The following is a 142,004-nucleotide window of genomic DNA, read 5'->3' on the forward strand; positions in this document are numbered from 1 at the left end:
CCTCACCTCTGCCCTACAATCCACGCTCCCACAACACAGGCTTCACTGACAGATTAGCATCTCAGTGTAGTAGCCATTAACACACCTCTATAGCAACTGGGGATATCTAATGACACTGGGTTCATGCTCGTATGATCCAATATAGTCTAATCTGTCCAGAAAAACATATTCTGTGATAGAAGCATCTGCTAAAGGCAGCTAAATATAAATCAAGTCCCAGACTGCTGGCTTTGCCGTCTTGCTGAGCTCTGGAACCAATATCAAATCATATTGCGGGCATTTAACATTATTCAAATAGAAACCCTTCCTGAATGTTATGGGGTTGTTTATACATTTCCTCTGCTTGCACGATAACCATTTGTTTTGTGGGAAAAAAGAAGCACTGATAGACATTATTTATAAAATCCAGTTTTTCCACCATTCATCACAGGGGTAGGGGTAGTTGTGGAAGGTACAGCATATGGAACATTCCATTGAGAGAGGAATGACGGAGGTGGATAGATTCAGCATCTCTCCGTTGCCGGACACAGCCTACGAACTGTCCTCCATTAAGGCATGTGTTCTGATGAGTGATTCAGTGTGTCTATATTGGGCAGGAACTCGAAACAGTGACATGAAAACGCAGTTGGCAGCAGCTTCACAAATCCCACATCAGGCCCAGGGAAACCATAATCACCACTTTCATTTTTCAGCCTTGTTTATTTCAGAGGCTGGGGTTACAATTAAGACCATTTGCCTTGCAATTACTGTGTTAAAAATAATAAAACAATTTCGGCCTACCTAAAATACCTGCATTTTGTGTAATGATTCAGGGCGTGCAAATTGAAATTGCAATGTTTGGACATTGTCAGGGAGCTGTGTGAAGCTGCCAGTGTGATAGAACTATGTTTGTCTGGATGTTTGTCTGCCTTTGGATTGCTAGCACTTTGTCAGAATGCAGCCAAACCCTGGTCACAATTTATGCCTGACCTTCACAGGATAATTTTAGCTGTGTGGATGTATAATGTCATGATTTACTGCAAGGATTAGTTTTTCAACAGCCACAGCGTAACTGAGGAACGTCTCCTGAGGGCCAGTAAGTAAATTCCCCTGTCAGTAACCCACCCCCGCTCCGAACAGCTCCCCATCCACCCACATGCTCCCCGCCACAACACTTACCCTAATTTTCCCAATAAAGTCACACAGCTCAGCCAATCTCTGCCCTCAGGCCAGCATCTAACCAGCAACGTACAAAAACACTCTGATCGGCAGATGCTTGGTTCAGAAAGGGACCCCAAAACACACTTCCTCGTTGTGCTGTCACCACTCCTCCACCTGGGCTGGCTCACCATCATATGAATAGTGACCCAAAAATGGCAGATTCCGCAGTCACATTGACCACTAGTGGCACTGGAGAGCAATTTTTTTTTTCCATGAGCGTGTTACCATATTGTTTTTGTCTCATGCTCCAGCATGACATGCACATGCACACCACAAGCAAGGGAATGATTAAAAAATATATTTTTTGATGTTTTAATACATTTTCTTTTTGGCTGTAAACTTCAAATCTGTGATAACTATTTACGCATTTTGCATTGATGTGTTAGTAAAGAATTATTTCAAATTAAAGGGGCTTGAGCCCACTAATTAACCAATTATTACTCAGGTTTCACGCTAATTCTAGTTCCAAACACTGACATATTGGAGGCAGTAATGTCCAATCAGGCAGCAGTGTGCCCAAAGAGGAGGAGGACAAGAGGAGACATCGTTATCCGATGTCAACAGTCAAGGCTTACAAACATTTTTAAAATGTTTTACAAGGTATAAAATGCATTAATCACAAAACAACTTAAATTGATTTTTTGAACATTTGAGGGCAGTAGAACAACCTGTTAACAACATTAAAATATTATCATGTTATGAAGTTTTTGTGGTAACTATGTGAGCAAAAAGTTGCTTATTTACACATTCAGCAGACATCATTTGGAGTTGTGTTTGCATCCACCTGATGAAGCGAAGTCTAAGATTCACTCTTCTTTCTACTTTGTTTTGGTCTTCACCAACTCCTGGCTCTTTAGCTACTAAATACTTCACTGTATTCTCCTGCTAGTTTCTAAATTTGTCTGTCTTTGGTTTGGTCCTGGGCAGGTAGTGTACAGTGGGTTTATCAAAGCTTTTGTGCTGAAAACATCTGCCTGCCGCAGCTGCTAACAAGATCATGACAACGGTGTGAGAGTGAACCAAAACAGTAAAGTCTTGGACCATAAAACCAAAACAAAGTGCTTCAAGATGCTAAACAGCTCTCGAGAGCTGAGGAGAACTGCAGAGTTGGGTAATAGTTTTCAGTACAATTGTCACTATAAGCAACCGATTTCACACAACGCAGTCATTTCATCCATTTTTGATGTAAAAATGTTGTGCGATGCATTTTGGTGTAAGCAAAACTTAACAGTGTACCCTAAGAGTAAAAAGATCAAATAACCGTAGTTTCAGGAGATAAGAAAAACAACTATAACTGCTGATGAAATCACCTTTATTATGACAAATTACTTTGTGTTCATTCTCACCCAAAGAAACATGTCTAACACACCTTTGTTACTCATACAAACAGTTTGTAATTTTCCATTTTTTCTATGCTTTCCTACATGTTCATCATTTTATCACCATACATGCCCCTGAATCTTACCCTCAGGTCTCTTACCATACTACATCATTTGAACTTTGCTTCACCCCAGCCTTCTGTTATCTTTTAAAGACCTAAATCCATGCAGTCTTGTAAGACATTTGGCAATGGTGAGCACCACTGTGTGTGTGCGAGGGCGGCACGGATATGGATGTCCCTGCTTCATGTTTTTCATCCAGTTGTTGTGGAATCTTATTCCGACTGTGGCACATGTGCTGTTAACATGAGAAATAGCGAGCTCATAAAAATTGTGCGTCACATCCCATGCAAAGCAAGCCGTATAGTCACGAGGTCTGGCTGTGCCGTGCAGGGGACAGCACGCAGTGCACGGAAAGCTCATGTCTCACACCAAGCTCTGTGCTGCAGGCCCACGTACACTAATTAGACCTGATATAGAGTCTGATGTGTTCTGATTGAAAGCAGGCTCATCTAACTAAGGACAGGGTCCTGTTGCACTGCTGTGGAACGCCAGAGGGTGTCCAGGCCCTGGTCTAAGGTCAGTTTCATGCTCGGCAGACACATTTCTTTGGTATTGATTTAGAGGGGGTAAACTGATGCAGATCTATGGGTATATGCTCCAACTTATTGACGGTGTAAAAGGATGTGGTGGTGTGCACTCTTGCGGGGCTCTGCAGCTCGCAACCAGCTGTCCATGTGGCGACAGCTTCAGCTTCACACAGAAATGTCTGGCATGCACCAGGCAGCACAGGCCACGGCACCATGCCAACCGTGCCAGGCACTCCCTCGGTGCCTCTTGCAGCATGTGCCCTGTGTTGGATGTGCTAGACTATAGTGCCTTGCCTGAGGAATGATAACAGAGAAACAATTGGCGCACAACTCTTGCTTTCTATCTGTATCTCTCCATTTCATTCATGAATTTGTCATACAATTTGTGTCTGATCTGAGCGAGACATTCATGCACGAAGACAGTCTGATTCACCAGATTTTTTCCAGGCAACACTCTTAGCCATCCTCTCTGCCTCTCTCTCATAAAATGGATCACTGGGGAGGTATGGAGATGGCAGGACAATAACCCAAAGAGTTGTTTTCACTGGAACTGCAACCAACCATCTGGAAGAAGCAGCCATCCATAATTAGGGTTTTAGCCAAAATTTTACTATTTTCTATTGAGACAGTTAAAGTATTCATTGTTGTCAAGCAGATTCTTTGTTTAGGTGTGGATTCCATTAGAAATGTTTTGTAAGGTTGGATGCCAGGCTTTTTTATTCACTATAGCAGGACTTATCCAATGGATCTGCAAGTGGAATGCTCTGAATGGCCTCCAGCAGTTTCACTTCAATTAAATATAAAAAAAGAAAATGCTGGGACAGTTTAGCAGCTCAAACCAATGGCATGTAAAGAACAGCCATCCTTGTGATTTTACAGCTGGTGAGTAATTATAGATTAAGAAAACATGACTTGTGTCAATGAAATAATGGCAGCCCATTGACAAATACGCCTTCAGCAGCCCAACACTTGGTCAAAGACCAATTGTGAGGTTTAACAGCATGCCAGCTTGAAAAGAACATGGTGGGTACACCAGGTTCCTTTTTCAACATTTGTCTTTGCAATGAACCGAAATTTGTCTTTGGGATGGGGACCTGCCATTTGTTACAAATCTTAAACACATTGTGTTCCAATAACTTTTTCAGTGACCCAGAGGTGATTTGACTTTCCTTAAACTCACACACTATTAGTCAAAATATCACATTTCTGTTTCTTCTGCAAGGACTGTATGTACAATCATTGAGTATCCAGCAGAGTTGTTGGCTTTACTGATGGTGGCCACAACTTAATAACAGAGTCCATCACCTGTGGTTTTTAATTTCTACTTATACGCACTGCTAACTCTGGCACAACTGATTCCCAATCACAACGGTTGTAAAACTGCGTGGTTATTATACAGGTGGGATGGACAGGCACCAGCACAAGGAAAGATCCCAAAACAATAGTTCGACTTTTTGGGAAATACACTACTCTTTCTTGCTGAGAGTTAGATGAAAAGATCATTACCCTTCTCATGTATGTTTAATATAAAGCTGGCACCAGCCACAGGTTAGCTTAGCTTAGCATAAAGACTGGAAACCTGGGACACAGCTAGCCTGACTTTGTCCAAAAGTGACAAAATCTGACTACCAGCACCTTTTAAAGCTCCGCTATTGAACACATTATGTTTAGTTAGTTTAATCCATATGAAAATTGAACTGTAAAAACAACAAGCTGCAGCTTTACAGGAGCATTATGAGTGGAATTATTTCTTGACTTGGTGCGACTAATCAATTTGTCATTTTTACTCTTTGGTTTTTGTGCGGATTAAACAAATGAGATATAAAGTATCACAGAGCTTTAGTGGTGCTGGTAGGCAGATTTTGTTACCTTATAACAGAGCCAGGCAAGCTCTTTCCTCCTGTTTCCTGTCTTTATGCTAGGCTAAGCTAACCGGCTGTAGATTCATATTTAGTGTACAGACTTGAGTCGTAGTGCTCTTCTCATCCAACTGTGGGCAAATAAGTGAAGTGTCGGCTACTTATCAAAATGTTGTGCAAGCTGTGTGCCGATTCCATACGTTTTGATAAAACAATGTGTGTGTGTATGATAACCTTTGAAGGCAATTGCCATTTTCAAATTTTGGAATTAAAAGAAAACAAAAAAACATGAGAAATATGTCTGCAAGGATTTATTCATTTATTTAATGGTTTCCTGTGAAGTTGTTTGAGAAGTTGTTTTTTCTGTAGCTTATTCATTTCAGTTGTGCATTGGATTGTGGGACTGTCTATCCACATTCTTAAGTGTAGTAATTTGAAGTGCATTTATTTTGTAATCTTTCCAGTGTGAATGCACCACATGGTCATTCAGAAAAACAGAATATAGAATGAAACTGGAGCACATCCCAGCCATGTCTCATATATATAGCACATAGAGGCAGCCATCATAAATGTTCCCACCACAATTATGTTTTCATCTCATTATCTCTGCACTTTAAAAGTTTTATTTCTCTTTTCAAATACCAGACATCATACATAATGGCATACCTACGGGCCAACTTAGAGAAACAAGTCTGATGTAAGAATTTGCTGATTCAGCTATACTTCATTATGCTGTGTTTGAAAAAGAGCAGGCTCTGTTACTGACGGGATAAATGCAGGAGAGATGCATGATGGGGGACGCTGGTTTGTCCTGTGATTTAGCTACCAGTTGCGACTTCTCACAGCAGCACTGATTCAGTTATACAAGTCATTTCAGTAGCGCCAGCGGAGACCAACAGTAATGATGAGTTGCAGTACGCCAACCACATGGTGGACGCTGCCTCACAAGCGGCCTCCTCAGACTGTCTGTACAGAGATACACCTTGCTGTTTCAGTGGTTGGGACGAGAGGAGTGTGCCAGAAAATGGGGCAAAAAGCACTCAGTCATTTTCATCCCTTAATCAAACTGACCTTCCTTTCTTTCTGCACATGCATGGACAAACCCATACAACCACAATGCATATATGGAGAGATTTATATGGACACGTGGCAAGTTATGATTTTACCCCACAGGTGACACAGTTTACAAACTTGAAAGTTTCTCTCCATTCAGCTCTCTTCTTCCCGTCTCTCTCCTCCTCCTCCTCCTCCATCCCTTTTCTGTCTGCACACTTAAAGCTGCTTCTCCTCTCTGTTGACAGCTTTGCTCGGCTGAAAAAAAGAAGCAGAATTACTGAGTAAAAGGGAAAAAGAGAGCAAATAACAGCTCTTAGAATGTTTGGATTGTGAAACCAGAACATTAGTACAAACCATAATGGCTGGCCCAGAGAGCCCAGCGCCTCTCCAGAACTTCACTCTCACAGGCAATGATGTAACGCCAGCCATTTCACATGAAGTATTCGCTTGTTGCACTCCTCAAAGTCTATTTATACCTTCTTCGTCTCCTCAAAATAAAGCAGCCTATGTTAGGCTGATGCCCTTTAAATAGCTTTAGATAGTTTGTTTAAACTGATGGGATTAGAATACATCTTTATGGTGTTGATAGTTTACAATATTTCTGAAAAAAACTGAATTGCTTAAGGCCTGCAAAGTAGAAAAAGATGTGAGCTATTTACCACAAAAATGATCAAAATAACCTTTTAATGTCAGACGACCTTGCCTGTTTGTGGTGATGTCCTGCTCTCAGATATCTATAAATGACTGAATTAATGGACATAAAATAGAAGTGACTCACTCAACTGGCAGGTACAGCCTGCTGTGCTGTCCAGGATAGATACTTTTACTACTACAAAGCAGCGTGTGTGTGTGTGTGTGTGTGTGTGTGTGTGTGTGTGTGTGTGTGTGTGTGTGTGTGTGTGTGTGTGTGTGTGTGCGGCACGTGTGTGTGTGGTGCCAACCAGGCCTCAGTGTATACTACGCAGCAGAATAAACAAGTCTGTCTGTGTTTGCAGTCTGTAATTAAAGCCGTATAAAAGTGCACACGCATGCAGTAACAGCACACGTCATGGCCCTGAGCGGCTCTGTTTCCCTCAGCATGGGTTTGACAACAGCTGACCTAAACCACCTATGGCTCACAGCTCTGCACAGACACATATGAAACATAAAAACGTAGCATAAAAAATGCTGCTGATGGAGCTGAATTTGCAGCGTACAGTAAATGCTGTGTAATAATATACTTCTGCTCACAACCGGCCTTTGGAGTCTTGCTTCATCAAAGCTGTATTCACAGAGTAAGTGCCCTGTATCAGCTGCTGCAGGGAGCTTTGATTGTATTGGCTTATTTCAAAGTGTAATCAGACCTCCCAATGGCTCCACCACCACCTCAGCCATAAAAATAAGCAAGACATGAGAAACGACCGCATCATGCTGAATCCTGCCAGGATTTGGCTTGAAACAAGACATACTCTAGTGGCCCATAATCTACAATGAGGTGAGCTCATAGGGGAGTCAGCATGAAGACCTCACAGCTCACAGATGACAGCTACCTATGTGCAAGTTTGATCCTTGTGAACATGAATCCAGGGGCCAATTCATCACATTTTCCTCCCTAGATGTGACATTTGATTAGGCTATAGGGCCAATTATTGCATTTCAGCTGAAGGAGGTTATTCTGGGCTCAGTAGGCCTGCTATGCATCCTGATCTATACACCCAAAAGAATGTGTAATATAAACTCTTCACACTTTGAACTGTTTATACTACATGTTACCTCAAGTGGAAGAAATGCAAATGCCAACATAGTAAAGCCTGTGTGTGTCGAATAGCGGGGTGTGCATCTGTGCATGTAGGCACATGAATATGTGTGCGTGTTGTGTGTGTCTGTGTGTACATGCACGTGAGCTTGAAAGACTCTCCATTATAGTTTCTGACCAGATTTTGCCCTCTGCTGGTGCAATTTAGGCAGCACTGATTTTGCATCACAACCTTGACAAGTGTAAAGCATCACCAAGGGCTGCAGACCACAGATGAATGAAGAGTTTTTACTGTTTAAATGATGTACCCCATGAAAACTTCCGATCAAATGTTACAGCTTAAATTTGATGATTTCACAGAAGCATTTTGCAAAATAGGGCAGCTAAGTAGCCCGGATGGACGTCTGCTGCAGTCAGACATTAAATGGAGTGTTGCTGAGGCGGTCAGGCCAAAGTGAATGAATGGCTCAACACTTGGTTGTGTGTGTGTGTGTGTGTGTGTGTGTGTGTGTGTGTGTGTGTGTGTGTGTGTGTGTGTGTGTGTGTGTGTGTGTGTGTGTGTGTGTGTGTGTGTGCGTGTTTGCGTGTGTGTGTGTGTTTGTGTGTGTGTGTGTGTGTGTGTGTGCGTGTCTGTGTGTGTATCCATGCATATATGTACATCCCTTAGTGTGCGTCAGTCACCAAACCGATCCCCTTGGAGCCAGTGATGCTCCAGAAGTCCCACGCATTTCCCATGCTCACTCACACCAAGCAGCGAGTTCCACCACACTCTCTCGCTCCTCTGTCTTTTTTCTCTCTCATTTTCACCCTGTCATGTCCTCTTCTCCTCTCCTTTTCATTCTCTCTCCCGTCGTCACCACTGCCATTATCATCCCACTTTGTTTTCAGCTGATTTTCAGCCTGGCCTCATCTCTGGAGGAGGATAATTACCAAATGGGGACACAGTGTTTTAACAGTGATTTTGAGGTCAACGACTCGCTCACGTTTGCTGGTCTGTTTTGTTCTAGGCTGTGAAACATGCCAATGTTCCTGATCCACCCCCACCCACCCACCTTCTCTGACCCCTGTGCATACATCAGACCATGTGAGATTGCTTTAGGAGTAATCACTGTAATCTCTCACCGTCAAAGAAGTTGGGAGGGCACCCTCTGTGCACTGCGTCTTGGAACATTGTGTCCGTGCAGTGCTAGATGTTAAAGAGTGGTGACTGCGGAGAATGTGGCATGGTTTTGCAGAATGCCAGCCTATTAAGTTCAGCCATGCCAAAGCTATATTTGTGTTCCAAATGTTCTGCTGAATTGCAAAGTAGAATGTACTGTACATTTTTTAACTCGTGAAAACACAAGAAAAGGTTTGACATTCACAGAAAAATAATTCAAAAAACTATATCTTGCCCTCATAATCATCTGGGTTTTATTTGTGTGTGCAGACTGAGTGGCTGCTATATGGCCACATGCAGGTTTCATTAGTGTGACCTGGTTAGGGGATGGTGTTGGAGCAGGTGGTCAGTGATGGATAGGACAGAGAAATGGGGACCCTGAGCGAGTAAAGCTCGGGGGCTAACGCGAGCTGCGCTGGTATTCCACTCACCTTTAGCATGTAAAACACTATCCCGTGGAAGCAGCATGAGGCTAGGGGAAGGGGGCGAACTTTCCTTCCCTGCCTGGGCATAGATCACATAACTGGGCCAGTATGGGAACTAAGCCTGCCTCAGCTATGGAGGTAAACTGCTAGAAAAAGCTTCTCTTAAACATTCACATCACTGTAAGCTTGATGCTGCAAGCAAATGGAACAAGAGAGAAGAAACGACTAGTTCTCCGGCTTTACTGATTTTTTTTTTGTAAGCACAGGAAACTAGCAGGAAGAAGTGACCAAATCAAGACGATCCTCATAGCTACCATAACATTTTAATTAAATCAGACACATGCCTTAACCCACACCCATCACTACCCTATTCATTCCCCACTAACACCCATCACTGCCCCTACGTGTCAGTTTGAAGGAGCAGCATTCAGGGAATGTAACTCATGTTGTACGTGCCTCGAGGTTGCCACAGAAATTAAGCACATAGGTGTAAAGAAATGCCAGTCAGCCTCTCCATGGCTCCTTCAGTCCAGCTTCTGGCAGTGCACTGGCGAGGCCCGGGGCCCAGGAATGCTGTGCCCATCTGTCAACACGGAGCTGCCTTCCCTGGCAGATACCACAGAGAAGATTTTTGTAGCCTGGCCCGGGGTTGATTTCATAACCTGGCCTGGCAGTATAGCAGACGGCCTTGGGGCTGCAGGAAGATTATGTGCAAGGATAAGATGGAGCTGCATACCTTTGTGTATATATGCGTTTGCATCCTGTAAAGCTTTCTCTAAACAAAGCGGGTTGATGAAGACACTAAAACCTTTGCTTCTGTAGAACCGGTGCTGTACTCCTCTACTCTCTTTCTCTGCTCATCTCTGTGTCACGCCCTCTCCTTCTTCACCTCCTCCTCCCCCTCTCATATCTCTTCCCACCACTTGCACTCTGCTCCTGTAGCTCTGATATTTATAATGAATGGTGTTCTCTATGTGGGGCCTGAATTTGTGTGGTGGAGCCAAGGGAGCACCACCTGAGTGATGATTCTGTCTGCATAAGTCTCTCTCTCTACCTCTCTCTCTCTCTCTCTCTCACACACACACACACACACACGCACACACACACACACACACACACACACACACACACATACACACACATACACACACACGCCTGACCTGCTGGGAACACAGGGTCTTGCTGTATCAGGCCTCTGTGGCAGGGGCAATTAGAAAGGTCCAGACGGAGCACAAGCTCTCTTCTCATACTGTCCCCATTAGAGAGGGAGAGACAGGCAGTGAGGAAAGACAGGAAGAGGACACACATTAACATACTGTCTCTCTCTCTCTCACACACACACACACACACACACACACACACACACACACACACACACACACACACACACACACACACACACACACACACACACACACACAGTGGCCGTACAGTAACCTTAAGCAGCCTTGCGCTTGCTAAGGGGACTGGGTGGCTCAGCTCAATGCACAGAGAAGCACTTACAGTTCTGAGCGTTAAAATTAGCCTTTTTTTTTAATTTTTTTATTCCTGAGCTGTGTTTTAACCTCCTCAACAGACTTCTTACTGAGTGTCCAAGACATGTATATAGCCATCATGTTGGTGTCCCTCATGTCCACTGTCAAATACTGAAAATCATCAGCTGGAGTTGGATGTAGCAGTCCCCCAGCTGTCCAGGCAGGAACACACTTCCAAGATGGCGACACAATGATCGATGCTCTAAATGCTGCAGAACTTGCCACACGATCTGAGGTGGATTCACAGTAACTGAAGGATGTGTTTATGTGTGTGTGCCACCAGAGTTTTTGCACAGGGAGCAGTCATGATGATGCCAAGGACGTGGAGGCCTTATACTGTATGTACATCACAGCGGACCGTGTGTGTGTGTGTGTGTGTGTGTGTGTGTGTGTGTGTGTGTGTGTGTGTGTGTGTGTGTGTGTGTGTGTGTGTGTGTGTGTGTGTGTGTGTGTCTTTGAACGTTTGTGTGTCAGGACCTGATGGGCGGCAGAGGGCTCATCCTTGGCTGGAGACGTGCTCTTTCCACATCGCCTTTGTCTCCACATGAATTATCCATTGGGCCAATGTGGTAATCAAGCTGCTCCGGCAAGCCTTATTACAGTGTTGGTCATTTAGCCTATTAGCAATGCTCTTACCTCATTTCTTGGTCAAGTCCAGTTGCATGGAAAACAGAGCAGTCAGCATGTTAAATGGGCTCAGGGAAGGCTGGGTGAATTAAGGGCCATAACGTGACGGCAGCTGATACAGCAAGAGCAGGCTCGCGGAGAGACGCTGTAAACCTCAGGGCACATAGTCGGTGCTGGGTCACTGGAGCACTCTGCCATGATGAGCTCATGATCGTGAAAACTAACATTTAAAGAGGGGGCAAAGGAGGACACCGAGCCAGACTGTGTATTTACAAATAGGCTGCGCATTAGGGATATTATATAGCTCCTTATATACCAGTCAAGTATAAGTTAGAGTTGAAAAGTTTAAATGAACAGATCAGATAAACACACGTTTGAGACAGAATGATTTGTATATGAGTAGGATGGTCTCACCTGTACACAAGCATTCAAGACAACATGGGTTGCAGGAGAACTGGTAGAAAAAAAAGAAAACAAAATCTACAATCTACATACGATTTAATGATGTGACAAAATATTCAATATCTTTTATCAGAAAATGCATGATGACTTTGGGCCATTATTGCGGGAGAGTTAGTAAAGTACTGTGTGATGCTGCCCCCGTGTGGCCGATTTGCATCCTCATTGGCAGAGTGGTCCCCATGGGACTCGAATGGGGGATCTTGCAGTTCATGGCAGGCGCCTTAAATCCTTAAGCCAGGGTTCCTGTGTTAAAAACCTGTGTTACAAACAGAGGGCGTAGAGTGTGAAAGATTAGGCAGTTTACAGGCAGAGAAAGTCTAATAAAAGATACTGTTAAGCTGCATTATGGGAATTGCAGGATCAGCATTTTCGGAGCTTGACTCATGCTGGGGCCTCTGCTACTTCTCATTTGGACCATTAAATGTTTAATATGTCTCTTGTAAGTCCCTGCTGCACATCCAGTCTGCATGTGTCAACATAGTAGAACCTGTCCCTTAAAATCCATTCATCAGCTCACAGCAATATCCTACTGCTGGCCTCATACATCAGCTGTAGAGGGCCGTAGACAAAACTAAATCAGACGCAGAATAAGATCCATCCTCTTATGTCCCCTGGGGGCCCTAAAATCACCTTGAACTCAGCGGAGGACCGTGTGAAGCCTCGCCAAGCCTATGAAAATGACCTGGGGAGTGTGTGTGAGGGTTGTGGGGGGCAGGCGGGAGGAGGGAGAGGATGGAGGGTAAATGAAGGGGATGCTGCTCCCTCCATCACAGACAAGACAAATGATGCACAGACAGATGGCCCTTGACATCGCTGCCATATTCAGCTAGTTTCCAGTTACAATAAACCTGACTCCGGATCAGCGGACGCTTACGGTTACAGTCAGGTCACGCAAGAACTGATACAGCGTGCTGACCAGTGAATGATCTCTGCCAAAACAGAACCAGCCATCGCAATCATTTTCGTAATAAAAATCCACATTGTCATCATAGTCAAGACAGTACATGGACAAAACCAAAGTTGGGGTGTGTTCCTGCAGCAGCCACATGGTGGTGGTGTAACTCAAAAGGTAGTGGTGGAGAGGATATACAGGGACAAGGGGCTAAAGATTGAACTCATCAGTCAGTAAACCACATCAGTCACGGTCTAGCTACTAATATTATGTGAAACATCCAGGGTGCAGCAAAGATGGAGACACAGTGTGAGAATGCAGTTGCCAAGACCTGACCTTGGACTAGACACAGATTTGACTGTATCGCCCATTAACTCACACATGGGGGGGAAGTACACTGGGAAATAAATATATAATGAACTCTTGAAAAGAAAGATGGACAAACAGGTGGTGCTATGAATTTCCACTGTATCAGGCTACAGATCTGCTGGGTCACACGAGAGCGGTGACGGCCGATGTTTTGATGTGACCATAATGGGAATCAGTTCAAGGTTTATCTGTAATTTTAGAATTAGGGAGATTAAAACGCTCATAATCTTATCTCAGGTCCAGTCATTATTTATGGTACGTTACCTTGCAGAAAGTAGGAAACACTTTGTTTTGATTTGGTTAAAAATGTTAACTTTGAAATTAATGATAAGATGATGAGATGAGAATTATGCAGGGTGTTCCATGATTCACCAGATCCTTCACAGAAATGTGCAGTATCGAAATATTAAATACATTCAGATACATTTCCATAATGAATTAATTTAATTTCAAAGTTGAACGGTTTTAGGAAAGACTATTTCCTATTTTCTTTTGTTGAATGCTGCAATTCACCACAGTTTTCAACTGGACCCTGGGACAGAGAAGAAGTTCACTCTGGAGCACTGTCCAACAGATCACATTAACTAAGTGTGAGACTAATGGACTTTTTGAATTGCTGGACTCTTTTTTTTTTTTGCAGTTCTGTATGATTTTAAGTTTGATTTAGTGTACCAGTGGTGTGTTACATTGTTGCAGGATTGGTATTCCTCTTTTTGGCTCATTATACTCATTTTTAAAAAGTTGCCATTTGACAAAAAATTGTCTGGAAAATATTATTTAAATTTTAGAATGAAAAAAAAAATTCAGTGGCATTATGCACCAGAATGGACAACTGTCTTCTAAGGTTTTCTAGAGTGGTCTTTAACGGTGAAGAACCAGTGATATTGTCTCTCATCTAGATTATTGCTACTCTACTTACATTTCCTTTTAAGAAAACCTCTCATCAGGAGGCAGTGGCCAGAATCTAGATATATCCAAACAGAGCACATCACTGCTTTTGGTTATTGCCAGTGAGGTTTACAGTTTTTTTGCAGATTTCAACATAACAGATCTTGTAACTCTGTATGAAGCAGAGTGTGTTGCAAGACCTTGAAACAGGCCCTTCTGACTGTCCCGGGTTCCGGACTGAAGACATCGGGGACGGGCTTTTCCTTTTCAAGCCTTGAGACGGTGGAAGAGCCTGTCTGGTCAGGTGAGTTCACTGTGTTCACTGTTTCTCTATTGTAATTTGTCAAATGAAAAATGTTTCATTTAATTTCACTTGATTCTAATCCTTTACACACTATTTACTTTTCATATATATATATTTATACATACACATTTGGAATATTTACATTTCACTATATTTATTTCAGGCTTATTTTCTAGTACATTTAACTAGTAACATTTTGTGACACTTATTCTTTCTACATTTACCCCTGGACATATTAAGGGAAATGTTTCATTTATTTTACTCACTGAATTTGTCTTGCAGATGAAGTTAGTTAGTTTGCAATTTCGGATGACATAAAAACATATAATACATATTATTAAATGTGAGGTAAAACAGTCTAAACAAGCACAATACTTAAAACTAACCCCATCCGAGGGACCTAAAACGTTGACACAGTTATTACTAACATACAATAATAATGCATCCACCATGCAACAAGTTGCCAGAATCATTGCTCAGAATGAGGATTTAAACATTTTACATTTTATATCCCTATACGTTGCGTATGAAAACTTTTAAAGACTGGAACTGTGATAATGTCATAAGGTTTTAGACAGGTCTACTTTGCCGACCACTGCAACGCCCTGTTGGAACAGGTACCGAGGCTAACCAGTTTTCCTGGAGAAAGTGCAAAAGGTTTGCTGTGTCATTCTTAACCGGATTATCGGATTATATTTTAATGAGCCTGTTCAATCCTAATTAGCGTGATTACCAAACAGTTAATGGATGTAAATCGCCCACAGGCCTCCAGGACACACAACACAATACCAGCCCGTCTTAAAGCGGCGTCGTACACACACACACACACACACACACACACACGTGCACTCGCACGCACGCACACACACATACACACGCGCGCGCGCGCGGAGAGGCTCCCCACTCCGACACGCAACCCTCAAAATACCCACCCGTTCGTGCAGCGGAAGTTTTTAAGCGACCTTATCTGAAGCTTTATCTGAGTTGGAGATGTGCTGCAGAAAGACAGGTCAAAGGGGACCGCGGGGCTGCTGCAAGACGAAGCATTAGGATATGAAACACATGCCAGACCTGTCATGTTCAATTTACAGTTGCAAAGTGAAGGCGTATTTAATTTGGGGGATAATTTATGAGGGAGCCTACTGGGTAAATCGTTTGATTTTCGAATGTCTTTTTTCCAATTAAAGACGGAAAAAGGAAAAACCGCTATTTCATCAAAACATCCCACCGAATCTGCGCAGGGCCAGTGGGAATCAATCACGGTGGAAACATTTTCCTATGTCCTTTATTTCCTCCCCGTGCGTTTACTTTATTTCACCAATTATTACAGCGAGAGCCGGGCCAGTGTTGACTCTCAGTGCGCCTGAGAAAGATTTTACGGCCATTCATCAGCTGGCGACGCGCACAAATAGTCTTTAAAACTATAAACATCATCGCTGGGTCGGAGACAGGGGGACCCATTTACCCCGTGGCTGTGCTAAACGCTGAAGATAAAACAAACGATAATACTGTCTGTCTCCTGTGACCGTCTCCACAGGCATTAATAGCGGGTTTAGTGCCAGCCGCGCGGGGGGAAACACTCGCAGGGGCTATGCGTCGTTACGCGCGGTTGTCTCGATTTTTACTGCTGCGGGGTGAAATGATTTGCACGTTGTTATTGTAGCCTATAAATAGCGCGCTGATTGCATGCTTGATTGACATCGGGACATTAGACTGCAGGCTAAAGAATACACACCTGGAGGTGATGTGTGGAGCGTCTTGCTCCTTGGAGCTTTAAGCTGACTGCTTGTCTTGGAATTGAAAAAAAATTATCAGTCATTAAAATGTTGAGAATTAAAAAGTCATGAAAGGCAATAAAATGGGGCTGTTTTATTGGTTAAAAGCCGGGTGTCATGTATGACACTTCTTCAGGAAAAACTTGCCTGCAGCGTGGGTGGGAGGCTATGTCTGTGTGTGTGTGTGTGTGTGTGTGTGTGTGTGTGTGTGTGAGAGAGAGAGAGGTGCAGGTTTGTTGTCATCTGTTATCACGTCCTGATAAGGCAGACAGCGGCTCCAGAATCTCTTGGAGGCAGACAGCGGAGCGCGTCGCTCCTGGTTTCAGGTTCTGTGCTCGGGGACCCCAACCTGTTGTCGCTTCGACGCTCGTCTGCTCGGCTTCCCGTCGGATGAGGGGCAGACCGACACCCCGAAAACACGCGCACGCGCTCGCCCGGGCTTATCAGACACACTGGCCCCTGTGCGTTCCTCCCAGTTGGCCAAATGATGCAAGTTTAGCTCCTTAGCTGTCCTGATAGATTATTTCCCCTTGGTGCTTGAGGATGTGTGTAAACATTCGCCCAAACACTGCGTGTTTAGAATTAACAGGAAACGCATTTTTATTGTGCGTGATGACGAACTACAATGCTGGGGGGAAAAAATAAAAATCCACCTAAAGGAGAATTTATAATGTCACTTAATTTAAGATTTTTATAAATCCCGGCTAATCTAAACCGGGGCCGATCTCTCTATTAGGCTAGAGAAACAACGACTGATTTATTAACATATTTACATCAATTTATTTTCCTTTGCAATGCGAACGACTAGGTGAGGGCCGGTTGGGTGTACGCCGCCGCCGCCGCCGCCGCCGCCGCCGCCGCCGCCGCCGCCGCCGCCGCCGCCGCCGCCGCCGCCGCCGCCGCCGCCGCCGCCGCCGCCGCCGCCGCCGCCGCCGCCGCCGCCGCCGCCGCCGCCGCCGCCGCCGCCGCCGCCGCCGCCGCCGCCGCCGCCGCCGCCGCCGCCGCCGCCGCCGCCGCCGCCGCCGCCGCCGCCGCCGCCGCCGCCGCCGCCGCCGCCGCCGCCGCCGCCGCCGCCGCCGCCGCCGCCGCCGCCGCCGCCGCCGCCGCCGCCGCCGCCGCCGCCGCCGCCGCCGCCGCCGCCGCCGCCGCCGCCGCCGCCGCCGCCGCCGCCGCCGCCGCCGCCGCCGCCGCCGCCGCCGCCGCCGCCGCCGCCGCCGCCGCCGCCGCCGCCGCCGCCGCCGCCGCCGCCGCCGCCGCCGCCGCCGCCGCCGCCGCCGCCGCCGCCGCCGCCGCCGCCGCCGCCGCCGCCGCCGCCGCCGCCGCCGCCGCCGCCGCCGCCGCCGCCGCCGCCGCCGCCGCCGCCGCCGCCGCCGCCGCCGCCGCCGCCGCCGCCGCCGCCGCCGCCGCCGCCGCCGCCGCCGCCGCCGCCGCCGCCGCCGCCGCCGCCGCCGCCGCCGCCGCCGCCGCCGCCGCCGCCGCCGCCGCCGCCGCCGCCGCCGCCGCCGCCGCCGCCGCCGCCGCCGCCGCCGCCGCCGCCGCCGCCGCCGCCGCCGCCGCCGCCGCCGCCGCCGCCGCCGCCGCCGCCGCCGCCGCCGCCGCCGCCGCCGCCGCCGCCGCCGCCGCCGCCGCCGCCGCCGCCGCCGCCGCCGCCGCCGCCGCCGCCGCCGCCGCCGCCGCCGCCGCCGCCGCCGCCGCCGCCGCCGCCGCCGCCGCCGCCGCCGCCGCCGCCGCCGCCGCCGCCGCCGCCGCCGCCGCCGCCGCCGCCGCCGCCGCCGCCGCCGCCGCCGCCGCCGCCGCCGCCGCCGCCGCCGCCGCCGCCGCCGCCGCCGCCGCCGCCGCCGCCGCCGCCGCCGCCGCCGCCGCCGCCGCCGCCGCCGCCGCCGCCGCCGCCGCCGCCGCCGCCGCCGCCGCCGCCGCCGCCGCCGCCGCCGCCGCCGCCGCCGCCGCCGCCGCCGCCGCCGCCGCCGCCGCCGCCGCCGCCGCCGCCGCCGCCGCCGCCGCCGCCGCCGCCGCCGCCGCCGCCGCCGCCGCCGCCGCCGCCGCCGCCGCCGCCGCCGCCGCCGCCGCCGCCGCCGCCGCCGCCGCCGCCGCCGCCGCCGCCGCCGCCGCCGCCGCCGCCGCCGCCGCCGCCGCCGCCGCCGCCGCCGCCGCCGCCGCCGCCGCCGCCGCCGCCGCCGCCGCCGCCGCCGCCGCCGCCGCCGCCGCCGCCGCCGCCGCCGCCGCCGCCGCCGCCGCCGCCGCCGCCGCCGCCGCCGCCGCCGCCGCCGCCGCCGCCGCCGCCGCCGCCGCCGCCGCCGCCGCCGCCGCCGCCGCCGCCGCCGCCGCCGCCGCCGCCGCCGCCGCCGCCGCCGCCGCCGCCGCCGCCGCCGCCGCCGCCGCCGCCGCCGCCGCCGCCGCCGCCGCCGCCGCCGCCGCCGCCGCCGCCGCCGCCGCCGCCGCCGCCGCCGCCGCCGCCGCCGCCGCCGCCGCCGCCGCCGCCGCCGCCGTCCGCCGCCGCCGCCGCCGCCGCCGCCGCCTCCTCGCTGTTTGGAGAAGACCTCCACGAGTCCAGAGCAGGCAGAAGCCATGCACTCAGCTTTGCCAGTACCTTTTATGGGAAATCCTTCCTAGAGATGGATATCGTCAAGGATGGGAAATCGGACGCGTTTGAGGGGAAACGCAGAAAAGGTGAGTTGATGAGAGGACAGCTTTTTATTTTCCAGGCTTGTGATTGGGCCTACAGACTCACGTCCTTTGATGTGTGCAAAACGCAACTAACGCTCCCAGAACAACTCCGCCAAAGCAGCGAGCTCTAATAGGAAACAATGTCTTTCTTCCTCTGGATACAGACTATTAAACTGTATTTTAACATGGAAGCCGAAATAAAAGTTGGAGCTGAAGTTGGGCATTTTACTTGTAGGCCTGCCAGACCATTTCCTATTTATTGAGAATAAATCAGTGTCAGCACTACAGAAGTTGCATTGGCATATTTGACATCGACTACATTAAGTTATTTAATTGCATACCACTTGTGTTACAAGCGTGTAAATGACATTTTTTCCCCCCAAAGCTAAGTAGAATTGAACCACCACACTTGGCAGAATTTGCACTAGCCCAGCCATGCTATATAATATGATACAATATAATAGCTATATAATATCATGCTGTCACTATTGTTATTATTATTATTATTATTATTATTATTGGTGTTTTCTAATAGTAGTAGATGTAGGGAAAAAAATAGCCCTAATAAAGGAACCCTAAAAATAAAAGATCCATGTGACCCTTTGTTAAGAAGTCACATTTGCGGATTCATTTTTCGTTTCGTGATTTTCTCTCTGTCTGGTCCATTCAGAGGAGTTCAGTCCTCCTGTCGAGCCTGTGGTGGATATAAAAACCGAGGACCCGGACCGACCCAAGCCCCGGAGACGCAGGAAGCCGCGGGTCCTCTTCTCCCAGGCGCAGGTGTACGAGCTGGAGCGCCGCTTCAAGCAGCAGAGGTACCTGTCCGCCCCGGAGAGGGACCACCTGGCCGGGGTGCTCAAACTCACCCCGACCCAGGTGAAGATCTGGTTCCAGAACAGGAGGTACAAGTGCAAGCGGCAGAGGCAGGACCAGAGCCTGGAGATGGTGTCTCTGCCGCCGCCTAGGAGGGTTTCGGTGCCGGTGCTGGTGCGGGACGGGAAGCCTTGCCTGGCGGCAGACACAGCCAACTACAACCCCTCCTACAGCATGGGTCACATCAACCACTTCACTTATAACAACTATCCAGCCTTCAGTAACTACACCAGCCCCGGCTGCAACACAAACTATGCGTGCAGCTACCCTGCAGCCACGATGCAAACCATGCAGGGATCCTCCAACAACGGGAATTACATGAACTTTGGGGTAGGGGAGCTGAATAATGTGCAGAACACATTTCCCTCCAGCAATGGAGTGTCCTCACTACATGGCATTAGGACATGGTGAACACGGGACCGTGTATCAAATACCCGCGTTACCTACTCAGTCTAACGGGATGCTTTTTCTGACTGCATGCATTTTTAAACGTGTCAAGACACTGCGGAGTTTTTATGTAGCTTCTCTTATATTTAATGACTGACTTGTGGTGGTTTTTTCGTTTTTGTTTTCAGCACCGGTTTTTGCCTGAATAGCTACATTTGCATCTATTTTCGTGACATTAGCGCACAGACATGTAATTTAAGAGAAAATTAAAAAAAAAAAAAAAAAAAAAGTTTTGTTAAAGTTTAAATTTGCCCCAACATTTTCTCTCTTTTTTTTCATTTTTATTTCTATAAAAATCAGACAGTATGTGGTGGACGATGTAAAATACAGCCTCGTAGCAATTTATTATATGGAAAATGATTAATTCAATATAGGCTCTTATTATTATTGTTGTTGTTATTATTATTATTATTATTGTTATCCTTGATATTATTATTATTATTATTTCTGCCTTGCAAGTATTTAATTTGTATTACTTAAAGCTGAAGTTGGCTCTGGCTGTTAATTTCTAAATCGTTAAAAATACACTCAGAAAAATAAAAAATATCAGAAAACCATTAGGCCTACAGTATATAAATAGTATGTCATAGTGAACTACAGCTATGACAATACAAAATCCATGCCTCTGGCCCTTTTAATGGTTGAGTTGGCTATAGATCCACGTGAAGGAGCCTAACATCTGTACAACCCTCATATGGTTTGTGTCTGCTTAAAATGTTCAAGTGGCTATTAGGAAGCTTCCTTCAATATGCTCAGATGGGGCTAAAAGGTAGTTAAAAGTTTACACTTTTTACAGCCCACTGTCTGCCACATGTAAACTATACACGTGTTTAAAAGTTGCTGGGACAGAGATGGCTGGGAGCCATGACCTTGACATGTATTAAATGTTTAAAAGCAGGTTATAATGGGGAAATGCTTGTTACTAATTCTATGGCATGTATAAATTCTCATGTACGAGGATTGAATTGCGCGTGCAAGCAATTTCTACACAGATATGAGCCATTCTCAAAGTCACCATCCTTTTCTCTGTGCTTGTAAATACCAAGACATCCGAGATATTAACCTGATCTGAAAGATATTCGTCTATTTTCGGACAGTACAGTTGATTATTAAAAGCTACCTTTTTGGAATGTTGCTGAGTCATTACTGTGTTTCCTTTGGGAAATCTGAATAGACTAAATTTAACTTTAACTGCACAGATAATTTAAGCACTCGTTAACTAACTGAACAAAGCTGTGTCCAACTGTAAAATTTTGCTTCATGAATGTGGAGTTACTGAGATTCCTGTTGGCTGTTTGGTTCCTGTGTTTACACCACCGGTTTGGTGCTGTGTAAGCTCCCCGGAGGTCTCAGCCCACTTGTCCCGATACCAAACCCAAACACTTGATTGACACTATCACGGTGCTAAATACAAGAATAGTCCAATTTGCTTGACAGAGAGCCAGAGGCCTCATCTAAGTGTGTAGTTATATGAACAGGCTAGGAACTGGCTCTGCCCAACTGCCACCACTTTACAAGAGTAAGAGATGCTTAGGCATCTCTCAGGACTCTCCACACATACTCCGTTGTCTTCTATCTCATTTTAAACAATATACACCCACAAACACACGTTACGCACATGTCAAACATCAAGCCAGAAAACTTTGTGTTTATTGATAAACAATACTGACAGCATTTACACATATTTAACAAAATGGCAAGGCCAGGCAATTGGAGAAAGGGTAGCAAGGTCATGTAGCTCCTCTGGCCACCCTCTCCTCCGGGGTGCTGAAAAGGCAATGTCAGATAACAGCGCCACACAAACCTAAAAATATCCCCCCTCAACCTCCACTCACACTGGAAAGGGAGAGGGAAACGGGTCGGAATAATCTGCTTTTCCGGGTCTTATCTGAAGAAAGGCAGGGATGCATGCTGCTCTATCTCTGCCAGTGTGATGACTGCCACTGCTTTTCTGAGCTTTTCTGCTGCGCTGCAGAGCAGAGACAGGCTAACATGGGCAGAGACAGGGGAGAGTGCGCTGACTCTTACGCTGAGTAAGGTTTTTTGTTTTTTTTGGTCTGCATGCCAACTGAATAAAAAAACATAGGCGCAGTTTTAAGTGCGCATATACTATAGAATGCCATTCTAATGACTGGGGTAGTGAAGCACAATCAGCGAGTGAGTGCCGATGGCCTTGGATTGTGATAAAGCATTTAAATACGTATATTCACAAAAAATTGCATTAGCTCATTATAATGTTATGATAACTTATACAATACAGTAAAGATACAGTTTATCATTGTGAATAAAAATTACACAAAAAGCTTGTACATGACTTGCACAGTGACTTTATGATATCAGATGAAAAAGTCAGTCAGAACTGTAATGGTTTGGTTAAAACCATTTAAAACCATTTAAAAAGACACCTTTTTCTGTTACACAAACATGCTCCCAGACCTACCAGAACTTTTTTGTGACTTTTTTTTTTACTACTTGGCAACATTGTTTTCATAACTTTCATGCCAGTAAAAGCATGCTGAACTGATATTAACAGTGGCACTAGTTCTGTGATAATCAGTTCAGATTTTCACAAAAAAAAAAAAATTGTATTTAGATTTTTTTCCTTACACATTTTTTGAAATCTTAAACTAACTGTTTTTTTTACATGGCAACTCACTGTAGAGTCATGCTTAAACATGAGTTTTACAGGTGTCAGCACATTATCAGTATGCTTAACTAAATCTGAAGCAAACTCGTCCACAAAATACAGTTTTTGGGTACTCTTTGCAACACTGGTAAATATGAAGGGAAAAACAGTACGGAATGCTTCACAGGAATGTGTAAAAGAAAAGATTTCTACGGGTTGTCCGTCCATGTCTGGCTTGATCATAAGCAATGCACAGCATTACTGTGTCACCGACCAAAAATGGGCTTCTGACACAGTTTGTGCCAAAAAACGTATCTCCTCTTTAATCACTGATTCCCTTTGTTTGATGAAAAAATGAATACCACAATCTTTTTAATAAATAAAACACTGCATGGAGCTATGGGTGCGGAGGTTTATCTTCCTCTTTTGTGGACAATTTTTCACCCTCAGCAGTGTCACAGTTCAGCCGAGTGAACAGACCACATTCCACTGAGCAGACATGTGTAATGTGTGTGTAATATGACACGCAGTATTCAGAATTGTTTAAATCATTTGCGCTGACTATGGAAAGTACTGCACGTGGTTACGGGAGAGCTCCTCAAAGGTACCTGGTCTACAGGAAAGGGAATAGTCTCTTCTTGAGGATGTAGAGAACTGTGGCGAGGAAGAGAGCCAACGCCAGGAAGATGAGCAGTTTATCAGTGAGCTCCCTGCGGTTGTACTTGGTGATGAGTTTTCTCCCGAGCTGGATGGTCCCTGTCATGGTCTTAAATTCCTCGTTGGTCTCTTGGATTGTCCTTGAGGACGTTGCTTCAAACAGAGGTGAAAACTTTTTTCAGGAGGGTGGGGTTGCACACGTAATTAATATCAATGGATATTCATGTCAGATGGTGTCCATTACATCAGGTTAACCTTAAGCAATGTAAATTGGTTGAGATTTAAGTTAAGCAAAACTAAGTGAACAATCATATGTATAATTAGGAATGTTGTTAACACACTCCCTACTTAAGGTCTTTCCTTCACTAACCTAGTGATGTAATGGCCTCTTCGCTCTGCTGAACCTGCTGGGCCATCATCCGGCTGATGCTCATAAGATTTTCTGTAATGTTGCTGGTTGTCTGGGCCAGGCCCTCTTTTTTCATCTTCCTGAGAAAGAGAAACAATAACCAAGATTTTATTGCTAGGCTAATGCTATAACTAAAAGTCTCCCAGATGTTACAAACAATGTATTCTTCTAAATGCAACACTGAAAGAATTTAGTATGTTGTTTAAAGATACTCTGAAAAATATAATGCTGATGCCTGACTTACTCTAACCATTAGGACACACATTCAGCTCACCTCTGTCTCAAGGTAATATCTGCTCCATAAATAAGTGCCTGCTTTTCCATATTGTCTATGGACAGTTTGCTTGCAAGGTTGGCTTTCCTCCAAGCTTTCTGGTTACTGCAAAATTTACCAAAAAAAAAGAAAAAAATTATTTTAAAAAAATTATTTTTTTGATAAAGTAGGCAAGTTTAAGCAGGGAATCCAGTTTGTCGGCATTATCAACACAGAAATGTGACAAAATACACAGCAGTTTACATTTCACTGACATTCAAAACTCAGGAAATGGAAGAATATTTCAAACTAAAAGACATTACCTCATCATCTGTTTTCTGTGTCCCTCTACCTGACTGATCAAAGCTTGCTTGTCTGACTCTTTGTCTTGCTCCATTGCCATCTGCTCTAAATCCTGTCAAAGGAACAAAATAGTTCAGATGTTTGCCGAGCCATCTATTATTAAATTATTATTATTAAGATATATTTCTATTTCTAAACAATAACCATTGCAATTCATTGAAAGATGACAAAATTGAAATGTATTAATCATACTTAAAACAACAACAACATTGAAAGATATGTCATGAGTCTCTAATCCTCTTGTACCCTGCCACTGTTATCAGCATTGCGTCTGAGACTGATTCAAAAAGTACCACTTTTTTATTGTCAACCGATTACATCTGTTTAAGTGTGATTGTTCGGCACACTCATCTGCTGGTCAACTGCCCTTAACTAGCACCAGAATACATTTTATTAAGTTTTATTTTGTAACTCAACATAGCCTTTCATCATTTTGATAAGAATACCATGTTTTCCTGTTCAGTATTGACAGATGTCATTGGTAATTCATACACCAGCGTGGCTGTAACATTACACCATATAAGAACCCAAAACATGTGTCATCTGTAAAGAGAGGTAGTGTTTCCTACCTGAATCCGCAATCTGAGATTGTGGAAACTCTTTTTCACATCTGCGTTCAGTTCTGTCAGCTTGCTCTGAGGGCCCGTGCACTCATTAATATCCTGATGACAGGGTGAGACAAGAATGAGAGATGTACTGTACATGCCTCCTGCATCACTTCTTGGTGAAGTTATTGGTATCAACATGTTGCGTTCATTGGACAGTGCTGCTGGAGTGTAAGTGTTGCTCTCTCAGGATGAAGAATGAGAGGAATTAAAGTGCTTTAAAGTGAGCCTGTTCTGGTTTCAGGCCTCTGAATTATCACCCACATCTGTGATTTGTTCAGCGAATCAAACCGAACAGTGAATAATGAAATGCAATAAAATAGCCATATGGATTATCAGCCTCAAAAAAAAGCAGTTCTAAGACAGCTAGCGATGATTATTTTCATTATCGATTTATCTTTTCTACATTTTATGATTAATTGTTTAGCCTTAAAATTTTACAAAGGAAAGAAAAATGCCCATTTCTTGCCCTTCAAATATCTAGTTTTGTCTGACAGATAGTCAAAAACCTAAAGATATTCAATTTAAGATATAAAAACGAAGAAAAGGCAACAAATCATCACATCTGAGACACCGAAAGCAGTAAGTTTCGATACAAGGCTTTTAAAGACTGGTCGCCTCTGAAATTGATGTTGAATCATTTTGCCTACTGAAGAAAAAATCTCAAACTGGACTACATTTTAAATTTGCTTAAAAACAAGGCACACACACAAAATTACTGTATAATTAGTGAGCTAACAGAACTCGGTAATTGGGAAGTCTTTTTTTTTTTCTAAAGGACATTTAAACATTCAAAGCTGGAAATCAGTGTCGGTACTGTTTTCTGAGCTGTCTTTAGAGCCAATTTATTATACTGGTATTTTATTTCGCACTTCTCAAAAGTGCCGTGACTTGTCGGTAAGCACACGTGACAAGCTATTTTGACTGGAAAAGATACGTTAAAGCCAGTTTACTCCACCGGTAGCTCAGGTTGGCAGAGCGGCTCGGACTGTCGGTTACACCGGCTGACTGCAGCCGCAAACACACAGACCGAAACGCGGTTCTCCTTGTCGACGAGGTCAAACACTCGCATGTTGTAACGTAGCACCATGTAGTCTTACCAAATAAATATTCGCACCTGGATGAGAGCTTTAATTTCCAAGTCATATTTGAGTATTTCTTGCTCACAAATTCGGACGTGGACATCTAAGGACGCCATGTTGCCAACGTAGACCGCTCACACTACGGTAAGCAGGAAGCCGGTTTTGAACTGCGACTGTCAACATTTCTCGTACATTCAAACTCGACACATTTTATGGAAATAAAAATATAACGAAACCAATATATACCGCATTTAAATGATAAATACCATAACCATACATCGTTCTGTACTATACATTTTATTATATACCGTTTATGAAAAACGCACTGAAATCACAAATGTATATTCCTTAGTGTGTTAAGAACTTTCAGCAGAATAAAAGCCTATTAATGACATTTTTGGTAAAGTAATTACAATTTATCATGAAAATAAAATGCATATATTTTTGTATATACACATCAACAAAAAGGAGAAAATATTTTATCTACATTGATATTATTCACTAAGAAAATTAAGTTATTACAGTGGACACTTTGGCAATGGTCACTAGATCATAAATTGGGCAAAACAAAATACAAAAGTTATGGACCAATGGAGTTGATTACTACTTTATTAATTATCAACAATTGAATAGTTTACATCCATCAGTAATAATAACAGACAAAGAGGGATCACATCAAACACACCACACATCAACTATTTAAAGTCAAGCTCATTCATATTAACAATAGCATTAACACAATATACATCATATATAAACCAAACAACACCAAGTGAAGGCTGCTTTAATTTAAAGTAAAGCACATTCAGTGAGATCTTTCAGAAGTCCTTTGGGAATCATTTTTGTACAAGGCACCAGTGGGGGCATCACTAAATAATCACATCGGGATCTGAGTTTAAGGCAATTCAGAAGGAATGAGCTTCGCATGGAGTGAGTAGCAAACATCCATTGGTTGGCAGCAGTGTGAGGTCCTCCCCTGCTGAGAAAAATGACAAACAGTTTTAGAGAAAACCAAGCCAAGCAATAAAATAGATTATCGATAGTCTACATATAAGTACAGTATCAATTTGCTGCATAGAAGATACTGCATCGAATGTGAATTCAGTGCTTTAGCCGTTCAGGGGAAGATATTTACCTGCTTTGTCAAGAGTCCTGGAAATTTAAATTAAGACCAGTGATGGTTCAGGTACCAGATGGTGTCAGTGGACAGAGCAGGTCCAAAAAGTGGGTTCAGCTGGGCAAGAATTGCTATTAACCAGCTGGTAGACAGAAAGGATAGTAAGATCAAATGTGTCAATACAAAACGTCTCAGCAACAAAACCAAGCACTTAAAAACATATCCTTCACAGCTTGGTGATGTGGGTCATTTCCTATTGTCTAACAAAAGGTAATTCTGAAATTAGGCCTACATATTTCATGGTAAAACATCCAGCTGTTAGGATTATTCTACGCAGCCTCAAACTGAGGGACTTTGGGAAATGACTTCTCTTGCCTGCAACACTCTGCTTTGTCTCTGCTGCCCTCTTTTGCCCATTTGACACGTAACATGACACCGTATGCACACTTGCACCTAATTGTGAACATAAATATTTTATCAGAGGACAGCTATACTATGTATATGCAAAAAAGGACTAAGTCCAATGACAAGCTGTTTTATTGTGACACTAATGCACAAAAATCAATATGGAGTGACAGAAGGAATCACTGTATATAGATTGAATAAATGACCACTTGTGGAAATGGGGGCCTATATCTGTTGTATTACTTGGGTTGCAATCTAAGATTGTTTTCATAATCATTTTATCCACCGATTACTTGCTCGATTTTTTTTGCTCAAATAAAATGACAAAAAAATAGTGAAAAATGTCTTATAAATTTCCTACAGCCTGAGGGGACACCTTCAGATGTCTTGTTTTGTCTGACACAGCAGTCCAAAGCCCCAGAGTATTCAGTTTATCATCACATAAGATAAAAGAATAGCAGCAAATCCTCCCATTTGAGAAGATGGGACAAGGGAATGTTTCATATTTTTGCTTGACAAATTACTTGATGAATAATAGATTATTAAAACAAATGCCAATTTATGCCATAGCTGATATTCTAACAGACTTATTTTGGTTAAATATGTGCTATAGGTGCACATATATCTATATATGATATGTTTTAAAACACAGACTACCACAACGTAATATTGGAGAAATCCTGGTACATTTCCAGGATGATAATACTTACAAGAGGTAGCAACAAACTGCAGTTAACACCAGCATTGTGACTATCACTCTGCGGGAATGGGAGAAAAATCATTAAAAGTGGCATAATTTACATCTCAGTACTGCATAAATGGTTGTCAAATACATCATAGGCCATTAGATAGCTTGATCTCGTGATAGTGACAAATAGGAAAATAAGGGAAGTCGCATTAGGCACACTTTCCAGACACGGAGTGCATTTTCTCCTGAACTCTGTATCTTAATATAATAACATGTAAAATAAAGACTTATTGTAGGGAAATGCCAGAAACTCTAGCACAAAAAGGCAGTAGTAAGTATGGCCCTTCCTCCGACTCAAGCAGGAGGAAGGGCTGTCAAATTAGCTTCAGTTAGAGCTAACCAAAACTTTTACTTAAGTAACGTTAGCACACAAGGTTCCTTAAATTGTTCAGGTATCGTTGGGATTACTTATTTAAAAGCAAACGCTATTTTATACTCTGTAAGTCTGTTTGTATCAAACGAGAGTCATGGGACAAACTACAATCTAAAAAAAAAAAAAAAAAAATTTGGCTAGCTGAAAGCTAAAGTGAAGCTAACAAACTTACCCTCTGTTTGGTCCTTTGGGAATAAAGAGCGGCACTACTCCTCCAACTATGGCCCAAAACAGGGTCACCACAGACATGGCGATCACGAAACTTAGTTCCGCCATGGTGGGGCTTTGTTTAAAACCAAGAATATCTCAGGAGCACGAACTTCTGACTTGGGGTAACTTCTCCTCTGTTCATCTGCACCCGATGGAAGATTAAAAAAAAAAAAAGCAGCACGCATCACATGACCATTAACCAGAGAGGGGGGCGGTGACACGGGTTCCTGTCTGCACTAAACACTCATTTGTAAAGCGTATGTATGGTTAATGCCTGAACTCACTGATAAGATGCAACAAGGGCCAATATGGGCTTTTTTTCCTATGAATCAGCACACTATTTCATGCCATATCAATATTTAAGTTTAGAACAGTTAAAAAAAACCGAAGATTGGCCGGTAAAATATCAAGATTATGAGAAATTTTCTTGGATGGGGAACATGCTGTTCGACTGCCTTAACAATAGTGTCCAGTTTGTGTGAAAGAGTGACACCTATTGTTCATTTTGTAAAATCACACATTTGTTAGTACCATACAATACCAAGTCCGTTATCAAAAATTTAATCAAAACTGATTTCATTCCACTTATAATGCAACTTTTTCCTTAAAACGCACGTAGCGTTTAACTCAAACATGTACTTATCCATTTTTAACTAATTATGATGCTCATTTGAGTCCAACCCTAAAAAAGATGAGCAGTTCAATCTGTGGAAGATACATTTATGAACCCACCACTAGCACTTTACTCAGGCAATCAGCAGTTTCCTTGAATGTCATGCTCTAACAGATTTCAACCAAGAGCACTTCAGTGAAATTCTGTCATATCTACCTAAATATCACATGCAGACATCTGCATTTCGGGCCTGTCCTATCATCTCTCCAGCTCAGTTGCTGACATCCTTACATATTTCAAGAATCAAAGGATATGAATAATCAATACCGGGCCCCATACACTCCAGCACTTCTACTCTGTAGCATGTAGGTCAAAAAGAAGAGCACAAGTTAAATTATCAAAAATTAGTTTCTCTAATCCAGCACTGGATTCAAAATTGGTGCTCTACAGTGTTGTGTATGCATGTGGACTCTTACACCTTCCATAATGACTAAAATTTTATGACGGGCGAAGTAAGGTGAAAAGGATCATGGCATTAGACTACTTCAAATAAGGTGTGCATGTTTGAAATAGAGATTCCTTGACCTACAAATACAACTGACATGATGGAAAGACAAAATCATTCCCCCTCCACAACTAAAACATGAGACAAATTGAGGTCCATTTATACAGTTTATTGATAGCAAAAGATCATTTTTACTCCTGCATCTTCTCAATGGTCTCCTCCTTGTATTTGCCCTTCTCCTTTCCATCAGCGCGAGATTTGGCCTTGCGCTCCAGGATCTTCTTGCGGTCCTTGTCGAGCTTTAGCCTGGTGATGACCACCTGCAAAAGGGAAAACTTTTGGTAAGTAAACAAGTCATCAAATACCTCGATGGCAGTGGAACCAATCATGTAAAGAAGGAAATTATGAAAAATAATCGGTGTAAACCAACTCCTTAAAATAATATTACAGGCATGTCCTCAACACATTTCTAAAGACTAGACTAATTACCAGTGGACGTTTTGCTGTAGTTATAAGGCTGCTGGTCAAACAGACCTCTTCAGTGGATGTCTAAGAAAATTACTGAACAGTTATGCAATCAGTATAACAATACAAGTATACAACGTGTTATCTGTAAAAGCCCTAACAGACATTACGCCCTAGACTTCACTGAACATAATGAAGTGATCCCTTATGCTACGGTAGAACTCAATTTTTTCCTGGTATCAGTTAACAGTTAAGTGTGTTAATATAACTGATAATCCCTCCCGTTAACAGTTCGGGAGGGGTTATAAAAGCCTTGCATTTTTTATAGTTATTTTATAGTAATTTAATGCTTGAGTCATTTATTTGCATAAAATGCTATGTCCCAGCATTACATAGTTCATGCTGTCAATGGAAAAATAACCCACTTCCATCAAACACTCTAAAACTCAGTCTTTTTTTCTTCTTTTAAACAGTGAATATTAATATGGCACAGTGGGAAAGCACAGATGTAATTATGGATAGTCATTAATTGTGCCATGTCCAGTTCCCCAGGTGTTGTGCGTGCTGGTGAAACTGTATGGCTTATACTGGAACTCAAAAATAGTATGGAAAGCTTCATCATTGCTATTAGATTGACCTGTGCCCTTTCTGCAAAGACATGTCAAAATGGTCTACTGGCTGGTCTCCAATGCTGTACTGGCAGGAATTGTTGCAAAATGTTGGTGTGCGGTTTTCATCAATCCCATCTGGGTGACTATCCCTTGACAGCTTACTCACATCCCAATATTTATATACCAGAGAATGTTTTGCTGTGATTTAAAAAATAAATTAAATTAAAAAAATAAATAAATAAAAAGCCACAGCAGCTTGATAGAAAAGAGGGGCAAACTTAAGGATTGGCAGGTTTCCTGCAGTGATGTGAATAATAAAATTGTTACAGGGCAACAGTTCATCCAACAGGCCTTTTTCATAGTAGTAGTTTTGGCTTGACATAGTATGAAAATCCCAGGTATTGATTAAACAGATCACAAGGTCTTTCGTGAAAAAAGCCTCTGCAAAAGCCCTTCAATAAATACCACCTCATTTCAAAAACTAGTTTGGTTGAACTTTTAGCAGTTTTATGGGTTTGAGGCTGTATTTTAAATGTATGTAGTTCTGGACTACATTATACTGAAACCTCTCTTATTTTGTTTGCCTCATTTACATATTTAAATGAGCAAAAACTTTAGAAACACCTTACAATACAATACAATGTTTACTACACTACAGTCTTAAAAATTGCCAAAGAGTTTAATTACATTGTCACTGACACTCATAAATTCAACACTACAAGATTAACAAAGAAAGCATCTCGTACAAGGCTGTTCTAGTGAACTGCATTACAATGTTAAGTGGTTTCTACTTTTCTGGCCACTGTGTACTGCCCATCTTTATCAAAAATTCATAACTGTTTACATTCACTGTTTTAATAAAACTTTTCACAGACACTGAAACTTTGCAACGAAGCTGAACTTAAACTGTTAAAATTGTGGTTTCCATTACTCTGTCCATAATATATTCAATACCATCTTGTTAACCTGCGTGAGAGCTCACACTTGGGAAGAACTGTTTCTCTCCTTTGCTGTACTTGTATATTCCAACAGTTCTAATTTTATTGCAAACTACAACAACATTATTTTGCAGTTACAATAAACAATTTTTGCAAAGTAACACTGCTCTTTTAATGTACTTTCTTTTCAATCTGACATAGTACAACATGTCCGTAATAACTTGTTACATTATGGTCAGATCCATGAAGTGCTTCCTATTTATTAACAGCCTTCATAATGTTAGTGAAAACAGAGTTTCTTCGGGTTTCAATACTTTAAATTTAAGACTTTTAAAGACCTTTCTTAAGACCATTATGAATGCAATTTAAGACCTATTTCGCATCCATATTGGCAAAAAAAGTACCAAGGATATAAAGGAAAATTGGTGTCCCAGAATTACTTGCAAAGTAAATGATTTTACTGGAGTTGCAGGAGTTAACATTATTAGTTCAGAGTGGGCCGTGCTGGGTCGGGACTTTGGTGATGATCGTGATGTGGATACAGAACAATATTGGTTGATGGCAGGCACTGGCTGGTGGCTTTTTATGATGGCTTTATGTTTTTCTGACTTACCATGCCACTCTAACACCTTTATACCCCTAGTACCCAATTTGAGCATTTTCTTGCACGAGGTGTATGGGGGTTCAAATTCGTTATTTTCACACACACCACACAGTGACACACTAGCCGTGTGTGCTCTGATAAATTCTGACAATTTACATTAGTGGTTATTGATTTCATGTTGGTCTCATTTTGTAGTTTTGTTATAGCGTTATCAATACAAATTTTTCCCATGAACACATTTAAGCTTACTCAACTTTAGAGAAGTAACATTTTCTATATAATCCAATCAATTCTTAAGACCTGTGAAACTCGTTTTTAACACATCTCTAGGACCCACGGAAACGCAGAAAGTACGCAATCACTATAACAAACAATTACCAGTCAAGTACACCAACAAGATTAGGTCGGGAGCAAGAGGGCTCAAGTTTAGATTATTTGATGGATCTAATGGAGGCTTTAAGTGTAGAAACCCGTCGAGAACTGTTGGTAAAAAATGTCCCATCTTGAAGTTTCAGAGAACTTGAAAACCCTGAAGAAACTGTCTTGCACATATGTATGTAAATGTGGTGGACAAAACATTAGAAACACTTCAATATAATGCTGTCCAATACACCTGCACCACTAACTACAGACTATGATCACCACAGTTGAATCTACACCAAAGGACAGTTAATAAAAACTGGTCAATGCTGTATTACACGTTTTTCGCCTGGTAGTATACACTCAGTTAAAACTATGAACCCAAGTGTGGTCTGACATTTTCAATCTAATGCTGAACATGTCACATTGCATCTCAGTGCTGCCCTCCTGCTCCCACCTCCATTGCAAACTGCTTGTAAAGAAAATTTTTCATTACTTCAGAGGCAGAGTAAAAGGAAAACAGGTATAGGTCTCCACAGGGAAAAAGGTGTTAAACACTTAAGTTTGCACTTAATAGTTTTGATGACATGCCAAAAAGGTAAAAGAACATCTCTGTGAATGGGAATTTTGACAGGTTCACATTCAGCTTGTTTATACAGGTTTGCCTCCACTCTCTTCCCTTGTGTAACCTACACTGTTAAACAATTCTAGATTCACTTTAACACTTCTTTCTTTTTTCCATCGAGGCAGACACACCCATTTGAGGATAAACAGAAATTTGTCTCACCTTGCTGGGGTGGATGCCGACATGGACTGTGGTTCCGTTGGCCTTTTCTCTCTGCACACGCTCGATGTAGATGACATACTTCTTCCTGTAGACCTGCACCACTTTGCCAATCTGCTGGCCTTTGTAGTGTCCACGGACAACCTGTTTGTAAACACCGCAAAAAAGTCAAGCATGTGCAGCTTACACTTTTTATACCAATTATGACAAACTTTCAGCAATCCTAAGTACAATACCTGGACTTCGTCATCTTTGCGGATGGGCATGGACCTCACGTTGTACTTCTGCCGGAGCTCCTTGGACAGGGGGGAAGACATAATCTTCCTCCTGATGTGTGAGGGGGCATTGAAATGCCTTTTGCGGTTCTTACGGCGGGAGGAGGTTACAAATGGATTCAGCTTCATGATGCTGTGAGCAAACAAGACATACAGGATATTAGCCAGCTGACATCAACTACATTCTCAGCTTAGAAATGCTGCAGTTGTTTGACACATATCACTCTAAACTACTGAAACGTGATTCCTACAAGCACAACTGGATTTAGGAGAAAATCGAGTTAAGCTATGAAACTTTAAGGCTAGGAATTGAACGTTTGCATCAACGTAAGTTTAATGCTTAGCATTTCAGTTTTGTCTCCTGGATCACGAAAAGCATCTTCGTGCGACCAAAATTGCAACAGTTTAACACACTTCCTACGTTTTAATTTTTGAAATTTCAGCTAGCTTCAAAACTGAATGCTAAGCTAAATAACGCTAATGTTAGCATAATATAGCAGACAGACTGCAGCGATGGTTTTCCCGTGCCGACATTAACTCAGTAATATCGTTAAGAACACTACATACTAAAAAGAAACCCCATTCACTGTGAAGGAAGCCGAGCATTAATCGCTAGCACCAGGAATCGAGCTCCTTCATAACCCGTAACCGACATGCGGATACCTGCCAGACCTAACAGGGGGACCAGACACTATGAGGTCTTATTTACTCATCAGTCATCCATATGTGTTCAATATTGACCTTCTTTTAATTGTGACAAGGTTTAAAAAGTGTTTGGGTTTTCATACAGATTCACAGTGACATTAAACGGAGGATGGATGGTGATAACTTTCGTGAAATTATCTGCCAGGAATGCTTACCCTACCCTTTGCTCCTCTATGGCCGGCGGAAAAGAGACTCGCTATGTACTTCCGCTGGCATTAGTTCACACTCAAGTCTCGCGAGATGTTCACAGACAGACGATAAAAAACAGGAATAAACGATAAACATAAAACACGAGCACTTACGTTTTAACGTTTTAGACACCGCTGCGTGTAAGTCTTACATTCGACTTATGGGGTTATTTTGAAGCTTTTTGTTCATCTTGCCTTTTTTATGGTCCTGCATTATTACACGAATTAAAGTTCATTAACATGAATGTTACTACCCTCCTTTTATCTAAAAAGTCTTCACTGCTTTTATTGGGCTACTGCTTTTAATTTCTGTGGCATTATAACGATAGTTTGCTGTCCATTTGATATAGGCTGTTGCCAAAAGATGGCGCCAAATCCAATTAATCAATAACCTGCAACTGAAAACAAGTTTTGTATATGATTCATCAAGTTTTGGCCTATGTTCATCACACACTGTGCTGTTATACTTTTCTTTCATCTTAGGACGAAGAACCGATGACATTATCGCAATGCCAAAGTAGAATACACGTAAATGTCACGCCAAAGCGTAGGCCTGTCGTTTTACTATGAAATAGAGCCTAAATTCCTGGCATTCCAAAAATTCAGTATAAGGCACCAACTGAGCAATTGTGTTCGGGATTGGTCTTAGCTACATCATTGGGCCACTATGATAAACAAGCACGAGGTGAGGTGGTGGTGGGTGGGGGGGGGGGGGTCATACCGGCAGACCACTTAAGCATTGACCTCCCATCTGAGCAGACAGAGGCGACCCCCTGTCCTGCGCTCGCCGCAACTACTACATTGACCGAGCGAACCACCGACACACAAGCGGAGGCGCGCAGTTTCACCGGAGCCCGCTGCCTGCCCGCCCGCCTGCCTGCCTGCCTGCCTGCGCTGTCTGCCTGCCTGCCTGCGAAAAGTGATGCTGTCATAGCCCCCTGCGCCGCGGACAGAGAGCCTCTTTCCCCTCCCGCACCCCCCTGGTTCTTCTCGGGCTGACCGTCGCGGTGGCAGTGCGGATGTGGAGCCCGCAACGCAGCGCTTTTCACCCGTCGGCAAGCATCGGAGGAGAAGATGAAATGTTTTTCCCGATATCTCCCGTACCTCTTCCGCCCTCCGAGCACCATCCTGTCCTCCACTTGCCACACCGAAGGTAGGGTGGGACGCCGGGGAGGCTGTCAAGGGGCTGTGAGTTGCTTACTTTGAGCGAGCGACATGAATGTTTAGGCTTCTCACTCTGTCCCTGGCACATACAAGCGTATATGTGTGCAGAAGTTAGACCGGCCAGTTGTGGGGCCGCATAGACCGGTGCAGATTAATCACAGTTCATGAAGTTGGAGCCGTTCTCAAATCTAGATACGGGGCGGATGTGAAGATTACCGATGCAAACGACTGAAAGCATTTATATTTGGGTGATTGTGTGCCTGTCTGGTGTAGAGAGCAGCCCTCCTGGTTTCACTCGTTTTTCTCTCCTGAAAGATAAAGCTGTCCAAACACAGACCTACAGCATGCCAAGAGAGACACTCAGTTTATGGAGTTGCATGACAAGTATCTGTATTGCCCCTTACTCTTGGTTTTCTCATTCATTTCACCCATTCACACTCAGCTCAGTTATCCCTTAGGCAACATGCATGGCAATAGGCCTTTCTGAGGCAATATCAGGCTACAAATCACTCAATTCAGAGGATGGAACTTCCTCAAAACGCCAATACCTTTTCCATCTAACACGCCCAGTCCATACAGAGTTACTTCCCTGGAGTTGTAGAAAGTTAAAATGTTGAATTGATAGCAATAAATGAGCTCAGAAGAGCTGGTCAATTCATCCTGCTGATTGTGCTGTCAGACCGGGTAGCCCAAGAGCGTCTGCGTTTTTGTATAACCAACCATTTACTAGGTCATAATGTGGAGACTGAAGCCTCTGCATTATTTAGCTTTGCATGGTTGCCCTCCTTCCTGTGCGCGCTCTGCCCTCAGCCCTTTGGCACAGGAAGGAAGATAGTGTGGTACAATGTACAGTGCAGTATGTTGTGGTCATAGTCAGGGCCCTTCACAGCCTGTTGAGCTGACCTATATACTGTATATGATCAGTAAAGAGGTGAAAGACATGAAAGGCATTAAAGCATGTTCACCCACTCACTCAGCCACTCACTCACTTACATATTCTTCTGCTTCATCACATCCATTACCTTGCTCTCCTCCAGAATTTGACTCCCTGTTTTCTCCCCTTCTGAGCAAATTTCTCATTGATTAGCCATTTCAAGTATAATTAAATTGCTCTGGATTTGTTGGATGAATTTAGGCTACAAGGTTTAACAGAGAAAGTGTATTTATTGACAAAATATTGCATACAGGATACAAAAAATAAAAAGCACTTCATATTACACAAAAACAGGAATTAAAACAAAAGAACACAGTCGAACAAAACTAAAGAATAAAGATTGAAGATGATTTTTAAAGCACTATCAAAAGTTTCCATGTCTTTATATGGCTTAAAGCGTGCAAGAGATGTTGGATTTGTAAGAGAAAACTAGTCATGGATTTAAAGAATTTACATTTTAGAGAGCAAAAAATGTATTCTTCAAAATGTGAAAATAACTATTTTTAAGAAGAACTACTCTTATGTTGGAAAATTAGAATTATGTCATTTAAAACAAAAGTGTAAGACTCATTAAAGAAACTAGTATATGTCTCAGAGTGTATATCTGTGACATTTTCATGATGACATTACAAAGGTAAAGTATTATCTTAAAGTACTCAAATTATTATCCCCAATGACCACTGAGCAAACTCTAGCCAATGAAGAAGACTTCAGAGATTGAAAGCTCTGTAAAAAGTTAGTAAGCGGGGCTTGAGTTTTGTCAGAGTACTGTTTCCAAGGTTAAGCATGAACATTCACATGAGCGTTGTCTTGTACACGTGGATATCTCGTAGGTCTCTGCCTCTGTTCCTCAAGCATGTAAATCAAAAGAAACTAAACATGAGTTCCTAGATGTTTAGAGGTGAGGTCAACAAACACAATCCTTCCCTCTCTTTCTTCACACTCACCCCCACTCTCTTAACTCGGACTCTCAGTCCCTCTGCACGAGATAAGGGAGTGGTATCATAGAGGAGGTGATAGATCAGTGAACATGGAGCTGCAATGCTCAGCCACAGTAATATGATACATGATCCTGAGCTGCTCTCTGCGTGGAGAAATATGAAGCAGTTGTAAACAGAGAGCGAGAGAGAGATGTTGAATCACATACGCTGGAGGCTTAGCAGAGTGTGATGACACAGCAGTTGACCTTCGACGTATGATGTGTAAAAATGACACAGGCCATCTCCTCTGCACGCTCTCTACTCCATGTATGTGTGTGGAAAAACGTAAGAGAGAGTGGAGGTGTGCTTGCATACATCAATGTGTGCATGTGTGTTTACATTGCATCGAAGCCTCAGTGGTTGTTTACGATTGTGTTTGCACTTCTTGTCGTGACCTTGTTACCGTGTTTTGCCCCGCCATCAGACCTGCTGGTCTTGAAGAAGCTGGTCGGTGCACCACTCTAGGCCTCCTTGTTCCTCTCAGGCCCCCTCCTTCCCCCTCTTCAACATCTCGCAGCATTCACGTCCGCTCCAGCTGAGCAGAGTTCACCCCAGGGAAGATGAGTGTGCAGTTACCATGTTAGTGGAAAATATATTATATAAGCCCTGGACTGGACCACAGTCTGTGTGTGTGTGTGTGTGTGTGTGTGTGTGTGTGTGTGTGTGTGTGTGTGTGTGTGTGTGTGTGTGTGTGTGTGTGTGTGTGTGTGTGTGTGTCCTCTTTGTTTATCTGGGCCATTGTAAATAGCAGTGTGCCAGCATCACTTGGACTCACCTGGGTCCAGTCTCTGAGGGATACACAGCCAGCTTTTGACTCTCTGTGCCTTTTAAATGTGTGTATGTATTTGGGTCCTGTTTAGGTTTGCATGAGTCTCTGTGTTGCTTTTATATTTTTTTGTGTTTTTTTTTTTTTGTCTCCTTGTGTTCTCTTTTCTCCAATTTCACGTCAGTCTGTCTGTTGTGGTGTGATGGATTAAGTCGTAAAGGTTTCTGATGGGTGTGTGTTTGTATGTGTGTCTTACTTCTGCTGTCATGTGTTTGAGTCAGGGAAAATGTGCGTCCCCAACTGACACCTTGCCACATCTCGCGCTGCCATCAATCAGCAGAACCAGTCCTGCCTCAGCTTCCTCGTCTTCCTCCTTCTTGTAGCTGTAGCGTCTGGGGAATCTCTGTGATACATTATTTGTTAGAGTGGGACAAAAAGAAGCAGAATAGAGTAGCAAATATTTATGATCAGATCTGTGACAAGGAATTCTTTGTGCTTAATGACTATAGTTGACAGTTGTCCTGTCTTGTGGTGTGTGTGTGTCTTCATATATGTGTATCTCTGCATTTAGCATAGAGTGTTTTCTTTATAAGAAGAACAGTGAGCTTCTCATGGCAGTGCCTGAGGGGGACTTCTGTCAGCATTTTGACAAAGCGTGACACTGGGTCGGAGATTTGTGGGCGAGGAACAGAGCCTATGCTGGTGCGTATGTGTGCCGTTATCATACATCCCCCCGTGTTGTTGTTATCCTGACAGACACCCACTTCACAACTCAGAACACACTCCTCATAGTCGTCCCGTCCTTGCATGCCACTGGGGACAAACACTCTACATACGCATACTCACATAAGGCATCCACACGCTCGCACATGTGACTGTTCAGTCTAGTTTGGTCAGCTTTTCTGTGCAGAGGGTGGGAAGATGGGGGAACAAACGGGTGCTAAAAAGGATACCAAAGAGAAAGGGCGGGATGAGAAGAAGTGGCAGTTCTGAAAGACGACTATGTGTACCTTTAAGTATTTAGGGTTGTCACTGTAGCCTAGGCCAGTCCTCTCCGGTCATGAGCAGCTACTGTTTCATATTTCACCAACCTGCGGGATAACATGTTGAGAAAGAAACTGTCCTTACAGAGGTAGTCTGCAAGGATTACAATCACAAAATAAAAGATTTCTTTCTGTTTTTACAAAGGAACGATATAAGCAGTATTATTACTATATTTATTCGTAAGTGACTTCTCTTCTCTTCTTTCTAAAATCTATTTCTGTTTGCAGGGGAGAAACAATGATTAGACTGTCAAGGAGCTAAGGAAAGTATATTGGTTGTTCTGCATCATTTTAGCAGTCATATGAATTCAACCACACTGTCCTTATAATGTAGTAAACTTTAATGCGCTATTTCAAAAATGTATAAAAACAAAGGATCAAGTGACTATGTGTAATATGAAAGGTGTAGCTTGTGGCGACAAACCCAAAAAGAATAATCACCCGACTCTGAAGTTATGCAGAGGTCTATGGAACTAATTTAGCATCTTTCAGCTCCATGTTTTGGTTTTATGACCCGCAGCTTTACTGTTCTGGTTCACTCTCAGCGCTCTCATGAGTGTCGTCTCCAGACGCTGCAGATAGCTGTTTTAGCGAACAACCTCTGATAAAACCACTATATGCTACCTGCCCAGCCTCAAACAACAAAAAAACTAAATTAGCTACTAGCTGGTGAACATAGTGGATCATTTAGAGCCAGATATTTTTCTCCTGCTAATTTTTCTCTGTTTCTTACTTGTTGAGGGCATTGTATTTTAACAATGTTGTGACAAAAGCTTTATAAAATGATGATATGTCATGTTGTGTTTACAGCTTGTTGTGACACTCGCAAGTGATCAAAACATCAATTAATGCAGGTTTAAAGGACCATATGGTTTTTCATTTTTTAACTGAGTATGGCACAGATCCATAACATAGGACTTTTACTGGTGCCAGTACTAACTTTCGTAAACTGATCATGTATCGGCCAGATGTGATTTGTCGAACCCACATTTGTATATTCTAGTCACTGTTGTTCTACAATTGTAGATTGTATAAAATTTATAAAAGGTTTGTATAAAACAATTTTATAAACCTTTTGGTCAGGGTACCTGTGTGATGGGACCTTGGGATTTGTTATGCCCCTGTGGTGAAGCTCCTCACTGGCTTCATGGCTACATCTGTACTGTATCAGGCATTTGCAGTACATGGTCTGATATTTGTATGATACAGTGTGTACCCCCCTGAGGCTAACAGAGGGAGCTAGCAGAGATGTTACATGAAGTGGGATCTGGCATTTCCAAAGTGGTGCAAAAGGTAGAGAAATGAAAACAAAATGTCAAGTTTAGCATTATTGATGGGTAACATTTACATGTTTAAACATTAGTTTAGTTACTAGCAGTTTCTCCCCTTCATTGATGAACGAGAAAAGGTGACAGAAGGTTCATAGTGATGAAGTATGTACCTCTGGGCTATACAATAATAATTTTCAAAATGAAATGAAACGAGGGGAAACAAATGGGCGCCTGGAAGGAAGAAAATCAATATAAAAGCTGATGGTATGCTTTGGAAAATGGTGAGCAGCAGCATGTTATAAAGTGTAAGCGATGTATAGTGGGTCAAAACCTTTCCTTTGAATCCCAACAGGTGGATCTCAGGAGCCTATGGGAACTAAAATGAATGTGACATTCTCTTCAACAGTGAGACGAAAACACCAAAAACAACATATCAGTCTCTTTGTCAAACAGCACTCATCCGCAGTCTCACTTTAACAAAAACACTGCCTGCTGGGTCTCTACAGTAAGTCTACATGAAAACAAGGAAAGAAGAGAGCAACTACAATATCACCGAGACCCCCTTCACTCTTACAGCCTCACAGGAGGTAGTTTATCATTACAGCAAACACAGTGATGCAAGTCTCATTCTCTCTTTCATTCATCCCTGATTCACAACATGTAGATCCAGTGTATATGTTTCACCTTTGGCCTGTAGCTTTACAGTGAGCCTCAGTGTTTTGACCCCCCCTGTGTTATACAGCATCGACTAAACCCCTGTTGGGAGCTATAGAGCCTGACAAAGAGGCTCCTTATCGAGCTGGACTGCTGGGCCATTGCTCTGGCTGGCAAGCTGCAGCACAGAAACACAGCTACAATTGGGATTGGGGTATATATAGAACATCAGGATGGGCTTCCTCTTCCTCTCAAGCTTCCTCTCTACCCATTTGTCTCTGTGGTTTTATAAAAGGTCCTGGTGGATTGAGTGAGACAGGTTACTGCAAATAAATTTGCAGCGCCTTTATAACATTAATATATTAAACCCTGAACCCTGAAAAAGTCCCTACATATTGGCCTTTAAAAACAATTTTAAATCAGTCTTTGGGGGCAAATGTAGAAATGAAATAAACAATAACTGAGACACATTATTTCAATGTGATACAGTATACTGTATATTCTTAGATGAGGTGGATCAACTTATTTGTTTAGAAGCAATACTGTTTGAAGGCTCTCCTGTTGTAAATAACATTGTTTCTATATTGATCTCTTTCCTTTTTTTTTTGCATTACAATACAATTAAAATTAGAATAACTCAAGCTAAGGTATAATAAGGGTTCAACATAGCCAGAGGATACACATGGATATAAAGCTTTCGTTGTTTGCATCACAGTGTTTTTCTGTTGTGTGAAGTTAGACTAGAAGGATAGACTAGCTTTGATGAAACCTAAATGAGGTCATGCAGCATGTGGAAAAGAGGATATAAAGTTGATAAGAAGAACAAATAGTACAATAATGAAAACAACGTGTTACGGCAACTGTACACTTCTGAAGTAATGCCACAGAAAGAAAAACAAATTATTTTAATTCAATAGATGTTTGACTTTAGGCAGATATACTGAAAGTGTGTGCATTGCAGCTGTATTTAAATTATCATGTGTGCTAGGAGAACATCCTGTATATACCAGAATGCCCGGTATAACATAGTTTCCCAACAAGGGTTACTTGTACCCCAGTGGGTACTTCTGCAGTTATGTAAGGGATCGTGGAAAGGCTCCGTTAGTTTGGAAAAAAACAGAAATTATGATTATGATGACTTTAACACCGTATGCTGTGATGGAGACTATTTAGCAAGGTAACAAGCAATGATGTTGACATATATAGCTACGAGTAATCGATAAATGGTTAAGACATTCACCTTATTCCACTCTGAGTGGTAGTAGCATAAGTATGGACTGGACCAAAAACTGAAAAAAACAAAACAAAACAGACAAAGCTTTAAAAAAAAATCACAATATCTGCTTTTTACAGTATCCCCTTTTATATAATTAATACTGTTAAATCAAATAATCAGCATTGTTACATTAACAATGGATCGAATGACTACTTGTATGTGAAAGGAGCTTGTAGTAGTGAACCCACGGAGAATAATCAGCGGTTGTCTTTCATCTCATTGTAAGAATTTTCCAGCCTGCAATGTTCTGTTTTGGTTAAGTCTCTGTCATCAATTGTTTTCAGGCACAGCAGGCAGCTGCTTTCAGCGAAAAAAGGTCTACATAACGAAGCTACCTGCCCAGCAGCAAACGACAAAGTCAGAGACTAACCAGTGAATGTAGTGGAGCATTTAGCAGCTCGTCAGGAGGAAAAAAAGAGCAAAAATTGAAATGAATATTGGACTAGATTTGCTGGGTAGCCAGACACACAACTCCAAATGAATGTTAATGTTGCTCTGAATCTGCTCAATGTGTAAATAAGCAACAGTTTGCCAATAAGTTGATTATTGCATTTGTTCACACCTTGTTTATGCTGCCCCCAAGTGTCTAAAAATCAGTTTATGCAGGTTTAATTAACATCTGATTAAAATTTATTTCAGATTAACACATTTGGAGCATGAGCTGTGGTGTGATTTACAGAAGACAATAAAGGCTGACAACGGCTACTCTACATCATATGTCTATGTTCCATGGAAAGTAAAGGCTGAAGTGAGCAAGGTGCATTGAGGAAGTAGTCTCATGACACTTTTCTTGTGGGAAAATGAATGAGTAACACTTCCCTCCATAAGTGAGAACTGTGGTTGTACTGGGCAGGTCCCAGATGTAAAATGTGTAAATGTTATGAATGTAATGCAGGGTGTTCCTGACAAAGAACATGCATTTTCTATTGACTTTCTCAGGACAGATAGAAGTTAATAAGAAAATAAGATTATAGATAGTAAGGCAAGAGAGCACAGAGCCCCAAATGTTGGTTCCCTCTCTCATTTCTCAGAGCCCCCCTGATCGGGGTAACATTGGTGTTCCCTGGTGGCGGGGTAGTGGGCACTGCCAGAGCAGGTTTCACAGGAGCCCTGAGACAGATTACCAAAGACGCACACTGTCCTGACTCAAGGCCTCTAGGAGGAACAGACAAGATGGTCTCAATTTCATTTCCTCTATTGGTTCCACCCCCATCATGGCTTTGTAGGATAGTCAAAGGGCAATGTATAAACACACACACACACAAAGTACAGTACAGTTTTCCAGGTCCTGAGTCACCGCTGGGGGTTTATCTCAGTTGCCCATAGAAACCCAACCATACCCACGGAAACGATGGCTTGGATCTCGCTTTAGGTGCCCTTTCGTAGTTTCCCAGCATAGTTTTTCAATATCCCTCTGAAAATAGCCATCCATTGTTGCAGAGTCATCACAGTCCTGCTTGTACAGAATAACCGAAGTAATACGGTCGATATGGAGCAGGGATCAAAACCAGAACACAGTCTGGAGCAGAGAGAGACACAGAGAGGCACTTCAATACTCATCATGCCATACTGTAGTGAAGGCTTTTACTGCTCTGTCTGAATGGTGCTCTACAGATGAGACATGGCACTGGATAAATAATGTAGCTCAGTGCTACTGTATGAGGCAGCAGACAGCGGCAGTATATGAAGCACCAGCCTGTCTCTCATTTCTGTCTCTTTTTCACTTGCTCTGCCACTCCACAGCCCCTACCCCAACACACACACACAAACATCCACACACCACACATACAATGTACAAAACACAACTCTTTGAATGGATAGATGGCACATGATCCCACATGATGAGTCATAAATCCGCAAACCAATTCTCTCTCCGTCTACCTCAGGCTTTTTACATTTTTGTGTATCTCTAATTAGACTCCTGATATTCACAATTTGTTATAAACAGCATCTATATGCACACTTACACTGATTCACTGATTCAAAGGAAGTTGGTGGAGTTCCCCTCTGTCAACCTTATTAGTCATCAACCAGGCCCATTTAAGTCGGTATAATACTCTATAAACTACTTGTAAGATTCAGGAAGTAGTGCTTACCCCAAAAAAAACAACACAGTTTCATATCAGCAGTCATACATGTGTACCATCACATGTTACACGAAGTATAGAACGCCTTTCTTTTGTCCAATCTTGTATGTCTTCCTGTTACCTTTGGAACTCAAGTATTATTGATGAGGAAATTAGTGCTAACTTGTCTATATCTGCTATTTTATTGTAATAAATACTTTCTTGTAATTAGTAGTTTAATAAATAGGCTCTTCCTTGAATTGAAAACAAAGCTCATATATTGACAAACACCATATGGCCATTTTTGTATTAAATTATCTTCTAGTCTCTGTTTGCCAGCAGGCTCCAGTCACATAAAGTTGTATCTAGGGAACCAGTAAAAATGTAGTCATTTAATTGCTGCTAAACTTGCAAAGCCCACGGTACTGTATATATTCCAGACATATGCAAATTAAGAAAAAAATCACATGTGACTTGACACAGTGTAAATTCTTTACAGAGAGAAAGGGTTTTCGGGTCACGTCCCTCGCAGTAGTCTGCAAAAGGAGATTAAATTGAGAAATCTTATATTAGTGGCTAAACTTAAGAACACAGAAAACTATTTGGCAAATGAATCCTGTTAATTGTCTGTTTTGAAAATGTTAATGGTCTGTTTTTAGTTAATTTGATCCCTTTTAATGTTTTGGGGTTTTTTTTTCTTGCCATGCTAATAAAATGGGCTCTTCGGATGGATATGCTCGACCACTTTGGTTCAGACTGAAGTATGTCAACAACTATAGGATAGATTACCATTCATGTCCCCCATAGGATAAATTGTATTAATTTGGCAATCCACTGACTTTTCCTCTTCCTCAGTCCTGTCAAAATTTCACTCTCCAATACTTTTGTTCAATCCCAAATGCGTATAAAGCTAATGACATTCCCATCTTTAGCTGTAATTTGTGTTTAGTGTTGCTAGCCTGTTAGCGTACTGATCCTAGCCTTTAGCCCAAAGCACCACTGTGACGAAATACAGGCTCACAGAGCCACTAGCATGCTTGTAGTCTCTAGTCTAGTTAGCATTTAATTGTTTTATCTGTTTGAGTGATTTTAGCTGTAAATACTTCACCTGAATTAGAATTTCTCCTATTTGGTTAATTAAATTTTCTCGGCAAAGAGCACCTCTTGACCAGCTTTGTCTCACTGGAACCTAACCAGATTAAAAATCCCGCCACTGACACCGTTAAAATATTCGGGTTTAACTTCTCCCTCTCCTCCAGTGGGATTAGTGGCAGACGTGACTGAATGTGACTCAGTGGGATCAGCCCTTGTTATCGCATTTGCTCGAAATATTCACAGACAGCCTCAATAGATGAGGGATCCCGGAGTGATTTCAGTCAGAGGACAAGGAGTCCAACATTTAAAAAAAAAAAAATTAGTGCAGATTTTTCCAACCCAACCAAATCTAATAAATCTGATAAAAACTTTGGATCACAATTTGTGAAGATCTAGTCACGTTTTGTTAAAATGCATAAGCAGGTACATGTCATTTAATGCAACTTTTACAAAGAGAAAAACAATTTATCTGAAATATCCAGACTGAGCATTCATTGTCCACTATCCCTTAACAATGACACAAAAATTTTAATATGAAATAAATGTTAATTGAAAGGGCTAGATCTTTTGCAAAGTGCTAAATTATGATTGAATATTAATGGCTGGAAGGCTAAAATATGGTTACACTTTACAGTAAAGAATCATTTTATTTAATATTGAAGCTGACAACATTAACCTTTAAAGAAATGACCTTACAGCAGCCATAATCTGACTTTAACTCTAAAATGTGTCAATAGGTAGAGGAAGTCTGCTCCCATTCTATTATATCTGAGCTTTGTTCAGTTTGTTCTAAACCTTGGATCTCAGTGATTAGCTCACATTGATCTGACCAAATGGCTCTGTGACCCACCTAGCATAAAATATGTTTGGAGGCCTGATGAGCAACAAAGTACAATACCGACTTACCAACTTTCCCACTATCAGCCAATTTAATGCTTGGAAATGAATTAAAGAAAATGTTTTTGAGGGCCAATACCCAACTGACCCATCTATCCTGAGAGGCGTTAAGTTTCTTTTTCTTAGGTTTGTAATGAACTACACATTGTCTCATACCAGGCCCGCTCAAAGTGACATTGTGCTAAACTAGTTTTATAGTAGCCACTTTGGCAAAACTGTACTTGGAAATAAAGCAGCTCAGCAGAGCAGTAACATTACAGTGATTTAGATGGCTGCAGACAGTGGGGTGTATTTCATTGAGCCCATCTGGCCTGTTTGAAAGTGTTGTTGAGTCTAAGCGAGGCGCTCAGCCGGTGGAATACAGAGGGTGATGGATGGGGTGATGGATGCAGGGGGAGGGGAGAAGATGAGAGTGCAGATTTGGGGGGAAAAAGAAGCTCTTCTCCAGCAGAGCTGAATCTCAGGCTTGGCTGCTGCACACTGCTCTGCCTGTTTTCCTACCGAGCACTCAGCTCTGGCACCTAACCAGCTTCAACTCAACCAGTTTTTCTGAACCACACAACTCACGCACTCGCTCTCTTTCTCTTTCCTTCTCTGATAATTTGGCTCACCTCTCTCTTCCCCCTCTTCATCTTTCTGACTCTCATTCACTTCCTCCTTCCTTTGGATCTCTCCTTTCAGTTTTTCTTACCTTTGCTCTCTCTTTTTACACCCCTGTCAGGCCTTTTCTCCAGCCTTTCCGGTAGTACAGAGGGGTGTGGGATATAGCTTCCAGGTTTCCATAGTGATACTTTGTTTCCTGATGTCATTAGTATTGACGGTGTGCAGCTAGGCCAAGCTGTCCTGGCACAGGGGCTGTTTACTGTTTACCCCAAACTTAAACCATTCACTGTGAGATTTGTGCATGTCTGTGCATTTGTGTGTGTGTGTGTGTGTGTGTGTGTGTGTGTGTGTGTGTGTGTGTGTGTGTGTGTGTGTGTGTGTGTGTGTGTGTGTGTGTGTGTGTGTGTGTGTGATATCACAATTCACACTGTCTGATTGTTACTATTTTACATTCAGATAGGGATAACAATGAATGAATAAGCGAGAGATAGAAAAAAGTGTTTAATTTGTCATTGTCTGATGAAAAAGCTCTTAGTGTGAAGCAGCGTGGTCTGATTCCAGGAGCTGGATTTGCCCCAGGGGGAGGCTTGGCACGGGGGAAATGGTTGTTCCACGAAGAAACATCCCTTCTGTCTCCTTGCTCACTGTATGATTACTGAAGCATGTCTGTAGAGCAGAACTCCCAGCTCGACTTCCCATCTTGCTCCTCGTTCTTCTGGTTGCTTCGGTGGCTCGTCTGTCTGAGGAGATGGATGTCCCCTTAGCACCACTCCCCTCAGAAATGTACATGTGTTTTCTTGTGTTCCCACGTGTATGACTTCATACATTTGTGCTGAATACTCAAATCACAGGACTGTGCCTCTGTCTCCAACTCTTACGGATTGTTCATCTCAGAGCCCTCCTGCAGGCCCTCAGCAGGCAGGTTGTGGACTCTGTGTTGCCAGAGTAATTAGTTCTGCTTGGTGTCTGAAGCCAGGGGTGGACAAAATATGGATCCCATATTGATGCTGTCACATCACATGCAGGGAGAGCACAACTACTGTGCTCACTTTGGACACATGCACAAACATGAGCTTGTTTCTACATACATATACAAAATCCTTATTGCATCATACTCTCGAAGCTGAAGATTGTCTTGGGATGCAGGAAAAAGACACTTCCTTCATTGATTGAAATGTGAACTGAGCCTTGTCCTCACACACATACACACACACACACACACACACAATCATAGCTTATTTTGAAGGAAAAAACCAAAACCAATACCATAGGACTGATACTGTATAACAGCTGATATTTGTTCAGATATATAAGGCAACAGAGATAAATCAGTATTGCTGTCTGGTAGTGACTGGTAGATATGTAAAAAGAAACTGAAGTACATAAATGTTTTAAAGGCTGTATTTTTAATTATATGTGGCCTGCATTTTTTTTTTAAATTCAAACTTAATATATTGTTGGTGTGTTTGTGTGTTTGTGTGTTTGTGTGTGTGTGTGTGTGTGTGTGTGTGTGTGTGTGTGTGTGTGTGTGTGTGTGTGTGTGTGTGTGAGATTTATTTGTTTGTTTTGTGGGCATTTTTTTGCATTTATTCGTGACTCAACAGAGGAGAGCTGGCAGGAAATGATGAGGGAGACAGACCTGTAAAGACACTCAAGAAATGTTCCCAAAGGTTATTGTTACATTTCCCTCTGTCCATACAGACCTCAAAGAGATTCCTTTCTAAAGTGATTTCAAAACAAGGGATGGGGGTCACAGTTTACATTCTGTGTCAAAAGGCCTCTCAAAGTTCTGGCAAAGATAATATGAGACTTCTGCAGTCTGTGTTAGACGAATCCAGTGGTATCTTCCAGAGTTTAAGTCTTTCATTGTGAAATTCCGTCCTTGGGCTTCAGCAGACAGTGTTTGCTTGCTGAGCCACTGTGGAGGGATAGTAACAAAAAGAGGGAATTATGTACTAAAAGACTGTAACTTTTGAAGATAGCCACTTGATTTGGCTAACTCAGACTGCTGAAGCCTCATATTATCAGCTGAACTTCACAATGCATTTTTACAAAGAACGAGGACTTTGGATTTTGTCCCCCATCACTTCCATTGGAATTGAAGGAAGGGAAGGCATCTCTTCACATCCACCATGGGCAGAAGGAACAGTTACAGCAAACGAAAAATCTTTCAGTAGAATTATGGGCATGTGAGTATTGTTTTAAGACAGACTTGGAAAAATGTGAACCATTTTTGGTAAGAAAGTTTATTGGTCAAATGTTAAAGATCCTGCCTCGTTACAGCCTCACTCTTAACATTGCATGTAATATGTCCTTTTGCCAGATGGTGGTGCTCTAAGATTAGCTCTTTAACATGCTGAAGTGCCGTTGCTCATGTCACTCAAGCTCTATTTCATTTCTATATGAATGTCTGTATACTTTGTATACTTTGATAGATGGATAGATAGATAGATAGATAGATAGATAGATAGATAGATATGCTTCACAATCTAGACAGAATGAAAAGGCATTAGATCCCATTAAATATTAAAACTTTATAATGCATATAATTTAATTTCATATTACCTGCGTATCATTTCACATTAACAGAAGAAAGTATTTTTTGACAGACAGCCAGCATGATAAACAGACAGATGGACAGCCCACTTTTGCCAGCCAGTCTCCTCACACTCTGCCGTGTCAGAGGTGGCATGTCCCTGAGGCTACTTTGCAACAGAGATCCCTCATATCAGATCAATAAATTGAGCAATAAAAATGAAGCCCTGTTCAAATGAGGAACTGGCTGGCTGAGCCCATTGACATGTTTCTATTAAAACAAGTGGCCTGAATTTATTTCCACAGTGGTGGCAACGGCTGATCCCACCTTAAGCTCATCTTCAAATGTGTGTGTGTGTGTGTGTGTGTGTGTGTGTGTGTGTGTGTGTGTGTGTGTGTGTGTGTGTGTGTGTGTGTGTGTGTGTGTGTGTGTGTGTGTGTGTGTGTGTGTCATGTTTGTGTGTGTCTAGTTGATAGAAAAGTGTGGATGGACAGCTTGCCACCCTGTGGGCACCACAGCTATAGTCTATCTGTGATCCATGCTGGCAGCTGCTCTGCCAAATGGGATTTTCCTGGAGATTACAGTCTCTAAGTGTGACATGCTTGCTTGTGTTTGTCTTTGTTGTTGACGGAGTGCGTGTGTGGACTATTCTAATAAAGCTGCGTGTGCTTTTTTGTGTGTGTAAGTGTGTGTGGGGGTGTATTGAGCCGAGGTGCACAGAGAACATGTTCCGTTGTCACATGGGGCTGGTTGAAACATGACTGAATGGCTGCAGGGAACCCTCTCTGGCAAGCTGTACTTTCAAAAAGGGAGGCAGTGCGTTTAGATTTGGGGTCAGGCTTTTTCCACACTGCTGCTGTTCTTATTAGCAACATTAATTCTTGCTGTATTGACTTTCGCTGCCTGATGTTACCTATGCATGGCTACTACAAGACAGGGTGATTTTACTGTCTGTCAGCTGTTTAATGTTTAAGTTTCATATTGATCAAAGAGCCATATACTGTAGTATTGCTATGTTCTGCAGTAGATATGAGTACTAGGGCAACAAATTATTATTTTCATTAATATGCTGATTCTAGCTGAAACTGCTTGCAGGTTAATCGATTAGTCAATGGACAGGAAATTGATTGGCAACACTTTGATAAGTGATTAATTGTTTAAGTCATTTTGCTAAGCAAAAACACCAAATAATCCCTGGTTCCAGCTTCTCAGTTGAGAGGATTTTCTTATATCTTATGTGATAGTAAATTGATAATCGTTGTCTTTTGGACCATTGGTTGGAAAAAACAAGATATTTGAAAATATTGACTTGGGCTTTAGAAAGCTGAAAGTGGCATTTTTCACTATTTTCTGACATTTAAAAGACCAACGACTATTGGATTCATTGACAATATCACATTTTGAGAAAACTTAGAACCCATAAGCAAAACATTGTCAATGATGGCAGGTAAAGAGCCTTAACTGGAATGTTCAAACAAAGACAAACAAACTTGGCATGCAAACATACAAAGGGGTGGCAGGCAAAATTGTAGTCAAGCAGGCAGGCAAACAGTCAGGAACAGGAATCAGGCAGATAAGCAAACAAACGTCTGGAGAGCTTGGCAATGAGCACTAAGATAATCTCACAACTGGTGACAGGAAACGGAGGTATTCAGTATATACAGAGGGGATGATTAAGTAAATGGGAACAGGTTTGTGCAGGGGCAGAGCGGGCAGCAGGTGGGAAACCGGGCAGAGGGGCATGGCTGCGTCTGAAATGACATGAGCATTAGTGGCAAAGAAAACATGGAACATAACACAGAACATAAATGGAATGTGAGAAGCATGATAGAACTCCCCCCCAGGGTGCCTGGCGTAGGGGTGGAGCGCACTTTCCCATAACGGCTTGATCCCGGACACGTGAAAGGTGGGATGGATCCTCATAGATCGTCGTAGATGGAGAAGGAGGACTGCTGGGTTGATGACCTTGGAGATGGGGGAAGGGCCAACGAAGCGAGGGGCCAACTTGTTGGGATTCAACCCTCAATGGCAGATCCCTGGTGGTCAGCCATTAACTTTGGAACACTGGCCTCCCTTTCCTGGGCCGGGAACAAGGGAGGTTGAAAACAATGTGCACATTAGAAAGGAGAAAACCCCGTGGCTGACCTTGGAAGTGTATGGACCAGGGCAAGGGAAGAGTGAGCAGTTGTGCACCACAACGCTGTCTCCATCTCGTAGTTTTTCTGTTCTGTCTGGCCATTGGATTGTGGGTGAAATCTGGAAGAGAAACTGACCTTGTCACCTTAAGCTCACTATCCAAGACGAGATCCCTGGGGAGCCTTTGAAGCTGGAAAACATGCTGCAGCATGATCTCCACAGTCTCCATAGCAGTGGGTAACTTGAGCAGAGGAAGGAAATGAGCAAACCTGGAAAACCAGAGGGTATGTAGCAGGGCTGCGATTGTGAGAGTTCTTATTCTGGGAACAGGCAGGACATGTGGCCACAAACTCCCTGGTCTCACACTCCATGGCTGCCCACCAGAAATGTTGCCTCAGTAAACCCAATGTACGGAGTATCCCTGGATGACAAGCCAACTGGGAGTAGTGCCCCACTGCAGGACCTGGGAGCGAAGAGAAGCAGGAACAAACAGGTGGTTTTCTGAACAATCACATAGACCACGATTATTAACTAGAGCCTGTCTCACCTTGATCTCAATCTCCTAGTTGATGGCTCCAGTGATACAGGCCTGTGGTAGGATTTCCTCTGGTACAGTGGTATCCTCCTCTTGTTGGAACTGCTGGGAGAAGGCTGATCAGGTTTTACATTCTTGGAACCTGCATGACAGAGTAAAGTGAAAGTGATTAAAGAAAAACGCCCAGTAGGCCTAACAAGAGTTCAGCTGTTTGGCTATGTTCTGAGTTCTTATGGTCTTTCCGGACCACAACCGGTTGTTCCACACTCTCCAAATAGTGTTTCCACTTCAAAGCCAACTTGACCGCCAGCAACTCTCAGTTCCCAATGTTATAGTTGCATCCTGCTGGGGTGCTTTGTGAGAGAAAAACCTTATGATCCTCTCCAGAGCGCTGGGAGAGCACTGCCCCCACTCCAGTATCCAACGCATCAGCCTCCACCAGGAACTGCTTGGATGGGTCTGGAGAAAGACAGAGAATAGGAGCAGAAGAGAACAGACTTCAGCTGGTTTAAGGCCTCTTGCACAGGCGTAGACCAAGACCTCTGGATATTTTCCACATGTTCCTGGGGAGACTTAGAAAAGATCAGGATGGTATCCAGATACATAAAAACAAACTTATTCAACATGTAACGTAACATATCAGTAACCAGGGCCAGAGAACAGCAGGAGCGTTAGTTAGACCAGATGGAATCAACAAATACTCATATTGTCCACTGGGAATGTTAAAAGCAGTCTTCGACTCATCCCCCTCCCTAATACGCACCAGATGGCAAGCGTTTTTGAGATCTAGCTTGGTGAACACATTAGCCTCTTCTAACAGTTCGAAAGCAGAAGAGGTGAGTGGGAGGGGGTACCTGTTTTTGATGGTGATGTCTTTAAGGCCCCAGTAATCAATGCATGGCTGGAGTGACTTGTCCTTCTTGTCCACGAAGAAATACCCCACACCAAGAGGGGACAAAGATGGTTGAATGATTTCTGCCACCAGGGACTCACTGATGTAATTCTCCACGGCCTGTGTCTCAGGAACCTTGAGAGAGTAAAGGTACCCCTTGGGAGGTAACATCGGTGACATCCCATAGCACAGTCATAAGGCCAGTTTCGGGGCAGAGAAGTGGCTTATGCCCGATTAAACAACTCCCTCAGATCCTAGTACTCTGAAGGGACGTTGGACAAGTCCATAAAATCTGAGTCAGAATAACAACTGGTGACAGGGGACATAGCAGACTTAGGGCAGGAGGCATTCCACTTACTTGGCCACTCGTCAAGCCCCCTGGCTGAGGCTCAGTAAACCTTGTGCCGCCTCGCGTCCTGTGGAGGAATGGGAGGAACACCTTCTGGAGTTCAGCAGCAAAGAGATCCAATGAGCACAGATGGGTGATTGTCGCTCCCAATCCACTGTTCCTCAAAACTTGGCTAACCCAGACAATGGGGAAAGGATGTACGCTACATTGTAACGATTGGTGTGGAAGGACTTGAACACCAGGGAGCAGTGGATCGGAATTTGATGACACCCTCCAGATTACCCGGAATACCAGTCAGGTGTTGCCACATTATGAAATGAATGTTAAAAAAAAATAGTGACAAATGCTCAATCAAATTTACCCACAGAACAAGGTAAATATCTTGTTTTGTCCAAATTACAGTCCAAAACCCAAACAATGTCAATTAACTATCATAGAGGACTAAGAAAACCAGCATCCAGTGAATTTTATTGGCATTTTTGCCTCAAAAAAATTTATTTTCTGTGGATTAATAAATTGTTTAATAAACTAACCGTTTCAACTCTATAGTTAATATATTTAGATAATATATTTTGACAGAAAAACAAAGACAATTGTGTCACTAACTGCAAATTTGAATTGATGTCTTTTGGAGCTGGTGCACTGACACTGATACTGACTGACTCTTTGGGCTCATGGAGTTTTTCTCTAAGGTTTTTTAAATGTAGGGCAATAAATTGAAAAATGTTCACTTATTCCAATAAAATTATCGTGTGTGCTGATATAATGTCATCGAAGTTGTTTCATTTTTTATTCACTTGTTCAATACTTGTATGATGCAGCTCCAGGATTGGTTTTTAGATTGTGTCATTAAACTGATTTGTGCAGTATTATAAAATGCCACATATGAATTTCATTTTTAGGGTGGATTCTCCCTTTAACCCATTTCAGAGTCATTTTCTGTCTGCCTTAGCATCTGCTCTGTGAAGAGCTGTCCACGGTCCTGAACATAAGCTGTACATGGATCCCTGGTCATGTATGGGGAGGTGGCTTTGTGGTCACTCGCTAACCTGCTTAACCTACTTTCCACATGCCGGTCTTTCATCTGTCCACAGAGAGGAAAGTGCTGTAGGATAAATATAGCATACTTAACAACACAAACGCTGAGCGTCTAAGCTTCCCAAGCAACACAAATGGTACAGTGCTTTGTTGTATTGCTATCCTTTCTCTCAATGCATCACTGATCATCTCACTAATGAAATCCATCTTCACTCCGAACATGAACTCCTCATGTTCGGCCCATTAACCCAACTGGTAGAAAACGTGTTGGGATGCGCTTGAACCTATATTAAGATTAATATGACCAAAATAATGACATTTTAAGATCTTAATTGTCCAATTGTGTGGACAGCTGTTGTGCTGCATTGCAATGCCAGTTCAATTGCAGTTTCCTAGCAACCAGAGAGGGTACAATGCAATGATTTCCTGTTAAGTGGCATTATTTCATCTCAGCGAGACAAATCTGTATATTCACAAAATAAATCCAAATCCAAAATGTTTGCATGCTTCTTCACCTTAAGGCGACTGATTATGCGGCTGTACTGCTTATAACATTGCAACAGAAACAATTGCAAGTGTGTAAGTGTGTGTGTGTTTTGTGATAGGGTGCCAGCATATGCAGACATCCATCTATATGCCCGCGAGCTGTGGTAGAGCTTGTGAAATCGCTGTGTTGCAAAGAGAATCATTTCAGTTGATTAATTTTCATCCAAAATGCCCTGTCCTGTGCTAATCATTGTACATGCATTCTTTTCAATTAATTCATTATCAAGGGAGGCATAGAGAGGGGTGAGGGGGGTGGGGCTGGGGGAGGGGAAAGGAGAGTCAGGGGGAAACAGAAAATCCAATCCTGCTGGTCTGAAGTCTCTGCGCAACGGAGCATTAGTCTCATCCTGATGTAATTGGAATGACACCAAGAGTAAAGCCTGCTGATTTAGGGACAGCCTCTAGGCCTGATTTAATGCCCTCTACCAAAACTATACATCCATCTTTTTATCTCTCTCTGCTTCCCTCTACCAGGCCCTCCGTTCTCCTCCGTATCCCTCCCCCACCCTGTCTTGCCCTCCATTCATTCACCAGCTACACTGCCCTGTATCTCCATCTGTACTCTATTAACAGAACAGCAGCTGCATTTTATAATTTTTAAAGCCAGAAGGTTATAAACTCCCAGCAGTGTGTATTGCCAGCATTTCATTACCTCTTATGGCATTTACACACTTGAATGGCTGTGTTTTACTCTCACAGAGGTTATGTTTTAATACTGAATAAATATCTCCAGAGAGGAGTGCAAAGAAAGGGAAGACTAAGCAGGTGTATCCAGGCCAGGGTGCTGCATCCCCAAGGTTTGCTGCTGCTCAGGCCCTTGACAGATGGACTGCCAGGGCAATCCTATTACCCCCACGTGTTTAGCTGCTCTTACTGCCAGGGTGGGTTGCATGGCTAATGGAAGTCAATGAATGTTTGGATGGAGATTCTCATGCTACTGAATGATGATCATCCTGATTTGTTTGATAACACAGAGAAGATCTAAAACCAGTGAACAGGCGGTGAAAATTATAACCATGAGTACTTTGTAGCTCATCTGGTGCACTCTGACACAGCTTGTCTCACTAAAGGATGTCATATTAATTCAGCTCAACTGCTAAATAACCTTTACTGTATATATTTCTCACACTGGATTCATCCTTATCCATTGCATTGTCGTAGCTATTCCTTTTAACCTCTGACTACATTAAACCATTGTAGGCAATATTGTAAATCAGTTAGCAAGAATGCTTAATGACAATATACTGTAAATCCATACATGGGTCTATGGATGGCAATGTTGGTCAGTCTGTCCATTACTTCAGTTCAGACTGATATATCAAGAAGTATGAGATGGATTGCTATGAAATGATGACAATACACGGTCCCCAGAAGATGAATCCTAACAACTTTGGTGATCCCCTGACTTTTCCTCTAGTAGTATCCTACTAGAGGATAGGTCACTCAAAACCACACATTTCAACCACACATGAAGTTGTAATGTGTGGTTTTGAGTAAAATATCTCTACTACAGTCATGTGTCCCTCAGGATGAATTGTAATCACTTTGTTATCCCTTATCTTTTATCTAGCACCGTCATCTGGTCACAATTTCAATTTGTCCAGTACTTTGGTTTTAGAACGAATTACATTTCTCTCAGCCTCAGCTGAACTTCTTTGTTTAGTGCTAATAAGCAAGTGTTAGCATGATAAGAAGCACACCTACGATGGTAAACATGACTTGCCGCACAAGTGGTTGTAGATTCTTGGTCTTGTTATATGATTTTTGCATCATTGCAATGTTACTTTATCAATATATACATAGTTATCACAATGTAAAACATATTTCTCCATATGGCCAACCCCTACTCCTACCTGCAGACACTGTGAAATTTACTTCAGAAGATGTACTGTATTATGGAAAACAACTGAAAATCAAACCTTTACATAGATATATTGATAGGTTTTATTTACTCTTTCTGTCTAAAAATAATTTCTGATCATGGGTGCACTGAAATATTTGAAATGTTTTATTTTATTAATTTTATCCGAATATTCACAGGAAATCATTATTTCCACATTGCTAAACTGATGTGTCTGTTCAATGGTGGTGGTGGCATACGATTGTGTTCCACGGTACATGATCATAATTTCATGCATTGATTTGCCCAGACACATTTTTTTGTTTATCTTCAGGGTATTAAAAATGTGATTTTTGTAAGTGTTTTGATGTAAAATTGCTTATAATTGAAACTTTACAAGTCAATATAAATTACTGCGATAAATGTTTTCCGCTTTTAGTTGTTCCAATATTTATCTCAAGATATGATTAACAACATAGGTTTTCAAGACATTTTGGATTGGTCTGCCAAAAGTTCACATTTTTTGGATTATCTGGATGAAAATAATCAATATCTAAGTCTATTTACACCAGACATTACTATACAATACATAGTTTTAATTGCAATCCTGAGATATGCGAGAATTGCAGTGAAGGTGGAGTAAAACTGTGCTGTGCAGCTGCTGTGTAGTCAAATATCTATACGATGTGTGCGAGCATGTGCTCGTGTATATTGCTTGGTATGCAGACAGCGTCTTTGCTGCCTGTGGCCATACAACCGCATCCCCAGGTCAAGCAATTACCACACATCAAGGAAAGCAATTGGGCATGACTAAAATATCATTGCCATGTGATAGTGTCCCTATGTTTGGTTCTGCTAGAGCCTAATTTAGCCCACTTTGTCCATACGATCGAGGAGAATTGAGGACACGCTCTCCAATTCCGGTGGCCCCCCCTGAGCATTTCCTGCAAGTCTGACACACAGCAGCTGGGTTGGCGACAAGCTGTCACTGGTCTCTTACCAAGCGGAGTGGGAGATGGGATGTAATGAACAAGAGAAGTAAGGTAGCAGAGGAAGACAAGTAGCTGGAGGTCTTGAGGAGGGGAGCATTAAATGAGCCATGGGCTGCAGAAACTTGAGGCTTTTTGAGTAAAGGCTCTGAGAAAATGTGCGTATCAACTTGGGTTCACTTGTCAGGTCATGTAACATTAAAAACCAAAGTGGTTTCCAATCAGTGCTGTTGCTCTGAGATGCACATTTTGAAGATTGACGGGGGGGGATTGAGAGAGTGAAAATGAAAGGCGAATAAAGGGAGAGGAGATTGGCATACAGTATATGCACAAGGAACAGGCGAGAGGTAGGGAGGGAGAGGGTGAAGGTTATTAGGGAAGCAGCATTAGTCCCAGGCTCTGGCTCAGAGAGGCATCCTCCACTTATTCCTTCATTATACAGTCAAATATGTCTGTGCCTTTAACTGCCACTCCTGCCCTTCATCTGCCTGTCTCATAATTCGCCCCTCACCTCCCAACAAAACCTGAAAAAAACTGAACCTCTCATCCATGCGGCTCCATTCTTCTAAATCCATTGTTTCACTGATTCCATTTCGATTTCATTCAGTCTTGCTGCTCAGCTGTAACTTAGCCGAAGTCTTTGTGGGAGAGGAACGCTGTGTGTTTCTTTTGTCCTCATAGACCCTGTTTAAATATTAATAGAGATGGGAACCACCGCAGACCACTCAGTCAGATCGCAGAGGGTCAAGGTTGGCAGAGTTTCTCTGCAGATTTCATTAGGGGAGCAGAGGACTGTAAATATGGTAGCATGTGAATCACAGGCCCTTGCCGACACTCAAGCAGCCTTCATTATCCCCCTGCATGGATAATGCCCCGTAATGTATTCCGATGGAGATGGAGGTTGGAGGGTGATGGGGTGTAAAATAGCATGTGTAGAAAGGTCCTGTTTTTTTGTTTTTTTTTCCCCCTATGAGCAGTCTGCCCCCCTCACAGCCAGATACCCATTAGTACAGGAGCTGAGGATTGGATGTGCAAATGGTCCTGTGGATTAGAGAGCTAATGTATTTAAGAGAGGGGGCTCCACAATCTCTTTATTGCTGCTGCTGATGTGTGGTGATGCTCGTGCAGCGCAGATACCCAGTCCCTTTGTGGAACCAGAGAGATTTGGGGTAAAGTGAGTAGATAAGGGCGGGGGTGCACCGCCAGCACATGCGGCCACACTGACGCAGCACGCACGCACACACATCGAAGATTATGGTTTGACCAGAAGAAGGCTGGTTTTGTGTGGTGTTATTAAACTCAGCATGGAAATGAGATCTTTCCAGAAAGAGGCGCAGACGGCAGCCCTACTAATCTAATTAATCAGCGTCCGTGGTTTTTATCATTTTCTTCTTCCTTCTTTGCTGCCCTCTCCGTTGCTCTCTCCTCTCCAATCTTCTCCTCTGCTCGACTCATCCCTCCCTCTGCCTCGTCACTCTCCTTTGGGCCCTCCTGATATCTCTGAATCTGAACTTCATGCTCAGACTCTGGAAGTGTTCGGACAGAAATGTGCCACATCATGCACTTCTTATAACACATCTTATAAAGGTTCTCTCGCCTTCCCCTGATATGAATAGCTGCAGTTGGGGAACTGGATCTCAATGCAGAGGGGGAAGCACAGAAAGTAGGTCTAATGCTCAAACCGCTCTGACAGTGTAGGCTATGGGGTGTCCCTGCGGCAGGGTGGAGGGATGGTGATGCAGAGTCTACCAGGCTTAAGAGGCAACCTGCTACCAGGCCATAAGGCAGCTGTCGGCTTTACAGGCACGAACCTGGTTGGTGGACATCAGGCTGTGAGTGAACAGATTTTCAACTCTTTTTCCCTGCTGGTGGTGGTTCGACTGAGCGTCACATTTGCTGTTTTCGGCTTTTAAAGAGGCAGCCGCCAGGCAGCATGGGAGGGGCCCTCCTCTGCTGAGGCGCAGCAGTGGCAGCGGCAGCAGCACAGTGGGTAACTACAGCACGGCTCTGCGCCATCCCGCACAGTGAGTCAGCTGAGCTGCCGGGATCATCACAGGCTCCGGTCCGCTCCGATGAATGAATGAGGGAGTGAGAGAGAGAGAGAGAGAGAGAGCGGGAGAGAGAGGACCGTGCAGGATCTGAAGACGGAAGGGCGAATGTGCAACTCTGGAGAGTCTGACATGGAAATACAGAAGTGATCGGAGCAAGCTTGTTGACGCATAATCCCGCCCGCCCCGCTGGCACTGGGAGGGGGCAAATCTAGCCTGCCTAAACTCAAATCTTCCAAAAGAGATTTACGGAGTGCGCTGCTGCGGGTTCAGCCACCTTCAAGAAGACATCACATTTCTTCCATTTTCGACCAACTGCAACGGCGCACCGTGGTGACAATGTGTCTGCCTTAATATTTTTGGGAGGTAAACACTTTCCGATGAAGCCGCGGACGTAATGCGCTTTAATAATTAGGCTTATAAACCCGCTGTGGGAATCGGCACTGTCCCTGCGACGCGGACGGTGGGCTGTTGGATGCGTCCTGAGGTGTGGACAGGACCTGCCCGTAGATCATTATCATCACCATCATCATCAACAACATCATCATCGTCCTCATCATCATCATCATCACCCTCATCCTCGTCACAGGTATTTGATCGGGATTGTGTTGAATACACCGGAGATCTGGAGCCATGACAGGCCCCCCGCTGGTCCCACAGCCCGCCTGCTGACGGTACCGGGCAGGATGGGAGCAGGTCTGCCGCTTTCAGGATCCCGAACCAGCCGATTTATCAATGGAGGAGGAGAGTGACACCCGGAAAATCAACAACAGCTTCCTTCGCGACCACAACTATGCAACCGAAGGTATTTAAACCGATGATGTTGAAGAAAAAAGACTCGTGCTAAGCTGTTTTACCGGCACTGCAAATAACCTGAGGCTGTAGCTCGAGGGATGCTGATATCACAGCAAAAATAAGTCACTGTATAGGATCATTAAAGGAATGAGAAAAATAACTATCGGGCAAATATCACAGTCGATAAATATCCTTAATATAAGTGTTATGTGACCTGCATAAAATGGATAAAAGGCATTTCAAAAGGATTTCATCACTCTAGAAGCTGCTATAAGGATATTTAATAAGGGATAGTCTGGTCATTTGACATAATCATTCGGATGGTAGGTTAGTGCGTGGTGTCAATAGCAGGAGATGATGAGGTGGCTTCCCCTTATACCTGCTATTTCAGGATGACCATCCTGACCAAGGGGAATCAGGGCTTTAATCTGTGGCCGCAAGGGAATAAAGCCTTCTTTACAGCTGCTTCAGCGTCTGGAGTCTATAGTGAGCATGTGATGCAGTAAAGAAAATTATCAATAAAGGATGAAAAAAAGAATCCTCATTCTGTGTTCACTTGTTGAAAAAAGGAGACAGAGACAGGGAAGGTGGCCTAATTTGAGGAGGCAGCACACCGAAATATGGATATCTCTCTTTCTCTCTCCCTCACACACACACAGACACACATGCACACGCACTTTTTTACTGTACATCTACATAACCCCATTAGTGCTGAACAATAGCTCGTTCTTGTAGAGCTGTAAATGCTGCTCCTGCAGTGTGTTTCCCCTTCATTGACCACACACCAGCCTCTTTATTATCACCCTGTCAACTGTTTGATGCTTAATAGTTCACTTATGTTCCACCGATCAGCCCCACCTATCGTCTGCAAGCTGCTTAGATCACTGATCAACATAAAACACTGATTTACAGGTAACAGTTATCATTAATCTCATTACTACCTCATACTGATTATGCAGATTGGTTATGGACATTAACTGCTGATATCTGTAAGAGAATAAAAGCATGGGAGACTGTGAGCTTTTCATCATACAGACAAAACATACCATAACGTCATTCCATGTTGCTGAATTGTATGTATTTATGTCTGAATGTAGCAGTCTAAATAATTCATGCATACTTTTACCACAGATTAATACAAGATTTCAATCAGCTTCTGTTTACAAATACAGATGTCTATATTCTAGGGCTGCAGCTACTGATCACTTTCATTATTTATTAATTTGCTGATTAATTTCTGGATGAATCGGTTAATTGTTTTGTCAATTAAATGTGAAAAATGTCCACTATTATTTCAACCAGCCAAAGGTGATTGTATTCGAATGGCTTGTTTTCTTCAACCAGCAGTCTAAAATCCAAAGATATTCAGTTTTACTGTCATATATGACAAAGAAAAGCATCAAATCCTCACACTTGAGAAGCTGGAACCAGTGAATTTTAGGCATATTTGCTTGAAAAAGGACTAAAATGACGAAGTGATTATCAAAATAGTTGGCAAAAATGATTTTCTGTCGATTCATTGATTAATCAACTAAGAGTTGCAGTTCCACTATCTTCTTCTCAATAATTAGTATGCTTTTAACAAATAATTTATTTATTCAATATTGTGCAGATATTTGGAATATTTTGGTCTTTATAGTTTTGCTTAAATATGATGCACTTTTTGCAGATCGATTAGTTGTATCAATCGTCTCTGCAGCACTGGGGAAGCCTTTCCATTTCACACCAGACACATTTTTAACACCATTTATCATAAGGTTTAAAAAGAAAAAAAATTGGACAAAATGGAAACAGATTTTAATTTAAAATATTATCCCATAATTGAGCAATCAAATAGCACCTTTACACCAGTTTTCTACAGGATAGAAAACCAGTGTAGAATAGAGGTTGTTGGAGGGTGTGTGTGGCTGCAGGGTGGGTCAGATCCACAATGGCTTCTTGCATTTGCCTTCAGCTCAGGTTCCTGATGCCACTTCAGGTTGGAAGAGAGACAAAGTCAAAGCTCAGAAGGCGGACAGTCTCACTCTCACAGCTTCTCCAGCTGCTTTCCTCAGTGTTTTTTTTTTTTTTTTTCTTCATTTAAATATGAAATCATTTGCTCGGCTCCCGGCACTTACAGATGATTCCCTGTCACAGCTAAACACACAGTCACTGGTTCATAGCGAGAGGAAGTGAAGTGGGGGTGGGAGTGGGTGTGATGGATATCTTTGTTTGATGTGTGCACTTAGATGAAAAAGAGGAGGGGAGCGTCTCCCAGCTTCTCCCTGTCTCTCCTTCTCTCTGTCTCAGTCTTTCACTCTGTCTCATTCATTTGATCAAGAGAAAGTGGATTAGAGTTATACAGGTTGTAAAACGTGTCTCCTTAAAGCAAAGGACTGTCTAGTCTGCGGCCCATCTGTGCTTTTCAAACAAGGAGAGTCTACTTTTGTTATTTTTTATAGCTATAATTTATGACTGATCGTCACACCTCATATATCATGAATGAGTGTGTGTGTATGTGTGTGTGTCCATTCACTTTCCCACTCCTTGTCTCCTAAATGGTATGAAGTAAGTCTGATGCCAAAGATCAACCGGGACGGTTCCTGGGTCCATCGCCCTTCCTCATAAATTCACCAAAGTGCACATGTTCCATCAGGCCCAGTCCATTCAGACCACACACAACCACACACACACACACACACACACACACACACACAGGTCCCTGATGAGTGGCGTCGAGCTGGTAAGGATTTCCCTTTGGGCTATGCTTGCCCACAGTAGCAGGACACTTTAATGATGTCACATTTTAATGATGTCACTCTTGCTGACCTTTGCCTCGCCCCAATCCCACGCCTCAGTGGGTCTGTGGGTGGTTACACTGACTTCTGTGTGCACACACTAATGTGAGCAAAGCTGGGCTGGTCATTTATAGGTGGGTATGAAATTTAAAAGTCTCCTAAACATTAAAGCAAAGTTTCCAGAAATATCATTGTTGTCTAGATGAAAGAAAATTACATTACAGTCTAATTTGCATTCTCCAGCTGCCTGCAGATGACATTGCTAACGGTGATAGGATGGATGGTTCTGGGCTGGGTGTGTGTCTCACTGCAGCTGTGTATATCAGTGTGTGTTTAGTCAATAGAGTGTCACAGTCTTATAGCATGGGTCTCAGTTAATTTTCCTAATCTCCACCTTGAATGTGTTTGATAATGGATGAAATTGTCAAATAATAGAACACTACACTGGGTGTAAAAATGTAAATAGCCTCCTCACTGTGAGGCAGGACCTAACCTTACATCTGCTTTGATATTGATTTCTGGTCCTATACAATTTAGCCGCCAGAACAATGACTTGAAGATCTGTTGGTAGGACATTTAATCCCTTCCACCTTCCCTACCCTGCCCCCTCTGTCTCTCTCTCTCTTTCTCTCTCTTGCCTTTGCTGCTTATATGTCTGTCTGATTGTGTACAAGCTTGTGTGTGATGTGACCCCTCTAGCCCCGCTGAATACTGATGCAGTTCTGTAACATAGAGCTCACAGCCTTTATTGCCGCCGCTGATGAGAGCAGAGGCGAGCCTGGTTGCTTGTGCCAAGGCAAACGGCCTGGGGCCACACTTTAGGACCCCAGCATAAAAAAGACTTAGCCCAGCATACCCCAAGGTCCCATTCATTATTCACGAAGAAACACTCAAAATGCAGAGCCCCGCCTCGGCGTATAGCACAAGAAAGATAATGTCTATGTGTTTGTATATTGGGGTGGTGGGTGCTTAATGGCAAGCTGTGAAGTTGGGGCGAGTCACACTCCTTATCCAGCAGCTGCTTTCATCCCCTGATTAGCTTCTTATTAAGTCTGCAGCTCCATGAAAATTTAATGAGAATTTAATAAAGAATACCCAAGATGTTGCTACTGTAGGATGATTGCAAAAAATATCCTATTTCTCAACTGCAAGATACTGTAGGCTCCTGGATTTGAGCTGCTGCTCTGACAGATGTACTGTGTGTGTGAGTCATTCGGTGCACTGCTAGCCTGCAGGCTAAACAGTGTTTGACCTTTCTGCACTTTATAATGGGATACATTTTTGAGGTTTGATAGCTAATTCCTGTGTCCTGCATGTCGAGGAGGCGTCGTCACTTGAAATGCTTCCTGTTTTGATGATAAGGTCATTGCAGATACAGGATTTCAGTCTGTACTGCAGCACTCTCGTCTTTGATTCATTCTAGCCTTGAAAGTGAGGAAGATGAAAGGGACTGCACCAAAGCAGAACAGACAGACAGATAAAGAGGGAGAGACAGCTTTTGTTTTGGTGGTGGATTATAATTCTGTGTGCCCCTGCTCCCCCCCCACCACCACTTCTACATCTTCAATTTCTAAGAGAATACCAAATAACAAGCATTTGAAATGATTCCTCTTGGTATTCAGCTTAGGGCTGGCAGGAATCAATCCTTTTCACCACCTCTCGTCTTCTTCTGTTTCGCCCTGTCCTGTGTTGTGTCTGTAGTCAGATGTGTGCCACGCCGATGTGTTAATGAAGTGTGAGAAGTGAAGCAGTAACACGTCTCGCCCATTTCACCCTCAACTCCCTATGGGGAGTGTGGGGATACAAAAAATCATGCACGCACACATACATTCGTGCACAAAAGAGTACACACACACACACACACACACACACACATGCACGCACAGACATAATCGCACACTCTGTCTGAATCTCATGGGGCTGATCCCGGAGAAACCAGGTTAATTAGCTTGTTCACTCCAGATCTTACAAAGAGTCATGCTCTTGAGATGAAGAGAGCTGCGTTGTGCTCTGTTGCTTTGTGTGCAGCTAATAAAGCCTAATAAACCCTTAATCATATGGCTGGGTACCAGACCAGTAGGTAGCAGGGCTTATTCAAAATTTTGATTGATCTCCATTGTTGCTGGTTTGGAAATCATGCTATTAACGGCTGCTTATTCTGCACAGAAATGGTCTTTATGTCTTTATGTACAGAATTCGTGTGTGTGTTCTTGTTCCAGGAAGAAAATAATTGCTGACTGATGCATATCGTTGATTATCCTGGAAGGAATGATAATGGCGAGTGAAAAAGAGTGCGAGAACGGACCTGAATTATCCCCCAGCCTGATCCTTTGACGCAGGCAGCTCAGCACAAGTGCTGTAATCCTCTCCTCTCCACATCTAACGCTAACAAAGCATTTACACGACACCATGCTGCTCACGTCCCTACCTTCTACCTGGAATTACTGCACAGCACTTACACAACTAGATTTCCATGCAGTAACGCCATTTTGGGTCTGTGTGTCTTACACAACCCTCCAGTGCAACCGGATCGAGCCTCAGTTGGTTTGTTTGTTTGTTATTTTTGGGGTTTTTTTTCCAACCCTGACAGGATTATGTGTTGTATAGAGGTTAGCCAGGGTTCTCCTATTTTGGTCTTTGCTTGTGTCTGTACCAGTGAGACTCACTCTATGATCTTTTTGTTGACCTACTTAGAGCAACAAACCTCCATTCCCAGACTTCCCCCCTCACAATCATTTCTTTCACTGGCCCCTTCTGTTATGCGTGATAGATGTTGCATGCTCAGGCATCTATAAATACATTCAATATCCTCACAGCCCTCCCTGTGTTTCTGGCCCCTCGTGCACAGTTTTCTTTCCAGAATCAATGCATATCTATGTTTCCATCCAATTGGTTTGACATCCAATTCTATATTGCATGCTGAAGGGTGTTACTGTGATTCAGATTGGTGAATAGAAACAGATAAAAGCATTGTCATGCCTGTTTTATTTTATTCGTACGTACACACATCACAGCAGCCGGCCAACAGGCTTGTCTGCATTATTACTGGTGATGGATGTGTGTTATCTCGAGCAACCCTCGGATGCATCAAGAAGCACTGACCGGTCTGTGTTAGACCTGGCTGGCCACAGGATTTATGGGTTTCATATAGATATGGTCTGCTGATGAAGCTGTGTGTGTGTGTGTGTGTGTGTGTGTGTGTGTGTGTGTGTGTGTGTGTGTGTGTGTGTGTGTGTGTGTGTTTATGAGAGAGAAAGAGAGAGAGAGAGAGAGTGTAAGTACACATTTGATCACCCAAATCACCAGCCTGCTGCTAATTCCACTCCACTTTGTACCTATCGATGCTCATGTAATAAAAATGTGATCTGATGAAAGCGAAAATCATTCAGGTAGACACTGCCCACCTGCAGCTCTGCTGTTAATCAATTTGTTCCCTATAATGAAATTCAATCTGAAAATTCAAACATCATTCCACCAGTGGCTGATGTTGAATAGATGGCCTTGTCTGGTTTGAATACGTTTGCATGAGGAAAAACTCATTTAGTGTAGCATTCCATCACGTTACTTATAGTTTCAGTTCACTGGCTCTCCACTGAGATGATTGAAGCACATACCTATGTGTAAGCTCGTTAAACGGTATCCATCAATTACTGTTTCTCCTCAGTGACCAAATGTGTTGATGATGAAGAATGGAGAGAGGAGAGAGGGAGTGGGGGAGACAGAAAATAGAGGAGTAGGAAGGACAAAAAAGAGAGAGACAAGCTTTGACTCAAGAATGCTGGCTGCTAAGCCGATTCCATTCGATTCACACCAGTGACTTTGGCTTGATGGTGCTGGGGAAGACACCATTGAGTGTGTGTGTGTGTGTGTGTGTGTGTGTGTGTGTGTGTGTGTGTGTGTGTGTGTGTGTGTGTGTGTGTGTGTGTGTGTGTGTGTGTGTGTGTGTGTGTGTGTGTGTGTGTGTGTTGGGGGTTTGCACATGTCTCTGTGCATTCACGGGGTCTATACATGCAGGTGTAGAAAGAGAGATAACTACATAATATGGTGTGTCAGTGGGGCTCTCCCAGGCTGCAGTTAGGTCGGAGTGTATCTTGTCTGTGATATGGTATTTGTTTCTAGATTCAAAATCTGATTAGGATTGGCCCCCCCACCTCCTGTCATTATCAATGCATGGCCGCAAGACTCCCTCTGGTCTCATCCCTGAATGTGGCTTTCTCTCCAACAATTAAATGAAACAAGTGGAAGACACACATACACACGAAGACACAGCGCTTCGTCATTTCCACCATGCACAGCAGCTTTATGTGAAGAGATGAGCCACTCTACGGGGAGTCTATTGTCTGAAGTTGTGTGCTGCACTGAAGTGCACACACTCACCCAGATGCAGTAGCAGGGTTTCACTCTATTGCAGCACTCTCTCTGTCTGCTGAATTACAGCTAGCATCAGCAACTAAGTCTGAGAGCTATTGGCACACACACATACACACACACGCATGCACACACCCCTCCGACTGCCGCTAGAGATGGAAACGGTCTCCATAGCAACATTCCTATCTCCTGTTCAGCACTCCGCCAGTAGCAGGTCCACAGAGGGCGTGGGGGGTACAAAACAACAAGCTCTCTCTCTCATTCTCTCTCTATCTCTGTCTAATATTATTGTCACTGTTAAACAGAGGGCCAGCCTCTGCTGTGGTGTGTGTGTATGTGTGTGTGAGACAGACATTATGCTGTGCCCTTTTGGCCCGTGGCTGTATAATAATTACAGTCACCATTAGCCTCTCCAAAATCCAGGCAGATGTATGTCTTTGAGGAGGAGAGGAAAAGCTACCTTAAGGGTAGGTGTCTGTTATTTACTTTTTGGTGGAACTGTAGCTATGAGGAGACACTGAGAAAGGTTGATGCAGAATAAATGAAACAATTATATCGTATTCTTCTTATCTTATTCTCAGAGTTATATTTTTGTTATCATGTTAATGCACTGCACAGATTGGAAGTTTAAAAAGTAGGCCGTGAAGTACATGGTTTAAAGGTTTATGAGTGCGTTTTTTTAATGAAGGAACAAGAGAGTCACTGAGCAGCATGGGGCGTTGCAGCCAAGAGGAGAGAGATGAATAGCATTTTTAGTGTGGTGGAAGTGTGCTTTAAAAAGCACGAGTGCAATTAAATGACACATATTGGCCCACTTCAATAAGACAAGGGGCTGAATTAGTTGATATCATGCAGTGACTCATCCAGTGGTTTGTCCTAACCCACATTTCACCAAACTGAGGTATCTATGCTGGAGAGTTCTCTGTGGGTCTGTCACAAGATTCCCCTCCTTTCCCTGATGTGTTTTCTAGAAGTCACTGTACCAGACCTCACTGAAGGGTCTTTGTTCTTGTCTGACTTATACCTTGACAGCTTTGTGCACGTCCCCACTGACATTTTCTCCCCCGCTCTGCTCTGCTTGTTGTGTTGCAGCTGACATTATCTCAACGGTGGAGTTTAACTCATCGGGGGAGCTGTTGGCCACCGGGGATAAAGGAGGCAGAGTGGTTGTCTTCCAGAGGGAGCAGGAGGTAGGAAATGCCAACAATGCAATGCTAATTATGCTGCCCTTCTGCTGAAAGGATTTGACAGCCTTGAAACATTAAAGTTGGATTGTTTGCTTTCATATAACTAGCAGCCAAATGGGTGTATTTGAAAAGGACTGCAATATCTTAAAACGACAAACATCAAAAATCTCTTTAACCACCAAGAGGCTTTGGTTGGACCATCATTACAAACTCATGTTACATGGAGAAGCATTCAAATGTATTCTGAATTGTAGTTAAGATCCCAAGGTTTCCAATGATACCAAATCTTTCATGCGGAATTACAAACACATGTAGAATTTTACATTTCATACAATGGAGAAGCCATAAAAATAGTGCATTTTTGAGTTGAATGTTCATTCAGTATAAATGTGGCATATACGGTAGCTGTAATCGAGTGCTAGAATAAGCAAATGAAAAATTGATATGAAATCTTGTCAAAATAACTATATAAACAATTTAAGTGGATTACAGAGTGTAAAATAAAACCAGTGATGTTTTTGATATCTTGTTAAAGGAATGGTTTGAGATTTTGGAAAATTGGGAAAGTTGTGGTTTTAGAGGTTCTGTTTTTTGCCTGTGGATAGCACAAGGCTAACTGTTTCCTCCTGTTTCAAGTCTTTGTGCTAAGCTAAGCTAACCGGCTGCTGGCTGTAGCTTCATATTTAACGGATGAACACAAGAGTGCTATTGATCTTCTTTTCGAACTCTTAGCAGGAAAGCATATTTCCTAAAATTTCAAACTATTGCTTTAAGGAATGAAACTCTCCAGACCAAAATTGATGTAAACAATACTTAAATCTTCTGAAATTAACAGCAAACATGTCAGTCTTTAACTGTTTCTCCCTCACTTCCTCCTCATTCAGAGTAAGAGCCAGCCCCAGCGTCGAGGGGAGTACAATGTTTACAGCACGTTCCAGAGCCACGAGCCGGAGTTTGATTACCTGAAGAGTTTGGAGATTGAGGAGAAGATCAACAAGATCAAATGGCTTCCACAGCAGAACGCCGCCTACTTCCTGCTGTCCACCAATGGTCAGTCACTTAGCTGAGGTGACCCTGCTACTCTAGGAGTTAGCAGCAAAATGGTCAAAGGAACCATAAATCTATGACAGAGTGTTTGAATGATGGTGTAGTGTTGTTGTTAGTCACTAAAAGTTTCAACTAAAGGCATGATTCATTCCTCACTTTGCAGAATGATCAGATGTACAGCTGATATTAAAGGAGATGTTATTAATATCACATGAAAATGTCTTTCTCACTATTTCTGTGAACATATTGGTGTTTCGCTTGACTGAGCAAGTGCCACCAGCAGAAGCGTTTCAGATTGAACACTTCATGCAGGGCTACCACAGCAGGAACACACACACACACATACACGCAAATATACAGTATCAAAACATGCACCACCACACACCATACATGCACACTAGTTGAAAGAGACACGTACACATCAGCACAGAGACATCTTGCAGATTGTGGGCTTCATGCATGGCTGCTACAGAAGTGCTAGCGGTGGCTGGAGCAGATGGTGGAGGGCCCTGTGGCGATGGCCTCGCTGCTCTGACACCAATATTCACAGTGGAAATTAAAAGATAGAAAAAAATGCAACAACCTGACTGCTGCCACCATCCCCTTCACTGGACTGAGAGGGTGGGATGTAACTGGTGTTTAGGTGAAGCAGAATTGATAAGCGCCAAGAAGGCTTTTTCAGCAGGAGCGTATACTGCAGCAGGGAAATTGTAGTCAACTTGTAGATGGATATCAGTGGCACAGGAGCCGCCATTCATCATCCCCACTGGCTCCTGCCCAGCTACATGACAGAATGGCTGCCCAACCCCCTGCATCCATCTTGTATCTGAGAATCACAGTAGTCAGCCATGATCTAACTGTATTTTGTGTTTCTGTGTGCTTGTGGGTGCGTTTGTGTCATGCATCCCTCCCAGACAAGACGGTGAAGCTGTGGAAGATCAGTGAGAGAGACAAGCGTCCGGAGGGCTACAACCTGAAGGATGAGGACGGACGGATCAGAGACCCGTCGACCATCACCTCGCTACGGGTAAGAAGTGGTCTCACAAAACTATCATGTCTAACACCTCCAGAATGTCACATGTAATCTTGTAAATGGCCCTATGCCTTGTCTTGCTGGTGTGTTAAAAATTTTACTGTTGGGCGTGGAGGCAAATGGCAGGTTATGACCTGACGGCAGGGAAAAAAATCTGAAAATTCCTGATTAATCTTGAATGGAAACAAAAACAAAACATTTCAAGCTGCAGCCTCTGGTACCTTTCAGGCTTATTTTAGAGATAAAGGTAGAATATGGAAACTTATAAGATTGTGATTGTGAAGTGTTAATGTTCTATAAATGTAAAATATGAAAACTTCCAGTCACTATTTCGATAAGTATTTTATAAAAAGTGGATCATTCTTAATCTTCAAAATGCACCATGAATTATAGTGCTGTAAAAGTCATTATGTTCCCATTGCAGACACTGAATTCAAGTTCCCCATTTATTCTTTTATTTCTTTGATATCTTGATTTTATATAAATGACATACTATAGAAAAGTATCATCTAGCAATTTCTTAAATGCAGTTAAGAAGAATAATCTAAATAATTTCACATTTTGTAAAATATGTTTTATCTTATTGTGTATATATTATATTAACTTTTATCTTGTTAATCGTGTTAAAAGAGCTCCATTCCAATAAAACCTTAATCTCCTCCTAACCAATATATTAAGATATTCCCTTAAATACCACACTGTATTTAATTTGGTTAACTTTGGACAGAGCCCGTCTGGCTGTTTCCCCGTTTCCAGTCTTTACGCTAAGCTAAGCTATACGGCTGCTGGCATTAGCTTTATATTGAACACACAGACATGAGAATTGTTTCAGTCAATCAATCATCTAACTCTTGGGAAGAAAGCAAATAAGCGTACTTTTCAAAATGTCTAACTATTCCTTCCAAAGAAATTTAGCAGTCTAGAAAAAAACGAATTGGAAGGCCAAAGGTGCCAAACTTTTGAATGGACCCGTCTTTCTGGAAAGGCATAATGTTATTAGGCACTTTTCAGAGCAGACATTTTGACTTGTCATGGTAGCTGCATGATGCCAGGACCCTGAAACTGAAACAGCTAAATTGAATTCAGTTATTAATTTTATCACTTGCACACATGCTTTTCCCATGTGATACTTCAAAACTGATCTGTGACAAACGCCCACCTTTAGTTTGCACATTGAGTAGTCTGAGGTCTAGATAAGACATATTCAGACAAGCTGAATAAGTCAACATTTAGCATTCAGTCATTATTCTATGATAGCCTTTAATCCTGCATGAACATCTTAGAAACACATACCACTATATATCTCTCTAAGTCAATTCAGTTTCTCTTTTAAACATCCGCTGAATATCATATGCCCAGTTTCAGTGCTGATAAATGACAGTCTGACACCATCCAACACGCTATCTGTGGGCAGTTTAGAACTGAGACTGGCAGAAGAAAGTGAGAATGAGTGATCGATATGTGCGCTGAGGTGAAGACCATGAACGGATCATCCTCTCTCTGTGTCTCTCATTCTTATCACTCCACTACCACTTTAATTTTCACACAAAGCAGGCGGGCACATGGACACTGTGTGTGTGTGTGTGTGTGTGTGTGTCTGCCATAGTAGATTAGTGCTGTGTTCAGCGTGTCTCTCCCTCTTTGTCTGACTGGCCAGGGGATCATAGCAACCTGGAGGACAGGCCGGGACTGTGGAAATCCTGTTTAGAGGCTGTGAAATCTGTGCAGGGCGAGAAAGCAGAGGAGGAGAGGGAGGAAATCAGAAATATTAGTCCAAAATGTCGCCAAAAAAAATCAAACAAAAAATGTATGATGTTACGTTTATTGTTCAGTATCTCCTTAAAACATGAATTGTGATGTGCTGCTTTAAAAGGAGAAACTGCTTTTAAATTCTGTGTTGTAGATACATTTCAAAGAGTATAAGTTACTTTTTAAAGAAGGAACATATTTATTTAAAATATTCTGTTTTACATACTATAATATTCTGTTTTACATACTATAAGGAAGAGGAATTATTAGGTTGTTGCGAAGGTGCAGGGGCAAGCTGTACAGTGTAACTGTCAGTGTTTGGGGGTTATGGGTTAATACGGTCCGTGTCTCTCTGGACAGCCAGTGAAAGACATGGAAATGAAGTGACACCCATGGAGATACAGCAGCCTGCTGGGCTGCCATGTCTCTCTGTCAGTGCCAGCAACAGACGAGAGAAAAAGGGAAGAAGCAGTCGATTTGTTCTCCTCTTTCCCTCCCCTCCTTTCTCTCTTTGTCTGGTTTTTATCTGGCCAACGGGGGGCTGCATGCAGACTGGTGCTGGGTGTCTTTGAAGCCCAAGCAGCACTGTGTAACTGTTTGTGTGTGTGTGTGTGTGTGTGTGTGTGTGTGTGTGTGTGTGTGTGTGTGTGTGTGTGTGTGTGTGTGTGTGTGTGTGTGTGTGTGCGCGCTTGTTTTACTATATTTGGGGGACCTGAAAACCAGGAGCCCACTACACTTGTGGGGTCCGACAGCTTTGTGGGGATCAAAATGCTGAACCCCACATGTTTAAATGGCTGTTTGAGAGTCAAGACTTGGTTTTAGGGTTCAGGTTAGAGTTAGGTTTAGGTTAAGGTTAGGGTAAGGGGCTAGGAAATGCATAATGTCAATGACGGATCCCTGCAAATATAGTAAAACAACAAGGTGTGTGTGTGTGTGTGTGTATGTGTGTGAGAGAGAGAGAGAGCTCGTCTTAATTCTGCAGAGTTAAGTTATCATTCCTCAGCAGGGCCAAGCGATGCCCTCGAGGAATCTCTCTTTTCACCTCCGTTGCTTTCTCTCGATTTTTTCTCTTTCTCTCACACCCAACAAACGAGAGAACACGAGTGACTCCTTCAGCACTTACACGAGACAGATAGAGAGAGAGGAGGGGCGGGTGAGGGGTGATCACTGAGTAGCCATGTAGCAAACAGATATTCACAGTCTGATTGAACCAGCTCATCAAACAGCCCCGGAGCCCCTCAGTCGCCGTCTCTATTTCATTAAGATTTATGCAGTAAATGTCATATGAATCCCTGGAGTCATCTGGTTGTCGCTCGCACACACACACACACAAACACACACACACACACACACACATACATATACACACAAACACTTGCTGTATATCCAAGCACACAAAAATTCATGCACACAATGCACCAGCTTCAAAGTACATAAGATAATGTATTAGACAAAGCCTTCAAGATGGATCTTTTTTCTTGCATATTTTTCTGTGGTTCTTTACATTTCCTTTTCCGCTTTTCTAATTGACCTGTCTTCACCAATAGGTGCCAGTGCTGCAGCCCATGGACTTGATGGTTGAGGCTACAGCCAGGCGTGTGTTCAGCAATGCCCACACCTACCACATCAACTCCATCTCTGTCAACTCCGACCTTCAGACATTCATCTCCACTGACGACCTCCGGGTGAACCTGTGGAACCTGGAGATCACCGATCGCAGCTTCAGTATCCTCTTATTTGTGTCTTTTCTGTGTTTAGGAGCTATCATCGTTTGCATAAAAATGGGTGGAAACTAACCCTGTTATTCAAACCTGTTTATACATTTTCAGAGCTAGAGTTCACAACAGTTGTGATTTATCTGAGTGTTGTCTAAGCTGTCCACTGAGGGAATCATAAAGGTCCACAGTAGCTGTCTAAAAGTGCGACTTTTTCCTTAGTGCCTGTCTCTCAGACATTGTGGACATCAAACCAGCCAACATGGAGGAGCTGACGGAAGTGATCACTTCAGCAGAGTTTCATCCCCAGCAGTGTCACACCTTTGCCTACAGCAGCAGCAAGGGCTCAATACGCCTCTGCGACATGAGACAGGCCGCACTCTGTGACAAGCACTGCAAATGTGAGTATCCACACAGCACATGATGGGAAAAATGATAAAAGGGTTAAAGGAAGAAAATAAGCCTACCAAACACTTATCTTTACGGATCTTTCTTTCATGTAATGCCTTTTATTCTATTTTGTTAACTATTATTTTTTATTCTATGGAACCACATTATGTTTGTTGTTAATAGCGGTAGAATGGCTGTAGCCTAGATTTCAGAAATACTGAGGTCATGAGTCCAAATTCTTCCAGGAAGCTCCCGCGAAAAAACAAACAAGCTGTGTTTTCTTAGTTTCTTCATAAATTTGATATTTAGTCTATAAAACATTAGAGCCAGTCTTAAGAAACCCACCGTATGTAACTGTAGAAACTCCTTTTCAAGGCCATGAAAACCTCCCAAATTCTCTGAAACAACCTCAAGGACTTGATCTCGGTGTCCTCAACAGCAGCTTGGTAGTAGTATCATTATTATGGTCAGCTTTAAACAAAACTGGGGGGATGGAAAGAGGAGAGAGTGCTGCCGGCTCATGTGAAATTTAAAATTTATGCCAAAGAAAAGACTGATCAAACTGTGAAAACAAAAACTTAGATATACATACAAGATGGTAGCACCAACACTGCAAATTCACACTCATTTTTTCTGCTTCAGCACCACCTTTGTCTGGCAGTGACATCCAGACTCCCTCCTGCTCAATATGCCAGGATTGAAAACCCGTCAATAAATCTCTCTCTCTGTCTCTCTCTCTCTCTCTTTCTCTCTTTCTCTTTCTCTGTGTGTGTGTGTCTCAAACAATGAATGGCGTTCTCTAAAGCTTAACATCACATGCATACACTTTGGTCGAATGAATAATGAATATATTGACATTTTTTTCTGAAAAATCAATGGCTTAAGAGCAATCGCATTAGTCCCTCGTGGACACACCTTGTTGTTCAATAATGTCAGTCATTTCCTCAGACATATTGATGCGTTCACTGGACCGTGCGCTAACACAGCCGGCCTGTTGAATTTCACATGAGCATTTGAGGTTTAAATAAGAATCGGATTTGGAAAATTTATGAGTAAATTTCAGGTTGTGGTATTCACAGCTGCCCTGTGATAGTTTGATATTGACATATTGATATGGTATGTACCATTCCTTGACAGGTGCTCGCAGTGCGCACACACACACACGCACACACATAGACACACACACACACACACACACACACACACACAGAGCAGGCAGGTGCTGTCGTTACCCTCAGGACAGGCCTGTTAATGCCGACCTACTGTCTCACTGCGTGAACATGTATGCTCGGAGCGATGTATCCTTTCCTCCCACACACACACACAGATCCTCCTTCCCTTGATATGCACGCACACGCAAACCTTCCCGCAGCTCCTACGTGAACAACAAAAACACACAATCGTACTGTATCCCCTCCCGTACCTATAAATCTGGGAGGCTGCTGGTATCAATCAGCATTAGAGCGAGGATGGATGGATGGAAGGATGGATGGATGAGGGATGGATGGAGGATTGCCAAAGCGCTGAGCCCCAGGACAGAGAGAGAGGGACCGAAAAGCCCCCCTGCCAACTCCCCAGGGACCCTATTATACACCCCTTGAGTGAGAGGGGAGGGAGGGCAGGGATGCACACACATGCATATAAACATGTGCACACTGCACACGCCTACTTATACACAAACTCTCATTCACTGACACACACACAAATCCAGCTGGGCTCAAATGGGCCCAGGACTTTGACATTGATTTGTTTTTCTTATCCCTTCCTCATCCCCCCATTTTTTCATCTCTCATGCCGCATCCCTTGTTAGACTCCCCATTGACACAGCACACAGCTATTCTCCAGGCCTCGGTTTGGGAGGAGGGAAGGGACGGAAGGGATCAGAATGGTGGGGGCATTTTTGGAGAGATGAAGAGGAGTGAGGGGTGGGAGGGTGGGAGGAAAAGCGAAAGAGGAACAATACCTTGACAGCTAACGATGGAATGCCTGGCTCTTATCCCCAGCGTGTTGGCCTGCACACAGATCAGCAGCTGCCAAAATCAATATGAATCATAACCAATATTTACCCAGCATGCTGACCCATAACTGTCTCTCTAAACACACAGAGAAATAATCCTGTGAAGAGATGCAGCTGCTGCAATAAACCCCGCATCCAGGCATTGTTGTGGCTGGTATTGTTCGCTGATGACGACCCCCACCACCCAAACAAAATCTGCTTTGTGTTTTCTGGCTGTGAATGATTAAAAGACTTGCAGAATGAAAAACGTGTCTTTTAAGCAGCGACCTCCTATGGTGTAAAAATGTGTTTTCTCTGTCAGAAGATAACTGCTTTTTGGCTCTTTTCTGTCTTAGACTTTGAAGAGCCAGAGGATCCCTCCACTCGCTCCTTTTTCTCTGAAATCATCTCATCCATCTCAGACGTGAAGTTCAGCCACAACGGGCGCTATCTGATGACAAGGGACTACCTCACTGTCAAGGTGTGGGACCTTCAAATGGAGAACAAACCACTAGAGACATACCAGGTATGGTTTCATTATGCTTTTATGTCCCTGTTGGACAGCTAGAAAGCCTCCAAAGATAGTTCCCAGCTGGTGAAATTGGTAAATAATGGATAGGCCCGCATCAAATCAAAATTTATTGATTTCAGACTAATCACTCAACATAATCCTGTGTCACTGTCACTGTGTCATCCATAGCAATTATCCCAGGAGGGCTTATTGAGCCGACTGTCCATAAGGGAAGACAGATAGTTTCGGTGCTGATGCAACCTGAAGGGCAAAACCTCCCATTGTGTGGTCACAGGGGTCAGATCCACACTGTCTGATCAGGGGAAGCCATCTTAGGGCAGGTCATGATTGATAAGGCCATCAGCTGGGCTCAAGGGAGTCTCTGTCCAATCCCACTCCGCCTCCACCTGCTACCTAACATCTCAGTGTAGGTCAACAGGTCTAGAGGGATTACTGAAAGTGGAGCATATGGTAGTGCGGCTTATGGATGTGTGGCTGACCACTGAAGGGCAACGTGGCAAACTTTAGATGCTTGAAAAGTATAATCATAATCCACTAAAGAGTTTAGAAAATCTTGTTTTTTTTCTGTTTTCAGGTTCACGACTATTTACGGGGCAAGCTTTGTTCTCTGTACGAGAACGACTGCATCTTTGACAAGTTTGAGTGTGTCTGGAATGGATCAGACAGGTGAGACTTCTTACCCATCCATCCATCTATCCATCCATCCGTGCATCTATGTATCTCAATAACCCTCCACTCTCATGTTTTCCTCCTCAGCGTCATAATGACCGGCTCCTACAACAATTTCTTCCGAATGTTTGACCGGAACACCAAACGTGATGTCACACTGGAAGCGTCCAGAGAAAACAGCAAACCCAGAGCCATTCTCAAGCCTCGCAAGGTACAGCAGTTCTCACCAATGCAACTTAACCTATATCAAGTCAAGGACAACTGGATTTGCTGTGTTATTATGCCTGAGACCCCCTAGAAATGTCTTCAAGAATAGGACAGGAATGTTTTTCTAAGTAATTTTTCGCTCAAATATGCCAAAAAAAAAAAAAAATCAGTGGTTTTACCTTCTAACGTGAATATTTGCTGATTTCCTTTGTATTCTATGATAGTAAACTGAATATCTTTGGGTTTGGGGCTGCTGGTCAGACTAATCAAGAATGAAGTAATTGTTAGGGGCAGCCCTAAAAACAGCAAATCTACTTGTTTTAAAATTAGTACATATAGATATCATGTAACCTTGATGACTGGGAAACGTAATAGAGAAGCTACCTTATAATTAATTGAAATTATCCAGTAATTGCATATACAAAATACATCTGCCTTAACAGTAACAAAAAAATTTATGTTCTAGATGTGACTAGTAACAGGAAAGTGACATGATAAATTTTAAAACTTTGTCCTTAGTAGAGGCAAGCATTTGTTAAATTCAGACAAAGCTGATCAACCTCAGATGTTTAACTTCTTTTGTTCTTTTGACTTTATCCTTTTCGCAACAAATTTGTGTTACGAGGGGAGGGGCTAGAGAACAGATGAACCAAGGTGCAGACACAGATGAGGAAACAGGAATAATGTAAAGGATATTTATTGCAAGGTATGGATGGGGAAGATGGGGAGCAGGGCTAGAGGCTGAGAACCAGGAACTGAGGCTTGGACAGGGACAGTTAGTGGCCAGGGTAGCAGGTCCGGAGTGGGATCCGAGGGGGGCTGAGTAGTGCAGGGTTTCCAGGGCAGAGAGGGAGGGCTGACCGTATGAAGGGCAGGAGACAGAGGCCGGAGTCAGAACAGACAGGACCACAAGGGAGACAGAACAGGAGAGTACATGAGCACTGAGGAAACAAGCAACCACAACTGAATACTGAGTAGCAAGACCAGTAACATATTTGGCTCACAGCATTGCTCCATTGATCAGTAGAGTCTAGAATCTGGCAGCACAGACATCGCAGGGCTGAGTATTTATAGAGGTCTTGATTATGGAACGGTTTGCAGCTGGTGGGGTCCTGCTCTGACTCCAGCGCACCTGTCTCCACCCGCACAATCGCGTACGCCCACACATGGAGAGAGAGGGAAAGAGCCACTCAGGGAGTGGCAACAGGTTAGGGAGACACTGGCTGCGTTTGAAAAGTCCAAAAATAAAAAGTCCTTCCCTAACCGCTTTTCCTTGACCTCGATGGAAAACGTCATGAGGTGAAGGATGGATGTGAAGGAGAATTCTTAAGGACTTAGGGAAAGACGACCGCAGTGCTAAGAGAATCGGGCTGCACTTACACTAGACTACGTAGATATGTAGCGACGGATGATATTGACGTGCAAGGAATTGTGGGATGGCATTATCTCCTTTTCTTTCGTAAAGGGTGGTCCAGTGTAGCCTATGCTAAAGGAGATAAGAAAGGAAGCACTGAAGCTCCTTTCCTTAGCATTTAGAGAATTTGACCAGCTCTTATAATGGCTGCCACTAAGATAGTTTTGGGTCTTTTCACTCAGTTAGGAACCTTCCTAAGCAAAAAAAGCCTTGTTTGACCGCTGACATTGAATTAGATGTGGAGGAGCAGATGTAACAAAATTGACCAGCTGGCTGTGTATGTATGTGCCTACTGTGGCCGGTAAAAAATAAAATAAAAAAATAAATAAAAAGTGGTGAACACAGAGAAAAATCATCACCTGACTCTGCACATTTTTTTTTTAATCTATTCAGGGCATTTTAACATTTTTCATTTTACAGCCGGCAACTTTACCGTTTCGGTTAACTCTCATCACCAACATTTCTATCCACTGCAGGCCGCTGTTTTCAACAAAAAAAAAGCTATGAGAAAAGCCTCTGTACTGAAGAAAGACAACTTTATCAACTAGCTAGGGAACACGTTGGCGCCTTTAGCTGCTACAGAGCCACGTATTTCTCTCAGGGGTTAGTGGAGACCAAAACACGGCAGAAAGATGAATGGTTATCACACTTACTCGCTGGATGGCCAGAAACATAAATGAATGCTCATGCTGCTCCGTGTCTCCCGGATGTGCAAATATCCAGGACTATGTGCGAACACTTTTGCCATATCTACTTTATGAGGTGAAAATATGTCAGTGTTGTGTTTGACAGCTTCTTCCGCTGCCCCCAAGTGGGCAAAAACAATCACTTAATACTTCTTTAAAATATACTGCTTCAAAATCATATCCTAACGCCTCTTTATCCCTACTGTCGTCCTCCAGGTGTGTGTAGGTGGGAAACGCCGTAAGGATGAGATCAGTGTAGACAGCTTAGACTTCAGCAAGAAGATCCTTCACACCACGTGGCACCCACATGAGAACATCATCGCGGTAGCTGCCACCAACAACCTCTACATCTTCCAAGACAAGGTCAACTAAAGGGCAATCTGCCCCTGCTGACCCCTGGCCCTCGCACATGTGAGGGGCTGCAGGGAGAGTTAGGGTTGGAGAAGGGGAGAGATGGAGCCCTCATCTACATCCTTCTCCTCCTCCTCTCCCTACGTCTTGTTGCTGCTGGTCTTGAATTTTGCCACTCGGCTAAGGAAGTGCAGAGATTAGTATCCAGTGACTGAGGTGGGAAAGTGGACATTATGAATTTTGGGAAGCAGGAAACTGATACAACCTGGATACAACTTGAGGAAAAGGATTCCTTGAAATCAAGAATGGACTTTCATTCTTCAATTTGACTAATAATTTAATTTATTTAGCCATGCGGACAGCTGAAGAAGTGAATCTTGTGCATTTATGCAACAAGAGGATTGCTGCATGAATACCGTGATGTAGCAGCCCTCTGGACCCTGAAGAGAGGGGCTGATGTGGGCACACTCAACATAAAATAGAGCACACAGACAGAAACCAAGCCTACGTGATGGTGGCTCACTGCCACGTAGCAACAGTGCCCCCTCTCTTTGAGTCTGCTCATGCTACAGTGCATGTGATCAAATCGGACAGTGCGGCCCGCTGCAGAATTCCTACACGAGAGGAAGAGACTGTTAATCTCTGACCCCAGAAACGGAGAGTTTTTCTCTGCCTATGACACGGTCAGTCTTTCTAGCGGTAATTCTGTGTCTCCCTGCTGAGACTGCTGTAGTCTGTAATGTGAATGAAGCCCTTCCAGGCTGTGTCAATGCTTTTATTTAATGCCGTTGTTTTATTGAGTCCTTCTCTCGGTCAGTGAGTCTGTTTTAGAAGCTGTGGTGCCTTCTTTTGGTATGTGGGGGTTCAATGTAGTGGGCGTGGGAGGGGGGGAAGGGGACTGAGTATAAGGCAGGAGTGTGAATGTTTCAAATGAAATGTTAACTTAGGAACTTTCCTTTTTTTTTTCTCTCTCTCTCTCTCTCTCTCCATCTCTTTCTCTCTTTATAAACAAAAACAAAAAAAAAGCTCCACTGAGGTCCCAAGTGGAAAAAGTGCTTGGAGCAGTGTAGTCATAATTAAATTAAAGCACCGGCTACATGCTTGTGAGTTCAGGGGAGGACGCTGTGATGTGTACAAAGTAATTGTTGCTCTTATCACATAGCAGTCAGTCAGATGTCATGAGTTTGCAAAAGACACGACAAAGCCACATTAAAACATTTTTTGCAAAATTCCAGCTGAAAAAAAAACCAAACTATCACTCACCACACTTATTTGGATAGTGCCGAAAATGATCTGTAGATGGTAAAACCGTAAACTTTTCATGTCAAATATTGGCATAACATAATGCTAGCCGAGCTCCTGATCTTGTTTTTGCATGCATCGGATCTGAATCTGATGAAACTGATAGTCTTCAAATCTGAACATCTACAGATCATCTGAGGCACTGTGCAAAGTATTACTTGCTTTCTCTAGAGGGAGCAAGTTTAAAAATTTTGGATTAAGAGCCTGTCCACGTTCCTCCTTTTGCTGAAGATGGGGTTACATGACACAGTAGTAGGTTGTATTTCAGCACTCGGCTCTCTGATCAGTTTGGAGATCCTCACTTGTCACGGATATGTGTTATGAGCCAGCTCCCATAAAGGAAAGCAGTCAAAGGTCTAAACGAACTCTGTGAAATCAGGGAATTATTAAGTGTGATTCCTTTAAACAGTAATGTCTTCTAGACAACTTCCTTTGTGACACTTCTAATTGAAACAAAAAAACAAAAAAAAACTTTTATAGCTCAGAATGTATTTAAATGCAATTAATTACCATGCAGTCTTTATGCTTACTGGACTTTCTTTGAATAAAAAAGAATAAAGATGTGCAAGTTCAAATCCTGCATTGTCAGACCTCCTCTATTATAGGTGTGGACTCGTTGAATATACACCTAAACCTGTATCACGTCCTAAGTTCATTGCTGCTTATGGTGCAAGGGCGCCCTCATGTGGGCGAAGAGTAAGACATGTAAGGGCAGTCTGGCTGCTGCAAGGAAGGGAGACGTGATTTTCATGAACTGGACACAGTTGGTGGTTGATTTCAAACTACTAGCAACTGCCACAATTTAAAAAAAAAATCTTCTGATTATTCATGTCTATTAGTATTATACTCAATTATCATCTTAAGGGCAGAAAAACAGATTTCAAATGAAGGTTGCTGACCCACCCAAATAGCTGGTACAATAAACAAATTGCTGATGGATGCTTTAAATTTTGTATTTCCTGGGTTTTTTTGTAACAAATTTTAAAATGCATTTGCTGTGATGACACTGATTTTGTGCCAAAAAAAATCTTTAATCAGCGTTAAGCATCAATATCTCTTAACTCTGCAAGGAAAACCCTACTGTAATGGCCACCAATTCACAGCCTTTTATAAAAAAAAAAATCCAACACATTCGTATGTCGTACTGTGCACATTATGCAGAGTTTTTCTAATTGGCCCCGTGAGGCTGTGGTCTACGCACATTTTGTCAGCTGGGGACAGCAGCTGTCAATCAAAGAGCATCTTTATAACCAGCCGCAGGAGCTGCATCATTGTGTCTCAGGACAAACCCGGGGACAGACAGGAGCTCCACTGTGATTACTGACTGTCAATCGATACGTTTCTGATACGATTTTTACAACAGGTTTAGATTCAGAGTAGACATTTTTATAGACCTATTTTACCAGTCCTGTCTTTAGACTGCTTCAGTTTTTGGAAAAACTTCTACCCAGAATCTTTTCTCATCTCCTGGCTGCGTTTGACTTTTAGTATCTTTTCTTCTCATATCAGATCACCCTCTTTCTGGAGAGGATGGATAAGTTGAGTGGGAACAATGCGACTGTAAAGAACAGCTCCATAGACAAGTGGTCATTCAATGAACGTGGCTCGTTCCAACACCTAGACCCTGGGGAGCTGAGGGTCCTGGTACCAGCTATCCTGGGAGTCATCTGTGTCATGGGTGTGGCTTGTAATCTCACTGTGATGGTCATCCTGTTCTCAAATGCACATAAGGGCAAACTGTCTCTAATCAACTCCCTCATCTTCAACCTGATGTTTGCCGACGGGCTGGTGCTCGCCTTTACCATGCCCTTCAGGGCTGCTTCCTACTCCAAGGCCAGCTGGAATCTGGGTTGGGTGGTGTGCAAGACAGCCGACTGGCTCCTTCATTCCTGCATGGCGGCGAAGAGCTTCACAGTGGCAGTCATGGCCAAAGTTTGCTACCGCTACGTGTCCAACCCCACCAAGCAGGTGAGCATCCACCTGGGCTCCATCCTGGTGGTGCTCTTCTTCATCTGGCTGTCCGCCTGCTCTGTCGCCATCCCTCACTGGCTGTTTGCTACGCTGCAAGGAGATATCCGCGGGGTGGTGTGCGTGCTGATGGTTCCTCCTGAAGCCCAGGATTTCATGACTGTGTACGTCAAAGTGTACCCCCTGGGGGTGTACTGTGCACCCCTGAGCTTCGCCCTGATGTATTTTTGGAGGGCTTACGGCCAGTGCCAGCGCCGCTCCAGTAAGACTCAGAATCTGCGTACACAGATCAGATCCAGGAAGCTCACCTTGATGTTATTCAGCCTGACTGTGGCTATGGCTATTCTCTGGCTTCCTCAGTGGGTGGTGTGGGTTTGGGAGCATCATATTGCAGAGAAAGAAATTGAAGGAGCTCAGTCTCTCATCTCCTCTCCTCCCGTTCTTCTATCCCTCTCAGCTCAGCTGCTCACTTTCTCTCTGTCGCTAGTGAACCCTCTCATCGTCCTCTCCCTCTCCGAGGAGTTCAGAGAAGGCTACAGGGGGCTGTGGAGGCGCCTCACACTGCGCAAACAACCTCCACCCAAGCCAAAGCCTACACCTCACAACCCTACCACTCTCCAGTCGCCTTGCCCCAGACCAGAGACCTCAGGCCAGCCGAGGGGGGAGAGGAGCATTCGATCAAGCTCAAGCCAGGGTCCCAACAGAGACGTTCAACCCCAGGCGCAGCAAAGTGGAGGACGAGGAGGAGGAGGAGTAGGAGGAGGGAAAGAAGTAGACAGGGTGAGCCTCAAAGATGGGATTGTCTTGCCTGATGTGGAGCAGTTCTGGCACGAGAGGGAGACAGGATCAAACACAGAGGAAAATGATCCTGTGCCGTGGGAGCATCAGAGCAAAGAGGGAAAAAAATAACAACCAACTTCCAGCTGATCATAACGTTACCTTCACTGTAATCCTCAGACAGCAGCAGCTTCATCAGCAGACCTCAGTTGAATGGACTGCTACGCCGTAAATCATTGATATTCTGTCAACTGTGTTTATGATAATATTCAAAGGTAAGAAGGGTGATCAGTGTGGAAATGAGTGTGGACCACAAATAGAGAAGTATAATCTGTATATAACATAAACTTCGCAATATCGTCTTTTTGTTGTTCAGTGAGGAAGAACTAGATCATAATTAGTGTAAGTGTGATTTTTGGTGCCTGTGAATTAAAGCTTCTGGTAAGGATGATGTAAATTCAATCTATATAGTATAGTAGATCTATATATATTTTCAGTTTGGTATATAGTAAATTAATAAGTAAGTCACAGATTTCTTGACATATTTGGACATGGTATTTAAAAGACCAGGGATGCTGCAAGAAATCCCCCAAACGGAACAGACATGTTTTCCATTTTATCAATTAAAACGCACATCTCATTTGGAGGCACAGTAAATTTTAACGCCTTAAATGTGTTCTGCACCAATGTGTAACCTTTTTCTGTGTCGTATATACCCTTTTAGTATTATAGAGTGACGTGAAAGTCTGCAGTTTTTATGTGAAAATTAAAGAATCTGTGTTTCCTGTCCTCTTTGTGTGAGATGTTGTAATCATTGTGCATCTGAATGATCAGTATTTACAATAAAAAATGTAGCTTGGCTGTGATAAAGTTGCCTTGTGGTGTCAAAAATTGATCAGATGAGATGAAAAATATAGAAGCACAAAAGCAGAATAGTTGTTTGTGTGTATCCTTATTCGATCTACCCTGTTTAGGTTGAGGCAAGAATGTACAGTTCTTGTAATTGATTAAATCAGTGACACACACACATACACAGACACACAAGTAAAGTCTTAATGAGATGAATCAGGCATCAGTGGACGGTCTCCTGCTGACATTGGGTCATTAAATATATTTTCATAAGGGCCTCCATTAGAATTGCCAAGGGTTCTAATTAGAGGTAAAGAGCTTTCGTCTGGACTCGTTTCAATGGACTCACCTCTGCGGGAGTCTCATAAGGAATTATCTCGTCATTGATCTTAATACACAGGATAGGTCAAAATCTCAAGGTTAAAGGGATAAACAACATGAGAGGAAACTGTGCCTGAGCTGATCTGTGATCGATTTGTCTCTCTGCTGTAACAGCAAGCCGGTTGTGTTGAACACTGAAGCCACACAAAATGAAATGCTCTAAAAGACCTACCTTGCTAGCTGCACTGACATAACGTAGATGGGTTAAATATATAGTGAGGTCTGCATTATAAAAAGTGAAATGGTAGGAGTGCAGGAGAAAATTTAGGATGTAGCAGTCATCCCGTGGTTACCTAACCCCTCTTTTTTCTCCCTCCCCCTCCCTTATGACATTTTCCTCACATTAATCATTTATGTTGACCTTTTATTGCCAGAAGCAAGTACCTCAATCCAAGCAACACTTAACTATACAACCCACCATCAGTCCCTGGTGTAGTGACCTGGCCGTACACACTGAAGCCAAAAAAGGAATTCACTCACTGCTGGACTGAAATTTTAACCACCACCGTATAAACAGAGAAACGATTAAAGGTCACAGTTCAACAATAATGAATGTGAACACCGATGACCAAATATTGTCCCACTATTTTTAACTACACTGCATGCAACACCCCTTGCATTCTCTAAAGCTTGACATCTCTGCCTCTGGCATTTACCCTGGTAAATGAGCCAGTAAATCTGCAACTGCGGGATTTCAGGGCAGACATCCTTGAAGCTGCTAATCGCTCGCATGCAACTGGTGCAATCCAGGCCATCACACATTTGAGACAATTCGATGCCTTTCAAAGCTCCTACACGACCGTGGTACACCAGCCCAGGTGTTTTCCCATCGTTTGCCTAATAAGGCCAGGAATGTGTGGGGGCACGACGGACATCTCCCTCGCTCGTGAATCGGGATTATTTTCACTGACAAGTGTATTGTAGCATTGTGGGATTTTCAGCAAAAAGTTAAGTCCCAATTCTGTACTACAAACTAGTTGTCATAGTATACCAGTTTTGCAATAAGTACAGAAATATAGTATACCTATAATGTAGTATTCTTTAAAATTAGAATTTACCATTTTGGACAAGTAGGGAATGACAGAATAGATGTGGTGATGGATATGAAACAAACTTCACATTTGGAATGATGATGTCAATTACACCCCAAAAAGCCAGAGCAAAATGCTTTTCCAAAGTATTGACACTTACTTTTTTAATTTTTCATTCGGTAGCAGTCTCGCCATCACCCGCAATCCAGGTATTTATTTTTTTAAGATGTGAGAAGCTCATCCATTCCCTCTGCACATCAGTACACTCTAAAATCAAGCGTTGTCAACTGCAGTATACATAAAAGCTTTTTTGCTCCATTATGAGAATTTTGAAGACACTATATGGTACATACATTTTAAATATAGAATTCAGACACTTAAATACAGTAGTGGAGTGTAAATACAGTGCATTAGGTATCAAATAGGTCGTCGTTTCAGATGTTGCTATTCTTAGTGAGTTTGGTGTCGTCATGTAATTTAACATAGCGCTGTCCAAATACAACTTGAGTCTAGTCAGTGGGTAACAGTTGGATTATTCTTCTGCAGAATGTTTTGTTCTAAAAGAACAAGGAAGTACAAAAAAGTACTTGTATCAATGCTGGGCAATATTTAAGAGTTTGAGGGTTGGACTAAAATCTAAGCACAAAGCAGCGACTGATTGAGAGAAAATAGGTGAAAAAAAAGGGTGAGATAATCAACATTACGAGAGGAAAAACAACTCAGGCTTAATTAGGTCATTAGACAAGGCAGGGGAGCTTTCAGCAGGCGAGATCCTCTCTTTACCGCTCTCCTGGCTGTGCTCTCCCCCCGCTGGGAGGGGAGATGGGGTGTCACCCCTTGCGTTTTATCCCTTAGCCAATCATCATCTCTAATAAATGAAACTCCACAGGAAGTGGACAGGCTAGCTAACACTAATTATGCTCAGTAGGAGAGGCTGGCTGCAATTAAGCCACATGCAAAAACATTTGCCTGCCGATGCCTGGTCTCCCTCTGAGTCACAGCTACCTTCGCCTCTCTTTGGTCCTGTGGAAGATCACCTGGCTTTTCAGTCCACAGAGTGTCGCCCGGGGAGCGCGTGTGTATGTGTGCAGTTGTTTTTGTGTTGGAGAAAGGTTGGTTCAGGGGGTCTGACCTTGGTATTTAGCATCTTTTGATTAGAATAAATCAGAGACCTTTCATCTCACTCAACGATGTGGAGATGTAAAGGACAGGCACCTTTTAACATTTCAGTCAGTTCTAAGAGGGGGTATCATTTAAACCCTTACACTCTCGATTTATAACTGATTGTTTAAAAAGCAGAAGGGAGCAGGTAAATGCACAAAACAGCAGTTAAACTCCTTTGCACTGAGCAAATGTGACCACACACTGAAAGCTGTGGCAATTTAACATCAAAAGCCCTCTCTAGTAACAACAGGCACACAAACACACACACACCCACAAAGTTTCCACCTAAATGTGAATCAAGGAAGTTTTGTGAATGCACCATTTTCATTAAACTGTTGCTTGAGACAAATGCTCAATTGAAAGGTGCTAGTGAGCTTTATGATGAAAATAGTTCAGTAAAGTTCATACAGTACTTTCAGAGTTTTGGTAAGTCTGGCTTTGGTATGCTGCTCTAATCAATAATTTTAACAATATTAATGAAAAGGGTGTCATTTGTAGAAGCGAACCCACGGAGAATTTCCAACCAACTCTCTGGTGTCCTCAGCTGCTTTTTGCATCTTTTAGCTCATTGTTTTGGTTTTTATATTTATTTGAATAATTTTTGTTTCCCAAGTTAGCTATTTTTAACAAGCATGTTAGCAGAAACTATCTCAGTGCAGAGAATTACCAATGAAAAACATGCACTCAGAACTGTGAGTGTTTGGAATTAGATACTATTAAACTATACCTGATTGGCTATAAGTTATAGTGCAAGATGATACTCCTCTTCTTTTTTTTTATAAACTGTATTGCTAAACGTTAGTTCAACATTCCTGCAGTTCTGCAAGATCAGCAGCAGACCCTTTGGCTGTGTAATATTTGGCAGGAGAAAATTTGTTTAAATACTATATCTTTGTTCTCTCCAACTGCCTTAAATGTGGGCGTCATTGTACCTGTGTGCAGGAATTGCTGCTTGCAGCTACACTGAAAGGCTTCACAATTCCTGTGTTACTCATTCAGCGAGCTACTACTGAGCAAGCTCATGGATCTATAAAGTGTTTAAATGCTAGTATTGAACAAGATCATATGTATTGACAAAACACAACCAGTTAAAATGCATTACATTATATTTTTATTTTTCCACGTGTTTATGTAAATTCCACTTGAAGACAGTGTTGCTCAGTGCCTGAGTTTGCATAGGTCTGTTCAGAAGGTAAAACATGGCAGCTGACAGACTGTATTTTCATATTACAGTTAAAAGGATTGATCCTCAGGCAGTCAAATGACCCACTGTTTTTTACAGTACCTCATAATAATGCCATAATTATCACTGTTACAGAGCCTGCAGTCACATAATGAAGTCTTAGGTAAAAGAGTAACTACACAGGATTTTGGTCATGAGGGCACTCCCGCCGAACAGCTTGAGGAACGTCTTTGGACAAAAACGCTGAATCATTCAGTTTTATGGTACAATTTTGGGAAGGTGAACTGATACATGTACATAAAATTGTGGCTCATTTTGCTCCTAATATGAAATTGTCGGAAATGTTGCCTTAGACAAAGACAACTTCATCACTGATTGTCAGTGACAGAAGTAAGAAATAAAAGTTAATGATCACCTTAAAGTGATACTTCACCCAAAATCTTTTTGGTACCAAGATCTCACCCCCTGTAAACATGAAAAGTGACTATTACTAGTTGGTACTTTGTGGAAGGACTTTTTTTTAACTCCTTTCAGGGTTGGAGTATTTGATACTAAAAAGATTGCTAAAAGTGCAACATCACAACAATATAAAATCATAAAAACAAAGATAAAAAAAAAAGAAGAAAAATCTCTGACGTTTCCTGCTACATATCAGACATGTATCTCTCAGCATAAGCATATACTTACAGCATGCATGTAGGGCTTTCACTGGTCCCCATTAGTCCAGTTAAAATCCCATTATTTTTCAATTATAAGAAGCGTAAGCACTTCACTATTGGCATCTTTTCTTAATATAAGATATCCCATTACAGCTGATGCTCTTTAAGAGACACCATGTTTAGTACGTAGGCTACACTGTAAACGTTGATTTTAGTTTACTTTTTGAAAAAATGCTCCTGGAGCAGTGTTTCAACACTGCTAACACACGGAACAATTTCACATCTCCTTTAACATCTGGGACAACAATCACAAAAAACAAAACAAAAGCAAAAGCAAAAGCAAAAACAAAAGCAAAAACAAAACAAAACAAAAAAAAACAAAGAAAAGAAAAGAAAAGAAAAGAAAAGAAAAGAAAAGAAAAGAAAAGAAACTAATAAAATTCACAGCCCTGGCTATTTCAAGTAGATACTGCTTACACGTAGGGCTAATTTACAAAACACAAATTAAGCTTAAATCTTAGACTTAAAACATACTCGTTGTGATATATTCTATAACCTGTCAGTATAAATATACTGTAATCCACAGACCAAGTATGTCAAGTATTCATCTTATCCCACGGTGCCACATTTTCTTGGCCAGCTTCTAAAAAGACAGTTTGAGGAAATTCATTTCTGGAAATAAGTGGTTGTCCCCGACGTCTCCCTGAGATCTTAGATTAGGTTCTAAAAGAAAAGAAAAAAAAAAAAACAAGTTAACAAGGGATTTGCATTGTCTGGCATTAGGAAAAAAAACCAAAAACAAATGATTTACCTATTTGGCTTTTTTTGTCCAGCTGATGGAGCCAAAGCAGCTTTTCCTCTCTGCAGGGCATTGGTGGTAACCTGCAGGCCTTTCACTTGATGTTGTTCCTACATAAAAATGACAAATCAGACATTTCATGTTCAGTTTGCATATGGCTTTACTTAAATAAAAATGTATACAAAAAATATTCCCCACTGATGGTCTCGTGACAGGACAAGGTGGTGGAGGTCTGTTAGGAGGGTCTGGCCGGGTTTTAGGTACTGCTGAAGGCTGGGAGCAACTTTTAGGATCCAGGGAAGGCAAAGGTGGAGGTCCTGAAGGTGGCGGAGGAGCCCGGTCTTGTCTCTGCTCGGTCAGCTGCGCAGATTTAAAAGGACGGGGAGCGTAAGCCTGAGGAGAGCATTGTCTCTGAGGAGAAGGTGCAGGCTGGATCTGAGGCTGAGGCGTCTGCTCTTTTTTCTCGGCAGCGTACGCGGGTATCGGAGGAGGCTTCACTGCCGGACGCACAATAGCGTGTCTGGACCGCGTCGAGCAAGACGGGCTTGGATGAGGAGAGGACTTCACCTGTGGCAGAATGTTTAATTTAATGCTCAAAAACAATAGAGAAAATACAGTGCTATTTGGGTCATCATGGGCTACTTTACCAGGTGGTCTGACTGCTGTTTCTTTAGCAAGAAGGTTGGGTTGGCGTGACCGTTCACATGACCGTCAGCATAGAAAGGCTTGCCCTCGACTGGGACTGAACAACTGTTGGAAACAGAAGTACAGACTCATCATTCATACTCTACATCCACACAACATGGGGACTTGGAAAGCCAAAACACTGTCCACAAACTGCTTGTTCAGTAAATGTAGAGTATTAGTATTAAACCCTTTAACAGAACTACATACTTTGGCACTGGAGGTGGAGCTGAAGTTTTCAGTGGGTGGAGTTTATGCCTGTAGCAGCACCACAGTCCAACAGCAGCCAAAACCAGAAAGACAGCCAGAGGGAGGACAAGCAGGACAGGAAGGAGACTACCTGATGGAATACGGAGAAGACAAGAGTCAGGAAGCAGCATGATTTCAAAGAAATATTTTAAACTGTCAATATAAGCACATTTAGAAAAAAAAAAAAAGGGTCTCACTGTGGCTGATGACAGGTCCACTGTCTACACTCCCACCTGACCCCCTCTGGTCACACAGAGGAGGAGACCAGCCTGGGTCACAGTGGCAGTTATGGTTGTTGTTACACAGCTGGTGAGAGAACATAATACCCATTCAAATTACAACGAAAATGCCTTAATTCAGCACTGTGACATGCAGGGATTGGAATGAACAACATAATAGGACTAAAGAGGTTCTTCCAAATCGTTCTAAGTGGAAAAGAGTCCAAGGCTCAACGGTGGGATGTTACTAAGTTACTTTACTTGAGTACACTTTTAAGGTACTTGCAGTTTACTTTCTGCTATTTTATACCTTCAATCCACTACATTTTGAGAGAAAATAATCCACTTTTTCGCTACATTAATCTGACAGCTACAATTACTTTTTAGATTAAGAGGGAACAGTGAACGGGACCGTCCTGCTGTATAATGAGTGCTTTGGATACTCTAAATAAATTCTGCTGATTACACTTCTTTACTTTTACTATTGTCAATGCAGGACACGCACTGTAACAGAATTTTTCTTTTTAAATTGCCGTGTTTCTCCTTTTAATTAAGTAAAGGATCTAAATCTTGTTCCACTGCCAAGGTTGCCATTTCCAGTAATAGTGGGCTAGCAGCCAAACCTTCCCCAACACTCCTAGGAAATAAATCTCACAGCATCCTTCCTCTCACTCATGGAAACTTACCCCGTGTCCATTGCACTTGGCATTGCACTCGTCAGCTCTGAGAAAAGATGTATTGCGGCATTCTCCATTAAAACAAATCTGTTGAAAGAAGGAGGGGTGTGAGGAAGAAAGGCAGAGAGTCGGAGTAGTTGAATGTTACTTCATGAAAATCACAATCGTTGCGGCCACAAAGTTAGCAAGTGACATCAGTTACATGTGGCCATCTGACAGGTAAAAAAAATACTGACATGCCCTCAATAATAAATTCTATTAAGTACATCCCCATGCATGTGTGAGTCTCACCGAATCATCACCACACTTAGTGCCCGTCATGACCAGGCCTGGGTCCAGAGTGTCACCCTCCGCCTCCTCGTCCTCCTGCCCAGGCTTGTACACATGTGTTCCCATACATTGGATCCTCTTGTGTCCGACAGTGACTGTGGTCTCTATGCGAACGGCATTGTTCTCGATGGGCTTGGAGGCTGAAGTTAAGCACTGGATTTTCCCACATTTAGCATCCCTGGCAGAAATAATAGTTTGCTGGGATTATTCAATGTTCAACATGGAAAAGGCCACAAGATATTAAAGTTTTAATTATTAGGAACTGTAGAAGCACTTCTTGAACTGAAGGAGGAGTATATCAGCCAAAGTGTACGTGTGTATGCACGGCTGAACGTTTTATTCCTCACCTGTCCTTACAGCTCCTGTATTTCCCAAGCAGATCTTTGCCACAGTTCCCATACATGTCCCCAGCTTCGTTTACCTTCTCGAAACACAGGTCAGGGGCTGGGCGGCCATCTGTGGTTGGGAGGAAGAAAATGCACAGAAACATATTAATACTGCTGCGCACACACAAACCCAGTAACTGAACACAAATTCATGCACAGTGTCTTGTATGCGACCACCTGATGGAGACCAGATGGCACCCCTTACAGTTCTGTGTGGCTCCTCTGGCACTACAAAGGCTCTCCAGGGAGGCTCCGTCACAACACGAATATGGACACTGTCCAAAAATAATAATAATAATAATGATGATCCCTAATCCTCGCACCCACTGAGGGCTCATCTCTAACACTGTCCAGCCTCTTTGCTTCAGCATGCGCTGGATGTTTAACTTCTTTAAAGATACAATGTGAGACTACTTGATGGTCAAAATTTTGCATATATCCATTAGTGATCTTTATAAGTTAGGCAACATCTCTTAAAAAAAACTTCTTTCATCCCATCATGCCTTTATGAATAAATAAGACCTTTTTTTTAAGTGCAGTTAGGCTCATATTCTTCTTTAGGAAATTCCTTAATTCAACCTAGCTCAAAATACATGTCAATTTGAGTCGGTATTACATTTTAACAATCTGACTGAATCTTTTACCACCTCAAGTAAACACAAATAGACACTTGATGTGGGTTTCACATGCTGTCAGAATTGTCAGTGGCACAATGCATTTTTTCCCGCTGAGCATTAAATAGAAAAATAAACTGAAGTCAAACACTTTGCTAATGTGCACTTTTAGAATATTACATCAAGAATTCATCTGAACACGTACATTTATTTGTGAAAATCAACACGTATACAGTCTGGCAAAAAGGCTGTTTCCCAAAAGACATTTTGACTTGTTTTAGTAGGAAAGGCACAGGTGTTACTAATAATTTTAACTATGGCTCTGCTCTATTCAACTCTTCTAATAAGCCATGACACGTCAGAATGTCCTCTGTAAAAAGGGTCTATCAAGATAAACTATGCCGCATATAAACAGGGGTTTAGCAAAGTAGTAGACAACATTAGTTTTTGTTCGGTGTACTCAATAAACTGGAAACTGAGTGTATATTCATGTAATATAAATGCTGCCTCCATACTATATATGACACATCATACATGTGATCAAAATGGAGGATATGTCCCATTTAGAACAAAACACTTGCAGGTTATGAGCAACCAGTTTACCAACCTCGTCCCCACAGTGACAGACACTGCTGCTCCAGGGTCAGACACATGCCAGTGTAACAGTAGGCCTGGCCGCCTGCGCACGACGTACCATCCACCAGATAGAAATTAGCAGGACAAGACTCGGCTTTCCCATTGCAGTACTCTGGCAGGTCACACGGCCCCGAGGGAGCACGGCACAGCACACCTGGGCTCTTCAACTGGACAGTGAGAGATGAAGAGGCGAAATTTAGGAAACACCAGAACAAGGAAAGACAGAGAAGAAAAATTAATTGTAGAGCTATAATTCAAGAGCTGCAGTGTTTATCTAAGAGTAAGAATCAGCCTGGGGGATGCATTCCTCATAGGAGACAGGATTTTTTCTTTGTTTCCCTTTGTTCGCATGTTTACAGATTCTAGTGTTCGTACCTTGCAGTTATCACAGCAGATGCCATGGGCGCACTCAGCTCCGGCTTTCAGTGTGCAGTTGTTGGCATTACAACAGGGACTGGTGCACTCCTACACAAAAACGCGAGTCATGAGTCCTGGCAAAAACTTGTGAGATAAATGTAAACACTTCGACACACCAGAGACTCCAGAGTCACAAACACACACACACACACACAAACACTGACCTCTTCCTCTCCACAGTCACATTCTTCTCCGTCCTCCAGGTAACCATTGCCGCAGCGCTGCCCTCCATACATGGCTCTGGTGTTCGGCAAGTTGAAGAGACACTTCCCTCCTCCAGAGCTCAGGTAGCTATTCAGATCCTTCTCGTTACAGCCATTAAACACACGTGGAAATGGGTGCCTGCGCCATGGAAGAAGCACAAATACAGTATGCAAATAATCACACAATACTTCATTAAATCTAATGTTCAAAACCCATGTTTTTTCTCTGCCTTAATAACTACATATATATTTTTTTATTGTGGTAGTAATTTGTGTATCTTACCCAGTAGCAGCGGCCATGATGCAACCCCCATCTTCTGCTCTCGCCTGACAGCAGCCTACACTGTCATGGCTCATGCCTAAGTTATGACCCATCTCGTGCACCACGGTGGCGGCAACACCAACAGCTGATTCTGAGTGGTCCTTTTTGAAGAGAAGAGCCAGAAGTGACTCTCAAAGATGACTTTAAGATTATTATTACATCATCACCACTTGGTGCATGCTAGCGTTCCATCACAGTAATTGTAAGAAAATTAAAACCTGAAAAAAAGATCCTTATTTGATCAGATTTACAGTAATGCTCTTAATTGTTTAACAGTACGTGTTGTTATCACAGAGAAAACCATATATTTTATTTTTGTCAAGTTGTAGCAAGTTGATAACAAAATGATGAGGATGTCTCCTGATGGGCAGAGGATTATTGTTTGTTCAGACTCTTGTCTCTCACCGTGTTCACTCCACCAGACTGGTAGTCGGAGCACATGGCTTTGAGAGGTGCCAGCCCAATAGTTGTGCCCTGGAATGACTTCCCCCTGGAGACAGAAACGCCACGGCTGATTAGTTCCACCTTGACAACAGCCCGCTGGGATACAACTGGGGATGGTTATTGTGTCGCACAATGAAGATGAAATCAACTCAGAGATCTGCCCCGTGGGACAGGGTCCTTACAGGGGATTGGGAGACACTAATGTTGGAGAGGGTGAAGACTGACAAATGGGAAGATAAGTGGGAGACGAGAGAGAGAGGGAGCGACACTGACGTGATGAGCTGAGCGTTGTCGTTGGGGAGAGTGCGGAGCTGTTTGCGTCTCCAGGACAGAAATGATGCAAGAGTGCTGTGTGGGTTATCCGACACGCTGATCATGTCCTGGCTGGTCCACACCTCCAGACCGATTAATGGCACACGGATGCTCAAAGCCTTGTAGTACTGCAGGTGTTGAGAGACACAGAAAACAGTGTCAGACGGAGAATTATACCAGTTATTACCAAATCTATGTGTGGTTTTCTCGCTTCACATCAGACATTACCTTGTCAACCAAGTTAGCTGCTTCCAGTAGTTTCAGTGTGGTCTTCTCGCGACTACTCCCGTGCTTCTCAAACTGCAAAAGATTTTAATAACATGCTACATTGAAACAGACACATCCACACACACCCCCAGAGTTATTTTAAACATCTTCACAAACCTCAAAAAGGAAATTTCAAACTTCCTATAACAAACAGGAAGTGACTCGGAGCTGTATATTTACTTCAACTATTTATAAAGTTTACCAGTAAATAAGCTGATGGGTAAAATCTACACCCACATTTAACAGCGTGATAAAACAAAATTCCTGTCAGGTTAGAAAGTGACCAAATATGAGCATATCAAGAGCTGTGTCCTCACCTCAGCCTTGTCCGCCACTATCAGCAGCTCTACATACTTCATGTTCTGACTCAGGTCCCTTTTCTCCTGAAAACGGAAACAGTTTAATGCAGAATATGTGGTGAACATATTGTCATGCTTTGTGTGAAAATTTCGGGCAGATGATTGCTACTCTTCCTTGCTGAACTCACCCTCGCGCTCCGTGGTGACATCATTCCACGGATGAAGTCCTTAAGCCGCTCCTCGTGCCCCTTGTTGCCATGGTGATGCAGGCAGCTACCTCTGGGTAGATGGAGACTCTCGGCTCTGAACACAGCGTGCCGCTGAGCATCCGTGAAAACAGGAAGAGGCTCTATCAGGTAGCTGACGCTTGCGTTCAGAGAAATCAGTCCCCTGGGGGAAAAAGGCCCAGTTGATGGTTCCATCCAATCATAGCTTGAGGAAATCAATGTGGATTAATGATGTTGCCGTCTTTCTATCAGCATGTTGGGGCATACTGCAAAAAGACATTGTTTCTCTTGCAAACATAGTCACTAATAACCCCTGTCCTTTTAAATGTTAAAACACATGATTACATGTCAATTCCAGTAATGGGGAAAACCATATGGTTGCAGGACAGATCAGAAATTTTTCTATTTGGGTGTGGCGGTTTTATAGATGAGAGGAGCATAGGGACACATGCCTCAGTTGATTTATTAGTGTATATAAATGAAGATCCTCAAGGAGAGACAGAGCGATACACAATCTTCTTGTTTTTTCACAAAACCACTCATGAGCACAGACGCCTACCCACAAACACATGAGAATGCACACAGCAAGTCACACAGCTGTAAGAAACATCTGGAGAGGTCAGACGCCCACATGTCAGTGTCCCTGTATGCCTTGTTTGTATTTCTCCAGATAATCTACATTAGTAAAAAGATCCACTCGTCCTCCAGATGCAGAGCAATGAGCCCGCGAAAACACGCGTATGGCTACGATTTCTCTCAGTGCACGCCAGTTCCTCCTCTGTATGTGGGAAGTATCAGCTGCTCTGGACGCACACCAGGAGAAAACACAGGATCTCCTTACTGAGCTGTACTCGATGAACCAACTCTGGAGCCAATGACCTACTAACCTACTGGACTACACAAGACACCGCACACTACCGCCCGGTCACCTTATCTATTCATCCATGGACTGATAACAGGCTCTGCAGGTGCTGGTTACAACTTCTTTCCATCTACAAGTTCATGTTCACAAACAGTATTATCATCATTATTATCAGTGCATTTATATGCATGTAAGTAACTGGGCTACAGTCAGCTTTCTGCAATAACCTAACCTTTTAGGCCTCATGAATATGGGAACCCCGAGATAGGATATTAGTGAAACCTCATTTTCTCCTGAAGAAAGGCGACCCATTGGCAATGTGTGCATGTAACCAAATTTCTAATCGGCTTTTTACATGCACACATGCGCATGACAAAGGAAGGGAAAGCAGTGATATTTAGAGCTGTGAAAATGGCTTAACATTTGCACAAATTCTCGCCTATATATTGGCAAGTAAACTGTAAACTGCCTATTAAGTAGACAGGTATTCTATCAATGAGTCTGAAAACACAGGGGAATTTGCTTTATATCCTTTAATTTTGTTTGCATTTGTTGGCCCAAACATTTTGGCCCAACAAATGCAAAATGCAAAAAAAGCAGCTCATCAATCGCTGCTCTTAACTGTAGGGGCTGTCTTCATGAATAGCCTTTTATTTTTGAGGGATTTAGTCTTATGGGAGACTTTTTAAAATCTAGGAAATGTCTTTCACCACTGGGAGCAACTCTAAATATTATAAAACTTTGTGAATACAGCCCGAGGTGGAATTTTACTTACCTGAGTCCTGAGCATGTGCTAACAGCAAGGCTGGAACCTTCAATGCCCTGAACCGTCCCATGGTAGAAACAGTGCCCCTGGTAGACAAAAACAATCACAGCTCAGCACACAGCTCTCTTTGTAGAGAAGTCAGGTGACACAGTGGTAAGAGAGACTGATATTCAACCACAGGACCTTGTTATGTGAGCAGACACTGTAGCATTTTATGTCCACATACTATTGTATTTGATCAACTGCATCGATAATTATGTCTCCTCTATGATCATTTACGACCCCACTCTGCATTTTAAGAAAATTTAACTGTCTTATAGAGACTTACAGTGCTGGCAGGAGACGAGGACTTGCGGGCTCCATCAGGGGTGTACCATATTTCCTGGTATCCAGGGGCCAACAATTGCCTGGTGAAAGACAATACAAACTCAGGGACAATTTGCAAGAGAATATATTTAGTGTCAGACATTCAATTCCCTGAAACAACAACAATATGGGGGACTGACGGTGAAAAATACACAACATAAACGCTACAGGAAACAGAGGGGATAGAAGACAGATTCTCTCCAGCTGCTTACAGCTCATAAAACATTCATTCTGACAGAGATGCTCTACAAAACCAGGCAGTTTCAAAGATTTAGACAAAGATCCTCTCAAAGATAAAAAAAAAATACAAAAAAGAATGTGGAAATGTTTTTTTGTCTCTAATAAAATCCATATATACCTTTCCCAAATGACCCTGCTTGCTTTCTGGAGAGCTGAATGAGGAGATGATAACATCCCTTTGCTATGACAGTTTGGGTATTTTGCAATGTCCAGGCCGCATTTGTTTGAAAGGGCTATTATTCAGTCATATCCTCCTATTTTTTCTCTATGACTGGATTTTCTCCATTAGTATACAATACAGACTGCACAGGAGAGGTTGATAAATCAGTGCGCACATATCCAGAGAAACATTAATTTTATTGCGGTAAAACATATTCCTCTTACTCTCCATCTTTGTGTGTGTGTGTGTGTGTGTTTGTGTGTGTGTGTGTGTGTGTGTGTGTGTGTGTGTGTGTGTGTGTGTGTGTGTGTGTGTGTGTGTGTGTGTGTGTGTGTGTGTATGGTTGAGTGGGTGTCTTTGGACTCTCGGGCTGTTTCTGTCAGACTTGTGTCAACCTGTCAGCCCAATATTTACATCTCGTACAGATGCTTGTTTTCCTGTCTCTCTCCTTCCAAACTGGCTTCAATCCATTCTTCCTGTTTTCATTCATAAACTCTGTCTGCCTCACAGCTGGTTTCCTTTAGCTCCGTCTCTCTAAATCTCTTCCCATCTCTCCTCCCTCAGTCTAACCCCAATCCATCAAACAGGCTGTATCTGCAGTGATATCAAGCTGCAGGGAAACCTACATGCATCTACAGATGCTGGTTGAAAGAGTGGATCTGACTAACATCCGACAGACCTAAGATGGACTCACACTGATTAGTCCCACTAACTTTTTTATTATTTATCAGGAACCTTCATTTATTTTTCATCCTAACTAGCTTGTGACTTTACCTCAGGGTAATAGCTACAGTATGTATCTTTAATACCTGCTATTATTTTCAACTTTGCGGGGTGAAATGAGCGGAAACCAGCGCAGCCTAGTTCAACAAAGAGTTCAGTATTTTGGGCACTACATTTACTCGCTTTCTTCTTGAGCGTTAATTAAGAAAAATGATAACACTCTCGTGTCTGTACCCAGCTGCCGTTTAGCTTAGTTTGGCATAAAGTCAGGACACAGGAGAACAGCTATCATAGCTCTGTGCAACAGTAACAACAGCCGACTACCAGTATATCTAAAGCTCACGAATGAACATGTTATAGCTATATATAGTTTGTTTCATCTGTACAAAAACTGAAATTGAAACCGATACATTGTGGTTTTATGGGGTATTATGTGCAAGACTATTTTCATACCGACTCTGCAACTCTTTCAACCAACTTAAACAACAAGATATATTAATGAGTTTTACATGTGCTGGTAGGTGGATTTTGCTGCTGTGACAGAACCAGGCTAGATCCCTGATCCCTAGAGCCTGTTTTCAATTTGTATGCTAAGCTAAGCTAACCGGCTGCTGGCTGGAGATTCATATTTAGCATCCAGACTTGAGATTGGCATTGATCTTCTCATCCAACTCTCAGCAAGAAAGCGAATAACCGCATTTCCCAAATTGTAAAACTATTCCTTTAAAGATTGGTTAAGACGAATGAAGGGAAGATGGGGGTTTTTCTTTTGTCCTCCTATCAGATGGCCTGAAGGAGACAAGCCTCTTGAAACAAAGAAAGCCTGTTGATGCCATCAGCGACAAAGCAAGTCAGAAACGGCTGCTCCACGCTTTAACAGATTACCACTCTGAGGTTGGGGGGGGGGCTCCGTATACACACACACACAAGCATTCTAGGAGAAGACTTAAAAATGATTGCTCAGTGGTAATGAAGCCGGCTGATGTCACCCTAAACGGGGTAATCCAGGCTGTGTTGTGATGTGACCCTAACCTCATTTATATCTGGCCTTCCTCTAGTTTTCTCCTCTCATCTGTGTGACCCTCTCTATCGCTCCAACAAGGAGATTAATGGCAGAGTGCCTGATGATGGACTGAGCTTTACTCTGCCGCAGTCGTTGTACAGGAAAGACAATCACGTCTTCCATGAGGAAACACGTGTTGACGCCCTTTCTCCCCCATCCTCCCTTTTTCTAACATGCCAGTCAGCAGCTGCATTTCTGAGCTAAACTGCGCTGATGTACTAGTCCTTGGGGACAACAGTTTGTACAATAGTTGACTGATGGCTATATAACCTTCCACTGTGTGACACAGAAACACACCATGCCATTAACAGAGCTACATACGCCACTTAAAGGATAATACCAGCTTAGTTTTAGTGGGGTTTTTTCCATGTCTCCATGAATTATGATGAAAAGTTTAAACCTCACTATGGATTTACCACATGCTGATATGGCTACTGTCTTTTCCATTGAAAGGGAAATATAGACTTTATAACGCCATAACAAATGTAGTTGTACCAAATGCCGAGTTATTTATGTTATGTTGGACATATGTTGGACATAGTATGATTGTAGGTAGATAATAGTCTTCAGTGACAAAAGAAAATAACATAGTTCAAGTAAATGAATCATTTGAATCACTTGTATATATAGTGGTATGTTTTTTTTTTAAAATAATATAGGCCTTTGTATTCTGCCAGCCTTTTCCACAAATACCTCAAACAATTATTGCACTCTTACAAACCTACGTGTTTCTGAAAGCAGAATGATGCTGCTCAACTTTGGACTGAACCAGAGGACGGGACGAATTTGAGTATGAATGATAATGATGAATAAATTTGGGAATCTAGTCTGTGAAATGTTATAAAAAATACTCACAAATACCCATCACAATTCGTGAGAGCCCAAGGTGACGTCTTCAACACCTAAAGATGTTAAGTTTATTGTCATATAGGACAAAGACAACCAGCAATTCCTAACATTTTAGAGGCTGGAACCAGCACATTTTTTGCATTTTTGCTTAAAAAATGACAGAAACAATTAACCGGTTAATCAGCTAATGGTTTGAGCTGCTAATTTCTACATCTGTCCCTGACTTCCAAAAGACTTTGAACTCAGTCAGCAACAACTGGCCAACAACTCAACAACTCAACTGGTCAGCAACAGGTAGCATAAACCTAGCAACAGTGTCCTCATTTCCTCCATAGTGTTAAGTTTGCAGTTACTCAACCAGTAACTCTGCACCAACGCTCTTGGAATACCCCAAACCCTTATCCTTAATTGCATTTTGGCAAATACAGTGACAGCTTTCAAATTATGACTCTAAAAACCTCTATGCGATGGTGGGAGTGCTCCACAGGGTTTGGATGCCCTCCAGCATCCAGACAGATGCCGTGATTGAGCAGCGAAATACTGGCTGAATCAGGACTATCTGGCAGTGAGTCTGAGACAAAGGCTTGGTTCAGCCTCAGGAGGAGAAAGAAGGGGTGGGGGAGTAATGCTAATGTACTTGGGAGATAGTGAAGTGCAGAGAGAGGAGAAATGGATGTGGGGTAAAGCATTAGGGTCAGTGGGTCGCATTCTCTCATAGTATCAGATGACATCACCACACATGAGCGGAGGGAGGGAGAAGGCAGACGCAAAGTCAAAGTACCACTCAGCAATGGATGATTAAGTGGCTTTTATTACACAGGGAGGCCAGTGTTCTATTGTGTGAAGTCCTTTGTGTGTGAGTGTTTCCACAACACACACTCTAACACTGAGGCCTTGATTAAGACATCTAAGCAGACACGGCCGCACTACTGAGAGACAGCCACAAGGGAAACAAGGACAAGCAAATGCATCCCTCGCTCTGTGCTCCTTGCAATCCATCAGGTCTGCGCTGTGAGTCATTTTTGTGTCCTTTTAGTGTGCTGCGTGTGTGTACAAGTGTGTCTGTGTGTGCCGTCTGTCTGCGTGTGGCCAGAGTCTCCCAAACCCTGACCTGCAGAGAGCGCGTGGGAGATGTATGTTTGTACTGGAGCCCTGGGGAATATCAAATGAGGTGAGGGAAGGGAAGAAATGAGAAAAAAAACGGGGTGTTCGTTGTTTAGGCTGGACAGTGGAAGACATATGAGGAGAGGAGAGGGGAGGAGGGGTGCAACAATGATGTGTAGGGATGTGTTCATGCACTTAAGGGAGTGCAGGAAGGGCATTAAACAGAAGATCAGGGAAAGTCATGGAGAGGAGGAAGCAAGAATACCCACACACTTCATATCCGAACCCAACGCACATAACTCACAGCCAAACTGACCCCAGCTGTCTCGACTTTCCTCTTTCCGTGACTTTGGTCACCTCCATCCTTCTCCTCCAGTCCATCATTTACTTCCCTCCACCGTTCCTTCCTCTCACCCTGTTTTTACATCCCTTTTTCCTTTTCTCTGAGTCAGCACAATCTAGCCTCTGCCTGGCTCTTAACCGAATCAACCCTCTACGGACGCCCCGCAGCCTTTCATTAAGATAAAAGCTTGGGCACACACACAGACACCCATATTGATGCACGAGCAAACCTAAAAAAGACCAACGTGCGCTCACACACCCATGCACATTTACAAGCACGGCCGGGGAGGACATAAATGGACCGAGTCTGGACTCCAGCCACTGGGAGTACAGCCCAAAAAAATTCACAGCTATATCTTCCTTTATGCTTTGATTAAGTGATACAACAAGTAAAGAGCAGTTGAGGTGGACTGGAATTAAAAGAAGGAGAGTGGAAAAAACTGTGATGTAAAATAAAAGGGGATAAAGAGAGAGAAAAGATCAAGACCATCCCACAGCTAATTTGGCTTCTCTCTTATCTGCTGACAATTACAGGGGCAATGAGGACACAAGGGAGTAGCCAGGACACAGGGATGGACACTGGCAGCATTTTCTCTGGCTTCTCTCCAAACTCAAACATTGATCTTCACGGACAGCAAACTTCTGTCTTTCCTGAGCCTGTCCTATAGTCTCACATACAGTAGCCAGACATGTCTCCATGTTCGGCCAACAAGGGACAGATCAAAACACAGTATGGGATTCTCTGTTTAGGCTTGGAGAGAGGGGAAACACTGGCAGGCAATGGAGGTAAATCTCAGACCAAATAAAAGGTCTACAAAGTGAGCCAGCAAGCTCTTTTTTTTTTTTTTTGAATGCTTTAAAACTATGTTTTGTAAGGGACCGGATCCTCCCTTTGACTTAGATAACAACTGCAGCTCAAAATAATATGACAGTGCCAATTTTGTACTACATAAAAATGCAAAGGTTTTATCATAATACATAATATCTAGGATAAGAAAAGTGATATATGAATTATTATTAGATTATTATTATTTGAAACTTTGTATCTTTGTAGAGCAATCATTTTCATCATATCCACCAAACTGCACATGAGAAATTATGGTGAACATAGAGTAATGAGCTACTAACTGAATAAAACACAGAATCCTCCCACTTGTTCAACCCCCTCCCCCTCTTCTCCTAATAATTTTTGTACAGTCCCTAAGTGAATTGTAGCATGTGTACAAGTATGAGAGGCTGAAGCTTAAGTGAATGAAGCACAAAATCCCAGTGAACAGTTAAGCGTATTTACATGACTATTCCCGGTCAATAAAGCTGTCAGACACAGTACATTAATGAATCAATCCAGAAGATAAGGGATGTTTTTCTTTCATAGGAAACAACGTCTGTTTTTACCTAAAAATGTCTTATTTTCTTGCATATGCTCTATTATCAAAAATATTAATGCTCTACTGATTTAATTTCTGTGAATCAATTTTTCAAAACATATCGGTTACTATGCTATTTTTCACATCAATTCACTCCTGTTCTACTTTATAGTACAGAGTGTGTAGAAATGTTCACAGCTGTCCTGTCCCAGGAAACAGTTGAGAAGTTGCACAAAAACGGTTTCAAAATGCATTGCTTGCTTGTGAGTAAAATGAATTCAACCTTTTCGGCTGCTTCATACTTGCTCTTTCTTTGAACTATTCAAGATGATTTCGTGTACCAGTGGACACCATCTCTATCTCAGTTTGAGGGACACAAAAAACTGTAAAAGCTTTATCAAATCTATCTCAAACCAACTGTCTTTCATTGCTCGTCTCCGTTCCACTCTTACCCAGACATGCGTAGAGAAACGCTGTGTGTGACTGATGAAAATGCCTTGCCCGGGAGGAAATCTAACATTGTGACCACCTGCTGGGGAGGCAGAGCAGGGGGGCAACTCCCTCAGGGGACGGTCAGTCAGACACAGTGGAGTCATGGTTTGTTAATGCGTGTGCCTGTGACTGAATGACTGACAGAGAGAGTACACATTTGATGGTAAAAATGGACTTCACTTCTAATACTTATAATGGGTTCCCATTCTACTTGTGCGCTGACTCAAATCCAGAAGTGAGAAACCACAGCTCTGTTGTCACCGCTGACATCTCAAGAGCTACAGTCCTCACTGCTCTCCCTGCCCAGCGATCACACAGTCCATTAAACTCTGAGATACTCTGCTCACTTCCTATCACCAACCCATTGTTACTGGACAGGAACAGCTCCATCAGATTACAGGACGTTATAGGTACAGGAGCTCAGTCTTACTTCCTGTTTGCCCAAGGCACACAGATCGAGTGTCAACCCTCTGTCGTCCAAAACCATCACCCTCTCTGCACCCACAGGGGCACTGACCTTATAAATGTTTCTGTGACGGCTAACATCTGGTCAAATGAATTGAGCTAGCCGGGGCGTCTTGTGGATGTGTATGGATACACAGGCCAATGTTGATGCTCTAACTTCATTTAATCAGACAAAAATAATTTGGTACAGGTAACTGTTTAATCTTATTTGTGTTTTAACCTATTCATGTGAAGCATTGCTCCTCTCATCTGCAGCAGAAGTTGCCAGACATTTACCTCCAATTCTATGTATAAAACACCGCAGTGCTCTGCACATGATTCTCTCGAAATCACTCACTCATTTTTCTCCAGGTGTAGATTGAGCTCCTGGCCCTCAGCTGAGATCAGAACCTGTGTCTCTGCAGGATGCTGGAAAGAAAAAAAACCCAGATATAGTTAATGGGGTAGCAGAGATGTCACTGAACAAGAGCTGACTTATATCAAGATTTAAATGTGTTTCTGTGTGTTTTCTAATCCGTTTATTAGTCAAATGGACAGAGACTGACTGACTCACCTCTTGGTTGGCAGACCTCGTGTGTCTGTGAGGATGCAGCCATATGGGATAAGTAATCTCGTAACTCTGTACATGCTCAAGGATGCTCTTCGGTGAACCCTGCTCGTTTAATCCTGATGAACAACAGAACAAAACAGGGAAAACATGACAAATGACCACGTTACAGGTAACCTGCAGCCTATGCAATTCAGTGACCCTTGAAATATGTTTCAAAAAATTAATTAATTAATTAATACTGCTGTTTACATTTTGCAAGCCCAACAAGAAAACAAACATTTGGAGTTGGATTGAATTTCAAACTGGAAATACATTCCAGCGCAGTGCTATGTCGATACAGCTGCTGCAAGACATGTACATATCCAAGTTCAGTCATGGCTCGGAGGAAACAATCAGACTCACCATAATGAACACCGCCGGCAGATACAGCAGCCTCAACACAGTGGAGGAGAACTACGAGACACAGACACGGAGAGGACCGCACAGCATCGCGAGGAGGGGGACGCGCTCCCGGACGCATTCTAACAGCAAACGGCTCCAAATGAATTCGCCGAACTGAGACATAAATGGGCAGTAAACTGGCCCGGGATTTTCACATCAGATGGAGAAAACGCTTCCCGTATGGCATCGCGATGGGCCGCCGTCGCCGCTGCTGCTGCCGCCGCCGCCGCCGCTCGTCTGAATGAGATGCTTGCAGACCGCGGGGCGCGTACCCCCCCCTTCCTTATACACAGGGAGAGGAGCTGTCGACTGAGGCGAAGCAAGACAATGATAGGATGAGAAGGTGTACGAGTGGGCAACGGACACCAGAGTCGGGCCTGCAGTCAGTCTTAGGAATGAGAAAGAGGCGCTGTTTAACGCTGTTATGGAGACTTTGCCTGACATTAGACACTGTCAAAGGAACAATACGCAATTTTAGGCGAAACTATAGTCTAATTTTTACTTTTAATCAATACTAATAAAGATGACAGTCAAATAATCACCATTCTACGACAAAGCAGTTCAGGTTGAAGGGGTTGTTTAAGGACCATCTGCATTTTTCAGCATTATTTCTTAAAGCGGTACTACAGCAATTCCGAATGGTACTTCCATAAAGTTGGGGGACTAAAAAGCGACAGATTGAAGAAACAGGATATGAATTGGAACCAAGAGAGTTTCAAATATCCGGATTTTTCAGTTATTAGTAAATTGCGCCAAGCTCCAAAAATTATGGATCCCACATTTCCCATCATGCAACTACTGGCATGTTTTGCTTGGTTTTTGTCAAGCCCTGCCTGCCTGGTTAATACCAACATGTTTCAGACTCCGTGCCTCCAGTTTGTGTTGAAGGATTTCTGTTGTAAATTTTACAGTCTTCCAGTCGAAGCCGGGATAACCCTGATGACATCGCTGTGATGTCATCAGGGTTATCCTCTCAGACTTGAAGCTCCTCCGGAGCCGCTGAAGACATCATATAACTGTTTTCCCCACCTGAGTAGTGCTCCTCCTGACTACTAAACCAATTTCCATGTGTAAAATTGATGGGAGTATATTTTTAAATTGACTGTTATAGCCTATAATGCTGCGTTCACACAGTGTTGGCAGGATGAGAACACACAAAAACCTCCTGTTAGTCCATGTTCATGCATTATTCCAACATGGTTATCCCAACTGCTAGCCACACAATTTAAATTGCCTTGATCAGCTACTCTTGCTGTATTAACTATTTGGAGTGGCTCCGTAACAACTGATAACAGATGCTATCAGTGAACGTCTCTTTTTATTCATTTGTTGGATTTTATTTAGCTGTAACTGCCAACAACAGTGGTTTTGCTGCCATTCTAGCACCAGTTTATTGACACTTCAGAGTTATTCAGTGTTGGCATTTTTTTTCAACAAGTGGGAGATATTATAACTTTCAGAAACCCACACCATCATCATCGCTAAAGCTGACGTTAACATTTTTCTTACTCGGTTGCTGGTAATTGCAACAATATGATGTGGGCGTGGTTTATACGGATATGTAACCAATCAGAACTGAGAAGAAATTTTAAAAGATTTAAATTTTAAAAGAGCTAATAAAGTAAAATGTTTGTGAGGTTGTGTGGAATATTTCCCTATACATTTTGCAACTAGTAGCCCAGTAATCTTAATTAGCCCTGCATGTAAACACATGCAGTCTTTGAATAAAGTTACAACATGCTTTTGTTTTCTAGGATTTCTTCTCTTTTTTAAAGCCATATGTTGAGTCACTCACTAAGTGTTGAGTTTGGCAGTGGCTCAAGAGAACAGATCTAAGCCAAGCTGGTTTATATCATCAAGATTTAGATGTTTTTGTTTATCTAACTTAAAGTTCACTGTGTAAATAAAACCCTTTAACTCCTTACAGAGGTGTTATTAGACCAAAGAGAATTCTGTGAATGAATCCGATTCTAAATGATAACAGAAGAGTTGAATCCTGGTTACATAGAGTAAAGCAGCTACATGCTTTTAACAAGGTCACGGAACCAAAAATACAGCTCTAATACCCGCCAGTAACTGAGCCTACTACAGTAACAAAATACAGTACCACTTCAAGCTTCCAGGAGCCATTCATACTGAGCAGGTCAGTTATAAGTGTGATGATAAATATGCCACGGAGCACATGTCAGAAGGATAGAGTGTATGCAGGGTGTGTGAGGTATTCTTAGCAGTGATGACAGTGCAGGCGGGTGAATCCATTCACATCTCTAAATGGTGTCCTGGCTGCAAGACAAGCCCACTCATTACTGCTGCTGAGGTATTGGTTTCTGTTCTACTTGCTTCTTTCTACCTCAGATATGCTCTTTCTTACTATAAACTGTAAGTGATATTGAACACTTTGCAGGCAGGCTTTCTGAATCATTAAAATTCAAATACTGGAAACTGCTCCCTGACATAATGGATATTTGAGACTCAAAAACGCCCACACACAGATGAAAACCCCTCAGCAGGAAAAGCAGTGGGCCAGGAGGACTTGTGCTAACATGCTGAACGATGAAAAGTGATGGTAGTATTCTAAATGCCATTCATGATATCAAATAGGGTATATTTTTGGAAAGCAACCTCAGAAGATGCACTAGAATAGACCAGAGAGGAGTGGGCAGATGTCTGTGTCAGTGTGAGACTGTAAAATGCTGTGCATGTCCTCGATACCCACTGCTACAACAGGATTATGAAATCGTTTGCTTTCCTTTGAACATGACAGACATAATCATGCAATTTAACTAGAAAACCTCCCACTTAAAAGGGAAGATTATGACAGAAGTTTAATGCACCAAAGTAAGAATATCTTCCAGTTGTGAGATAGTAACTGTACAAGTCAATCATCAAAAGCTTCAGTCTCAGGAAAAGCTCTTTTAAGGCCTTTAAGGGTACTAAGCTTCATGGGTAACATCAAGATTTGGTTCTAGAGTCACTATTCATGTGGGTCCACTTCAGCCAATCTGGCCAGACTGAGTTCAGAGCTGTTCTCCTGCAGCAGGAGAGCAGGCGTTAGCAGTTGTCATCTTCCAGGATGTCTGGGTGTTCCTCCCAGAACTGGTCTCCGATAATGTCGTAGTGGTAGGCCTGCACCCTTCTCCTGCTGCGACTCACCGATACGTCCTTCTCTTCTTCATTTGGAAGCTTCATGCGTTTAGTGACAGTTTCAGCTCGCTGGACACAGAGGAGAAGGAATATAATCAGTAAAATTCAAGGTAAAGGAAAGGAATAGTGCAAGATTTTGCACAGCTTATTTGCTTTCTTGCTAAGAGTTAAATGAGAAGAGTGATACCACACTACGCAAAGACCATGAAATAGTCCCAGGATATAACAAAATGTCATATTTATGCTTTGATTTTAGTATGGATATTTACAGAAATATAACATGTTAATTGGTGAACTTTGCAGAGGCTGGTAAGTGTAGGTGCAGTATGAGCAGAGACCTATTGAACAGTCTACCTGCTGATGCATTGAAGTTTCGGTTTTCAGGCAAAACTGCAACAAAGTGCACAAAACTGCTTCTAGACTCAAACACTTTCTGCTGGTATTTGTCAAGCAAACAGGAAGAAACCATTTGCGCACCAAACAAAAGAGACAAATTCTCCAAAAAATAGCAGCCAAAGTTATGAGAGGAACATATATATCACTTTACTAAATGCTACATGCTCAGACACAAAACACATCAGGAACAATGTAAGACATCACTGACCTAAGTAGAAATAAGTGAGACAGGTGAGGGCGAAGTGGGTACAATGAAGGAATTTAAAACCTGTATTCACACATTGAAAACCAAAGATATGTAACAGAGCAGGAGTATTCATGTTAAGTTCTCTGTAATAATTGTGCAGACTCAAACTCTTTTAATTAGCAGACCTTTTCCCAGATGAGAGTGGTGCCTTTTCTGTGGAGGGCAGATTCATTGTTGTAGTTGATGTCAAACTCAGAGAACAGGATCTCATTTTTATCTGCAGCTAATGTTCCCTGAAAAGGGGGGGGGGGCAAAAAACATACAGTCAGACATGTGCATGGAAGTGTAAATAAAAATTAGCTCAAGAGAGATGTCTCACTGTCTCACTCTATTATTGCTTTGTGTGTTTGAATCAGGAAATCGACTGATGTTATGATCTGTAAGGAAGACGATCTTTGCCTTTGCCTTCTCTGATTTGCAGTTGTTTTTCTTTTATCATGAAAAGAGTGATAAAGTAACCAGGAAGCAAAAAGGTTTGATGGGCTTTAAATGACTCATGTTGGCCAAACATTCAGCCAGAACACGAACATTTCTACAACTCGTCAGCTGTCATCACATCATCCGAGTTTCCCTCGCGGCCCACTGGAGAATGAAGAGCCCTTCGGTGAACAGCTGTGTCAGTCAGTGGCAGCTGCCACAAATAGAGACAGAGCTTAAGTTCTATAGAAAGATGTTACCCCCTCTGTTCAGTTAGATGTATTGTTTCCCTAAGTACTGAACATCACGCCCAGAAGTGACAGGAGACTGTCAACTCATATGTGTTCTGGCAAACCACAGAGTATGTGTTCATCTCTACTGAGAATAAAGAAGAAGTGCATAGTATGGTGACCACGTGAATACACACAAATAATGGCCCAATGAAATGCACTCACAACTACAACTGCGTTCCCCCAACATCCAGAACCATGTCTTGCTGGTAATGTAATTCTTGTCGTAAGGAAAGTTATGCAAACAAAATTTATAGCAGTACTTTTACTTGCACACACAAGATAATTCATACAGAGGAAGTTGAAATCTGTTATATGCATTTAAGTTGGAACATAGTTTTCATCAGCTGATTATATTTTCCGTCGATCAGCTCATTATTTAGTCTGACAAAGTGCCTAAAGTAAAGATTACTGTCCATCAAACCTCATCAGAACCAAAAGTCGTGTCTTAACAGTTAAAAAAACACAAAGTATACAATTTATAATAATGTGAAATGGAGAACAGCTTTTCAAAGCTGAACATGCAAATGTTTGGCCTATTTACTTGATAAATACCTTTAAGGATTAATTGATTGTTTGCACTGTCATTGATTCATTTCCTTGAAATGAAGGAAACTGATTGTCTAATCAACTGATTCCTTCACCAGTAATGGCTACCAAAAATTAATCAGTATCAGAAAATTGTTAGTGTGCTGACATACTACATCTTACCTGTAGCAAGACTGGAAGATTCACTAAGATATGATTGCTCAGATCATTTTGTGAGTTAGAGAGGTAAGGGGGTGCTTCATTGTTGTTTTTTGTTGAGGCATGACGTCATGTGAATGGCAATTTGCATGGTGTATGTGTTGTTAACCAACAGTGTCATGTCTTAATTCATCTAATCCCGTTTTCCAAACGCTAGAGAAGCAGGTGTTTCCTTTTTATTAATTTTCCGTTGTCTTTGGAAATCTAACAGGAATAACAATGAAAAGCAGTCGTATTACCCTTTGATATTATTATAACACACAGTACATCTATATCAACACATGAGTTTGTGTCAATATACACACAAAAACACTTTTAGACTGTGTTTCACTCTGACCTTTAAGCGATCCTCTGCCTGAGCCGTGGTGAGTCCTCCCTTCTGTACTAACGTCCAAAACACTGTGTTGTACAAATTATTTATGTGACCTGAAAGACACAAAACATGAGTACAGTCTGACATATTTTCCCCTCGTCAGTTAAGAACAAATTCATCTAGATGTCAAATGTGTGATTTGTAAAACATTTAGGGCACTGTAGGTACTCACAATCTGCTTGCCTCCAGCTGAGGTAATCTCTAAGGTTACGGTTGCTCGGATACAGGATCACACGCCCGTCAAAGCTTGGGGGGTACAGGAGGGGCTGATCATCGAAAAACTCCTTCCAGTAAAACACATACGAGGAGGAGAACTGGGAGGCAACATGGGTCATGAGCTTACTGCCAGAAGAGAAAGCGGAAGAAATTAAGTCAGACAAAATGCACCATTGCGTGTAAAGCATGCCTGAAAATGAAATTACTCTTCTTCTACCTGGCTCTCCTCTTAAACCAAGTGGAAGTCCTCTTGAAAACAAAGCTGAACTCATCACTTTGACCATAAGCAATGACAATATCCTCTAGTTCCTCCATCACAGAGCGTGCACTCCTGCTCATCAAGCCCAAGGCTCTGTCATCGTTGGGCTTTGTAAACTTGTGCTCCTCCGCAAACCTGACACAAAATAGAAGAAGAATTTCAGAACAACTGCATGGTTGCAAATTGAGAATCAGTGTACTGATCTGCAACACCACCCGCGTTCATAGAGATGATAAATTTGTACCTTGTAGAGCTACGAACTCACCTGTGGAAGTTTCGACCATCCAGTCTCACAACTATGTAGCAGTTTCGTAGACAGGTGTCGTCTGTCTCAAAGTTGCGGACATACTCAAATTTGCTCTTTGCCATGTTGCTGGAGCTAAATGGACGGGCCAAGGGTTTGACAACACAAGACCTGACACGTCCAACGAATCTGCAGGCCTCTCCAATCAGCATGAGGGTGCACCTGAGGGGGGGGGAGGCACAGATAAAACAGCTTTATTTGGAAATTAAAGCCAATGTAAAAACAGATCCAACTCATGACGGGGATCATTGTGGAGTAACTAATGTTAAACGTTCGTCTGCCCTGTTATAACATAAGCGTCAGTACTTACACTTGGATGTCATATGGTGTTAGTCCTCTGCACCTTCAGTAACCACAAGTCGGCTCCTTCTTGAAACCCCGTTTACTCCATGCGCTAATATCTGGCTACTTCGTTAGTTACACGAACGCCAACATTTGATTTAGCAGGGCAATAAAGCTGTGTTATTACTTGATATGAGCATAATCGAAAACGGTTGTCATCCCACACCATACACGCTAATTTGTGTACAGTCCGTCAACGAACTCTGTCGTAGTGGAACTACGAAGTCTGTCGTAGAACAAGAGTTCCGGAGCAAAAGCCTGAAATTAACAATTAACTGAAAACAAACAGCTCGTTTTCCTCAGTTGCCTGCTCGCTCCCTTAAAAAAAAAAAAAAAAAAAACACACACACACACACACACACACACATGCAGCATCAAATAGCAGTTGTGCTGCTGCGTGGGTTAATCTATTAAGGCAAGCAGAGTTTCAGTGAAGCTATCAAACATTGTCTGTATTTCGGTGCCACCTTGTGGTGAAAGGGGAAGACTACAAACAAAGATCGTTTATGGTTAAGAGGTTACGGAAATACAGGCTAAGCTCTTTCCACGGGGATTCCGTCGAGTTTTTAAGGATTTTTGGTATTAGAAAGAAAGGAAATCCACAAAAAAATAACACTGTTGGGACTGATAGGCACCATTTGACTGACGGGCTCCGGTATATAATGTTTACCGTCCCTTGAATTAGGGGCAGAGCGATACCTCTAACTCAACCTCAACCGACGTCGACAACCTTCCCAAGATTCCTCGCTTCAGCGTGTGGCCGTCTGCGGTCGTTTCAAACATGGAGGAGAGCGAAAGGGAGTACGTGAAACCTGAGCGTGAACAGACGATAGCAGCAGCAGCAGAAGCAGCAGCAGCAGCAGCAGCAGCAGCCTGTTCAAGTGCAACACCAGTACCGGGGCATGACCCGGCGGCAGAGAGTAAAACCGGGGACGATGACGCAGATAAATTAGATGTCTGCTCTGACAAGTTCGACCCTCTCTTTGCCTTGTACTCTCCGGCTGTGTCGCTGCCGTTCCCGAACATGAAATGTTTTAACAATGTGGCCGAGTACGAGAGCTTCCTGAAGGGCGGCCGGGGCAGAGCCAAACCGGAGAATGTGGAGAAGCGGCGGCTGAGGGCGACGAAAGGGGTGGCGGACCCGGAGCGCATCGAGAGGCTGAAGAAGCTCATGGTGAACAAACCGCAGCCAGAGTCGGGGGAGGGGGAGGGCAGCGGCGCGCCGCGGAGGGGGAGGACGCAGAAGCCCCAGAAAAATGTCCTGACAAGGATGCCCTGTAGGTTCAACACCCTCTACTACTACTACTACTACTACATCACCGCTTCAAACGGTGCAGCTTGGTTCCGTGGAAGTGTCATGAAGTGGGTCGATGTTGTTATTTGTTGGAACATTTTGGCTTTGTTTGGTAACATGGTTTCATTTGGAGCCTGCACTGACCTACACAGAAGTTGCACTGTCTCAGTCAAAGCCTCTCAAATGATGACTTAACCTTAACCACCTAGTTGGCTTCCTCGCATATCTTTACGTTCTCTCTCTTTTGCAGGACTCTGTCCTGCACTTAAGATACAAAACTAAAGCTTCGAAATTTTCTTGTTTTTACCTGTAGTTTTCATCTGATCAAAGAATGATTGACCAACATTAGAACCATTAAGCCAAGAAGACATAACATAACATAACATAAACAGATTATGTTGTTTGGTGATTACCATTGGCCCTGCAGTGGCTCTCCCAGCTTATAATGTCTTGTGAACCACACAGATAACAGCTGGTTAGAAAAATCATTGAGGGAAAACCACTTGATGTATCACCAGATATATAGGTATCAGCGCAAGTCACACAAACCTACAGATAAAGACAATGACAGTTATAGTCTGTCAGCAAAAAAAAAAAAGACAAGTTTATTTTTCAGCTGCAAAACATCCCACTTTGTACACATTTTGGTCACAAATCTGTCAATTTAAGGGCTACTTATCAAGAATATATATATAAATTTTTTTTGTTTTTGTTTGTTTGTTTGTTTGTTTTTGCTTGAAATAGTAGTAACTGGTGAAAATAAATGTGACAAATTAACAGAAAAACCAACATAAATTTCCCTAGTTATGTTTTTGGCCACCAGAAACTGCCAGAAAAGCTACAGTGAGCTTTACGCAAGGGGACACACACCATCTTTCCAAAAAATATTCCCTCAATTGGTTGTTTTAAAGATAATGGTCCAAAGCGTTGTCTGACAAGTCGGTCCAAAATTTCCCATGGGTGTTCTACTGGGTTGAAATCTGGTGACTGCAAAGGCCGCAGTAAACGATTAACATCATTTTCATACTCATCAACCCTTTCAGTGACCCCTCGTGCCCTGTGTGGAGGCATCTGCATTTCATTATGTTTCTCCACACACTTAATTTAATTAATCACCAGTTTGTTCATCATCCAGTTGAAAAGTTAACTTTCTGACCTTATACATGTAGAATCTAGTATTTGCATGCTTTGCCTCTTTTTGGTTTTTTTTTTAAATCTTTGGAGGACATCTTGTCCTTGTGTCTCAGGTGAATTCCTTCTGTGATTTATTAGTTGTAGAAACAGTCGTGTAACCTGTCTGCCACGTCTCTTCAGTATGTAAAGGCAGCCCTCTGGGTGAGCTGTACCGATGCGTTGAGGAGAGGATAAGGGTCAAAGTTCACATCAGGACCTTCAAGGGACTGAGGGGCGTGTGCTCTGGCTTCGTCGTGGCCTTCGACAAGTTCTGGAACATGGTGAGCGCTTTCCCACCCACGTTCTCTCATTTTAGTTTTTACTTGACAGCTGCTTTATGTGTAATAATCCACAACATACTTGTAACCATGAATGCAACGTCTCTATATTAGCCATTCACCATTTCTTTTTATTTCCATATGTCAGGCAATGGTAGATGTAGATGAGACATACAGAGAGCCTCTGCTTGGAGAGGCATTCTACCATGAGAAAGCCCTCACCATTTCACGGGTATGTGCCAGTTTCCACTGTATATCTGACAGAAATATGTTTCCTACTCATTAATAGTTAAAGTTACAATCCTGAAGTTTACAGTCCCGGTTGATTCAAGTTGTCAGTGGCAACTTTTCATCTTACTATAGCTGCTTCTTTTTGTACTGTTACTCTCTGCAGTTTTTAAAACTGATCCGCTGTCAAAAAACACAGAAAATGACCACGTCTTGTTTTGTAGGGCGCGTTTTTGGCGAACGCTCGTGGTCAGCGCTGACCTCGGCGATACTGTGTGTCCTGTGCTTATCAATAAAAGCCACCTTGTGTTTTTGCCAGGGAATGTGTCAGTGTGAAGCAGCAGCAGTTGAAAATGTTTGGTTTGCATTATCTTAATACAGCTCTGATATGGCGTTAGGCGCGTGAACAGTAAACGGTGAGGCTGACATCAGTGCGATAACATTAAAAACGGTCACGCTGGATGATGTACATTCATCGCTTCCCGTGAATCTGTCATGCGTAGGTTTGTAATTCTTGAACCCAGCACAGGAATGGCGGACCCCGCCAGTAACAATGGTAACTACTACTTATAGAGGTAATTACAGAATGTCACTACGTTGAATGACTATTTCTGGAAAAATTAAGACAGTTAATAGTTTAAAAAAACGGGATTTGAGTTCATGAAAATAAGAACTTTAAACTTTAAAGTTTTATCCAAAAATGTTAATGTGACTGAAATCTTTGTACAGCTCTTTGACAAGCTAAAGCTCCAGGAAAGCGCAGGGGGTGATGAGCCCGCAAAGAAGCACGAAGCCCGGGAACAAGCCAGCGAGCATCCGTCTGTAAACCCCAAAGCTACCCCTAAAAGCCGGTCTTCCTACCCTACCAGCAGGAAAGAATCCGTGCTGTTGGACGCCATCAAAACCGAACAGGATAAACTCAAAGTCTCGCTAAAGGCCCAGGGCCCAGAGGCCTGTCAGAAGAAGGACTCCCAGACGTATGGCAAGGTCCACACACGCCACATCAACCAGCTTTTCATCCGGGGTGAGAGCGTCATCTTGGTTAACCCACAGCCACTCTCTTCTGTTTGATATTTACCCTGGACAAAACATCGGATTTCCAAAAAAACGTGCTACAACTATATTTGAATTTAAATAATGTTTACTCCGAACATCTGCAATAATAGATGTGTGTAGATGAAGTGTCAGAGAGATCTCTATGATTTAATTAGATTCGGAAGAATCAAACAAGGATTGTTGTTATATCATATTGATATGTAGGTTTTTCTCTGCTCACCAAGAGAAATCCTCTTGATTTTGAGAAATAAAAGCTTCTCAGTTCTAATTATAGTCATTTCTTGTCTTGTCTTATTTTGTCTGCCAGCGATTAAAGAAAATTTATTTTGACACTCCGCTGCCACAGCATTAATGGCGTCTGTGTTATGGTTATTACCCAGCAGGTGGCAGCATAAACAAAGTGCCATCTGCAAGGCCATTGTCTCAGCTTGTCCCTTTATGTTGCTTTTCCCTTTAGTTTGAACAGCAATGACAGCGCAGTCTCAGCGGACTTCATAAATGCATTATGAATAATTGAGTTTGTGAAGCTAGAGATTGCAGATGGCACTCAAAAGCTGTCATTTGTCTTGACGTCTCAGATTGCTTTTACTCTTTAATGGGCACATTACCCATAAAAGCACAATTTACTGCATCTCATGGAAGTTGTAAAGATGTAGCTTTTTTTTTTTCTTCTTTTCAAATGGCAGGGATTACTTTTGGATGATGAGTGGCACAGAATGACTGTATGTTGCGATAATGTTCCTGGGCCTGCGTCAAGAGTTTTTGAGTTATTACTTCTTTTAGTTTTTCTTCATTTGACTTCAGAGAGTTGAATTGACCCTCTTTTATATATTTTATGCCATAAATAGGACAAATTCTATCACTGGCTGAACTGTTGTTCATCTATATACTGTGACTTTTCATATAATGTATCAGCATATTATTAGTGTAGCCCATTTACCAGTCCTCTCCAGAGAGTGAAAATGGGGTCAATTGTTTAATGCAAGTTGTGTTTTAGTCGTGTTTGTCACACCAGTGTGTTCTAATAAACCCTGATACAATATGAGAAGGGCAGAGCACTGGTGGTAAAGAGAAGAGCCACAATTAGACTAAACAGTCTTTCTCTTGAGTGTATTATATCAAAGTAATCAGACCATCCTTCACACAAGGAGAAACTAAATTTCATCAGCTGAATAAATATTGAAGCATTATGGACTCCAGAAATACAACACCCAATAGCTTTTTTTTTTTAACCACCATTATGCTAATAATATGTGCTGTTACATGGAAAACTTAAATCAAGAGAGCTGTGATATCTAAATATGTTGCATTCAGCCACTGCAGCTGTCACATTAAGAATCAGATATCAGACCTTACTCCAGTGGAGCTACTTCAGTTAACTCATTTGCTGATACACTCTGTAATCTGCTAATGTTTTCATTTGATCTAGTGTCTAGTTTTGTATGTTATGTTACCTGATGCACTTGGAAGTAAAACATATGATTTGGTGCTCAGCATACTTACTAAATCTTTGTTAGAGTTCACGTTCCCTGCACTTTTTCAGATGGCTTTCAGCCTTATTATATAATCTGTAAATGTACTTATTTATTGAATGCCTTTATTACCTCAAACAATGAAGTTAACAAACTCGCATCAACTAAATGTAATTTCAAAGTTCAGTGCAGTGGCTTCACTTTTGCTGCTTGAAGCTCTTTTGAATGGGGCTAATGACACAGCACACCAAATAACACACACCATTTCATCAGATTTCAATCAACTGTTTAATGTTGTAAAGAATCTTGATGTGTAAATCAAATCAAAATAATGCAAAATTTCATTTCTCTCAAAGGATTTCCATTTTTTTTACATTTGCATATATATACTAGTGTTTAACAATCCCACTTTAGATAAGATCAAAAATGATTTGACATAAAAAAAAAAAAAAACATAAAACAATCTCTACTGAGATATTTTAGAAAAACAGCAAACAGATTTTGGTCATTTTAATGCTTCAGACTCCAAATGCAAGGCTACTATGTGTTAGTGTGCTCAGCCTCTTGAGCTCTTGGGAGAGTAGGAAAGCACAATTTCAGTCCTCCTGGGGCTACAAAGCCCACTGCCTTCTCCTCTGGTCAGTGAATTATTTATCTCATCGTTGACATACCAAATGTGTCAGGCAGCCAAGATTTAATTATCAATCACTCATTACAAGGGTCAGGAGGCAACCATTGGCAGGCACTTGAACCACTGAAGAGCAATGTTTTGTTCATTTTACAGATCACTTAGCTGCTGTACAGCTGAATGGGATTCTTCATTATCCGTTACCCCACAACACATCTTCATCCAACCACCATAACGACTGGGTGCGAACAAACTGCATCTCACTTGCTTCTCTCACACAATTTTCTGTACCTGATGAGTTGCAATGCATACTGACTCGCACTAATGACCATTATGACAGCAACAGTGTTTTCAAGATTGCTGTTTTTAATGTGTAACATTAATAAAGATGGAAAGTTAGAAGGCAGCATTTGCCAAGATGCACTGCTGAACATTTTAACAGACAACAGATAAATGTATGATGCAATCTTAATAACAGTGTGCATCAACACTTGAGGTGCTGACTTAAGTATTTTCATCTCGGTGTTTCACTTGCCCTAAGAGAGTAGAAACAATAAAAACATGCATGGGACAAACAAAACAGAATGAGTGGAATAATTACACAACTGCATCTGATATCTGTACAGACAATGCACTTGGCTTGAGGCATAAGTACAAACACGTTTGTACATAGAACAGAAGCTCCGTTCTGGTAGCTGTCCTCAACCTTGCACAGTCACATTGTTTCTGTTAACTGATGAGAAGAAGCAAAGGTCTTTCAGGCACTCTGTAATAAAGAACCCACAACCCCTTTATGAGGCTCTCTCTACCTACTGATTATCTCATTTGGATGCAAACTGATTATAATATTTGTCATAAGTAAAATATATAGATATACTTTATATTCCAATAAGAAAGGCCACAAATGATGGTCGGTTGGAGGAGAAACTCCTAAAATTTATCAACAGCTTTCACTCCAAACACTCATTCATTACTTAAGCTGTAGCGCTGAAAGGCCACATCTGGAGTGTGGACACTTATGTACAAAGAGAAGGTGTCAATGTGCTTTGTTATAGGTCTTAAGTCATATCAGGTTTGGTCTGTATGATACAATTCTTCACATTGTCACTGCCTCTTCTATAGGATCTTCATAACTTATGTTTAAGGGCTCCAGATTTCTATTTACAGGTCAGAGGAAGAGCGAGGACAAAAAAAAAAAAGAGGTAACTTGACATTCTTAAATGTACATTAGAAAGTTAAAATGGCTGATCATGTTATCCAAACTCTTCAGTAAAGTTACTGAGAATGCATATCAAAAAAATTATGCAGCTACTGACATAGATTTTTTTTTTTTTTTTTTTGCTATTCTGGTGATTTCACTTGATTGAGGTTATAAAGCAAATCCCCCTGACATTCTCACGGTGGCACACGCTTCCTTCTTCTCACCCACTCCTAACTAACCAACAAGGCACACTATCATTGTGTATGTCTGACAACCACCCCAGACCAGGTAGATCATTGGTTCAAACAACACGCACACAAACATACACATGCGCGCGCACACACACACAAGACACTCATTTAGATCTGTATCACTACACAGCATTACTTTTAAAAATAAGGAGATTGCAGGGTGTTGGTATTACGATAGTTGACATTATTCAAGTACTCTTTGTTTGCAGCTCATAACAATCCTTCACCAATGGACGGAGAGAGAGAGAGAGAGAGAGAGAGACCGACACAACTCCTCCTGATAATCTTTGCTCTCCAGCTCCATCACTTTCCAAAGTTGCCGAAGTCAGCAAAAGCATCATGTTTGGGCTGTTGGACCATTGCAGGGTTCATCCCCATTCCCATGGAACTGGGCATCCCCATGGTCATACCTCCCTGTGGCATCCCCATGTTCATGCCCATCCCCATCATGCCCTGGTTGGGGGCCATACCCATACTCATGCCCATTCCCATGCCAGCACCAGGGTGCATCATTGGATTTACGGGCGGTCTGACTGTTGTAGGCCCAAGGCTCATGGTGGAAACTCCTTGGGAAAGCATGTTGGCCTGGTTACCTGGAAATGACAGAACAAACTCAATGAATTAAAGAGCCAAATTTAAAGTACGCTTTGAAGAAGATGGCAAAGCCCGGTTGCATTGTCACTATTCATGCCAGATCTACTATTCCTCTCACCTTGTTGGAGGGTGTTGAGGCTGGGCTGGCTAGGCTTGGGGGGCTGCATGCCTGGACCCAGGAAGTCCAGGCTGATGTTAACAGAGTGATCTGACCAGGTGGAAGGGAGGGATGCTTTGGCTCCTGCACCTTGAGAGGCCACTCCCTGCTGCACAGGCTGGAGGGGCTGCACAGGCTGCGGATGCAGTGGAGCCCCCATGTTCTGGAGGGGCTGGTAAAGACAAAACACACACACATGCACAAATACAGTGTTAGGGAGACAACTAATCCATGCTTAAATCAAAGAAATATACAGTGATAAGACATGTAAAAGCTCCAACACTGAAATACATGATGAAGAGATACAGTTTCTGTCATAATTCAAGCCCTTAAACCTTAAGCCTGATCCACTTAACCATGATATCTTCAGAGGAATCTGTTACTGTCTCTTTCTGAACTCATTAAATATGCCATACAAAGTAAGAGAAGTAAGAGGGAGTGGTGTGTGTCTTCTCAGTGAAACAAAAGGAGTTTTTTTTAAGTAGGGCAACAACCTTTTAACATAGAAATAACCGACATATGCAGGCTTTTGTTGGGGTTTTAATGTTTTTGTAACTCAAACCTGATTCCTCTCATTCTGTGTGTCAGTAACAGGAGGAGTGGGTGGTAGTAGGCAGTCTCTGGGGGAGATGAGCATCTGGTGAGGCTGCTTGTTAACCCTCTACCATCATGCTTGTCCTCCATCTTTCAATCACATGAGTTTCGTCTCTATCACACATATATACTGACTGATGTGGTCAACAAGCAGTGTGAACTCTGAATAAATGTGTGAAAAATGAAAGATTCTGTGCTGTAGTGATAAGTTAGTTATTTGATTTCTCACATCTTTTTGACATTTATCTTTTTGCCACGTCACGCATGAGCATCAAATGGGAAGTCTGTCTTTTCATGCCAGAATATTACTAATTGCACTCATATTTAATGGCCAACGGGAAATCAGTAATCCCATGGTTAGAATAATACAAACAAATTCAGTTGGGTAAATCTTAAACTAGGCTTGTTTCAGCTGGCATTAAAAATATCTAAAACATTTTGGAAAAAGAATCCATATCTAGAACTTAACTAGTTTTATTGGTCATTACTAATAACACTCTAAACTAGATACAGTGCAGACAGGGCAATATGAATGTATTTAAAGCGTCTAACCATAATGTTTTTTAACTAATAAATCATTAATCAATCTATCTGGTACGCTAACTTCTGTATTTTCCATTTTAGGAGATAGCAATTATACTCTGCTACTTAGTAATATTGATTGGCTTGTCAATACTGACCTCTTTGGGTCAGTATTGTCCTGATAGACAATTTCAATTAAGTCTTTTCAAAACAAAGCCAGTCCACCGTAAGAAGTCTTTTTCTCACACTCACACTCTCTCACACACACTCTCCCACGCACACGCACTCAGGGTCTGAAATTAGTCTAGTCCTGTAGCCACTGGAGAGCGACATTGTGGGGAAACTCATCTAATTCAGTTCCAATTTTTGTATAAATGCATAAAAATTTTGTAGTATCTATAAAATAGTCAAATGGTAAATTGATCACAATTTTTTTAATCATGGAGTGCTTTTATCATAATTACATGCTGTATTTATTATTTAAAAAAATATTATTTTATTATTATAAATAAAATATTGATAATATCCCTAAAATGTATCTGTCTAGCTCACTGTCCACTAAACATAAAATCAAAAAGTGTATGGCTATTTTCCTTCAGATATTTTGCTTCCACCTGGATCATTTATGCCTCCTTCCTGTGTCTTCTAATGATGTATATCAATAAATTATAAAAATGGATGCGTGTGTGTATGAGTGCAATCATGCGTACCTGTGACCTAGTATGGGGCAGGACTGTGGTGCTCATGCTCTGTGTGCTGCTCATGCTAAAGTTGAGGCTCTGGGAGGAGGTGAGGGACTGAGTTGGCCCCATCAACTCAAACAGGTCTGCTGAGGCAGGACCAGAGCCTGCAGCTGAGAGTGGGGCGGGTGCCTGGGCAGTGGCAGGGCCTTCTGTCATGGCTCCAAAAAGGTCATTTCTGTTGGTGTCGACAGTCTGAGCAGATACTGGCATCTGACCTCCAGGGAAGGCATTCCACTCTCCAAAGTCCCCATTACTGTTGGAGGCTGGAGTTGCTGCAACAAGAAAAAAGACAGTTGTTTAAACGTTCGCATTTTTATCCAAACAGTAATGTTTATATTGTGAGCTGTGTAAATAACTCCAAGATTCAGCAAATAAAAGTCACGCAAGCAAATTTGAACTTGTCACAGTGATTACGAATAAACAGCTGAGTCTTGAGTGAGGCAAGTTAAGCTTTTTCCAGGGCATTGTCGGTGACCACTGGTGCCACATTTTAAATTTTCATTGAACTGGCCCTGCTTGTTGTCTCTCTCGCTCTCTCAATCTCTCTCAGCTTCCTCCACCCGCCCCCAACTTCTTCCTCTGTCCCTGTCTCCTTGTCATCCATAACAGGAGTTGATGTGTGTCTGTTCTTGTTATGCAGAGCAGGTAGCAGACTCCATATGGCCAGGGCTCCCTCCCAGCATCCCTGTGAATATTCTAGCAGTATGGCTGCAACAGCACAGCACACACATGCACACTCTAACAAAAAAACAAATAAATAAAAATAAATGAAAAATTCTTAAAAACAAACCAGATCCCGAGGAGAGGCCAACGGAGGCAGCGGGCGAGGAGAAGTCAGCAAATCCACCAATCAGGTCTGCATTTAGAAATAGACAAACATGTCAATTTCCCACACACGAGCTCCAGGTGTCATTCTACCATAGTTAGCATTCCTTCAGTGTCAGAAGTGTAGAAGGGAGGGGAGGGGTGGTGGCAGTTGATAGGTGGAGGAGACCAAACATCTGTTCAGCACTCCCACCCTCTCCATTCACCAGAGACTGCTCCAAAAACATCTGGTGCACTTAGTTCCTATACATCAATTCCCTCCCCCTGCTGTCCCCAAAATATGAAGCTAGCATCAGCAGCTGGGCACTGTCACTGAAAATAGAGTCCTGTCCTGTAGTCACTGTGGAGTTTGCTGGATTTACTGGTGTCAAGCGTGTTTGCTAAGAATACACAACATGTAAATAAAACATATTAGAAGGCATATTTTTCCTTGTTGTCAGAGACTACCTGTTTCTCTAAGGTTCCAGTCTTTGTCTTAAGCTATCCTGAACATTTTTTGGACCAGTTTCTCTGCTAAAACCACAGAAATGCCACTGATATCAATCATCTTAGCTAACTCCTGTTAAGACAACAAATAAGTGCATTTCACAATACGTCAGGGTATTTAATGACATTATACCTGTGGCAGAGGGCTGGCTTGGTGTTGTGTCCACCATTAATAGGTCAGCTAGTCCGGTAGTGGAGGGTTGAGGGGCTGCTGCTGGCTGGGGCTGGAAAGCAGAACATTTACAAAAAGATCAGGACATGATGCATACACAACTACATGCGTAAAGCCTCATCTTATATGTTTGTGTGTGCTCTTGCTACCTGTTTGGTGGTGGTGTTTGGGCTCCTGTCTCCTGTGTAGTGGGCTGCAGCCCCCAAGTCTACTTTTCTGGACGGGACTCCTCTCTTGCGTGTTGCTGTTGTCTCTGTTGCTTGGACTATGTGTACACTCTTGGTGGTAACAGTCTCCTCTTCATCTTTGAACTCTTTTCCAGACTGGCCATTGTGAGACGAGCGACCGCGGTCCTCCTCATTGTCACTGTGGTGAAAATAAAAGGTCGTGTAAAACGAATAGTTATGTGAGGACAGAGAAAATATGTTCTTTACCATCAAGGAACAAAAAGCATCATTATTCAAACCCTGTTCTGGATGAAACCTTGTTATCTCCTACTGTATGTACCCAAGTAAAGCTTTTTTATGTTTTCCTCTCTTGGCTACTTATGTCCTGATCAGTTGTTTTTTGACTATTTAATACACAGGTATATTCACAATATATTTGAAGTTTGACTTGTAGATTTAAAAGGCATTTTATGTTTTTATAATGTGATTATCATGAAAATAAAAGCACACTTACAGTCGTGTTTACAAACAGTACTGATGTAAGAACCTTTAACAGCATCAGAAAACTTAAAATTGGTCTATTCTTTTTTGGACTTTGGTGCTGTGGGCTTCCCTTTTGTTAGTATTTGGAACATGGTTTGTGCCTTCAAGATTAATATGGTGCCACATATAATATGCCGACTCGTCCGTCACCCACCTAAATCGATCTGGTGAGTCTTCTCTATCCTTCTTCCTAAATCTGTTGATGGTATCGTCAATGGTGCTGCCAATTTTGTCGCTGATCTCTCCCAACTTCTCGCTGAAGGGGAACTGTCCTTTATTCCTGTCCCAGTCATCATCCCACTTTCCCCGGCTATCGCTGGAGTCGTACCTGTCCCCCGCTGAAAGGTAAGAATTTAAGTGAGGGGGGAGACATAGAAGCAAGAGAAAGAGTACATGAATTACAAGTTTATGTTAATTATCAGTCTGTTTATATTACTTGCTCAGCTGAGGACTTACAATAACTTCGGTATCCCATACTGTCAGAGGATACCCCAATGTATTTGTCTTTGTTCTTCTTGGCTTTTTTTCTTTCCTCCCTAAGCCGGTCATCATCCTGGACAAAGTCCACCAGCTCCTTCACCTTCTGACGCACATTCACACCCTGGTCCTTCCCATTCTCATCTTTGGGCAGGGATGTGTAGACACAAAAACTCAGAAATTAATATAATTAATGAATTAGCAACTTTTTATTTTAACTTTACAATGGACTGAAACAACACACAGGCATTAAATATGAATAATAAGCTTCATGTTCTTGCATGTAAACAGCACCTTCTATACAAATCGTTGGGAAGAGTGAAAGCAGCTTTATGGCAGTGTGCATGTTTGCGTGCATGTGTGGTTTAAGGGTTTGTGGAATAAGTAGGTTCTTAGGGCCTTCATCACTGAAGCTATTGTTATTAACTTTCTGCAGTGCTAAATTGTAGAAACCTGCACCTAGTCAATTTAAAAAAATGTTTTGATGACGGATCATGAGTGGTTTGTTTGGCAAATTTCTGCATGTACTATACCTCCAACATTAGAAGGAAGAGATGGTATAAAGGAGAAAAAAGATACAGTGGAAAAGATCAGAACAATTCCTTACCTACAAAGTGGTAGCTTTCTAATGATCTCAGGTCATACAGATGTTCTCTGGCACTGGTAACAACTCTTTCTGATCCATTCCTGATTAGATGGGCCAGCACTAGCAGAGACTGCGAAAAAAAAATACACAGCATTAGTTGTAGCAAAAAATTACTTAAGCTTCCATTCTTAAAGTTGGATCTTGTTGGACTCAATCCGACCTATTCAAGCTGTGATTTCCTCCCGTGGGATTATGGGCATGATTTTAATTGTCTGAATTGTTTCCCCTGAATTCAGACAATGTTAAAAAATGTGAGGCATCTTAACTGTTTCTATTCAATTTTTTTTTCATTTAAATTTTGCTGTTAAACCCGATACCTGCCTCTAAGCAAAAGCAGAAAATTTGAAATTAAAGTTAGGTTTTAGACAGGTTTCAGTTTGAGTCTGTTTTAAACCAAATCCACCTTGGATTAAGTTGGGTCTGGTCCCAAATTTTAGGCATAATCAAAACTGTACCTGGTGCTTAAGCCTTCATGCCTCATGTCATAATTGAGCATGTGTTTGTGGGATGTTGTAACAGTACAGTAAAGTGGCAGACCTTGTAGACTCTCCTCCAGTTCTTTTTGTTGTCTCTCAACATGCGGGCCCACAGCATGTTCATCACCTCTGGAAACTGCTCATACATGAAGGTGGCTCTAATCACACAAGAGAAAGAGGGAGATATTGTCCTTTTACTGACATATATTTTAATTTGTTAATTAGTTAGTCATTTTACAGCCTTTGACAAGAGACTCCCTAGAACTATAGAGTCTCATGAACTAAGAAAGTATTTCAGGACCTACAGGCTCTTTCAAAATATTTGTGTTTGTGAAATCAGTCCAAATAAGATTAAAAATGACAGCAATTTATATGTCACTTTTTATGCAACAAGACGGCAACACTGTAAATTTGGAAGAAGTTTAGGTTTTAGTCTTGTTCTTTGTAATTTACTGCTGTGCGAGTGTAATGTCTGAAATAATGTAGGGAAAAGGAAGTGCAAAGGGAGACTGAAAAAACAACTGAAAGTCAAGCCAATTTTCAAAATAGCAAGGATCTTTGTTTTGTCTGCTTCCTTTGCTGCTTTTAGCATGTGACAACAATGAAATGATTACCAAGTTAAGTTTTAATCTATGTTAAGTTTCTGTCACTCTCTCTCTAGGTGGCTATATAATTATCGTTTCAATGTCACTAACAACAGAACAATTTAAAATTCTCATCTCTGCCCTAATACTGATACTAAAAGCAGTGCTTTCAGCATTTTGAATGAATGTTGTGCACATGTTTTAACAGCTGTGAGGCTTGTTTTCAGTACTGACAACTGTAGTACAGTAGTTTCTGGCAGGCAGAGAAATACTACCTTGGAAACAGGGACTTTTGTGGGCAGGGTCCAAAAACCAAAACTTAAAATAGGTTCCTATTGTAAGTAATTGGGTGAATTTCCTAAACTCAAGAAAAATTTCCTGGAAAAGTTCCTGCAGTTGAAAGGGGCTTCAAGATAATCTTTCCACAGTTGTATTTTATTTACAAATAACCTTGGTGCTTTTCAGCAGGACATGTTATACAACACTGTGTGTTGTCCTTACCTAGAGATTTCAGTCATCAGCTGTCCCGATGGTCCCCAGGGGTCGTCATTGGTGGCCTCTCTGACTTTAGACTCCACCTCTGAGTAGTTCATCACCACGTTGGTTCTATACAGTAGAATAGAAAACAACAACAAACATCATTTTACAAACCATGCCTATGTGAAGTATTCTATGTGGCATTTGACATTACACTTCAAAATATGTGGCCTCCATTTTGAGGTCAACAACATGGCCATTTAATAGATGAAAGGTTCTCTCATTATAGCCACAACCATTCACTTGTCCATTTAGAGGCTGAAAGGACAACAGGGAGTGAATCTCACCACTCGTCAAAACAAAAAAAACAAGGGACTAATCATCAAATGCAAATCTGCATCCAATATAAACATATAAATGAGGCTTAAAATGGCTCACAGTGAACCATGGATGTGCTTGCTGTAGATGAGGTCATGCTTGTAGACATTCTAAGAGACTAACTACAAAAGAAAAAAGGAAGTTCAAATGAGAAGAAACTGACACTACAACAGGTAGCTCTCTAATGATCTCAGGTTGACAGCGAGTTTTTTTTTCTGAAACCATTAAGCCTCTATATTTCATGACGGTTTGTGGATGAACAGCCATGTGTGCGCCATCTACTCAACAAGGCAAGTTTGGCAGCCTGTGAACATATTCAGAATCATGATGATTAAACAACAAACTAAGGCCAACCAAGTAATGGCAATCAGATTACAAAAACTTGTTGCAGTGTCTGTTAAGAGGTCTGCAGTATGTCCTAATACATTCTGTCACCATCAGCATTTATTGTAAGACAGAAAACTAATCTTCTAAAATCCAGTCAGTACAGGCTATGCCACTAAAAGGTGCTAAGGCGAACAAAGGATATTCCAAGCAGAGAACATTCTAGAAACATAAAGGATGTAAGACCATTTCTGACGCATTATGGTCTTTGTAGATGAAATTCTGAATTTCAATTGGACTATTCCTGATTTTTGCAAATAAATACCATATATCTGATGATATACTGTAAATTCAATAATGACTGAATAAGATGAATAAGCTACCAGTGTATCCACTTCACTTCCAATGCATTGCCCCAAGAGTAATGCCAGTTGCCATTTTTCCATGGTAATGGGCATAGGTGCATTTTCTTTTCTTTTTTCTACTATTAGCTTGTATAAGAATTGTTTCTTACAGGACTACAGAAGTATAATCTATGACCATTCAGGCATCTTATTTCAGATAATTAAGTGAAGCCTGTCACAAGGCGATGTGGCGAGGCAAAACATCTGAAACCTGCAGCTCCTCATCCCTCCCTAACTACTGCCACATCAGCAATAAAATGTACAGGGCCTGGAAGAGCATCATTTGTTTAAATAGTATAGTTAACGGATGTACACGCTCTCTGTGGTTCTAGAGAAGGGCTCTATTACTAATTCAAGTTGCAGGGTATGGCTACCACTCCAACAACATCCTCTCTTTTTTAAAATGTGGTCTATACCAACAAAGGTTTTGAAAAAGACCATGCCAGGTGCTTTTTCACAACTGATTGAAATCATTTTGCGAGAGATCCCAGAGATACGTTAAGCCTTGTCTTGTATCAAACTTGTTTCTGGTGGGAATATTCTTCATATAACACTCAGTTCAGTCCTGGATAAGACTTAAGCTGTGTTTGGTAAAGAAATGGGCCATCATTTTTTAGTTCAGATTTCATTTAGCTTAAATGAGTTTGGAGCAGTCTGATTACTTTGTGTGCTGTTACTAACTGCATATATACTCTAGCAATGTTAGGGATAATGCAGGATGTTTGCATGAATGACAGTTAAACAGAGAGGATATGATGTAGTGATGCAACATCTTAACTCTTCACAGTGGTGGCTCCTGTCCTGGTTATCAGCCAGATAAAACGGAAGCTATGATACTTTCTCACAGTGACACACTATCACATAGATTTCCGTTAGATACAGCACTGCAAGTCTCTCAAAACAATTCCTTTGCAGTTCAGCTCATGAACCCAAAAGTATTTTATTTTTCATATATCACATGTTGCTTTCGTTCATTGCAAGAACTATTTAAAACAGTATAAAACATCTGCTTGTATGCCCTACCTCATCAAAACCTTAGCTAAATCATACAGCAGGAAATGTTGCATTATGTCACACAGTCAGTGCGAATGACTCACTGTTTGGTGACATTTTGTGAAAATAATTTTAATTTGTGTGACCATTTCTGAATGTCTCAAAATACAAGCTATTTTATCATAGACAATTTCAAAGAAATGGGAAAGAAAATTAACATGGAGAGTCCCTTCCCTTTAATCTTTGAAACTCAAACATTTCCTTCTTTTTCTCTCTAGGTCTGTCCCTCTGTCTGTATCTCCCATGTTCCAGGAGGTCTCCCTCCAGGGAGACAAGTGCGTTCACCAGGAATGCATTCTTGGATGAGCTTAAGTACATGCTGTTGTCTGGGTCTGCAAAATTAGCCATTACTCGTTTGAAGGGAGGAAATATTGTGCAACACCCTACCACAGCTCGACAGTACAGGACAGCATACTCACGTTTAGTCAGCATCTGTAAGTTAACCAGATTGCAAAGCAGAACAAAAGACTGACAGTCCCCAAGGTGTTGCCTAAATCCAAGCTCGTAAATAATTTCAGGTACTAAATAACTGCTGTTCGCCAAGATGGAAACACTCATCATGAGTGCACATGTACCCAGGATTCAAAGTGTACATAAGTTATTTGCTTTTTATGTCTTTCTTTACATTTTGCCTGACAATTACCCGGTATCTCAATTAAAACAATCACCATTTAATCAAAATCTGGTGGAAAGGTAAACAGCACCTGACAAGTATAGTTTAACGAAAATTATCTTATCTAATTCTTAGACCCACACGTTGCAAAACACTGCAGAATCACTGGCCATTGATCAATAATTCTCTGTTGTTTATCTCGTTGTTGTTTGGTGTTATATTATCATGAAACAGTCACAGATTACCATATGTAGTGACATATAGTGATATAACATAACACTACTATTGTAGACTGAATTAACGAGTTTGTTACTGCAGCAGTCGTTTAAAAGAAGTCTCTATAAATAGAAGGCTTTTATGACCTATTGTTTTATTTCGGGATAACATTGGGATTCTTAGTTAATGTCTGACTAGTTCCACTTGACAAGCAGCCAGTGCGTAAGACAAACATAACAAGTTGGCTGTGAAAACCGTAAACAGTAATCCAGCCATGTGGTGTAAAGTTTAAAAACTGACATAACTTTCAGTACAGCTACTTTAACGTTGAGTGAAAAGTAGCTACAAGTGTCATAAAAGTCGTGCCGCAAGGTAACGCATTTCTACACTCTCAAAAAATATTTCCAGGCAGTGTTAGGCAGGCGACTGTAGGACGATATGTGCGTTTGGTTATAACGTCTAAACACTCCCTCCTGACTGCTCAGTCCAGGATCTGTCAAACTACCTTAGCTGACTAGCCTAGTCAGCTAAAGCTACCTAGCCAGCGGGCTAGATAATTAGCTTGTTAGCTAAGAGAGTTAGCTTGCACTGTCGGACAAAACCACAAACAACGCGGTTAGTGATCTAATAACGTTGCAAACGTTAATCTCACGCTAGCCGAACGAGCAAGCAAAGTAAAAGTGACAAAAAACGGGTACTCATACTTAAGATAAACAGTATTTGTCAAAGTTAGCTCAACAACTCGCTAGTAGCATTCAGGCTAGCTAACTTGTTAGAGTGACGTGACGTCAAAGTTTTGGGTACGTGTCTCTTTCAAACAGGTAAGCCACAGGCACAAATAACACGAAATAAACGAAATATTGTTGAGAGATACTCACGCTTTGTCAACCAACTCCCTAACCTTCCACATGTTCAGCATCTTGGCTCTGTGAAAAGGGGCTTTCTGCCTCGGCAAAACCCTTTACTCCAGACGTACAACGAAACCAAACCTTGAACTCCGTAAAGTAAACTCTTCTTCACCTCCCTCTCAAGGCAGGAGGCGCAAACGTACCAGCGGGCAGACGGGAAAGGTTACTACGGGAAATGCCCCTGTAACGTCATCCAAACTGCAGCACTGGAGTTGTAGTTTCTCAGTAGTGTTCAGGCACCACCATTGCAACTGTAAGTACATCAACGTTTTTATATGTGTAAAGAGCCAGCCGTCAGCTTGGAACACAGATTGCGGGAGGATAAAAAAAAAAAAAAAACGAAGCAGCTCCCGGATGAATAGGGAGATTAAGCTGTTTTCTGAAGACCCCCGTGAATCCCATCAAGGAACCCCGGGGGTCGACTGAATCAGATAAAATGTAAATGTTAACGATTAAAAAGGTGAAATATCCGTCTATTATGAAATCAATGCCATGAGCCCTGGTTGGAAAAAGTAGTCCAAAAGCAATGATTTGTCTCTAGGCCAAAATGCAGTCAATGTGTCGTTTCATTTATCCCTTGAACAGTCAAAACAGAGGCATTATGGTTCATAAGCGCAGTGACGATGCATGAAGAGACCCTTTACTGAGTACAGTGTGACTGATAAATTCGCCAGGCCTATATTATCAATCACAGGTACACTGGAATCCGTTTAAATGTCGTCCAATAAGTTACAAGAAACTGCTGTACAAAAATGTAAAAAGCTATGTTAGAGATAGTTTTGAAATGGTAATGATGGTGTGAATGGTATACATTTTTTATATCAAAATATTTGCTGCATGTTTGTATAAAAAGCTGATATCATTTGATATATTGTTCTCAGATATTTTTGAAGTGTCAAATATCGATCTCTGTGTCTGCCTTAAAAATCTTGTGTCAGTTGGGCCATATTATCCAGTACAGCCACTTCTATAACACTTTACTCTCAATTTATTATTTGATTCTATTTTCAGGTGACATTATTTGACTTTCACTTTACACTGCTTATTGCACTCCATTGTAAAACCTGTCCTTTCTTTGTCTAAATGTCTTCCAGCTTCCCCAAAAACTGCGGCCTACATCATAGTCAGCAGGTCACCACCCTGTGTGTTCTCCATCCCTCCTCATCTGGAATTCAGGCATGCTACAATGACCCAGTGATGCTGTGTGACAGGCCACGTAGGGCACTGGCTGTTTGTGTCAATCCAGATCAATCCCTCCCTCCTCTGGACAGACAACGTCATCAACGCAAAGAAAGGTCACAGGGTGTACTCAAGCCAGGCCTGGTGTGTTGAGCAGGGAGGTCAGCTTAGCGAGTGAACACCCTTGACTGACTGAGTGTCATCTCATGTATTGACACAGTCGTCTTATAAGTAAGATAAACTGGTATATTATGGTTAATTTTGGTAAAGGGAGTATTAAATGAGTATTAAAAGTCATTTTATCTGCCTTGATATATTCTTTAGATTCTTGAATACAAAAAGTATTAAGATTCTTTGTCGTATTGATTGATATTCCAGTGGGCAAGATAAGGCCTCAGATGCCCTACATCTGACAGGGTTTCTATTCTCTAATGATACGTGTAAATATGGCCCACTGCTTACATTTCTATAGGAGAGCAGGAAGAAACAACACAATAGCCAAAATACAACCCATTTGAGAAAAAAAACAACAAGAAACAGCACTTAACAGCCCAGAATGCACTGCACCCAAGGGAGCAACCTCAATTACTGTTACACGTCCAAAGAGGAGAACTCTAGGAGAAGTGATTGCTGGGATGGAAATGGCTGTGTGTGTGTGTGTGTTTGTGCATGTGTGAGTGTGTGTGGGTTGGAAGAGGATGGATAGAAAGGCACTCAGTAAAAAGATCTTTCAGAAACACTTTGCCTCAGTGACATTGACGCAAGCTGTTGATTGACAAGCACTTCTCGACAGAAACCAGAACTATCAACCTATCTGCCACGCATTAAAAATGGCACGGTCCTCGGGGAGGGGCCTAAGTGGTAAATGATGTTGCTCAAGACACTCTCTGTCAACAATGTGTGTGTATTTGTGAGTGTGCAAGTGCTGAGGATGGCAAAGTATTCAATCAAAGCTTTGATTGAAAAACCCTTGTGTCCTCAAAGATCAGAATTCTGTACACTGAGGTATAGGATGTCCGTATGTCTGGATGAGTGAGTCTGTATGCGTGTGTATGTGTGTTTTATTTTAAATACAGTTTGGTGGAAAAGAAACTGGGCTGGCAGAGGGCTTAATTGTAGAAAATTAAGCCCTCTTAGATAATGTTTATGCAGTTAAACTGTGCTGTCAAAGCAGTTTTTGGAGTTTTATTTTATTTATTTATTTTTTTGGAGAGTTTTAGAGGCAAAAACATCGTCTGTGAAAAATCTTATCGACCCATATTCTTTCTTCAGATTAGGGAGTCTTCCCTTGATATATCATCTTTTATAATCACAATCCATTCATGACCTTGTTCTTCGGTTGATCATCAGTTTGATCAACTGAGACTAAGTCATCTCTGACAACTTTTGAGATGAAAAACTAAGCCAGATAAACATGATGTTATTGTAAAGTAATCATCACTAGGGGGCACTCTGACTTTTCTGGTACTGGAGACTGCTGATTGTTGTATAGTGGTGAGTGTGCTTATTGCCTGTGCCACATATGAGTGTGTGTGTGTCTGTGTGTGCGTGCGTGTGTGTGTCAGTCAGTGCGATCACTGGGGGTTTAGGCTGTGAGCTTACATGGCTGAAGTTCCCATGACAAATGTGGTCAGAACATCATCTCGACTTAGGAATGTGCACAAAAAAGACGCCGCTTCTACAACTCCGCTATTATACTTTCTCTCCAAACATGTGCTTCTAATTTCTCGAAACAAACTGTGCTCTTTTTTTTTTTTTTTGCAGTTTTACAATGTCATTAGAAAACAATGTTCTTTGTTTTGCACATTAGCTATGAATTAACGATTCCACCCATCTTTGTGCCCACTCAAGAGGTTCTGATCTTTGGAGTCACTTGCTGGGGCCCAGCTTTCCTCCTGTCAGTGCAAGGGTTCTTTGACTGCTGTTATATTTCAGGCTGTTATTGTTGGCCCTCTTGCAGCCCCGGTAAGATCTTTAGTCCTTTTCCCAAGCGATATAACCCCCACACACATCACACAGTATCTGACCCCTGTCTCCATGACACATGACAGGTCCACTGTGGTGCGTGTGTGTGGGCATGTGAGCAAGAACTGATGTGTGTGTGCGTTTATCTGTGTCTGGATGCTTTCATATAAATGTGTAGTAAATATGTGCATAGATACTGTATGTGTGCAAGTGTACAGAGCATATCTGACACAGTATGTAGGTACTGAATATGCTAAAACAATGAGGCCACTTGTCACATGTTCAAAGTCGCTTAGACAACCCGCTGTGATCTGAAACCACACGAACAGATGTTCCTAATGGGACTAAAGTAGCATTCACATTCCTGTGGATAACCAGTCTGTTTATTTTTCTCTCTAAACTGGACTGTAATGCCACTTTGCCTGGTGAGAAAAAGGATGGAAGATGATAAAAAAAATGTGAGAAGGCTGATGAGAGAGGCTCCCACCGCAGTTTAGACCACCAAACCCAACTGTCAGTACAGCTAAACCAGCAAATCTCAGCAGTGGTGATTTAAGGGTGACAGTAATTCAGTGTATAATGGAAGTTGATGCCAGTGTGCATTTCTTTACAAGTTAAAACCACTGTTATCTTATTCCCCTACATGTGGAAATGAGCTGGGTGTAATTGTGAAGGCTTATGTTTATGAGTCAGGGTGTTACAGTAAATCCTGTTGCTTTGTACATGGGCGAAAAAGCATACACATACACACAGAGAAACCCACACAGGTATGTTTAAGTCCTGAGAGCATCTGCTACTTTACAACCAGATTGAATTAGCAATTACAGAGAGTAAAAAACCAGAACAAAACATCTGGAGCTGTAAGCAGCTGAAGTTATAAATCTGAGAGGTGGGTGGGTAGGAGTGTGTGTGTGTGTGGGGGGGGGTGAAAATGAGCCAAAGTGAGATTCTCAAGGACAGTGTCTCTGATTGGCCCATTAACATTCCAGGGGTGTCAAAAAGGACCCGAGGCAATTGGAGAAATGGGACAGAGCAGAGGGCCTCAGAGGGCATATGGAACACCAGTGAATGGAGAGGTAGAGCTTACAGGGGAGGGCTACTGAGATACTGTAGAGGAATGAAATGCAGTATTAGTGGAGATAATACAGCTGAGGAGATACAGAGATGTGGTTTGTGTCTTGAACCTCCTCACAGGAAATCAACCCGATAAGCAGAGAGAAAGCTGTGGAAAAGGCTGAAGGGAAGTTGTGAAAAAAGACCTTGAGGGTTTTGGAAAAAGACCTGGAGCTGTGTGGGTGCAAGAATTAAGAAACAGAGGCTGAAGATCACCACTTTGCCAAACCATAATTATGCATTTTTGGACACAGATAATACCTTAAGTGAACGTGAGTCCTAGTGTTCATAAATGTATCCTAACGATTATATCCAGTTTGGTTAAGTCCACATAAATATGAGGGTGGAAAGCCACAGTACCATTACCACATCTGTTTTTGCTATTATTGGCACAATAAATTACGTAGGCAATTTGTTTGCGCTGTTGTTAGAGTAATAGAATCAAATTATCCCATGTTAGGGAAATGATTATGTTCGAAGCGGAACCCATCAGGGATTCACAAGGCAATCAGTGAGGTAAGACAGAGCTGAAATGCTGGCGTTCTGCACATCAACCGTTCCAGGTCCACTACGTCATTTAAAAGAACTTCTCAACTCTGGAAAGGAGAAAATAGTACCTGGTTCACACAGACGTAGACTGTTTCACTCAATGCAGAACCACAATCCCTGTTGTATTAGATCTGTAGTACACCATCAATCCAGTGGAGCCGTATGAATAAGCACAGTGCGATAGGAGGACAGTCATAATTTAAAGAGCCTGACACAAGTGAAATGAGAAGTGTTCGGAATGAAGGACAATATCAAATGATTCTTATCAATTAAAAGCCAAGGAACAGTGTTTACATTCCCACTCCAAGGCCAGACACTGGGCGGATGTTTCAAATAGGTCAAGGTTGAAGTGAAAACAAAAGTTAGTCGATTAGCAGTTGAGGTGCAACATTCCTAATTTGTATGCTAATCTGGCACATCATCATATCGTGTAGGCACTGCCTGCGATTCTACATCTGCACGCACTCATTTAATTATCCAAACACAATTCACAAAAGTCACTGGAAACAAACCAAACCAAAATAAAATAATTTGCATATATTTAAAAGAGCAGATAAAGTCCCTCGGGGTTGGTTAATATTTCAGAGGCATAATAATAATATGCTAAATCATTCACATTTCATCCAGTACCAAAACAAAGTGGCTTTGTCGATGTAATTAGGGTGTTTTAGAGTTGAATCACCCTGGCAAATGACCATGTTTTTCTCTCTGGGAGACCAGTGTGTGAATGTATCTAAGCCCCTCTCCCTCCCCATATGTATGTGTGTGTGTTTGTGTGTGTGCTTGCATTGTATTGTCACCGTTCCTCCATGTGCGCTCAGTCTTAGAAAAGGATTGATTAAAGAGAGAGTGTCTGTCTCAGAGCAGTTAATGAGGTTTAGTCCCATGAGCTGTGAGGTTTGGGTGTGTTTGAGTGCACGCACATGCGTGTTAGCGTGTGTGCATGTAGACCTAGTGGAAGACGTTGTTAATTGGCTAAGACTTACTTTCAGCAGGGGGATAGTCAAGGGCACAGTGCCTCCACATTTGTGGAGTGCCATTTGTAGAACACAGTGATATGTTCACTTTCTATATTAAATATTATTTTGAGGGAATGATGACAAAACATGCTGACAAAAAGAAATACGATTATACTTAAACTTGTCATTTTGTATGTTCTGTATGTAATTTAAATCTGTAGCTGAAACATTTGGAAATTTGCCTTCATGTTTTCATGATAAAGATAGAAATTTAAAAAACATACGCTAAAAACTGAATGGAAACATGTTGTTTTGCTGTTTTGTATTACCTGAGTGGCTCTGAAGATGTGAATGAAACTCATATGAATAAAACTTCCTTTTTCTCTCTGGGGACAAGAAGAAGAAGAAAAAGAAAGAGAAAGAAGAAAAAGAGGAAAAGCGAAGGAAAAAGAAATAGAAAGAAAGGAAAGAAAGACACAAATGCAGAAGGTGAGAGAAAGAGAAAATGAGGCAGAGAGGAAGAGAAAGAGATTTCCACAAAGGCCAGGGTACTGTAGATGGATACAATCTCACCTGCTCTGGTCTACACACAGACCTGTCCATGTATATACGGACACGTATGTTCTTTTGCAGCACAACGCACAGCTCGTCTCAAACAGCAGGAAGCATCTGCGCTTTCATGTGGAGCACAGCCCAAAGTAGAGCAAGATCACAATGTGTGTGTGTGTGTGTGTGTGTGTGTGTGTGTGTGTGTGTGTGTGTGTGTGTGTGTGTGTGTGTGTGTGTGTGTGTGAAACCCAGGCTTTTCCCCCCTTGGGACCTGCACAAACACGCTTCCCATCTTTCCTTTGAGTTTCACATTCAAAGGTTCCACTCGTTCAGCTGTCAATCATTATCTCAGCCAATCAAGGCCCTTCATTCTCAGTCTGTTTATAGATCAAGGCTAGTTTAAGCGTATGTATGTGATGTGACTGGAATTTTTACCATGACTAATACTAATACTGTAAATATTCATATTTTTTTACACATCACCAGCAGTGTCAATCAAAATCAACACTATTGTGCCATAATGTGAGTGCTCTGGAAGTCTATAACACTGTTTATGACTCCAGGTCCTGGAAACCCATTGTTGGTACTAGAAGGATGCTAGAAAATGCAGAAAGTAATTTGGACCAAGGCAAAAAGGTCTCAAATGTGGCTGAATGTAATGAAGTAAGTTATGTAGAATGAAAGAGATTTAAAAAAAAAAAAAAAAAAAAAGGTACAGATGGATAGTTATAAAAGGAAGTAGCTTTTTGTGTGGGTTAGGGCTGGTGTGTGTGTGTGTGTGTGTGTGTGTGTGTGTACAATATGCGTGCATTTGTGCTATCAAAAGACATTCAGCACTGTATAGAAGCATTAACTATTGTGTTATAGGGCTATCGCAACCCAGATATGTCATGCTTAATTTAGTGGTTAAGAGTACAAGAGAAAAGGGGGAGAATAAACTACAAATTACGGTGAAATGTACAATATATCTGTAAGTACGAGTACATCACACAGCAACTGCACTTGTGCTTTAAAACATAAGAAAACCCAGAAGGAAAAAGAGCTACAGTGTTAGAGAAAGAGAACGAGAGAGTCGAACAGACGGAGCATCAGGTGACAGCAGGCGTTATCAGACCTCACCTCTGACTGCCATCTATTATGATGGAACAATAGTTTCCTGTGGGCCATGCTAACGACCTGTGTGTGTGAGTAACAAGGGAAATTAACCCAAGCCATACTTTGTCTACTTTATGCCAGGAGGGAAACTGACAAAAGGAGAGGAGCAGAGTGGGAGAAGGAAGAATTACTCAGACACCTGTTATTTGGTGATAGACAGCTGCCGTATGTCCATACCTGCACTGTGTGAGAACGTTGGTCGATATTCAGTCACCAACAGAGGGCAGCAGAAAGCTTCAGAGCTTTCATGTCCCCTGAGGTTGGTGGTCCCTCACAAAAGCTCAGACTGGGACTCACGGAGAACTCACACTGTCTAGATCTGAATGTCACCGCACAAAAGTCCACTCAACACTCACATAATATATGATATAAAATGAATTTAGGGAGTTGTAGTGTTTGTGGATAAAGTAATGATGACTTCACCTCAAAGCTGAGATACTTGTTTGTTTTTGTCAACTTTACCTATTTTTTCCTGCTGAAATAAGGTGGGAGTGAGGTTTGAACTGCAGGGCACTGGTAATGGCAGAGTGTGTGTTGTACAGCACGTCTCACCGAGAAACTAGCTTGATCTGTTCACACTACATGCAGAGCCATGGCCTCCAGGCTTGAGTTGCTGCTTCGGTAATGACTCCGTTCCCCTGTGGAATGTAGAACATTGTCTTTCCTCAAATGAGGGAAGCACACAATCACACACGCACACACAGACACACACAAACTTCAATATGCATGAAACACACAAGGTTGTAAACTTATACAGACAAAATAGTGCACACGTGCATGTAAGTACAAATAAATAAACATATACTTGCACACACCCACACACACACACACACAAACACACACACACTATCTCCGCAGTCACAGAAACATTGATTGGGCCTCCCTCTCAGGTTTGCTCGCCTCTACCATGATCAATCAGTGAGTTTATAGACCACAATGTGTGGCAGCTTGTATTGCTCTTTC

At 42.5% G+C, this 142,004-nt stretch overlaps 10 protein-coding genes and 1 long non-coding RNA gene across 15 annotated transcripts; 5 read left to right on the plus strand and 6 right to left on the minus strand.

The window, feature by feature from the left end:
• The first annotated feature begins 8,836 nt into the window (after window positions 1-8,836).
• nkx2.5 (NK2 homeobox 5) lies at window positions 8,837-21,778 on the plus strand. The gene is made up of 3 exons (XM_040120608.1): window positions 8,837-8,903; window positions 18,746-18,922; window positions 19,590-21,778. Exons 1-3 carry the CDS (start codon window positions 8,837-8,839, stop codon window positions 20,201-20,203), a joined length of 858 nt encoding a protein of 285 aa, XP_039976542.1. The 3' UTR covers window positions 20,204-21,778.
• Window positions 21,779-21,862: 84 nt separating this feature from the next.
• Window positions 21,863-26,402, minus strand: bnip1a (BCL2 interacting protein 1a). Of its 2 annotated transcripts, none has more exons than XM_040120455.1 (6): window positions 26,270-26,402; window positions 25,117-25,209; window positions 24,508-24,599; window positions 24,206-24,310; window positions 23,893-24,011; window positions 21,863-23,675 (listed from the first exon to the last, which is right to left on the minus strand). In XM_040120455.1, the coding sequence occupies exons 1-6, from the start codon at window positions 26,348-26,350 to the stop codon at window positions 23,479-23,481; spliced, it is 687 nt and encodes a 228-aa protein (XP_039976389.1). In that variant the 5' UTR covers window positions 26,351-26,402; the 3' UTR covers window positions 21,863-23,478. The 2 variants fall into 2 exon arrangements, with proteins under 2 accessions (XP_039976389.1, XP_039976390.1); XM_040120456.1 differs by having other exon boundaries at window positions 26,320-26,384.
• A 423-nt stretch (window positions 26,403-26,825) lies between these two features.
• Window positions 26,826-29,289, minus strand: atp6v0e1 (ATPase H+ transporting V0 subunit e1). 2 transcript variants are annotated; one of them, XM_040119090.1, is made up of 4 exons: window positions 29,050-29,289; window positions 28,467-28,514; window positions 27,370-27,493; window positions 26,826-27,210 (listed from the first exon to the last, which is right to left on the minus strand). In XM_040119090.1, the coding sequence occupies exons 1-3, from the start codon at window positions 29,151-29,153 to the stop codon at window positions 27,400-27,402; spliced, it is 246 nt and encodes an 81-aa protein (XP_039975024.1). In that variant the 5' UTR covers window positions 29,154-29,289; the 3' UTR covers window positions 26,826-27,210; window positions 27,370-27,399. The 2 variants fall into 2 exon arrangements, with proteins under 2 accessions (XP_039975024.1, XP_039975023.1); XM_040119089.1 differs by having other exon boundaries at window positions 26,826-27,213.
• A 1,064-nt stretch (window positions 29,290-30,353) lies between these two features.
• Window positions 30,354-35,230, minus strand: rpl26 (ribosomal protein L26). Of its 3 annotated transcripts, none has more exons than XM_040120619.1 (4): window positions 35,103-35,230; window positions 34,204-34,375; window positions 33,971-34,111; window positions 30,354-30,525 (listed from the first exon to the last, which is right to left on the minus strand). In XM_040120619.1, the coding sequence occupies exons 2-4, from the start codon at window positions 34,369-34,371 to the stop codon at window positions 30,397-30,399; spliced, it is 438 nt and encodes a 145-aa protein (XP_039976553.1). In that variant the 5' UTR covers window positions 34,372-34,375; window positions 35,103-35,230; the 3' UTR covers window positions 30,354-30,396. The 3 variants fall into 3 exon arrangements, with proteins under 3 accessions (XP_039976553.1, XP_039976554.1, XP_039976555.1); XM_040120620.1 differs by having other exon boundaries at window positions 35,108-35,219; XM_040120621.1 differs by lacking the exon at window positions 35,103-35,230 and adding an exon at window positions 34,810-34,898.
• Window positions 35,231-35,900: 670 nt separating this feature from the next.
• On the plus strand, window positions 35,901-83,732 carry ppp2r2ba (protein phosphatase 2, regulatory subunit B, beta a). The gene is made up of 10 exons (XM_040120431.1): window positions 35,901-36,288; window positions 69,826-69,923; window positions 70,805-70,970; window positions 71,882-71,994; window positions 75,297-75,474; window positions 75,701-75,865; window positions 78,207-78,376; window positions 78,957-79,048; window positions 79,139-79,262; window positions 81,575-83,732. Exons 1-10 carry the CDS (start codon window positions 36,210-36,212, stop codon window positions 81,728-81,730), a joined length of 1,341 nt encoding a protein of 446 aa, XP_039976365.1. The 5' UTR covers window positions 35,901-36,209; the 3' UTR covers window positions 81,731-83,732.
• On the plus strand, window positions 82,314-86,144 carry gpr151 (G protein-coupled receptor 151). The gene is made up of 2 exons (XM_040120429.1): window positions 82,314-82,392; window positions 84,521-86,144. Exon 2 carries the CDS (start codon window positions 84,542-84,544, stop codon window positions 85,886-85,888), a length of 1,347 nt encoding a protein of 448 aa, XP_039976363.1. The 5' UTR covers window positions 82,314-82,392; window positions 84,521-84,541; the 3' UTR covers window positions 85,889-86,144.
• A 5,273-nt stretch (window positions 86,145-91,417) lies between these two features.
• adam19b (ADAM metallopeptidase domain 19b) lies at window positions 91,418-108,034 on the minus strand. Its single transcript, XM_040118999.1, has 23 exons — window positions 107,859-108,034; window positions 107,460-107,572; window positions 107,244-107,314; window positions 100,064-100,142; window positions 99,745-99,821; window positions 98,069-98,270; window positions 97,899-97,964; window positions 97,543-97,614; window positions 97,276-97,442; window positions 96,964-97,048; window positions 96,520-96,659; window positions 96,198-96,375; window positions 95,992-96,081; window positions 95,588-95,783; window positions 94,328-94,436; window positions 93,942-94,158; window positions 93,660-93,737; window positions 92,953-93,061; window positions 92,717-92,846; window positions 92,470-92,572; window positions 92,021-92,389; window positions 91,835-91,932; window positions 91,418-91,746 (listed from the first exon to the last, which is right to left on the minus strand). The coding sequence occupies exons 1-23, from the start codon at window positions 107,974-107,976 to the stop codon at window positions 91,740-91,742; spliced, it is 2,874 nt and encodes a 957-aa protein (XP_039974933.1). The 5' UTR covers window positions 107,977-108,034; the 3' UTR covers window positions 91,418-91,739.
• A 2,636-nt stretch (window positions 108,035-110,670) lies between these two features.
• thg1l (tRNA-histidine guanylyltransferase 1-like) lies at window positions 110,671-114,950 on the minus strand. The gene is made up of 7 exons (XM_040120132.1): window positions 114,601-114,950; window positions 114,252-114,452; window positions 113,945-114,121; window positions 113,684-113,853; window positions 113,476-113,564; window positions 111,810-111,917; window positions 110,671-111,110 (listed from the first exon to the last, which is right to left on the minus strand). The coding sequence occupies exons 2-7, from the start codon at window positions 114,440-114,442 to the stop codon at window positions 110,949-110,951; spliced, it is 897 nt and encodes a 298-aa protein (XP_039976066.1). The 5' UTR covers window positions 114,443-114,452; window positions 114,601-114,950; the 3' UTR covers window positions 110,671-110,948.
• A 167-nt stretch (window positions 114,951-115,117) lies between these two features.
• lsm11 (LSM11, U7 small nuclear RNA associated) lies at window positions 115,118-118,934 on the plus strand. The gene is made up of 4 exons (XM_040120130.1): window positions 115,118-115,909; window positions 117,241-117,380; window positions 117,526-117,609; window positions 118,335-118,934. The coding sequence occupies exons 1-4, from the start codon at window positions 115,414-115,416 to the stop codon at window positions 118,674-118,676; spliced, it is 1,062 nt and encodes a 353-aa protein (XP_039976064.1). The 5' UTR covers window positions 115,118-115,413; the 3' UTR covers window positions 118,677-118,934.
• A 2,173-nt stretch (window positions 118,935-121,107) lies between these two features.
• On the minus strand, window positions 121,108-133,800 carry clint1a (clathrin interactor 1a). The gene is made up of 12 exons (XM_040119977.1): window positions 133,543-133,800; window positions 129,701-129,805; window positions 128,677-128,773; window positions 128,101-128,209; window positions 127,473-127,637; window positions 127,171-127,354; window positions 126,456-126,672; window positions 126,268-126,358; window positions 125,614-125,679; window positions 124,791-125,095; window positions 122,926-123,136; window positions 121,108-122,806 (listed from the first exon to the last, which is right to left on the minus strand). Exons 1-12 carry the CDS (start codon window positions 133,581-133,583, stop codon window positions 122,517-122,519), a joined length of 1,881 nt encoding a protein of 626 aa, XP_039975911.1. The 5' UTR covers window positions 133,584-133,800; the 3' UTR covers window positions 121,108-122,516.
• LOC120785337 lies at window positions 133,165-135,018 on the plus strand. The gene is made up of 3 exons (XR_005706593.1): window positions 133,165-133,485; window positions 133,697-133,825; window positions 134,667-135,018. It is a non-coding gene; the product is annotated as an uncharacterized LOC120785337 (long non-coding RNA).
• Window positions 135,019-142,004: the final 6,986 nt, after the last annotated feature.

The sequence above is a fragment of the Xiphias gladius genome, chromosome 23 (assembly GCF_016859285.1).
Source record: "Xiphias gladius isolate SHS-SW01 ecotype Sanya breed wild chromosome 23, ASM1685928v1, whole genome shotgun sequence".
NCBI classification, from domain to species: domain Eukaryota; kingdom Metazoa; phylum Chordata; class Actinopteri; order Istiophoriformes; family Xiphiidae; genus Xiphias; species Xiphias gladius.

Bases quoted from the DNA above. Each gene is read 5' to 3' on its own strand.
- nkx2.5 (XM_040120608.1), top strand. From the start codon at position 8,837: ATGCCAATGTTCCTGATCCACCCCCACCCACCCACCTTCTCTGACCCC. The intron at 8,904-18,745 runs GTGAGATTGCTT...CGCCGCCGTCCG, and splicing joins CTGTGCATACATCAGACCAT to CCGCCGCCGCCGCCGCCGCC. The intron at 18,923-19,589 runs GTGAGTTGATGA...TGGTCCATTCAG, and splicing joins TGAGGGGAAACGCAGAAAAG to AGGAGTTCAGTCCTCCTGTC.
- bnip1a (XM_040120455.1), bottom strand. From the start codon at position 26,350: ATGGCGTCCTTAGATGTCCACGTCCGAATTTGTGAGCAAGAAATACTC. The intron at 25,210-26,269 runs GTGCGAATATTT...CCCTGTCATCAG, and splicing joins AAATTAAAGCTCTCATCCAG to GATATTAATGAGTGCACGGG. The intron at 23,676-23,892 runs GTTAGTGAAGGA...CTCTGTTTGAAG, and splicing joins AGAGGCCATTACATCACTAG to CAACGTCCTCAAGGACAATC.
- atp6v0e1 (XM_040119090.1), bottom strand. From the start codon at position 29,153: ATGGCGGAACTAAGTTTCGTGATCGCCATGTCTGTGGTGACCCTGTTT. The intron at 28,515-29,049 runs GTAAGTTTGTTA...CCATTCCCGCAG, and splicing joins CCCAAAGGACCAAACAGAGG to AGTGATAGTCACAATGCTGG. The intron at 27,494-28,466 runs GTAAGTATTATC...TCTGTCTACCAG, and splicing joins GCAGTTTGTTGCTACCTCTT to CTGGTTAATAGCAATTCTTG.
- rpl26 (XM_040120619.1), bottom strand. From the start codon at position 34,371: ATGAAGCTGAATCCATTTGTAACCTCCTCCCGCCGTAAGAACCGCAAA. The intron at 34,112-34,203 runs GTATTGTACTTA...GTTTACAAACAG, and splicing joins GCAAAGATGACGAAGTCCAG to GTTGTCCGTGGACACTACAA. The intron at 30,526-33,970 runs GTGAGACAAATT...TCCCTTTTGCAG, and splicing joins TCGGCATCCACCCCAGCAAG to GTGGTCATCACCAGGCTAAA.
- ppp2r2ba (XM_040120431.1), top strand. From the start codon at position 36,210: ATGAAATGTTTTTCCCGATATCTCCCGTACCTCTTCCGCCCTCCGAGC. The intron at 69,924-70,804 runs GTAGGAAATGCC...CTCCTCATTCAG, and splicing joins TCTTCCAGAGGGAGCAGGAG to AGTAAGAGCCAGCCCCAGCG. The intron at 71,995-75,296 runs GTAAGAAGTGGT...CTTCACCAATAG, and splicing joins CGACCATCACCTCGCTACGG to GTGCCAGTGCTGCAGCCCAT.
- gpr151 (XM_040120429.1), top strand. From the start codon at position 84,542: ATGGATAAGTTGAGTGGGAACAATGCGACTGTAAAGAACAGCTCCATA.
- adam19b (XM_040118999.1), bottom strand. From the start codon at position 107,976: ATGCGTCCGGGAGCGCGTCCCCCTCCTCGCGATGCTGTGCGGTCCTCT. The intron at 107,573-107,858 runs GTGAGTCTGATT...GTTGTTCATCAG, and splicing joins TGCCGGCGGTGTTCATTATG to GATTAAACGAGCAGGGTTCA. The intron at 107,315-107,459 runs GTGAGTCAGTCA...TTTTCTTTCCAG, and splicing joins CGAGGTCTGCCAACCAAGAG to CATCCTGCAGAGACACAGGT.
- thg1l (XM_040120132.1), bottom strand. From the start codon at position 114,442: ATGCTGATTGGAGAGGCCTGCAGATTCGTTGGACGTGTCAGGTCTTGT. The intron at 114,122-114,251 runs GTGAGTTCGTAG...ATTTTGTGTCAG, and splicing joins GATGGTCGAAACTTCCACAG to GTTTGCGGAGGAGCACAAGT. The intron at 113,565-113,683 runs GTGAGTACCTAC...TGTGTCTTTCAG, and splicing joins CAGCTGGAGGCAAGCAGATT to GTCACATAAATAATTTGTAC.
- lsm11 (XM_040120130.1), top strand. From the start codon at position 115,414: ATGGAGGAGAGCGAAAGGGAGTACGTGAAACCTGAGCGTGAACAGACG. The intron at 117,381-117,525 runs GTGAGCGCTTTC...TCCATATGTCAG, and splicing joins TCGACAAGTTCTGGAACATG to GCAATGGTAGATGTAGATGA. The intron at 117,610-118,334 runs GTATGTGCCAGT...ATCTTTGTACAG, and splicing joins AAGCCCTCACCATTTCACGG to CTCTTTGACAAGCTAAAGCT.
- clint1a (XM_040119977.1), bottom strand. From the start codon at position 133,583: ATGCTGAACATGTGGAAGGTTAGGGAGTTGGTTGACAAAGC. The intron at 127,638-128,100 runs GTAAGGAATTGT...CCCTGCCCAAAG, and splicing joins AGAAAGCTACCACTTTGTAG to ATGAGAATGGGAAGGACCAG. The intron at 127,355-127,472 runs GTAAGTCCTCAG...CTTACCTTTCAG, and splicing joins TATGGGATACCGAAGTTATT to CGGGGGACAGGTACGACTCC.